General features: G+C 34.7%; 2 protein-coding genes across 3 annotated transcripts in view; both read right to left on the reverse strand.

Annotated features, from left to right (window-relative positions):
• Window positions 1-277: 277 nt before the first annotated feature.
• Window positions 278-88,044, reverse strand: R3HDM1 (R3H domain containing 1). Of its 2 annotated transcripts, XM_044669903.1 has the most exons (26): window positions 87,910-87,938; window positions 83,441-83,651; window positions 72,110-72,151; window positions 71,512-71,604; window positions 65,148-65,259; window positions 63,075-63,153; window positions 58,721-58,780; window positions 58,492-58,632; window positions 55,571-55,679; window positions 55,391-55,486; window positions 55,153-55,190; window positions 55,014-55,064; window positions 54,684-54,910; window positions 51,504-51,758; window positions 49,191-49,342; window positions 45,029-45,130; window positions 42,591-42,857; window positions 41,168-41,291; window positions 27,477-27,634; window positions 22,826-22,977; window positions 9,320-9,423; window positions 5,440-5,606; window positions 5,032-5,176; window positions 3,023-3,105; window positions 2,460-2,544; window positions 278-1,676 (listed from the first exon to the last, which is right to left on the reverse strand). In XM_044669903.1, exons 2-26 carry the CDS (start codon window positions 83,609-83,611, stop codon window positions 1,315-1,317), a joined length of 3,375 nt encoding a protein of 1,124 aa, XP_044525838.1. In that variant the 5' UTR covers window positions 83,612-83,651; window positions 87,910-87,938; the 3' UTR covers window positions 278-1,314. The 2 variants fall into 2 exon arrangements, with proteins under 2 accessions (XP_044525838.1, XP_044525839.1); XM_044669904.1 differs by lacking the exons at window positions 45,029-45,130; window positions 71,512-71,604; window positions 72,110-72,151; window positions 83,441-83,651 and having other exon boundaries at window positions 87,910-88,044.
• A 46,304-nt stretch (window positions 88,045-134,348) lies between these two features.
• The window catches only part of LOC123241494 (splicing factor U2AF 35 kDa subunit-like), a 54,608-nt gene continuing 44,777 nt past the window's right edge, over window positions 134,349-144,179 (reverse strand). Inside the window, 3 exon segments of the mRNA XM_044669131.1 lie at window positions 134,349-134,686; window positions 134,689-134,837; window positions 134,870-135,075. Coding sequence (XP_044525066.1) covers window positions 134,349-134,686; window positions 134,689-134,837; window positions 134,870-135,075 — 693 coding nt within the window.

Below are 144,179 nucleotides of genomic sequence, written 5' to 3' on the forward strand. Positions count from 1 at the left end.
ACAAATGGCATGGTTGGCCTGCAACTTGAATCTGAAACCACAGGAGTACTGAAAATGCTCATTAATTTTCCATTTCTGATTAGAATTCATTTACCAGGGGCATGAAATTATATGATCATACTGCAGGAGGTGACACTTAAATGATATACTAAGAAACAAGAAAAATAATATGATTTTTGAGGTGGTTACTAAAATACATGGCATGTTTTATAAAAATTAGATTCATTAATAAATGTTATTAGGAGATTGTAGTCATCCTCATTAAAATGCACAGTACTTTTATATTTGTAAACATTTATTCTTCTGAACTGAAAAAGGCTTGCATCAGCACACATTGTACAGCCTTGCAAATTACACAGAAATTGAAAAAAAAAAAAAGTTTCTTGTCCTGCAGTGCAATGAATCTTTGATGTCCAGTGATCCGCTGCAAACAATGAAAACAAATTTAAACCATTTAGGAATTTTCTAGCACTTGACAAATGCATTTCCTTACAGTGACCAAAGATAAGATCCATATTGAGGGAAAGGCAAATAAGTGGCACAATTATTTGGGGGACATATGTTTTAAGATTCATCATTTTTACCTTTTGACTTAAAAAAAAAAGAAAAAAGAAATGTTTTCTTTACTTTCTTCCTGTTTTAAGGAGGATTCCTATTCCCCTTTGAGAATCTGCTATGTGGTTTGATTAAAATGAGTTAAGAACATAATTTATTTACAATTAACATTCACATTGTCTGAATATATTGAATAAAGAAAGGACTTTGTGAACAAATTCTATCATTACTGAAAAATGGCTTGTGTGTTTGGAAATTTTCAGAGGAAGAGGAATCTTCTATGCTAAGGATTCTTTTCATTCACCCATCGAGAAAAAGAGAATGAGTAGTTTTGGCTCAGATAGTCTACCATCCAAGATGGGTCACAGTGTCCTGGCTGCAAAAAGGAAATATAGCTTCCAATACGACTATTGGTTGTGAAGAAAAATTTGCTGTACAATAGAGCTTTGGATCTGATACAAGAATTCAGAAATATAAAACAAAAGAACTATAAAAGTCATCGGCATTTTAACAGCATCCCTCAGAGAAAGCTGCTACTCTGTATAAGGTTGATATGGATTCTGGTCATTTGGGGTCAACAGTGTATCTCTCTTCCCCCCCACCCCTTTACTGGATCACTGGCCTTTCTTTGAATGCTATTGTGCCATTACCAAATGTCCCAGGAGTCTCTATAATGTTAACAGAAGCTCCAAACATCAAGCTAATCTAGGACGGCAGAACACAGGTGTCATAAAGGATGAAGGTCCAGTAGTGGATCTGCTACTGAGAACTTGCCCTTTCTAGGATATGAAAGTCATAGTGCTTCTTGCTTGTCCTCAGCTTAAACTTGTTAACTGAGTTAATTTGTTTCTTCAATGCGTTTTGGGCAGCTGAAATGGAGGGGAATGTCGCTAGAATGGTGTAAGTGGAGGCCAAGTCACTAGGTTTAGATTGTTCTGTCTTCATAGCGCCATCTCCACTGCCACAGTAGAGAGAATGGTGACGCAGCGGTGTCTGAGACTGGGGATCCCGGAGCCAGCGGATCTTGGCACCAATTTTAAAGAGTTCTCCAAAAAGCTTCTCAGCTTCTACTCGGGTTATCCCATCAGGTAGTTCTGTAATTTCTAAGACCTTCCCAATAGCTGCAATGAAAAAATTAAGAGTTAAAGTCCTTTCGTTACCAAAGGTTGAGAAGACTACTGAACACACAGATTCTGGTCATGGGAATCACCTGATTTTCTAGTTTAATCAGTTTGATTTGCAATATGATATTGCAAAGTTAACTAACGAAAGCCTTTATTTTAAGTCAATCTTGTTCAATGCTAAGGGCACTGAAACAGCTACCAGTGTCATTCTTGTCACAGACAATGCTGCAGAACAGGGGCTCTTCACCTTTCACCTTTGGCAGGCTGGGGAAACCTGTGGGCACCTCTCAGAACATTTGAAAATATGTCAAATAAATACACAGAATTACAAAGAGAGTCAATTATGCTCAATGGGTTGGGTTATCAAAATAGTAATTAAACCAAAAAAGCAATACCATGGCTCTCAAGTTAAGAATTGCCACATGGCTCTTAAAGTAGGGGGAAAAAAAAGAAAAACAGAATTGAGTCAGGAGATCTAGATTCTTGTTCTTTCACTAAATGAAACCAAGAAGGTCTGTGATTCCTTTGTACATATCTTTATCTGTAAAACCTTTGTCATCTTGGTTCAAATATAGTACATTTCCAAACAGTGGTAAAATGAAATCTCTTTGCAGGGATAAATGTGGTCTTATGCTGAAAAATAATTCCAATGTTCTCAAGTCAATATGATGATATCCATGCTAATTATCTCAACGGATATTATGGGAGATTCCTTTCTAATGACTGCTTAACTTGGCAGCCTACAGTAGAATTATGCTCAATTGCCCCAAGATGATCTACCTGCTTCTCCTGCGCCAAGGTCAGTGGAAGCAGCCTTTTTTGCTTGTTTCCTTCCTCGGTTTCCATGCCTACTTCCAGGCTGACCCTGGAGAGTCAGAAATAGATCATTACAAATAATATCAATTTTTTTACATAAAAAGCACATTTTAAATGTTTGAAAATAATATAAACTTTAATAGGATACAATAGATACCAAATATAATTTGAACCATAAATCATTTGGGAAAATATGAAGTGGCAATTATGTTCCTTTCATTCAAATCCAGGCATTCCTTCCCTGTTAGTGCTCTCTCCCCTATAATATTTTTCACAGGAACTCTGCTCCCCATCACATGGTAAGACTATGCTTAACGCATACCCAAGAACAGCAAAGTTTGCACTGAGCTTCTCCCTTGCCCGCTCTATTCTCTTTAGATACTCTCTGTGCCTAATGATAGCATTTATGAGCATCTGGCTGCAGTACAGAGTTTTTCTAATTCGAGGACTGAATTCACAATCTTGGTTTCAAAAATCCTAAGCTCTAATCAATAGAACAATTTGGGCTAAGCAACTATCTTCCATACCTGTTGGCTTGGAATGTGTCCATGCAGAATAGAAGGAGGGTTATATTGCAGGGGTTGGCCCAGTAATGGATATCTGGCATCACCTGGAAAACAATAAGAATGGTTTCCTATTTTCTTTTCTTAGTAAAATTATTTTCTAGTTTTTCTAATTAAAACAAGAGAAAATATTGGAGGAAGAGATACATTAGTTAATGAGGGCAAAAATCCTAAGAAAAAGCATAGTATCAATTCCCCATGATGTTAGATGCCTGATCCTCTCTAGTCATTATAAAAGTAGGAGCTCTGCAGTTCAGGGACAATGCTCAGTAGCCAGGATCCATCAGTCTTTATCCCACTAACCCTGTGGCTCTGGTTGAAGGACACAAAAAGGCAAGCTTAGGCCAGAAAGGCATAGCTAATGACCAGGGAACACCTCAGGGGAAGGAAAAGTGTGGGTTGCAGTCCTTTGACACACTGAGGATACTTAAAATAAAAGTAAGAAAAGACTTATCTGGGGCAGCTCTGTGGCATGGTGGATAGAGCGCCAGGCCTACAGTCAGGAAGAGTTGGTTTTAAAATCTGACCTCAGATGCTTCCTGGTGGTGTGACCCTGGGCAATTTACTTAACCCCCCAAATGCCTAGCCCTTATTGTTCTTCTGCTTTATCAATGACATTAAGAAGGAAGGCAAGGGAAAAAAAAGACTATTGGATCAAAATGATGTTTTTTATGGGAAACAATGAGTATGGTGAAAGAGGAAATATACAAAGCTGCAGGAAATTTCACAAAACTAATGGACAAAGTATCTGAAGGTGAATTCTTTTTGGACTGGACTTGTTTATCTATAAAAGGAATTCTCTCTAGCCATGCAGAATGGAATCTCTGTAATACATAGAGTGCAGGAGGGTACTGAAAAAAGTCAGTCATTCAACAAACATTAAGCACCTTCCATGTGTCAGGCACTGTGCTAAGTGTTGGGGGTAGGGGGCACGCAAATGGTAGTCCCGGTCTTGAGAGCTTCACAGGCCAATGGGGGAAGATAACATGCAAACTACTATGTGCAAATAAGATGTAGTCTGGAATAAATTGGAAGTAATCAACAGAGGGAAGAAGGCAATTGAATTAGAAGGCTTCTGGAGAGGTTTCCTCTAAGAAGGTGGGATTTTAGCCAGGTTTTGAGGAAACCAGCAGGAGGAAATGAGGAGGGAATAGGTATGGGAGATAGTCCATGGAAATGCCCAGAGGCCCAGAGGAGATGGAGAGTCTAGACAGGAAAGGTAGTAGGGATAAGAAATGTTGAGGAACTTCAATCTATATATAAGGAGGTCTAAGAGCTATGACCAGAATATTATTGCTTTAGAAGAAAAATAAGGGACACTTTCATAATATTGGATCCTTTTCTCTACTGTATATCGCATAGACTGTGAGGACCTCCTTTCAGTGTCTGGTAGTAATGGCATGCTTTTTGGGGCATAAAACCCAGAACCACCTTTTACCATCTCTAAAAACAACCCTAGGGCATATGTGATATCTCAAAGATTTAAAAAACAAAAACAAACAAAAAAAACCCTTAACCCCCACAATACTATGTACTGATTATAAGCAGAAGAGTGGTAAGGGCTAGGCAATGGGGGTTAAAGTGACTTGCCCAGGGTCACAGAGATAGGATGTATGTGAGATCACATTTACTGCTGGCACATTTTTGATGACAAGGCTAAATCTGCCTCTTTACAACTTCTGCCCATTGCTTCTGATTTTGTTGTCTGTGGTGCTCAGAACACAATATTCTGAGGTATTGTATGATGAGAGCAGAGTACAAAGGAACTACTACCTCCTTATTCTTATGCTACCCTTCTCTTAATGCATCTTTTCCCATTAAAGTGGGTTGGAGGGCCTAGCTTGGTGGTGATGTTGTATGGAAAGGCCTAGGTGAAACACAAGCAGAAGTGAAATAAACCAAATTATGTGGCCGTGAAAAACTTTTAAGTTATATCCAAGGAAATAATTACTTATTCAAGCTCAAAGACTTACCCTGCCCAGGGACAAAAGGTCTAGAAAATTGGGGTACGATGGAAAGAGGTGCTAATGTGGGACAGATATTTTTCATGTTGGAGAGCTGAGCTGGTGCTGGTGACTGGGCTGGTGAGGTGACTGGGCTACCGAGCTGAGGACTGTGCTGTAACTAAAATGTGAAATGAAAAGACATGGAAAAATTAGAAGTTACAGAAGTTAAATTGTATCTAAAACACGAGACATATTTGCCATGGGTTTTTCATTTTAGAAACATCCGGTCATTACATGTTAAAAATCATAGCAAATGAGATGTTATAGGTTAAGTGCTGAGGGCCATACGAAGCAGGATACTATTGCTACTGTTATGCAGTAAACCCTTTGTGTTACAAAGTAAGCATCATAAACAACAAGCAACAGTAAACTTACTTGGACAACATTTTCTAAATTGCTAAACTCCACTGACTTCTGTCCTCTTTGATGATCACAGTAGTATTTGTTTTGTTTCCATTGAGGGGGTGAGTGGGCTCGAGGATGAGAACTGTTTGGTATATTTAACTGCATCATGACAACTCCTCCAGCAGGTGGTGGTACGGCTACAGAGCAGAAGGAAACCAACACTTAAATGACTTTCATTTCCATGTTTTGCTTACGTTAAAAAAAAAATCAGGACTAGAGCAAAAATCTAAATATCAGAATGAATGTATTTAAAAATGTCATTATTTTGCTGTAGATGATGAGAATTATTAACAGCATGTGTTCAGTAAGAAAGCTAAACTGATGAGGCAGATAAAAGTCATATTTATCCTAAAAAATATAATGTCCACAGAAAGTAAGGTAACTTTAAAGCATGCCCCATTATCTTACTGAACAGCTCAAAAAATTAATTCAATTTAGTTGAACAAATAAGTTTTGTACCAGGCAGTGCTAAGTGCTGTAGACAGTCTTTACTTTCGATTCCACAAACGTTCATTCATTTACTGAGTATAAATTTTGTGCTAGACACTGAAGATAGGAAGTCAAATACAAGGGAAATAGCTCCTGCCCTCAAGGAAGTTACATTCTACTGGGGGGGAAAACAACATGACCAGTTATAAATAAGTCAATACAAAATAAATTTTTTCAGGGAGAGGGTTTTGAGAGCACTGACATCAGTCAAGGTGGGAGGGAGATCAGGAAGACCTGAAGACAATGACATCTGAGCTTTGCTTTGAAAGAAGCTAGGAATTTGGTAATTGTAGATGAATAGATTATTTCAGGCACTGTTAGGATGATGGTGCCCCTACAGAAACAGGGAAGTTAGGAGAAGGAATATAGTTCAGAGGAACGATAATGAAGTAGGTTTAGGATTTTGGCCATATCAAGCTTGAACTACTTTTGGGACATCCAGGTGAGTGTCCAGCAGGGAATGGGTGATCTGTGAAGTTTCGTTATTTATTATCTGTCAATATGGTCACTTGAAGATACTTTTTAATGAAAAAACTTGAAATTAAATCTGCTATGGTTGTTGTCAAAGTAATATTTAATACACCACCATTTGAAATGAGGAAAAGGGGGGGGGGGAAGAGACTTCAAAAAAATTAAGCCATGGAGAGTCTGGATCCTAGTTCTGCTACTAACTTCTTATGAATTTGGGAAAGTTGACTAATCCTTCTGGGCTGTATTTTCCTCACCTGTAAACTGAGGGGGTTCAATCACAGCTTGAAAAGTCCCTTTTAGCTCTGAATCTATGCTCCTGTGATCTTCTGTGCTTAATTTGGCACTAACATTCAATACACTGATTACATCATTTCTCCCTAATTTCTATTTCTCATCTCTCCATTAGATAATTAAAGAACCATTGTATATTTATATATTGCTTAACAGTTTATAAATACTCTAAACCAGTGACGGGCAAACTATGGCCCAAGGGCCCTCTGAAATGTTCTATGGGCTGTATGACCTTATTCCTAATCTGACGAATACAATGAGTAGGATACAATACAATGAAACTTCGAAAGAGTTGCCTTAGAAACAGACTGAAAGATAATCATTTCCTTTCCTTTGGCCCTCTCTAAAAAGTTTGCCCATCAATGCTCTAAACCATTCCTACCTCAACTTCTTTCCTCCCCAAACCTCTTATTTCTGCTGGCATCACCACCCTCTCTGATAGAAATCTCAGAGCCCTTCTTTCTTGCTCCTGACATGGAAAAGGTGGATGATTCCAATTGCAACTCCCACTGCATCTCCTGATTTGTTCTTTGCTTTCTGGTCACACATCACCCACTGAGGGCAGGCCTAGACTATTACAGTGTCTTCCTAACTTGTATTTCTGGATCTAACCACACTTCCTTCCAAACCATCCTGCAGCCAGAGTAATACACTTAATGTATAACTTGATTACATTCTTTCTTGGGTTCAAAACATTTTCATCATCTTCCTATTGCCTCCAGAGTGAAATCCAAAATCTTTAGCCTGGTGACCAAAACCAAAGACTGATTTCACATTCTTCTCATTCAAGTACTCTTCCTGCTAAATACTAGTTTGGCTGTGTTCCCTGAGTCTCCTACTTTTTCTGGGATTTTGCTATTCTGCCTTCTAGAATGCCTTTTCCTCCCATTTATACCTATTGAAACCTTACTCATTCTTTTAGGCCCACTTTAAAACTATTTCTTTCATTGAGCTTTCCTTCATTCCTAAAAAGGGAAGTGTTATGTTATTCTATATGATGTAACAGTCAAATTAGATTTCTTTAAACCCTTCTGCCTCAGAAATCATACTAAGTATTGGTTTCTAGGCAGAAGAGTGGTAAGGGCTAGGCAATTAGGGTTAAGTGACTTGCGCAGAGACACATAGTTGTGAAGTATCTGAGGGCAGATTTGCTTTCTGGATCTCTTACAGCATTTTGTACCTCTATGCACCTAGGCTTTTTGTTGTCTAACAAGTTATTTTTGTGCTTGTCTTATTTTCCCCACTAAACTAGAAATAACAAGAATAGTAGCAGTACCTTTATTTCTTTCCAGATCCTTACTGCCAACTATATGCTCCTGTGCCAAGGGTCTACATAGCAAACCTTTTAAAATGAGCAAATGATTGTCCATTCATACTCTTTTTATACCAAGTCATCAGCATCTACTTGTCTATTTTAGTTAGTCTCACTCACCATTTAAACATTCTTGTTACCTACATCTTCTCTCTCTTTTGACTCACACTCTCACTCTCTCTCTGCATGTGTACAGAAGAGGGGAAAGGTTTATGCCTACATTTGTGGCTCAAATTCTGCTTCCAAGTACTCATGTTGCTAAGCTATAAAAGCAACATTGGTGAATAGTGCCTTTGGGAAGGTTCCTATCACAAGGGACTTGTTAATATAAAATTGAGGAGCTGGGCTGGAGATTTTTTTTTTATGGTTTATTAATATAAAGGATAAGGTGAGAAATGAGAGAGAAGATTGAGGTTGATTGCTCCGAAAGAAAATTTACTCTAATTCTAATGTCTCCATTTAACTGGCTCTTCTGCAGCAATGCAGGCCCTCAGTTCAAGCTAAGAAGTAGACAGACTTTTTACTTCTTGGCTCAGGACTTATATACCACTCTTCCCCTCCATAGTGGTGTTGTACACTGATATTCTGGCTAATTCCAGGAGACACCAGGCTAATGTTGATGCTCAGGCTGACACCAGGCCATTAGATACGCTGTGGCAGGGTAGAGCTATTTTTTTTTACACTAAGTTTATAAAAAATGGTGTGGTGTCAGGCACATTCTTTATACAAATATGGCATGTGGCAAAACACAAGTAGATTTTAAATGTAAGTTTGATTTAGACGGCATCACCCATTTTACCCAAATTTATGTGTTTCTCATTTTATATTCAAATTAATTCAGCCAGTATTTATTTTTGCACTTATTCTATGTAAAGTACTAAGCTAGGTGCTAGGGTCAGAAAGACGAAAAAAACAGTTACTGTCTACAAGAAGCTAGTATATCCTAGAATTCAGTGATATGATATGACACAAATATAGTACAAAGTAGAGTGTGAAAAAAGGAATGGAGAGATGCAAAGTCCATAGGAAAAGTAGAAGAAAGAGAAAGAGGCAGAGAGAGAACACTTTCAGTTGAATAAGGGAAAAGTTTCAGGGAGGTGAGAGTATTCAAGTTGAGCTTAAAGGAAGAGAAAGATTCGGGTAGATGAATATAAAAAGGTTTCAGCCCCTTAAGATAGTCTAGCCATGAGCAATGGGCTTTATTAGAATTTTAATACATTTCATTTTTCTTTTCCAAATGATGAGAAAAGAATCTCTAATTGTAATTATCTGATTATCTTTCCATACCTGCACATTGGTGGCTTGGAAGTTGTTGAGAATTGCCCGGTGAAGAGGTTCGAGAAAACTGTAACTGATCTGATCCTAAAGGCTGCAAATAACCTACAGATGAGCTAGAACAAAATAAGATATAAGTTCAGATATGGGTGCTATTATAAATAAAGATGTTTTAATTTAAATTAGAAATTCAACAAAAAATTCTTTAAAGTTAAATGCCCCAAGTGAACATCTGTTATTTCCTGTCAAGATTAAAACAAATAAATTATAAAGCATTGTTAAGTTTTACTTGTTTAAAAAATAATTCTTTCAAAAAGCAATTACAAAAATTAAATATTGAAAAGCATTAGATTTCTGCATTTAACAGAATATTTCTCCTTGAAACTAAGAGATTTCTAACATAAATGGAAAGTTACTATCCCAAAGTTATATGGTAATATAGTAAATGGTGTGGATTATCACTGAAATGACAAATGTTAATTTTTATAAGTACCTCCTACAGGAAAACTGGAAAAAAAAAAGGAAAAATTGTTAAGATTAAGCAATTTATAATATATCTGTTTTTTTTGGGGGGGAGGAGGGGAAATAAGAGTAACTTCTAGCCAATTGCAACTTCACTAATTTGAGATGTGATGCTTTGATTGGCATCAATCTTTGTTTTGGACAATCCTTTCTTTACACTAAGTCTTTTTTGACATTTTTTATTTGGTCTCCAAGATGTCCCTAAAGTATTAGTGTGGTTTTAAGCTTTAATAGCTTAAAGCTATTAACAATCCATCAGGTGCCTAAATGTTGGGCATTTTTATATAAACACTTGTACCTGTATTTTTATACTGTTTTTTTTCCTCTTGGATTTTTTCTCTTAGGAATTTGTTGATAACTCAGCTGTTGTTCTTCCTTCTTCATGGCTACCCCCTAGTTTCTAATTTGTGTGTGTCTGCATGCATGCATGCACAAAGGCAGTCTTTTTGACACTCCTTCCAACCTTCCAACTATTTGTTTAAATTTAAAACCCCTTTAAGCTGTTGATAACCCTCTGTATTCTGCCTTTATCAGACCAACAGGATACTATGTTTAGTGTGCAAAGGAGTATGAAAGAGATGGTGGAGAGCCTTTTGTCAATGTCATGAGTAGCAATTGAAGGAGCTGGGCATGTTAAGCCTTTAGAAGAAAAGGAGAGAGGACATGGCTATGTTGAAAGTATTTGAGGCACTGAAAGAGGAATCAAACTTATTCTGTTTGGTCCTAGTTGTGATGAACCAGGGGAAATGTAAAGTTGCAAAGAAAACAAATATAGATCTGATGTTGAATAAAATATTTGTCTATCCCTTCCTTGGACATCTCGAAGAAGAGCCTGATGACACCTGTCAGGTATTTGTTTTAGTATGAATTGCTTCTGGAGCACGAGGAACTAGATAGCCATTTATATTCTTTCCAATTTTCAAATTCTGTGATTCTGGGTTGTAATCTTCATAATTGGAGGGATGAGATCATAGCTCTATTGTAGAGCTTTGGAGAATCTCAGAAAGCCACAGTCTTGACATTTTACAGACAAATTTTAAACATCAGATGAAAAATATAGAATTGTTCTGACTGCCATGATACCTCAAGCAAAGTACAATTCTCATGGCTTCTGACAGTTGACAAGATACACAGTCCATTCTATGGTAGCCTAAAATTAGAGACATATTTATAAAGTCAGAATAATATCCAGTCTCTCTGTGCATGCAGAAAATTCAGTATATATTTGTTCCTTTTGGCCTTACTTCTTTTCACTTGTGTAGTTCCAGATAGAACAAAAATGAGCACTTAGAAAGAATTCTGATTACAAATGAAGTATACATAGATGATAAAGCTTGAGGAAAAGATGTTAAAATTTACTTCGTATGTTGTTTTGAAGTCTTCCTTCATAACCATTTGATGATATAAAAAGATTTTTAGAAAAAAGGATGAAATTGGATGTTAAAAGCAGAAAACCAGTTATATTTTGCCCTTACTTATCTTTCCTGAATAAAGATATCTGCATAATATTTTAGGTAGATAATAGGCTTCTTAACATTTTGTCTTGTACTTGAATCCAAACAGACAAAATAGGTTAACACCAACATGTTTTCCCAACTCATAGAAGTCATTTACAAAACAATCAATATAGAAGCTACCCAAGGGAAATACTAAACTCCCTGAATGTTCAAATTCCTTGCATGGCATCTTCATTAAGCCTTCTTCCTTCTTTAATCTAGGCCAGCAAAGCCCAGGAGGTGGACTACTCTAATTGTCCAGGTTATTTATGGCCTGAAGAAATTATTAAAGGGAAGGGAGGGGGAAAAGTTTGGAAGTTTTCCCTAAACAAATACTAAGCTATCTGGCGACAAAGCATATTTTCTTGCTCTAGTGAAGCATAAATCTCAAAGTACTATTTTAAACCAATAGCTAGGCAATAGCTTGGTCTCAGAAAAGAACAATTTTGAACTGAAATCATTTTTAAAAGGTGGAAGACCTTTAAAAGAAGAAATAGGAATATGAGTGAATGAGAAAGGCATTTTTTAAAATAGGGGAAAGAAACATTACATGTGAACAAGCAGTGGCTGAACTATAAATAAGCAATATGTAGTTCTCTAAACAGATAGAGAAAATGTCAAAGGAGGTGATAGTGGGATAAAGATATGTAAGTCTTAAGTGGAACTAATTAAGGCAGACACTGCTCAAGTTGATTCCCCAATAAACTTGATAAAATTATAAGGTGTGGATCAAACTCAAACCAATGTGTCAAGAGTGAGCTTCTAGTTGATTGACTGACTGACTGAAGAATTAGTTGCTCTTTTTTATGGCCTGTGAAAGAAGAGATTTTTGTTCTTTACCTTTTGTAGAATTTCTAAGCTTGAGCAGTAGATGATAAGGAGATAAAAATCTCCTGAAGTTTCCTATTACTAAGAGAAGGAAAAATACAGTTCATATTGTTCCTATTTGGTATCCTACAAGTTCAGTTATCTCTGGGCAACTGTGCCACCTTGCTGGTTGGTTCACAAAATGGCGATTTTGGGGGTGGTGGAGGGAGAGGGTCAGCTCCACAGCAATCTATGAAATGGTGAAAGGTGGAGGTGGTAATGGGTTGAACACTTACGATTTTGTATTTATTTGTTCATGGATTCCTGTATTTTTTATCTTATGTATTCCCTATGGTGTGAAATGAAGGTTGCTTTATACTACATCATCATTGGTACACTGAATGCTTGAGGTACCATATATAAGAATGTTGCTGCCCATGTATGTTATAAGTCAGGCACATCTATTTTGTTTTAGAGACATTCTAGGATCAATACAGATGGAGGCAATGAGTCAAAGGATCAAACTGATCCTGAGGAATTAAGCTTTCTGGATGGAAATTGGTTCATGTGGGTTTAGAGCCTTTGTTTAAGATGAGAGAATTCCTCAGATGAATGTTTACTGATAAAATTCTAGATTTGCTTTATCTTTTTTGGAAGCAGGGTTTATTCTAACTTCCAGGCCCTCAGCAGAGGTAAAACAGAAAATATTTTACAAAATGAAGCCTTTAAAAGTATTTTCCCTCAAAGGGTATGCAAGAAGAAAAATGTCACTTTGCTTATTACTTGTGGGTAAGAAGATATTTTCCAGTTTTTATAACTAGATACTATGATTAAGGAATTGGAGATTCTTTTATTCCTTTTCAGGTATAATACTTACTGCTTGATTGTGACACTCCTAGTTTACTTGTTCATGAAATGAATTGCTTGTGATAGAGCATATTTTACTACAGAGTTGCTACAAAGATACTTTAAGTGTTGGGGGCAGCTGCATGGTTCAGTGGATTGAGAGGTAGGCCTAGAAACGCGAAGTACTGGGTTCAAATTTGACCTCAGACACTTCCTAGTTGTATGACCCTGGGCAAGTCACTTAACCCCCATTGCCTAGCTCTTATCACTTTTCTGCCTTAGAACCAATACACAGTATTGATTCTAAGATGAAAGGTAAGGGTTTAGAAAAAGAAACTTAAGTGTTTTGTCATATCTGAAATAAAAAGTTTATGCCATAACAAGCAACATTCATTCATTTTTATTTATTTATTTATTTAAAAAACAAAACAAAATAAAACAAACCACCTTACCTTCCGTCTTAGAGTCAATACTGTGTATTGGCTCCAAGGAAGAAGAGTGGTAAGGGAAGGCAATGGGGGTCAAGTAACTTGCCCAGGTCACACAGCTAGGAAGTGTCTGAGGCCAGATTTGAACCTAGGACCTCTCATCTCTAGGCCTGACTCTCAGTCCACTGAGCCACCCAGATGCTTCCATAAGCAACATTTATAAGTGCTTTAAAAATGTACAAAGCAGTTTATGTACATTTATTTCACGAAATCCCCATAACAAACCCTTGAAATGTGTACTATCTTAACTGATGAAGCAATTAAGGCTTGGGGATATAAATATATAACTTGTTGTAAGATTCAAATTTGGGCCTTAGGGGTTCAAATCCACTTTCCTCTTTATTATATCACAGCAGCTTTCCAATATTGTTGTTCTCATTCATTGATAATAATTCTATTTAAAAGTCAAAGCTTTGGGGTCCATGTTTTTAGCTATATTTTGCTTATAAAAAACAAAAATAACTGTCAAGTAAACACTTCTGGCTACTACCTTCACTTTTATAAAAGTACCTGAAGATAAACAATTTCTTTGAAAAATGAATGTACTGGATGGTAATACTTTCTTCCTTAGACTAATTTTCTTTTAGAACTAGATTTCCTTCTAACAGAGCAACATTGGAAATAAAACTGACTTCTCAAAGAAATATGATTCAATTAAATAGTTGGCTTTGTGAAAATTATTTGAAAGTTTAGATTAGAAAAGACATGAAAGGGGGCAGCTGGGTAGCTCAGTGGATTGAGAGCCAGGCCTAGAGACGGGAGGTCCTAGGTTCAAATCCAGCCTCAAACACTTTCCAGCTGTGTGACCCTGGGCAAGTCACTTGACCCCCATTGCCTAGCCCTTACCACTCTTCTGCCTTGGAACCAATACACAGTATTGATTCCAAGATGGAAGGTAAGGGTTTAGAAAAAAAAAAGAAAAGACAAGACAAGACATGAAAGCAACAGCACGAGGAGAAATAACTAACAGTTTGGAAGAAAAAAGTCAAAATATTTATTAAGTGCCTACTATATGCTAGTCACTGTGCTAAGAAATGAGACTTAATAATGATGAACACTATTGAAGTGCTATAAGTAAATATATAAATGGGGGAATAAAAAAATTCAGAAAATTAGGCTAAGAAAGGAAAAGCAAAGAAGAGAAACTAAAAATGTTGGTTTAATTTTTTTACATTGGCTAAATAGTCTATGAAGCTTCTGGTGTCTTTAAAAATAAATATGGTCACTTGTGTGACTCTGGGGAAATCACTTAACTCCAAATTCTTAGCCCTTCCTGCTCTTCTGCCTTGGAGCCAATACTTAGTATTGATTCTAGGATGGAAGGTAAGGGTTAAAAAAATTTTTTTTAAGTGGTCACATTTTACTTGTTCACTGTTATTTTGAGACATTTATATCAAATATATCACATTATCTTTTGTATTAAATAAATAAAGAAATGTGAGAAAAAACCGTGGGAGACAACAATATATATAAAATTAACTTCTCTGAAGCCTCCAAAGTATATGGAAGTAATCCTGGGTTCTCAATATCCATGCCAGTAGTTGTGATCACTAGTTATCTGTCTGTTGTCTGAGGTTAAGTATGGAAAGATTCATCATCATTATTGCTAGCATTTATATAGAACCTGCCAAGAGCCAGGCTCTAAATATCTTGCAAATACCTTATTTGATCCTAATATCCATGAGAGATAGATAATATTATCATATCCATCTTACAGATGAGGAACCTGGGGCAATAGAGGTTAAGTAATTTGTCAGGGTCACATAACTAGTATCTAAGGCCATTTTGGAATTCAGGTCTTCCTGATTCCAGACCTGGCACTCTATGTACTGTGCCACCAATCTGGTTAGCTCAAAAGATGATGATTTTGGGGGTGATGGAGGGGGAGGGTCAGCTCCACAACAATCCATGAAATGAGTGAAAATACTGGCACTCATCTTGTAAGGCCTTTTACTTCCATAATTTAATTCAACTCAACACAAATATGCATATATATGCATTTAATTTGTGCACGGCATCATATCAGGTATTGGGGTTAAAATGACAAAAAATAAAAGTCACTGTCCTCAAGGAGCTTATATTATATGGATAGTACAGACACAGTGGTAGAATAATTTTAAAAGGAGGGCAGAAATGCTAAGAATTTATTCTTATATAAATACTAACTTAATTATTGGTATATTTACTGTGTGATTTTAATGCAATGACTAATTAGAGATGATATACGGTTATCTCTTATGCCACTGTCAGTGCCAGAAAAGGATATGTTATCATTAATTGAAAGGGCACTTTAGATGGATTTGTACACTAACTTTATTTCCCTTTACACTAGTGTCAGCCTTAATTACCTACTCTTCAGACCAATGAGAGCAGACTATCTTGTCAGCTCTGCCATCATACACTAGGGACCACTAGACCAGATCTTTCCATCTACCTGGTAGCTATACTTTACCATATGTATGGTTTATCCTTATACTATATTCTTTTTATATATGTCATTTGACACAGCATACAGAAATGCATTTATTTCTTGCTAAACATAGAAATCTCTCTGTGTCTCTGTCACTCACTCACTATGGTGCATGCCCTAAAGACCTCATGTTTGGACTACTGCAGAAGCCTGTTGGCTGGTGTCCTAGTCTCAAGTCACTGCAGCCCATTCTCTGGTCAGATGTCAAAACGATCTTCGAACAATGGCCTCTCCTTCTCTGAACTTCTGGGGTGCTTCCAAAAATAAAAACAAAATCCTTCATTTAGCTTTTAAAGCCTTTGGCACTTCCACTCTTTCCAGCCTCTTTATTCTTGATTCCTCTCCCTTAGAGCCTCCATGCTGTCCTGATGCTTCATGTTTTGACTCGGCACCTTCTCACCAGCTGTCTTCCTTCTCTCTACCATATACCTTGCACCTTCTTGGATCCTTCCCCAAAAAGCCTCAGTTCATATACCATCTTTTGCAAGAGGTTTTTTTTTTTTTTTTAAATTTTAAACCCTTAACTTCTGTGTATTGACTTATAGGTGGAAGAGTGGTAAGGGTAGGCAATGGGGGTGGTCAAGTGACTTGCTACCCAGTTGTGAGCTACCCAGCTGCCCCTGCAAGAGGTTTTTTGAGAGTCCTCTCCCAATACAAGAACCTCCACTCTGAGAATGCCTCCCATGTACCCTGTAAATATCTTATCTTGTTCCATAATAATGTGGTACAGTGGATAGAGTGCCAAAAGGACCTGGGTTCAAATCTGGCCTCAGACACTTCCTAATAACTGTGTAACTTTGGGAAAGTCACTTAACCTCTGTTGCCTAGCCCATGCCTTTCAGTCTTACACAGAAATTAAAGAGTTAACAGAAAAAAAAAACCAAATTAACAGAATGGGTGCTCCAGGAGGGCAGAGACTATTTTGCTTTGACCTTTGTGGGTATCCTTAGCACAGTTCCTTGCACATAAAAGCTTAATAAATGCTTGTTTCCTGGACTTGATCTAGTGACCATATCTGACTTAGTAGAGAAAAGAGAAAAAGATAATAACACATAATTATGTATAATTACTAATAAGTGATAAAGGGGAGTTAGTATACAAAATAATGTTGGAAATGCTAACTGCATGGTCTATGTAGCCTCTGGGATGTTTAAAAGGATTATGAGCCCATATCTCTATGATTAAACTTCTTGTATCAATCTTTCAAAGTCTTCAATCTATCAATCAGTAAGCAGAAGACACGAAGTAAAAGAATTTAACAATCTCAGCTGTAAGAAACCTGCATTTCAATGTGGGAAAAAACAATGACATATATCAGTGTACATAAAATAAATATAAAATAAATACAAAGAAGTTGAATACAAGGTTGATGGGAAGAAGGGCACTAATAGTGGGGGGGGGGGGATTGGAAAAGGTTTTGTTTAGAAAATGATGCTTGAATTGCATCTAGATAAAAGGAAGGAACTGTAGGAAATGTCTAGATCTGTATGTCATGCTGGACACAACATAGGAGAGGGATTAAAAAACTAAAACTAGAGCATGGGTTCAAAGATCAACAAAAACAGTGAAAAAACAACAGGAGAAAATGAAATAGTAGAAAGGAGAATTCCTATGAGAAGATGAAACTGCAAGGAAGACAAGAAATAGAAAGAAAAAAAAAGAAAGGGAGTAAGTGATCATTTTCTGTAGTGATCTCTTTCCACTGCTACTCAGAGTGGAAGCATGTCATTGGGATGGACGTGTTACATACATTTACATGTATGTAAATGAGGTGTTCTGTAATTAAGGAGAAATGACATTTAAGGTGAAGCCAATAGTAGCAAAATTGGACCAAATATACACGAAAGAAATCTGTGCTGGAATCCATACAGTTGAAGGCCACTAAGGAATTGAGTATTGAGATTTCTCAAAGAAGGAAATATCCTAAAAGGATAGAAAAGACTATGGGCTGCTTCTACCACAAAAAAGTGCCTGGATTAGCCAGCTATCTCACATGCTGATTCCACTGATCCCACATGCCTTTCTCATTTGTGTAATTTGAATCTGTTAACCTAAAAAAACCCCCTGTGATTCTCAGGAGCTCACTCTCTTCCTGTTGTTATATGCTGATGTATACAGGATATAAATTCTGTGGAGTTCCTTCTCTCGCTCTCATGTTGCGGCTCTGGTGGAGCGGGCAGAAAAAACTTAGTCATGTGGTTTTATTTTGTTAGTTAATAAACTTTATAAAATATAATACTTGAAGTATTGGGCATTAATTTAAATCCCACATTTATGGCAACCACAGAAGTGGGTTTGGAAACCTTTAAAATTCCGAGTAGATTAGTTTGAAACCACATTTCTCTAGCCCTGGCCTTTCACCTACCCCCGCCCCCAATTCTTTTTGGAGTTTTCCTGGCGTTGTTGCTGATTCAGACTCCCTAACTGCCTTGGGTGGCCCCAACAAAGCCAATGCTGCTGTTATTGCTGCCAAACTGGGAGTCCTTGGAGTTGCTCTCTGGAGGCTGAGAAAGTATAAATCCCTTTCTCTTACATTGCCAACAGCTGGGCAGATGCTGCTTGCCTTGGAAGCCCAGGTGTGTTTCCCTTAGGCAATAATTAGCCTCCTAAAGGGCTTTTACCTAAGGAGATGCTTCTATCCTCTTAACTCCCTGTCCATTGCAGGGGAAGCATACTGTTCCCTGGTGTTTTTACCCCTGGGGGGGGGGGGGAAGGTTATTCTTCCAAACAGGAAGTAGAATTGCAAGCATGGCCCACTCTATGAATGAGGGGTGGATTAACTATCCCAAATAGCTCCCATTTTTTTTTTAAATTTTTAATTTTAAACCCTTAACTTCTGTGTATTGACTTATAGGTGGAAGATTGGCAAGGGTAGGCAATGGGGGTCAAGTGACTTGCCCAGGGTCACATAGCTGGGAAGTGTCTGAGGCCGGATTTGAACCTAGGACCTCCTGTCTCTAGGCCTGGCTCTCAATCCACTGAGCTACCCAGCTGCCCCTAGCTCCCATTTTTAAGATGTCTTTTTTCCCCTACAATTCCTGGGTGCACTGGTCCTTGAGATTAGCTTGAATAATGCTGAGATTTAGGAGAAATACATCTCCCTACACCTTCTTGCCATTTTGGCCTGCCCAGTCTCTATACACACAACAAATGAGATTCCTCCATACTCTACTCTGCAGAATTCTCCCTCACTATGGGAGATCCCAGAGTTGTGACAAAAGGAATCTAAATGGATGATGATACTGGGGAATGGGAAGGAATCTTAAAGAGACTGGAGGTGAAATTTTTTAGCTTTTTCAGACTCCATTGTTTTCTTGAATTAGCTCTTATACTACTGTTTTCAAAAAAGCTGTTTTCTTAGTGAAAATTAATGTATCCTGAGTTGATCCGTGTGTTTATCAACACCCTCCTCAGGGAGGGATGGTATAATTGTTATAAAATTCTAGTTTTACAAATGTTTTTCTTGTTTGAAAGTAATTTTAGGATAAGAAACTTGCTACCTCCTAGAATCCAGGAAGTGAACTGCTTGGAGAAGGCGCCATGAAGACGTCTGCAGAAAACTCATACTGCACTGACAGATACAGAATGAACTTTGGGATGTAGTGAAATTGAACTGTGGGGGGTTGAATGCATTTGTTTTGAATGTACACTTTTATGCCAAAGGGGACTGCCCCCTAATTGGCTTTTTTGTCAGTGCACCTAGCAATCATTGGTTTTGTTCTTTTTCCCTTTTACCTCTAAATTATTGCAATATTATGTTTACATGATTCACTAGGGAGACTAGTTTCCCAAAGGATCCCAGGGGGATTGTGTAATTAGAATCTGTTACCCTAAAAAAACCCCCTACAATTCCCAGTAGCCAACTCTCTGTTGTTACATGCTGACATAGGATAAAAATTCTGTGGAGTTCTGTCTCTTGCTCTTGTCTTCTTGTTGAGGCTTTGGTGGAGCAGGCTTCTGTTTTGTTAGATAATAAACTTTGTAAAATATAATATTTGAAGCACTGGACATTAAATTTAAATCCTACACATTTCATGAACTAAAACATAGGTGTAGGTTAAAGAAAGGCAAAATTAGACTTGATGTAAGGAAAAATTTTCTAGTAAGTAGTGCTAGTTAAAAAAGGAACAGGTTTCCTTGGCTAGTGATATGGGCATTATCTTTCACTATAATTCATCAAGCAAAGATGAGAGAACCATTAATTGGATTTGTATACTCTTGTTTAAGTGTATGTTTGAGTAAGTAAACTCCTAGGGTTCTTTCAAAAGGTGATAAATGCTGAGTTAAATATGCCTAAAATATTTCTTCCAGAAATATATGCAATAGACCATATACTTTAAAGTACTGAATACTGCCTAAATTTATAAAAGAAGGAAATGAACCATATTAACATCTGTGTTAACTTCTTTGGTTTATAATAAACAGCCAAGTGGGAGATATTTTTCAATTAATGGCAGTAAGTATTTAGTAATATGGATTATTTGTCTGGGAAATACTGCTAACCACTGGAACGAAAATCATTTTCTATAAAGGTTATTACATTTTGTGATGTTTTTGGTAAATTACAAATATTTCTTCATGCAATCAATGGATGCTTTTGTTAATTCTGTAAATGGCACGCCTTTACATTTAATGAAAAACAGGAGTTCTTACATAGTCCTGATAGGATACACATTCTTTACCCTCCTGCTGCAATTAAATACATTTTTCACCTCTATTATTGCTATAGTGTATTCAGAGAATGGATCTATGCCAATGTGTCAGAAAGTAAGCAACAAACAGACTACATTTATACACAAACAGCTAATTAGAGATATGCCAGCCAATAGCCACAACAAGGTTGCATATTTAAACCCTGGGCAGCTTTTACTGTCCTAACTTAATTGGAACAAAGTAATTATATTTTGGATCATTATTTTCATACTAGAATCAACACTTTCCATTACATACTTACCAACTTCAGGTTTCAATATGCAGCCAAAGTAACTTGGTAATCCTTCCTAACACATATGACTTAGAAAACTTTGGACTGATACTGTTGGATGCTAGGCTAATACAAGTGGGAAGTAATGTTTCAAAGGGCAAGTATCTTCTCCCTAATTGTAGAATTTTAAAAACATGAGCAGTGACTGGAATGTAGCTAGGCTACTGTGGCACATGAGTGTATCAGAATATTACTGGATGATAAGGAACTATATAATAGTTTAGACAAACTTGAGAAGGCACATGAACTGATGGAAAGTGAAATAAGCAGAACCAGGAAACAATATTTATGACTACTACAACATGAATGGAAAAAACAAATCCAAATTGACACTATAATTCTAATTGACAAACCTGACATGGAAGAAGTTAAGAAAAATGCACCTCCCTCCCATCTCTGCAGATATGGGGACTTTAGGTGTGAAACAATATTAGACCTGACTGCTTAATTTGTTAAGTATGACTGAACTAATTTATTTTTTCCTCTTCTCCATTCTATTTTCCTTTTTAAGAGGCAGTTAACATATGTACAACTTAGATCCTATTACCTGCCTTCTTGAGGAGGGACAGGAGGAAGGCAAAAAACCAAAACAAAACAAAAAACCAAAAAGTCCCCAGATTTTTAGCTATGTCTTGGATAAGCATATTTATTATCACTTTATTATAGATTTATGACAAATCTTATGTATTATATTATTGTTGTGTTAAATATATCATTATGCCATACATGTACATAAAAATAGAGTAAGAAAAAAGGAGGCAATGAGGTGGCTCATTGGATATATCAAATATCAAAATTTAAATACTGCCTTGGATATCTCTGTGTCCCTTGGGAGCTGACTTAACTGCTGTCTCAATATCCTCAATTGTAAAATGGGCAGAATAATAGCTCCTATCTCCCATTTAGTTCAGAGACCAAAGGAAACAACATTTACAAAACACATAATAGAGGTGCCTGGCACATAGTAGGCTCTTGAAAAAAGCTTCTTTTTAGAAAGCTTATTCTTTCTTGCAAGGGATTGGCTGTTGGAGTAGGAATGATTTTGGAAATAAGATGATGTAAAAACAAAAGATATCTAAATTTTTTTTAAATAAAGGAGTAAAAGGATTTTAAAATCAGATGTGCTGTTATACTTTATTTGTGTGGTAGGCATAGTTTAAAAGAATTGGGCTTCATTATAGGATAAAACGCAGGAATTATTATTGCTAGAACCAGAACTTGTCTCTAGTTTTACTTTGGTCTTCTATACCAATATGTAATCTTAGCAGCTATAAAGTCAGAAATAAAAGAAAACATTAAGAGTACCACTAGGGAGTTCTGACAGTAGTTAAAATGATGATGAATTCCTTCTATGTTGAAATGACCATTTCTAACACAGGTTCTAATAGAGTAGGCATGTCAGCCCTTATTCTACCACCATACTGGAGAAAAATGAGCCATTTGTAATTGTTATGACCTGACAAGAACTCTTATCATCTTTCACATCTCAGTTCCCTACTCTGTAAAATCAATGAATAAAATGCCAGCTGCCCCTCTGGCGAACTCATAGGACAGTCAGTGGAATAAATGGAAAAACACAAAATAGGTTTTTAATTCTTTATAAGAACAGTTCCTAATCTAATGCATGATTGCTATTTTTTATATATTAGGCTTGCAAAAGAAGCTTCCTCTTTTCCCAGATAAATTTAAAATAGAACTTGATGAAGTCCCTGACAGTCTCCTTTCAGAGCAATTGTTGGCATATATTGTTTTTCTAATTCTATGTAAAAAGAGTGAGCAATCACTGATTGCTCTTGAATCTTGATCTTGACCAAGAAATCAACTGGCTTGATAAGACTAGAGACTCTAGCTGATACTGAAGAGGCAATAAATAGGAAGCTAAAAAACCCGGATCCTGTTATTTACCTTAAATTGTTTTGTTGACCAGGTGGGATGACACTATAGTATACTGGCATTCCTGTGGTGGGCATAGGTCCTTGATTAGATTGATTAGATATTATAACAGGCTGTTGATAAGTCTGCTGAGGCATTCCCTGGGAACCTTGAGGCAGTGAAACCTAAAGTTGGTGGAAAAAAGAAAAAGTCCTCACTTTAGAGAAAGAAAGAAAGAAAAAGAGAAAGAAAGAAAAAACAATTTCTTCTTACAAACCTTGTTCTGTAACTTCCCACTTTCAAATATCTGTGAAAGAGGTCTTTTGTTACACCACCAACAAGGAATTTATTCTTTAACTTATTTGGTTCTTTTTTCCCTTAAGAATTCAAATAAACAGGGGCAGCTCAGTGGATTGAGAGCCAGGCCTAGAGACGGGAGGTCCTAGGTTCAAATCTGGCCTCACACACTTCCCAGCTGTGTGACCTTGGGCAAGTCACTTGACCCCCATTGCCTACCCTTACCACTCTTCCACCAAGGAACTAATACACAGAAGTTAAGGGTTTAAAAATATATATATATATATATAAAAAGAATTCAAATAAACTATAGTAATAAAAAAATACTCATCTAAAATCCTAAATCACTCAACTAAACACAACAAAACAAAAAAACTATCTAGAGGAAATAAACATCCAATTTGAGATATTGGAATAGGGTCAGGATGACAATACAGGTACCATACCTTTTGTATTTTCATTATTAAATTCAAGTTTAGAAAGAAAGAAAATTCTTCAACAAAAAATTGGATGTGCCAAGTTCATTAATAATGGGATTTGAGCTGTATTTACCTTCCAATAGGAAATATATTCATTTAGAAAAAATTAATTAAAATTTCATTAGCTCCATTTACTTGTTGGCCATTTTCTTTAATGGCATGTTAAAATGTAAACCTCTCAAAAATAATATGTATAATTTATATTTTTAAATTCTTAGAGGTCAAAGGCTCTGCCTTACTTTTTCTTTGACTTCCTTGTAGCACTGAGCGGAGTCATAACATACAGTAATTAATCAAAAAGGATTTACTAAAGTTAATAGATGAAGATGGATTATTTGCTAATATGCACTAAAAAGTTGTATTCTTAAGTTATTTTTGCAAATGGTAGCTAATGTTATTAAGGCCTCTCTAAGCATGAGCCTATGTTCAAAAGTATTATCAATTTAATAATTCAATCCTGTCATCTAGTCTTTTTCATATAACATGTTTGTTTCTTTCTCTCTCTTTCTTTCTTTCTTTCTTTCTTTCTTTCTTTCTTTCTTTCTTTCTTTCTTTAAAACCCTTAACTTCTGTGTATTGGCTCCTAGGTGGAAGAATGGGTGGGCAATGGGGGTCAAGTGACTTGCCCAGGGTCACACAGCTGGGAAGTGTCTAAGGCCAGATTTGAACCTAGGACCTCCCATCTCTAGGGCTGATTCTCAATCCACTGAGCTACCCAACTGCCCCCCATATAACATGTTTCTGCAATAGAACTAAGATATTCCAAATGCATGAGAATTTTAAAATTACGTCACCATTAGACAAATTATCCAAAATAAAATTATTGGGCTGATTTTTCTAACTCTACATAATGTAACATAATCTAATCTTTTTTTTTACATTTAATAATATTTATTTTTTAGAAAAGTTAACATGGTTACATGGTTCATGCTCTTACTTTCCCCTCCCTCCCATAGCCGATGCGCATTTCCACTGGTTTTAATATGTGCCATCGATCAAGACCTATTTCCAAATTGTTGATAGTTGCTTTGGTGTGGTAGTTTCGAGTCTACATCCCCAATCATGTCCGCCTCAACCCATGTGTTCAAGCAGTTGTTTTTCTTCTGTGTTTCTACTCCTGCAGTTCTTCCTCTGAAGGTGGGTAGCGTTCTTTACCATAAGTCCCTCAGAGCTGTCCTGTGTCATTGCATTGCTGCTGGTACAGAAGTCCATTACATTCTATTTTACTACAGTGTATTGCTCTCTGTGTACAATGTTCTTCTGGCTCTGCTCCTTTCACTCTGCATCAGTTCCTGGAGGTCTTTCCAGTTCACATGGAATTCCTCCAGTTTATTATTCCTTTGAGCACAATAGTATTCCATCCCCAGCATGTACCAAAATTTGTTCAGCCATTCCCCAAAAGAAGGGCATACCCTCATTTTCCAGTTTTTTGCCACCACAAAAAGCGTGGCTATAAATATTTTCGTACAAGTCTGTTTATCAATGATCTCTTTAGGGTACAAACCCAACAATGGTATGGCTGGATCAAAGGGCAGGCATTCTTTTATAGCCCTTTGAGCATAGTTCCAAATTGCCTTCCAGAATGGTTGGATCAGTTCACAACTCCACCAGCAATGCATTAATGTCCTAATTTTGCCACATCCCCTCCAACATTCATTACTCTCCCCTTCTTTCATTTTAGCCAATCTGCTAGGTGTGGGGTGATATCTCAAGAGTTTTTCTGATTTCATTTCTCTAATTATTAGAAGACTTTCTCATGTGCTTATTGATACTTTTGATTTCTTTATTTGAAAATTGCCTATTTATGTCCTTGTGCCCATTTATCAATTGGGGAATGGCTTGATTTTTTTATGCAATTGATTTAACTCCGTGTATATTTGATAATCTAATCTTTTAAGAACTAACATAATTTAATATATTTAGGTGCGCTTTTGATTGCATCAGATTTAATATTTATGAGAAGATGATCTAAGCTAAATGAAAAGATAGCTAAATGGTTCATACTATTAGAATAAATTTGTATTCAAAAGTAAAGTAAAAACAATCTACTAAGAAAGACAGTTCACTATAGTTGAGAATGGAATACAATCTACTAAGGGAAAGAAATAAAAAAAATCCGTTCTCATATACTGGTACTTTGTATTAATTTTATTGATGCAAAAGTATTTCAATTTCATATAATCCAAATTACCTAGATTATTGTTTGTAATTGTTTCTATCTCTTGCTTTAGAATTCACCCCCTAGCCACAACTGTGAAAGGTACCTGACAGGGTATCTTCCTAATTTTTAATGATATGACATTTAATGATTTAAAAAAATTATCAAAAATTCATTTCCCTCTCTCCTCCCATTTTGCCATCCATTGGAAAAAACTAAAACCAAAACCTTGTTACATCTATGAATAGTCAAATAAACATATTCTCACATTGGGCATGTCTAAAAAATGTCTCTACCCTGAGTCTTGTCCCCTCTCTGTCAGGAGGTAGGTAGCATGATACACAGGTTACATTATTCATTTTGAATTTATTGTCATATATAGTATAAAATGTTGGTCTAAATCCAATTTCTACCAGATTTATCTGTAGTTTTTCCAGTAATTTTTAATGAATAAAAAGTTCTTTCCTAGGTAACAAATTTTTGGATTTATCACACAGCAGTTTTTGGAATTCAATTATTTCTGATTCTTCCTTGCCAAGTATGTCCCAACTGCTCTACTTTTCTATTTTTTTAAAGTAGCAAATAGTTAGGAAGTGCTATTTCTTTTTTCTTTTTAATTTTACCTCCATTATTTTCACTGATATTGAACTTGTGATTCTCCAAGTAAGTTTTATTATTCCAAATGTGAAGCACATTAGAGATGAGAAAACTGAGATCAAAAAGGTTCATGATTTACTTAAGGTAATACCTAATAAGATGAAAAATCAGGATTTGAATCCAGATCTTTTAACACCAGGATTTGGTGCTCTTTCCACAGTATCATGCTTTAGTTATACATGTAAAAAATAAAATTCAATAGTATAAAATAGGGGAAGTGTGGCTAGATAGATAATTCATCTGAAAAGAAAAAAAAAGGCTGGGAATTCTAGTGGACTACAATACAGGATCAATACAAAACCACAGTATAATATGGCAGCCAAAAAAGTTGATGTGAAATTATGTTAAAGAAGTGAGAATCCTCTTATACTTTGATTAGACCACAAATGGAAGACTAACTAGTTCTGAATGACATTGATAAGTTGAATATCTGTTGGGGGATGTTAAGCTTGGAGAAGGGAGGAAAACTTAGGGAAGATATGATCTCCAACTTTAAGAATCTAAAATTCCATGATGTGGAAGGTGGATTAGACTTATTCAGCATGGCTCTAGAAAAAAGACCTAAAAGCAAGAGGCTTGTTGGAAGGGAAAAAGATCAGGCTAGGAGCGAGCCCTCTTGTAAGGTGGGGTGTAGAGAAAACTTTTTTTAGGTGCAAGTTTATCTTTTTGCCCTTCAGACTCTTTTCATGTGATGAAATTATAGAATTCTCTGGCACTGTTATTCCTAAATCCTACCTCCTCTTTCCCTTTCAGACATTTTAAGGACTTTAGTAAAAGTCTGAAACATTAAGAAATCTGCTTATACATGTAGTTCACTAAACTGACCAACAGGAGAAAAAAACAAATACCTGCCAATGAAAGTCTAGTTATAGTATCTTCTAAATCTTAACAATAGAAATGGAAGGACATAATGAAATGATGGCTTCTGCAGACAAATTTCATTATTAGTTCTCAAAACAAAACAAAAAAACAATCAACCAACCAAAAAACAAAGACTGTAAAACTTCTGTGGCTAAAAAGACTTTTCCTTTTGTCCAAAGAAGTCCCTTAACTTCTTATCCAAAAGCAAAACTAACTAAAACAAGTAACATACCTGATAAGATGGCACTGAAGGATAGGGGACAATCACACCTTGAATTTGATTTCCAATATTGTTTTGTTGGCCACTGACTAGATTTTGATTTTGGGATGGTTGAACTGCAACTATCCCTTGGTAGTTTTGCTGTTGCTGGCTGGGCATAACCTGGTAACCTGTAACAATATGAGGGATTAAATACTGCTTTAAATTTAAATTAATTACATTTAACATTACATTATCTATGTCAAATATGTTGTCATAGAAATAAAAGCATTTCATTAATAGTTTATTAGGTCATGGCTTTTTCTTAAACTCTCTTGTCTAAACCTCAGCAATTTAAAAATTCTACTGTTCAACAAAACCTCGTAAAAAGTTAAAACTTTGGATTTGAAACATTTTGTAATTTTCACCAAGATAAGTTAGTGACTAAACCTACAGATCTCTACCGTCAGAAACTGGGACTAATTCAGTTGTATAGAAAGATAGTTGTAGACTTCACACAGGATCACTGGCACACACACTATGGACTGCTGATTATAACAGTATTAAATGTCATGGTGTTTAATCTTTGATTAAAGGTCAACTGAAATAGCATAGAAAAGAAATATTCTTGATTGTTGGAGGGTTGTTTCTGGGAGGAAAGGCTGAACTAAGCCTTGAGAAGATGTAGATCTTCTGAAAGTTTAAAAGAAAGTGAACAAATGCTTTAAGTTCTATTTCTAACTTTGAGGAAAATCCATGTTCTCTACACTATGCTTTTTAAAAAAAATTATTACAAACGAAAAGAGAAGCTTTTGAATCTGGTCATATACTATCTAATTATTTTTCAGGGTGTTTTCTCTGCTGCTAATGTGAAAGGTCAGTCTAAAACAAACCCCAATTGAGAGAGACGGAAATAGAGGTGCAGACACTCATTAGGTAAGTTGTCCCAAATTACAAATTACAAAATTACAAAGAAAATATTATGTTTAAAATCTTCTGCAAAAGATGAATCCAGAATAGTAATACCTAATGTGGTTCCAACTCTGAAGGCAAGCTTGCATTAACATGTTACCATTTAACTATACTGTCAGTTCAAGGGTTTTTGTTTTCCTTCTAGTTGGTAAGATGAAGAATCACAAAGATTCTGTATTTCAGATGTTGGAACTATGAGATTACAACATCACTGTGTTAGATAGGAAACTTACCATCATTCAATTATGTGGCTCAATGATTACATAATTAAATTTAGCACTCTTGAAGTTTAAGCTATTGGAGTAGAGAAAAGGGTAGGGGAAAAGCAGTCCTAAGAACCAAATAACACAGGTATTAAAAGTTATAGTGGAAAAGATAAATTGAAACACAGTGAACTGAATTATAATGAGATTTTATATAATGAAGGTATTTCCATAACAGGGTTTTGTTGAAATGATTTCTTTGCTCTTATGTATAATAATCTATGTGAAGGACTAAATCCTATGATCCTACAAAACTGATTATATATTGTTCAGTGAATTTCTTCCCCCTTTGAGTTCACTATATAAATTAAATCTAGAGGCAAAGAAAAGAAGCGAGTTTTTTCTATTTTTTTTTTTTTTTGGTTCCACGATTCTTTCAAATTCCCTTTATACTACTCTGTATATACCCCAAATACACCAATACATTGTCATACACAAAGATCTAGGAGAATGAAGAAAGAAATGGTGATGGAAAGGGATGGAGATAAAGGAATGTAAATCACTTCCTCTTTCCCCAGGTTACAAATGACTTTTACATGACTAACATCAGACAAAGAGAGCCTGGGTTCAGCCTTCTGAAGACCAGGAAAGTTAATTCAAAGAAATGGTACACATCACAGTCATATTCCACTGAAGTAAAAATGAAACAAATAACACACTGGGGATGCCTTATGGAATTCCCTGTAAAAAGATTTAATTTCCTTGACAACAGATTTAAATCATTGCTTTCCTCCTTCAGGTGTTTAAAGAAAGTACTTTATCTTATTTCATTAAGTATTTTATTTACATTTTATTTACAGTTGTTTGAGAATTAAGGCTAATTCAAATAATAATTCATAAAGGCAAAGTATGCCTTGAATTCCTTGCTGCATTATGATGCTCTCTTCTCTTACTGTTTTGAACAGTTATTTAAATATTGTAGTTTTATTTAATTTTTCATGTTTTCTTTCCTAATTTTCTAAACTTGATTGTAAACTTCCTAAAGGCAGACATAATATATATTTTTTTTACCTTTCACAGCAATTCACATATTTATTATCTCATACATTTTATCCATATTTAATACAGGGCTGTGAATATAACATGAAGGAAACTCCAATGCCATTTTGGTATTCTTTAAACCAAATCTAATTACAATTAAATACATGAAGGCATCTTTTGAGCTTAAATCACACTGTCTACAGCACACACAAAACATAATACAGTTGGATTTGAAATTGTGAAAAAGAAATAGGAGTTCTTTTAATACTTCAGCCTAAGTGTTGAGACTATTTTTTGCACTTCATGGTTTCCTCTGTGGTTGTCATGTTAGGTAGATGATAAAATATTATAGGGGCCATATATGTGTGAAGCATAGCATAAAGGTCTCGAGAGTTAAAAAATGATTTTAAATATGCTTATTTATTCACTACAAAAGGATAATAGTTGGCCCTGGTAATGTAGCAAGAACAAGAAATTTGAGATGGACAACCCAAGAACTTTTAATACCAACAATATGACCTAAGACTTCAAGGAAGGCTTTCTACCTCATTGATTTTTTAATGACAAGATTACATTCATACGAGACTGTAATATGAGAATGGGCCTGTATCATTTAAGCAGTGCTACTTAGTATTTTTATGAGTCATTAACTTGGAAATCTGGTGAAACTTATGGACCCTGTTGCCTGAAGAATGTTTCATTGCTTAAATTCATAAATGAAGGGGGGGGGTGGTTATGCTAAATTTCATTCTCAGGTTAGTGAAAACTAAGATGTAATACCCACCTCCCCAGTCTAAGTTCATGGACATCTTGGAATCAGCATATGAATATTTTAGTACAATGGAAACATGGCCACTCATGATGATGTCATTAGGACTAATTCAAGCTACTCAATATTTGTTAGGCACCTTTTCTGATCATGAAGAGCTATGCTATGGCAGGAAGGAGAAGGGAGACTGACTCTCATGAAGGAAAGTAAATAAATGTACTTTGATGACTATTAAGACAAAAACAATAGTCACATGAATTCAAGAGGTGGTGGTGGGGGATGTTTTCTAAAAAGAAGATCATTCATTATTGATTGAATGAAAGGAAGGTTTCATGGGGGAGGTATATGGAGTGTGCTTTAAAGGATGGGCAAAACTAGCAGAGTAAGGGAAGAAAAGACCTTAGTCTTGGTTTTTAAGTGCAGCCATAAAGGGAAGGCCTTGAATTCTAGTTCAGAGAGGAAGCCATTTAGTAGGGGTTTTTTGATAGAGGATTATTAATAAGAAGCACTTTCTTGAAGAAGCTTTCCCTGACACCCATCACGATGCATGCTGTTTAAAAAAAATTTTTTTTAAATGATCATTTATGTATACTGTTTTTGTGGGAAGTTATTCCTTCCCTTCCCTTCATCATTATTGTGCTTAGTCCCCCAATCATGTATATACTTGACTAATACATTTAGCCAACTGGTAGAGGAGGATCAGCTCCATAAGGGCAAAGACTATCTTTTATTTTGTGTATTCCCAATGCCATTGTACATTAGTACAATGTCTTGTCTAAAGTAGGTGCTTAATAAATGTTTGTTGGAATGGATCGGATGTACTGTACTATAGCCTATATCTTTTTTTCCTACTTTAAATGTTTTGTTTCATGTATGCATAATATATAAAGTTAAGGAATCTTTTAAAATCCACCCATACTGACTAGTGTACTGCTATGGAAAAAGCTCAATAATTTTATTTTTAAACAAACTATGACTATGTATTGCATTTTTGGGGAATAAGACATGATTTCTTCATAGCTCTATAGATTGTTCCTATACATCAAAAGGTATTTTCTTACTTTTACTCCACAACTGTCCAACAAAGGATCCAGTTAGGCCCTGAATCCTCTGGGGTTGGCTCTAAAATCTTATTCTAGTTTAAATAGTAAGTATGGCTAACACATGACATACCATTTTATAAAATATCATTTGTAGCTCTGTAGACTGTCCTTGGGCATCAAAGGGTTGTATTGCAAATAGTGAAGTTCACCACTTTTGACTTTGATACACATGGATCCGTTTATGTGCAGGTTTCATTTCTTAGTGTTTTTTTTTTTTTTTAGATAGCCAGTTACATATGTTCAAGTTATGCTTTTCTTTATAGTTGACACAATCTCTCAACAGAAATCCAATTTCATATAGTTCCATAATTGTCTCTTTGTATTGGGTTCATTTAAGGGGTTACTTATCTTAGTAGTGATTCCATGATTATGAAGTACTAAAGTAATATGATCAAAAATGGCATTTATAGGCATTTCATAATTTAAAACCCACTTCCTTCCAAACAACTGTAAGAGTAAATATGAGGAAAATTTAAACTACTATGCTCACTGTCACACGACAGGTACATTAGAAGTTCTTACACAGCATGCTGGACTGGTGCTAGACTCTGAGAGAGAAGTAATAAGTCACATGCTCATTGTCTTCCTTATAGAGCAAGCAGAGCCTGCATCTTTTGAATTTTACTTGACATAGAAGACAAGAGTGCTCTATAGTTGCCATTATTTTTAATTAACCTACAAAGTAAAGGTTCTTTGCTATGAGTTATAGTTTATAGAAGTGATAAAGAAATGCTTAACTTAAAAAAGGGTCAGCACCTGGTTTGCAAGTCTAAGAATTTTAGTGCAGCCTATTGTAACAGAAGAGAACTGTGGCTTTTCCCATATAACCAATGGTAAGTGGAACAGTAAAATTTGCTTTGTGAATCACTAAGATTGTTATTATTAAGTTAGTAGCTAGAATTATGGTTCCTGCTAGAAAGAAGGCACTTGCCATACCTACCAGTAATATTTATATAAACAAAATGTTTTAAATCAATTGTTTATTTTCAACATTGAAATACTCATTAACGAGCTAAGTAAGGTAGCCTTGGTTTCAAGTAAACTTTACACAAATCATGAAGCTAAAGAAATGATTTAAGGAAGGGCAGTGATTAGTTTCACAGTATTCTAAGATGTGAAGAAAGTAATTTTCAGGGTACACAGTAAAGTACACCAAATGTTACATGTTGACATCTATTATATAAATATTATATTATTGTTAAAGTTTTTCAGATGACCAATCACTTTAAAGCATCTATAGGTAGGTGATCCTTCCACTGAGGCATACTATGACCCATCCATGTCTGTTCATCCTCTCCTATGTGGAATATATAATATAAAGGAACATGAGGGTTAGCCATGGATTCTTACTCCTTTTTGCTCTAGGACCAAGCCCACATTTCTTTCATAGCGTTTTTTAAACTATGTCTATGTAATTTTTCCTTTTCAATGTTGTAGGCTGCTCAGACATAGCATGTATCTTCCCAATGCCCTTTAAATGAACATCAACTATAATTCTTCTAAGAATGTAGTATTCCAAAGACACGCAGCCATACAACATCACTGGAAAAATACTAGTGTTAAAAAGAGAGGTTTTTGATATAGGGAAGTTAGGATTATTAAAAGTAGTGTGCAGTTCTCCAGATGGAAATATAGCTCATCTTCCCTTTTCGGTGTAACTTTAGAATTAGTCTAATTGTATTAATAGATGGACTCTAAACTGAAAATTGGGCCGGTTAAATGGAGCAGTGGATAGAGTACTGTGTTTGGAATTGGACAAACTCATCCTCCTGAGTTCATATTTGTCCTCAGACATGCACTAGCTGTGTGACGCTGGGCAAGTTGCTTAAACCTATTTGCCTCAGTTCTTCATTATAATGAACTGGAGAATGAAATGGCAAACTACTCCAATATCTTTTTCATGTAGAGTTGGACATAACTGAAACATTCAACAACAATAAATACTGCAGATTTTTCTTCCATGTGTGTTCTATTTTCCATTAGAATGTGTGCTACTTGACAATAGGAACTCTTAGCAGAGTGCTTTGTATAGAATAAGCACTTAACAAATGATTTTCATTCATCTATTTATTTAATTTCTTCCCCTAGGGGGACGAGGGAATGGTAGGGTCTAACTCTTCTGAAGGACTATAGATCTTTGCAACTTACAAGGTTTAAAGAAAATCACGAAGTATCATCCAGTAAACAGCAGCATCTGGAAAGTCTTACCATTTCTAAGGGATTCTTCTTCAACTTGGTTCTACGCTGGACCTAATTGACAGTAGGAGCAATCACTTTTAAGAAGTATACATTTCCCTATTTCATGCTTGTATGATATAAATAATTAAAGAGTCAAACTAAATTATTGATGTTATATTTTTTCAAGATTTTGACATATGCATGGGATTATAACTTGCTTTAGGAGAGCCTAAAACAATTAAGTGCTCTACCAAATCAAATGTTTAAATTTTGTTTAGATAAAAAATAGGCATATAAGTTGGGATGTTACTGATAACCTCAAAGTCACTTTTTTGGGGTAATAATAAGGTCTAAGCCTTTACTCATTTCTTTGTTATCTTTTCTTCTTTTGTATACCTTAAGAACTGATCTCTCAATTTCAGTGTGTTGTACAGCTTCAGTGTGCACTTGGTCTAATGCAGTTTCCCATCCATTTTCTTTAGTGCTTAAAGAAACTTTCTCCAGCAGCACATCTAGAAATGTAATGTTAGAGTCCAAATGTGGCAGCTCCGCCATCCTTGATGGGGAAAAGAATTTGTTAAAGAAATCTTTACAGATCTTTTCCTTTTTTTTCCTCAAGGGAGACTATTTTTGTCTCCTTCTTATGGGACAGGTCAAACTGAGCAAGCATAGGACATAATGAGAACCAAATAACATAAAAAAATTAAACCAATTATATCTTAACATAGGGAATGACTAATGATGTAAGAGTTATTCCTATAATCAGATATCTGTGGACAGCCAGAGTACTGATTTGAAGGAGAGACACTTAAAATTAACAAAACTAGAAGAAAAAAAATCAAGAAAACGAGATGATGGGCACTTAAAACAACATTTTGACCATTTTAAATAAAAGGAAAATGGTGGTATCAGATACTTGATACTCATATTAATAAAAACTGTAAAGAAGATGTTTTGGCATATGTTAGAAGGAGATCAAATACAGAAAGGCCTTGCCACAATATATTTAGAATAGCACTTTTTAACAGTAAGTATAGAAACAAGATGCCTAATCACTGTGCAACAAATCCTGGTATGGCACATGAATATAACGGAATATTTCAATGCTCAAATGACTAAGGAAATGATTTAAATAAGCATGAGAAGACTAAAATGCTGCCATGTGAAGTAATCAGAAACAGGAAAACAATGATCATGACAAAAATATAAATGACAAAGCCCCCAAAACTGAATTCTAGGTTACCTATCTGAGGTATGAAATTGAGGCTCTTTCCTTTCATTGCAGAGGTGGGGAACTATGGTGGTAGAACATTAAAATACACCATGGATTCTTAACTTGGAGTCCATAAACTTGTTAGTTAACATATATGTATAATGGGTTTTCCTTTGTAATTCTGCATTTAAAAATATTCCTCTGAAAAGGGGTCCATAGGCTTTAGTATTCTGCCAAAGTGATCTATGACCCAAAGGTGCTTAAGAACTCTGGCATTTATTGTCAAACTTCGTTGCTGTGTGGTTTATTTTCGCTGGATTGCTTTCCCTCACCCTGGAACCTTTTTTAAGTTTGTTACAAGGGACAGCTTGCTAGGTAGGTGACTATATATATACACACACACACACACACACATATATGTATGTATGCATATATACATATATATTTGAAAGTGAAGATGACATAAAAACAAAAGAGATCAATAATTCTTTTTAAATTATGGGAGATGGGAGGAAAATAACAGCATTACCTCAAATAAATGAAGCAGTACTAAAAAAAAATTTTAAGAAAGGCTTGTCAGAGACCCAATTAAGCAGTCAGCTAACTATTCAAACAAAGGGAAAAGGAGAGTAAAGTCCATGTAGCTGTAAAAGTACAGAGGGAAGGAAGATCCATTGTCAGGGGAGAAATTCTCATGATCCTAGAAAGAGTGAAAAGGATAAAAAATAAGAAACATGGCACAAAGTTTCAGAGTAGGAAAAATTTTCAAGGCTTAAAAGTCTCTAAAAACATGCCTCAACCCTAGTCATTTCTCTTTTAATTCTTTCTTTCTCAGATGTCTTCAAATAAATATTTGGGGCTGATTTTTGAGTGAGATAGGCCGAGGTTTATGCTGCTAGCCAAATGGAAAATAGGATCCCTTAACAGAAGTCTGCTTACAGCCAGTATAGCTGGAAAGAATTTATTCAGGAGAATAAAGCCAGGGTAGTCTAACCAAGACAAAGCAAAATCAGGCAGGCTTTCTGTGAGATGTCATCAATATTGATATTATTTAACTGTCATTTTCTTTTGTTAAAAGACTACATTGGTGAAATATTATCCTACTTCTCCTAGTACTTTCACAGACTAGCACAATCAATTCTACAAAGCTGAAAGATCTGGGACAATAGGAATTGATGGCTGAGATGCTTCCCTGGAGGACTCCAAAGAATATGCTATTTTTAGCTCTATTTCACCTCAACAGAGGAGAAAACAGTAAAGTAATGCAATACTCAGCAGAAAAGGATTTAATTGTTTTTTAAAAGATTTAATCTGAAATAGCTCCTATCATAACAGAGCATATACTTAATAATTTTAACAGGCAATAATTTAAAAGACACACACACACCCACACACACAAGTATTAGTCAAGAAAAGTCCTAAACATGAAATTATGGATTCACTAGTCAATAATTGACTTATACAGAAGTATAATAATAGCAAGGTTAAATGAAAGGCAAAATATTTTACTATCTTTAGGACCTTTTATTTAGGGTAATGTATTTCACAATAAGGGAGTGTTCTAGACAGCTGCTAAGAGGTGTCAATGATATACATACCTTTCATGGGTCCATGGACTAGAGAGATTTATTTCTAAATTTTTATTTTAGATTTAAAGTTGCCTTAATTATTATAAGGCAGGTAGATAAACTTAACTAATATGAGACCACTGGGATTGTTTTGAAGGGCAGAATGCCCATGCTGTCATTAACTTTGTTACTTTTCTTTCATTCTTCCATAATAAAAATATCAAAGTGGAGGTTATCTCACAAGCCATCAGGCAAATGTCAGATTACTTCACAGAATAGTCCAGATGGCTTGGGAATTCTTCCAACTACTTTTGCTTGAGATATCAGGTAAAAGACACTTACTAGAAGAAAGAAAAGGGATACAAGGAGAGCTAGAATTATTTAATGTAAAGCCCATATATGTGCTAGCTGGAAAATAGGTATATAATGGACATATATTGAATGAATAATCCAGACAATGAAAAACAGGCAGTGACCAAAAGTTGTCTGAAAGTTACCCTGAAAATCAGATGATGCACCCTGGGCATGGAGTGCCTCCCCTAAAAAAAAAAAAAAAAAAAAAAAAAAAAAAATCAAGAATTTGGATCAATTCTTCTGTCTTTACTCTTTATTCCTCTAGCTCTTTCAGATTAAAGTCTTATATATAAGACTCAACATGCAATAGCTTTTATCAGAAAAGAAGTTACAATCATTAATATTAAGTTATAAAAAAGATACTACATGGTCAAAACCAGAAGCTCTTTTCATTATCCCACAGGGGGAGGGAGTACTTTTAGCTCTTGAAGCCAGTCTGGAAACAAAAAGGCACAATTGCATCTTGGAGGAACCAAATTACAGCAACACATTAAAAGTGTATGAGGCTGATCTGGTGTGCTATACTGGAGGGCAATTTGCCTGAAGAGAATTCTATAGTTAGGAAAGAGCTGATATTTTCTAGCGAGTATGGCATAAGACATAAACCTTCTTAGGTCAGCTACAAACCAAACTGAATCAGTCTTGAATTGCCTTCTAAACCTTCCTTGGAAGAGAAATCAAAGTGATAACTTTCAGGGATTTTAAGAAGAAAATTAAATCAGTGGTAATTAAAATTCAAACCATTGTTTTTGGGCTATGTTAAGAGTTTGATTAAAAGACAGTACATGTTAGGAAAATAGCAGAACATGTTAATATTGTAATACAGCATTTAAAAAGCAATGAAACCTGAGTAAAAAGAAGCCAGGAAGCAGCTGAAAAAGAGACCGGTTCACTGTGAGAAATGTAAACCTCTCAGACAGTGCTACGGCCCCGAATCCAACAGCTCACAAAATAAGGCCAATTATTCGATAATATTAAAGAAACATGGTTAAATGACAAATTCTTTAAAAAATAAGGGTAAAACCAGCTATTTAAAAAGACATCCATGGGATTGCGCACCTAAAAACTGATACTGTAATTATTTCATGGGGAGAGTTTTTTATAGATCTATATTCTGTATATCAAATGAGAGTTAACTTAGTTATTACAAAGGGAAGATATCACCTTATAAATTAGCAGGTAACCATACTTATGGAAATGGCTCTACATAAAAAAAAAACTGTTTATTACAATGATGTTAATCTGTACTTTTATTTATGCCCAAATGTGCTATATCTCAACTACTGAATCAAGAAATGTTACTTGCTAGTCCCAATAGATATACTACAGATCTTACACCTTACTTTGAATGGCCTTAATGTGAAATCTTATAATAACAGAAAAAACCCCAGCACATTCATTGCCAATATTAAGCTGATGTTAATCTCTCTTCTATCTCCATAATAGCCTTGGGAAGTCTACCATCACAGAAATAAATATTTATAGGCTTAGCTGAAACACATGGAGAAATCTGTCATATACTGAAGGGCTTCTCCTGCATTTCAGGGGTATGGAACACCAAAATGAGAAAATAGTTAGCATTGTGTATTACAACTGGTCATATGCAAAAGAGCCAGAGAACAGATTTTATTTTTCAGGACTAAAATTCTTGATCATATGCTTTAAAATGCCCCTTATGTCATCTATATCTGTGTGATCAAAACAAATTCCATATCTGTTAATGTCTTCAATATTTTGTCTACTAACTTAAGCCACTTTGAACCTTTTTTTACGTAACCAATTTCCTTCATAGCAACTTGCTTGCCTCCTAGAGATGGAAAAAGTGCCATTATATGTGTTGATAACTAGGTGACTGACAATGAGAAAAAAAAGGTAGTGATGATTGTACCAAGCTACTTACCATCTTAATCAGACTGTGATGGTGCAGTGTTGAAAAAATCATGTTTTAATAAGTTAAAAATAAACATGGAATATCAAATTTACATGTGAAAATGGAAATTTTTTAAATATGATAATTCTTACAAACTACAAAATTTGCAATAGAAAATTTCTTGTTCCTTCTCTAGAACACTGACTTTTCTAAAAAGGCTCACATACCCTCTCACCCACTCACACACCCACTCTCTCTTTCTCTTTTAAGCTGTGCTTGAAAAATGACTGCTGATTAATCCAACTAATTCAACTCCTCCAACCAAAACAGATGTCATGCCTATATGTCATACAGAAGGATAAAAAATTAATATTGTCTGAAGGAAAACTGCCCATTAAAATTGGGAGGTGGGAACAAGCTTCTTTTTTGATTAACAAGAACAAAATATCAGAATGTACTCTTTATTAAGGATTTTTGAAGATGGTTTATCCTTCCTAGTCAAAATTAAAAAAACTTTTATCTCCAAATAAAGTACCTCTTCTTTAAAAGAAAGACTGATAAGGAATCTAATTTTGGGAAAATCCTTTGACATAGATTATACAAGTTAAGTGAATTGCCCACAATCATGAAGTTAATGTGTATTAAGAACCAGGACTTATACTTAAGTTTTCTCTGACTCCAAGGCTGGCTATTCATCCACTATGGAGAGAAGAGAACTTTTGTCTGGCTATTATAGTAACTTCTTGGGTTAAAAAAAAAAAGTAATCAAAAAAGTAAACTATCTATAGATTATTTGGCACTAACTCGCTTCCACCTTTGGATAAAATTTCTACAGCAATACAAAAGCACCAGAAGAGCATACACAAAGTAAAAATTATTAAATTTCAAGAATAATACATTAGAATTCAAGGGGTTCCAAATCATAAGTGAGAGGTGAATGACTATTAATTAGGCCATCTGAACTGAGTGATTAAAAATTGTACCTAGATCACCTGGTTATTACAGAACAGGTGAAGGGCCAGGCAAGTCTAGGGGTGAGCAATATTAATCAATAAGACACTATCAGAGATTTCCATTTATCCAACTAGCATCATGTAGAGAGATTTTATAGAGCATTTTCTGATTTTTAATTAGTAAAATAACTTGACTCTTTCCTTCTGTCTTAAATTAATACCAAGTATAGGTTCCAAGGCAGAAGAGCAATAGTAAGAGCACACAAAGGTAGTAAGTGTCAGAGGTCAGATTTGAACCCAGGAAGCTCTAATCTCTAGGTCTGGCTTTCTATCCACCGAGCCACTCTGCTGACCCTTACAGTAGCTTTTTTTTTTTTAAGAACCCTTACCTTCCATCTTAGAGTCAATACTGTGTTTTGGTTCTAAGGCAGAAGAGTGGTAAGGGTAGGAAATGGGGGTCAAGTGACTTGTCCAGGGTCACACAGCTGGGAAGTGCCTAAGGCCAGATTTGAATCTAGGACTGGTTCTTAGTCCACTGAGCTACCCAGCTGCCCCCTTACAGTAACTTTTAAAAGTCCCACATTAAACTCAAGAGCAATCAGTTCAGCCTTTGTTTCTTGTTTGACTGGAGCGAAACACCATGATATCAATTGGTGGTTAAGCTCAACCCCTCAAGTCCCACAGGTATTTAGAATGCTATTTTCTCCACCACTTTGAAGCAAATAACAGTAGGGTGTTACAAAGCCCTTAAAGAAGCTGACTGAAATTTCTCATTAAGACATTAGAGGAATAGCTCTATGAGACGCTATGTTATTGCTATACATCTTAATGAAAGGGAAACGAGGTGGGTTGGGAATTTATATATCACAAATATAAAAGTTCTTAACTTTATTTGCAAGTGCAATTGTTTCCATCCATTACCTAATGAAAAGGTGAAGAAAAGGTTAAGAGTTTTCATTTATGCTTTGTATATTTAATAGAAAAATGTACATTAGTGGTCTCATAGCAAAAGATCACTAAGTTATAACATAAAATGTAAAAAAGTTACCATGAAGCCACGTACAAAAGAAAGATATGATTTTTTTTAACCAGGGTTGGGTCTTTCCAAAGGTGGTCCTACTAGGGAGCAGCTCCATAAGGCATACATACCCTGCAATGTGAGCTATCACTATTTCTATCTCAATTGTTATAAAAATTCTGACCTTGTCAGGCCATTCTGCTAGCTTACAAAGAGGAACTCCACTGTGCTGGCAGTGAGTATTATGCCATGCTGCTTCCTGGAACCTTTAAGATTCTGAGACCTGTATCAAACACTGCCAATGGCTTGATTGGGAGGATGCTGCATTCTTCCCCACTGTCAATTGGGCTAGTTTAAATAGAGAAATGTACTTTACTTCTGAGTTACTATTTGAATTAAGATTTTTGTTTTGGTGGCTGAAATAAATAAAGATGAGAAAAGCTGTAATAATTGCTAAGATTTATGAAATTAATGTCACTGACCTGTCTGCTGAGCAGGCTGTGGCAGTGCCTGATTTGGCTGTGTGTTATAATGGACGGAAGCAACTGGGCGATACTGATGTTGACTGGAGGGATACTGCCCTGGAGCACAGTAACATGCTGGCATCTATGAGCAGAAACATTTAGAAAAGTTACACATTTTAATCAAAACCATTTTCCTTTAATAATGAATACTTTGAAGGCACTCAGTATGAGAGACAATATGGAAAGAAAAACAATTTCTTATATTTGAATAAGTACCAGAGAAACAATTCTCCAAACTTAAAAAAAATGTTTTTATGTCTTACCACTCCTTTTTTTGCCTTTCTCATACATAACTAAAAGCCAAAAATCAAGTTAAATGATTTTATTTCTTGTTCAGAACAATTCAAACCATTTCTGGACTTCCCTGGGGCAAATCTAATCTAACTCTTCAGTATATATATGAACACATACACATACATGCTTGTATGTGAATATTATAATAATTTAAAAACTTTATTTTTCACCAATTACATGTGAAAACATATTTAGACAATGAAGAAGGCAGTCCCAGGGTTCCCTTCTAGGACTTATATTCTTTATGACGAAATTTTAGTCAAAAGGGCTCCTGGTCAAGAAAAGACTTCATAGGACATTTGTAGACTAGATTCATCTGTATGCAAAGTCCTATGATAACGAATGAACGAGCATCTATTAAGTGCTAATGACAAGCACTATAGATACAAACAGAAAAAAAAAAATCTCTCCTCTCAAAGAACTCATACACTGAGGAAGGCAACACATTAAAGAGAATACATCTCACGGTAGACAGGAAGGCTTAAGGATTCAATGGCTTAAGTAGATGGCAAGCCCCAGGGGTTATGCCTAATAGCCATAAAACCAGTGTTTAAATTCCCCTTGATAGTGTGATCTATAAGGAAGGGAAAAATATACACTAAATCTTTTCTTAATCATAGTAATTTTGAAGTTAAATAAGTTGAAATTGTTCTTAAATAGTTTGAATCAACAAATTTAATCAAATCTTTTAAGAAATAGACATGTATAGGAGATTATAAAGTAACAAACCTGGAATCAATCTCTTTCCCATTTTTTTTATATGCATCACAAAATTACATGACAAAAAGTGATGGATATTTTATGTATATGTGTAATGAGAATGAAGAATTGATTCCTGATTGTTTCATTATATCAATATCTAAATAACAAAAAGATTGAAATGTAATCAACCAGGAACAATTTAACATTTATGTGTCAGGGGCCACTTTTAGCACTCTGGAGAAGCTTACGGACCCCTTCAGAATGTTTATAAATGTATAAAATCTAATGCATAGTATTACAAAGGAAACCAATTATATTGAAATGTTGAGTAAACTATTATTCATTTTCTGCAAGATGTTCAGTTAGATGGAAAATAAGCATGTACCTGAGGCGTGGGTTGCTGTACATATGCCTGTTGTTGGAGCATCTGCTGGTTTACAGGATGACCAGAGGCAGAATAGCCAGTAGGGATTTGTTGGCTAGGTGGGAGGGGTGGTGCTGGTGGAGGGGCTGGTGCCATAATATATCCAGATTGCTGTGATGGCTGAAGGACAACAGTAGACTGGAACATAGTGGTATGAGGGTCAGAAGCATCAGCAGATGGCTGGCGGACAAGACTCATATGGCTAAACTGGGATCCAAGGTTGTCCTGCTATAGAGGAAAAGATGAGAATCCATTAAAGTAATCCTATTCCTACTGATGATATTAAGAAATTCTAAATACATTTTTTAAGGGATTGGATTGTTACATGAACATTTTGTAACAAATAAAGCATGCTCCCATTCAGTGATTATGTATAAGTGTAACAGTGGAAAAATAAAAGGAAAAATCTAAGGTAGAATCAAAATAATTGAGTAGTTGTGCCTATTTTTAAAAAGTGTTTAGAATAAAATGGAAATAAAAACAAATGCAGAAAACAAGTCTTTAATATTTGAAATTAAAGAAAACATTTTCAACTATAGAACTAAAAGAAGCCCTACCAGTAAAACAAATGATTATGATACTGATTTGCAATTTAAATTACAATGACATGTAGAACAAGGATTCTAAAGGCCCAGGGAGGGAATATAAACCCTTGACTAGGCATGAATGATTTTTTTTTAACCCAAAATTGATGGGCACAATTTTGTCTTTATTCGCCTACTGCAATACCTTGAATGCCAAAATAAAAAGAAAGCTTCATAAAGTTTTAGCTATAATTTTCTCGATCATTTGTAATGTTCTTTCTGTAGTTAAATAAGTTATAACATTATAGTATTGATGTATAACACTATAGTAAGTTTAAAACTATGGACAAAGTCCTTACCATTAATAACTTTCAAGATAAACAAAAAGTTTGATATTTCTATATTTTGTGTGAATAGAGAGCACTTGGTGCTTAAGTTACATATCATCTAACAAGTGTTTTACTGAATGACTGATTTAAAGATCAGAACACAGTCAAACTTGTTGCCTTGGAAAACACAGAACTGAAATACACAAATGGGGTTGCATTCAGCTAATGCAGAATGTTGCAATAAATATATTTCTAGTATAAAAGACAACTTTGAAAATAAGTTGACACTAAAAAGATGGCTTAAAAATCAGTAAGCTGAAATAATCAAAAGGTAAAAATCATGAACTATATTTGGGATGAATGTAGGATTGGCAAGGGAAAGTCTATATTTAACAATTGAATAGGTTTGATTGTGGGAAATGAATTATACCAGTGCACTGTTGGTGAAGCTGTGAATTGGTCCAGCCATTTCTGGAAAGCAATTTGGAACTATGTTAATGTCATTGCTTAAAACATTTTTGGAATGCTTCCTATGATTATTACCAATTTTCCGAGTTTTTAACATATTCTGTGTAAAAGCCTCAAATCTTGAGAGTGGATCTGATTAAAAAATTAAATAAACTTAAAAACAAGTGTAATAAAATAAGTTGAGTAATATCTGCTGTGGTGAAAAAGTGTAAACATTAAATTTGTTATATAGTTTTTAGACTGACTCTCAAGAGTTTTATAATGAGTTTTAAAAACACTTTGAACAAGGATACCATTTTATAGAATAACTAGATAGGCAAATATATGATGATTCAAAAAATAAATCAGTCCCTAAAACAATCAGCAATATCTTGTACATTTAAGTAGTATCTGTATCTATGGCTTAACTCGGGCTGATACTTCTCAGAACAATGTCCTACAGAAACATAATCTATAGTTACTCTAGTTCCTACTAATTCTACAAAAGAGGGTGCTGGAAATAACAAAATCCAAAACCAAAAAAAAAAATTCATAATCTCAATTGCAACACAATTATTATTGCTCTGATTGGGAACAAAATTTAACACCTGAGGGGGCAGTTGGGTAGCTCAGTGGATTGAGAGTCAGGCCTAGAGACGGGAGGTCCTAGGTTCAAATCTGGCCTCAGACACTTCCCAGCTGTGTGACCCTGGGCAAGTCACTTGACCCCCATTGCCTACCCTTACCACTCTTCTGCCTTGGAGCCAATACACAGTATTGACTCAAAGATGGAAGGTAAGGGTTTAAAAACTAACACCTGAGAGGAAGTAATTTGAAAAGTATTATTTTATGATGCTGAAAAAAAATCTGGATTGAAAGTAATCAGTGACAAAGTGATTAATTACTGTATTTTAAATATTTAAATTTTGGTCTATAAAGGATATGGGTACTTCTAAAATTCACATATGTATCCTTTAATCTAAAAAGGATGAAGGCACCTTTGTTTTATGCTAATTAACAGAAAAAAAAAACATACATTGGCGTTCATCACACATTCATCCACAAAAAGAATGCAGGAGGTGAGTAGAAGATATAATACCACAGTATATTGCTGGGTAGGTGAGACTGGCAGGAGCGGGGATGGGTAAGGGACTGTAGAGTACTGAACAGGCTGTGAAGAAGACTGCAGAGGCCGAGTAGGCTGAAGAAGTAACAGGTTTACAACAAGTGTTAATGTCAGAGAGAAATAAGTGCATAAAATGGAAAGTTACAGTCTCTTTAACACTAATTTATAATAATCACAAATTTTCAAATCACTACAAACATAATATAGAAGGCAAAATACAATACTAAATGAAGAAATGCTACCTATATAAAATTTCAGGGAATAATGTATGGCGGCTTCCCTAAAGTCTTCATATTTATTATAAAACTAGAATATTTTATCAAAATAAAAGCATTTCCAAGACAGTTCATTTTATTTAATAATCAAATGTTTAACTGAAATAGATAATTTAGTTACTTTAATGTCTATTTTCTTAAATATCATTTTTGTTTTCAGACATTAGGAGAAAAATTATTTATTCTTAATCCTTGCCCTGTGAAAGGGAGTTTCTAATATATAATTTAAAATTCTGACTAAAAAATTGGTGAATTTTTTTTAATAGATTGAGGGAAATTATCTGAGGATGGCATGACTACTTTTTATAAACAGTAATGGTTTTAAGTATTAGCTTTTTCACTTAACAAAATGTAGTGACGTGTATTAAGAAAAAAAAAAAAAAGATGACCATGATTTAAAAAAAATTACTGCTATTTCCAAACATATGAGCATGTAAAAAAAGATTACTGGCTTGCACATTGCTCCACCTTCTATTTAACCAGGATCTCTCAAAAACTTGAAAACATATTCATGTTACCAATCATTCTACCCATTTTACAGATTAAAAAACCAGCCTGAGGGGGGCAGCTGGGTAGCTCAGTGGATTGAGAGCCAGGCCTAGAGACGGGAGGTCCTAGGTTCAAATCCGGCCTCAGACACTTCCCAGCTGTGTGACCCTGGGCAAGTCACTTGACCCCCATTGCCTACCCTTACCACTCTTCCACCTATAAGTCAATACACAGAAGTTAAGGGTTTAAAATAAAATAAAAAATTAAAAAAAAAAAACAAACCAGCCTGAGGCAAATGAAATAGGTTGGCAAAGGCTGAGTCCAAAGAGCCCCATTTTTGGTTCAGTACTCTTTCCAAAAGAATACCCTACTTTTAGCTGAAAAGTGTGTTCATGGAATCTCTTCTGGAAGACACACTTCCCAAAAACAGTGCTTAAAAGAAATCCACAATGACCAGTGAACAAGTTTAAGTGGGTAAGAGAACCACCTAAGGGAGAAAAAGTTATTGTAGGACAAGCATAACTCTAAAACAAGAAATAAATGAGTGAAATGTATTTTTAACACAGAAGCAATACACCAAGAATATGTAAACAAACACAAACACAACCTTTTCCACCATACCAAGTCAAGAAACCATAGAGTAGGTTCTCAGAATCAATTTCTAAAGAAAATGAAAGGCAGACTTTAGAGGCTGGCTATAAAGCTACAATCAAAACATGAATACTGTGGTGAAGTATATGAAAAAAAAAGTACTTGGTTCCATGACAACTTTCTGAAATGGAAAAAAAAAGGGTGAAAAAATGATTAATTCTGAATTAACTGCCTGATTTCTAAAAATACAGGATGTTCAAGGGGACCTTAACTCAGATATTCATTTGGGTATAACTTTTCTACTGACATCTTGACCTACGACTATACTACCATCAGATAAAACAAAAGATTTAGTTTTTTGGTGATGAAAAAATAAAAAAGACATAAAACCGAGGTTTCAAATAGTAATAGAAAAATCGTTGGCTGAATGTGATTGACTAATGAAAGAAAATTCTGTATCACTTAGAGAAGTAATAAGAGTTAATCCTATTCCAAGTGGCTTTACATTAAAATGCAGTCTCTTTAACTTGAGGCAGGAAATGTTATAGGGTGGCTCATCCAAAGCCATTAGAATTTCTAGGAAATAATAGGGTTGACTCATATTATAGTGTGCAATAAAATATCCAAAGAGCAAATAATACTACAGCGTGTGTCTAAACACTAAGTGGCTGGAAAACATCAACATAGTACTAAGATTGGAGAATGAGATAAATATCTTTAATATTTCAGAAACCAAGGAGAACATGATATGACTTCCATCCTCATCAGCTGCATGCCTGTCTAATTCCATATACTGTTAAACACTTGAAGTCACGGTAGGAAAGTCTGTTATTGATTTCATAGTATAATGTGCCCTCCTCTAGGCCAGTGATGGTGAACCTTTTGGAGGCAGAGTGCCCAAACTGCAACCCTCATGACACATGTAAGACATCCCACCCCAAACCCTACTCCCGACAGGGGAGGAAGGTAGCACTCCCTGGGTAGAGGGGCAGGCCAAATGAGATATGACCTCAGGCTCATGGAAAGGGGGAGGAGAATAGATTCCTCTGGCACGTGTGCCCTAGGTTCACCAAACACAGTTCTATGCTATGGTTCTTTGATAAATTGCTTAACCTCACGTATGGGACTATATCTGGTATCTATTACAATAAGAGGTTATGGCCTAAGGATACAGTTTAAAATGTGAACAACAATTAAATCCCCAGACTTTCTTAAAGCTTTTTGCAAGCTTTTACCTCTTTAGCAAATGCCAAGAAATGCACAAATATAAAAACATCAAAATCTATCCCTTAAATCTTAAAATTAACAAAATGCTACGGTTGTTTTAAGGGCATGCTAAATTTTTGAAAATACTGTTTAAAATACTTTTTGGAGTTTAGGATAATTTAAAATTAGCATTTATTTGGTTTGGCACACTGAAAGAAGTTGTTATTTGCAAAGATATCAAAGTCACAAGCAAACTCCTCTGATATAGGGAGAAGCATAGGGTTACGGCTAGCCAAAATAAAGGCAACAGGGCTTATCTGGTACGTAATTCTGTTTAGAACTATTATTATATAACAGTTATAGTAATCTACACAGCATAGCCTTAGGAATATTTATTATTGGATTTATAGTAAAAATAATTACATATTTTAGTACTAATAGTCTTAAAACAAGAATGAATATATCATACTGCAGAAAATTTGGTATAATTCTATCAAAATCCATCTGACAAATGATATGACAATTTGGTGATATAGCAAAACAATTGTAGATTCATGCTCATGAACCTATTTCTACAAAAGGTGTTTTTAATGAAATAAAATTTTCATTTGTGTCCCATTAGAATTGAAGGATCTGGGGTTGGCAAATTAGCCAGAGCCTTTAAATTATCAGAATTTGAGTCTTGCAAATGAGGTGTATGGTGGAGAACAAGAATTTCTCATAAGAGGGTGACCAACTCGCCTCACTTTCTTCTAGCTGCTGTAAAAGTGAAATTTGGGAGATGTCATCTAAAAGTATATATATTTTCTATGGACACATGGAAATTATCAAACTACATTTCCCATGGTCCAACGGGTTTCTGTTTCCGGTTCTTTGGGCGTGGGGACGCCTATGTCTCCATGCAGAAAAGAATTTAAATCTCCTGGGTTAGGGTGGGGAGTGGTCTCTTGGCCCGCAGCCTCCGGAGGAGACAGGAGACAATAATGGCGAGGGGGGCGGTTTTGAATTCTTACAAGCGCATGGTCTAATAACTTTATCTATCAACATGGCTTTAATTAAAATACTAATTCCTATATTTATCTTAGCCTTTATCATTTTTTATCTTTATACTGCTTAATATATTAAATTATAGTAACAAAGTGTTCGCATGTACTCTCAATCAGCTACATCTTTATCTTTTCCTATCCCTTAATACCATTAGAAAAAAACATTTTTGGGGTTGACAGATGAACCAAATACTATTACTTTATACTAATTCACAAGTATTTGGCCAAGGAACTTTGAAAAATTTTAAGTGGGTTCCCCTGAGAGTAATGGCACATCTTAACAAGTAACTCTGTGATGTCAGCAACTTCTATAGAGGAGAAGAAAATGTTTCAACAGTTAATGTACAGGAGAAAGTCTTTTTAATACATTAAGCAAGGAAATAGAAATAGGGGGAGTCTTCTAGAAAAGAGACAGAAGGTTAAGATTCTAGGAAACACTCACTTTCACCAGGTTAAAATTAGTGAATCTACCCCCAAACTACATGAAGGAAGGTAAACATGACATCATGTAATCTAGGATATGTGCACCTGTGATAAAATGTGATTGGCTGCTTGTTGCTGTGATGGTTGGGGAGGAGGAGGTTGCTGTGGAGGTCCAGGCACTTGGGTTCTAATGGGCTGTTGGTTCATGGGAGGATTATACACAACTGGACTGCCATCAGGATTTATAAAGGGCTGACCTATAAAAGGATAAAAACATATTGGAAAAAGAAGACTTAAAAAGTAAACTAAGTATATTTTCTACCAGCACTCTGCCATTTTATAAAAATTCATTTCAAAAGGCATATATATGCTAGATACAGAGGGATATTATTGCATTTATAATTCATTCTACTGTCATAGAGTAGAAAACTATTTGATATAATCGTTTGCATATTGCATTTCAATTACATGTAATTTTAATTATGGGCATTAAAATACAAAGAATATCTATAACTTATTTTAAGTCATAAATGAGATTATCAAAATTATTTTAAAAGATTATTTTTAAAAATATCAACAATTTCAAACCTCCTCCTTGCAATTCCTATAAAATTTACAATTTTAAGTTTAACTGGGGTGTTAAGTAATTCAGTATTTAATTAAGAGTAGGACCAACAATATAATTATACAAAACAGATAAAAAGAAACAGTAAAGGAGAAAGCATTCCACTAAGAATATTTAGCATCCTTCTTAAATAAAGAGAAGCTCTCTTGAAACCCTTTTAGGTAAATTCTTTTGAGCTTTCCTTATTGGTCCTAGATATGGAAAAGAGGCACAATTTAAACACTCTACATCAGCAAAAGCAAATATGGAGGAAAAAACCAATATTCAGTTCAGTGTTTGGCACCTAATGAAGCAGATACTTTACAAAAGGATATTGAAACACCTTCTTAATGTATCCACTAATTAGATTAGGAAAATTAGGGAACTCAGACAATTATGATAAATAACTTATCACTTTTGTTTTATTTCTTATAAGGGAAATGGCCTCTCAGTTTCATTTTTTTGGTAGAGGTATTCTTCACTGCTAATGAACTAAGGTCTATAGTAACAGATACCATGCAGTGGAGAAGGAAGTCTTTATAAAGAAATAATCCCTTTTGAGTCTCTAGTTTTGCGACTGGATTTTCTTGTGAAATAAGAACTGTATAGATTAGTGATGGGCAAACTATGGCTGGTGGGTCAGATGCTGCCCTCTGAAATGTTCGATCCACTGTGGGACATTATTCCTAATCTGACAAATACAATGAGTAAGATACAATACAATGAAACTTGGAAAGAGTTGCTTTAGAAGCAGACTAACAGATGAGCATTTCCTTTGCCCCCCCAACCCCCCTTAAAAAGTTTACCCATCACTGGTATAGATGAATAATAAAAACACAGCTTTTCTTTCTGAAGATCTCCTCAATCTGTTTTATTTTCCAGATTTCTAGAAAAATTCTCTAGTATAGTCTCAGGTCTAAGCTATACTGAAGATATAAGCTATTCTAAAGGCATTAAGACAGTCAGTCACATTCAGAGAATACTCTATATTACCTGGGAATAATATGTTATTTTTAGCTGATAATAGACTCTTACACTGACATAGCAAGACATTGAACCATTATTTCTTGAAAGGAAAAAGAATAGTAGGCACAATAAAGACAATAGAAATACTATGTGAATAATTTATAATTTATACTCAGTGGATCCATTTGGGAATATTCTATTTCCTTAAAGGTTGTCTTTTTTTGTACATTTGTTCTATTTCCAAAAGTGTCTAAAATAATAATCTTGTCTCCATAATATTCACTAAATGAATTGTGAAATAAACTAATATTAATTATATATAAGCCCTATGGTTCTAAGAGGTGGGATAGAAATTAGGAAATTATGTGTAGGGCTTGGCAAAACCCCTTAATTATGCAATATTCTTGAAAGAAGCATATGCACCAAAGAAATATAGCTATTAAGAGAACTTTATTATAATCACTTAAAAGATTTCATGTAATTTATGAAGAATGGCAACTAATTATACATATTTTTGTATATACTTGGAGTCACATTACATTTTGTTGTTGGTGGTGAAGGGTTAGATACATTGGGAGCATATTAAATTTAGTCACTTTGATTATTCCTAGGGTACAACTTACTTCTTCTATTGTGATCTAATCATCATTCAGACTAAAATAGAAATATCATGAAGTTCTCATTAGAAGAAAAAAAAAAATTAACACCTACATTTTTGCCTGCCCCCAAAATCAAGAGTCATGAAAAATGTAAAAATTATAAAGACAAAAAAATTAATAAGCATACTTTAACTTGTAAATAACTCCTGAGTCCTTGAATAAAACAAACATCCATATCTGGGTACCAACCTGTTTGTGGGTTGATCAGAATACTGCCAGGTGGTATGCCTGCTGCTTCCAAAGGAAGCAAAAAGAAGCTAGTGCTAGGAGGTGCAACTTGCCCACTTAGGCCACCATCAAAGGGAAGAGAATTACTAGTGCTGACAGTTGGGTAGACGACAGGGGGACCATGAGAAGGCTGGCTGAGAGCTGTAACTGGAAGAGACTGCTGGATGTGAGAAAGAGAGCCCGTGGACGACCCTATACTATTAGAAGACTCAGAACCTAGGAAAGGAGTAATGAGAAATGAATTCTTTATTTAGATATAGAAATAGCAAACTCATTTAAAAATTCAGATTTTAAAAAATCTATCATATAATTTGATATGGTATAAACATGCAGTTAACATGTAAAAACACAAGATCTTCTAGATTATAGTTAGATAATAATCTTTTCTTGAGCAAGTTTATTACAGTAAATAGACTAGAAAAGCTACTTACAATAATAAACTTACAAAAGTAAACTTACACAGCCAGAGCATGCAATTCAAGCAGTTTTCTAATAAAACCAGACATCAAGCAACAAATTACATCAAGCACATTTCCAAAACATAAATGGATATAGTTTACCTTTTTGGACAAATATCAAAAGAATGTATATATTAAAATTCCTTTTATAATAAAAAGCATAACATATTCAAGGGCATAAGAACTTATATCTTAAATTTATGTCATCTAGAATAAAGACTAAGTTAAATGACATTATATATCACTGGAAACAATTTTAAGTTACCCTCTAAGAATTGCATTTGAAATTCACATTATCTCCAATAAAGTCAACTCTCCCATTTTCCATGAAAATAGTGGACAAAGATGGCATATAAAATGAAATTCATAGAAATAGTAAATAAATACTATTAATCACTGGTTTCAACTTTTTCACATTGAAATTTTATGTAAAGTGTTAAACTAACTGCACTGAGGTTCAAGCATTTTCATGTCTTCTGCCCACTTTCAGGGTAAAATGAATAAAGTGGTTAATAACTGATAATAGGATGGGAAAAATGGAATGACTTGGACCATCAATCAGCCTCTAAAAAGTGAAAGATTATGATATAGTACATGGAGAATTAGTATTTTTTTTTTGGAAATTGGCATAAATCATATAAACTAAATTCTGAAGGGTAAGAAAGCCAGAACTTCAAATGTTGAACCCAACATCTACATTTTGCAGAGAATAAAACTGAGGAACACACACAAGTTAATTCTAAGGTTTATGCAGGCAGAGATGGTGGCAGAACTAGGATTTGAATACAGGTATTTGCCGCCAATCTAGTGCTTTTTCAGGATTTCATTCCAAATCCAGAACTCTTTTTGCTATACCATTAAGTAATCATAGTTGTTTAAACTATTACAACAAAACAGTAATTATTAACAGTGCATATGTTCCCAATGGTTAAAAATAAATTTTCCCTTTAATGAAAAAAACCTTTTTTTTTTTTCTGAATCAAAAATAAAGAAACTAGATCAACAAGACATATAGCATTTTTCAGGTTCATTTCCAAATATCTGCCAGCTCAAATTGTAATGGTTTTCTTGGCTATGTATTTTATAATTAATTTTTGTATGTATTTGTGTATACACACACATACATATGCATGTATATAATTGTATAATAGTATGTACTATATAATTAGGTTTCGTATATACAGAAACCCTTAATCTTAAATAATGTTTTCATATACTCTCCAATCAACGCATTTTTATTTGTTTTCTAAGAGAACTGGCAAAGATAAAGTTAGAGGAAAAGTGTTGCTCATTAAAACGAGCAATTTATAGTAATGACAAAGTCAGGCATTAGAAAAATTTTTGACATCTTCAAATATATGATTTCACCTTAGATCCTTAAACAGTAATGGTGAGGTACCAGGGATCTTATTATTATTAAAATGTAGCCTAAATGGTTTGTGGGTTCACACTGGGTTGAAGGAGAGACAGGACCAACCAGGATAGGGAGACCAGGGCTTACTGCCAAGCTTTTAACTGACACAGGAATGGCAGTTGGCCCAACAGTCACTCAGCCACCCTAGGCCAGGTTCTATGGAACCAGCAGGCAAAGGTAAAAGTTTATAACAGTTTATTTGAGGGTAACTAAATAGAGGATTGGATAGGGGATTCTACACTTGAAACCTAAGGGGCAAACCACAGGGCAAGGGAAGGACTTGTCTACACTATCCTACTGACAAACATTCAGTTTAGGCTAAACATATAATCTGAAATGACATGTTTGCCAACCTTTATGAAAACGTTAATTCAAGAATAAAAGGCATACAAAAAACTTAACAGATGTGGGACCCAAGCAAGTTGGCAGACAAAAAAACAGAGGAAAAATGCTTACCAGCCAATATATCGCTTGAAAAAAAAAATCAAGGGGGGTGGGGAATACTGTTAGAATGCTTTGGTCATTTGAATCTCACAAATTCTAGATTGATATTAAATTGCTACTCTACTGGTCTTAAGAAATTAAAAAAAAATCATTTTCCAACAACCTTTACTTATTTCAATTTAGATGAAGAAAGAAACTCTTAATAAGAATTCAAAACAATAATCATTAAGATTTGCTGGAAAATTAGAAAAAAAAAACAAAACAAGAATTCTACCAGTATTTGTTGTTCAGTTGTATCTGATGCTTTATGACTAAATTTGGGTTTGTTTTTTTTAGCAAAGATATAGGAGTGATTTGCAGTTTCCTTCTCTAGCCCATTTTTCAGATGAAGAAATGGAAACAAACAGGGTTAAATGACTTTCTTAAGTTACAAAGATAGTAAATATCTGAGCCTGAATTTGAATTCAGGCCTTCCCGATTTCAAGCTCAGCCCACTATTCATTGTGCCACCTAGCTGCCCCACTACTAACATGATCATTTCCTTGCAGTCTAGGTGAGAAGACAATGGCCTGCATGACTCCACTGTACTCAGGCAAAGGAGACAAATTCTTATTGAAGAAGTTTAACTTTACCTCATTCTTCAAAAATAGAGCATATGAAGTTCTTTATTTTGAAAATTAAAAAAAAATCTGACTGTGTTATGTGAAATAAATTATTTCCTGCAATGATAATTTGTACGCTACAATTTTAAGCAATAAGCCAAGACATTAAATTACCAACAAAGTTAGTATTCTGCTATGTAACACTTTATAAAGACATTTGTACCTGTTTTTGAAAGCCTGCCTATGCTTTTGCTGCTCCCAGAGCTATCCCCTCTTGTTAGAACTGAAATTCCACTGAAGCTACTCGCTTTGGTTACAGCTGGCTTCAGATTACGGAGGGAGCTATCAGAGTCCGTGCTGCTCCAGGGACGGGGCTCGGAGCACCTCAGCTCGTTCTCAGTGCTGCTCTGATGGCTGGTGGTTGATCTTCCAGATGCTTCCTTGTTGACTCTGTAATTTAGAAAATTAACACATGGCTTTTAAAAATGTAGGAAAAGGATGGAAAAACACGTGCAAAGGATTTTGAAGCATATTTAAGACAAGTTTCTAATACCTAAATATTTGGCGTCTTTGCTGTGTACTATTTGCTTCCTCCTCTTGGATTCTGTGGGATTTTTTTTTCAGAAGACATTAACTGATTACTGTCAGCAGAATTCAGTTGATGACAAATACAAATGAAAAAATCTACTTACCTTTTGTCAATAAGATAGGTCTCTGGGGAACACAGGGACTAAAAAGGATAAATATAAAATGCAGAGTTATAGCCAAATACATATTGCATTTAGAAGAAAAAAACATAAAGAAACATTAAATTTTTGAAGCATTTGCTCAATAGTGATGAGAAGGGAATGAAAGAGTTCTTTCTACAAAAGAACAATTAGTACAATTTTCAACATTTTGAATTAATAAGATTATGTTTATTTTACATACATCTTGGGCAAATATTCGATCTCTAGCTCTTTGATATTCTTCTTCTCGCTCTTCTATAGATTTGCTTCTTCTGTCATCTTTTAATCGTATTCTCATCTAAATGAAAATAAGAGTCGTGAATATTTATATTGTGAAAATGAATGAATGGCATAGTAAGAAAAATGTTCCAATTTTAGTTACCTGATTATCATCTTTGTCTAGACTAGAGTTATCTCTTTTAAGGATATAACGCTTCTGAAAGTCTTCACTTTTATCATCCTTGATATGATCATTAAATTTCTGATCTGGTCTAAAAAAGAAAAGAACAACAACAACAAATGACAATATAGGATAGCACTTCGGTAAAAAAAAAACACTTACCTATTAGTTACTATAGAAAGAATAGTGACAATGGAGAAGAAAATATCAACTTGAAATTAATGTTTAAATTTTGTATCTTCATGTGGCTTAGCAGAATACAATAACAAAGAATAGGTTTTTGAACTACTTAAATTTGAACTACTTAAATTTTATTAATAGAGTATTCCACTTACAAAGAATTGCTATGTACTGTTGTGTTTCTATAATTTATACTCTATGAAATTTTGAATCTCAGTAGAAAATTGCCATTCCAAACGTTTAAAATTGGTTTGACAGAGAGGGTACATGTTCCACTGAAGATCCTTGAAACTTGAACGACTTAGCTTTGTAATAATGAATCCTTTAATCCTTTTGTCTACTGTTTGAGATAATAAGTTCTTAATAAATTCTAAAGTGTGAAAATTTTTATTCCAAAGCAAAACCAAATACTAACATTGCTTCCAGACTAATAACCTGAGAAAATTTGGTAAATGAAACACAGATGAATAGAAATTAAATGAGTTTGAAAATTTTTCTAAAGATTTAGTTGGACAACTAGATTGAAGAGTCAGAACTTCATATAAACATGTCCATAGATGCAGAAATATCATGAATATGTTCCTTAATCAACTGAGGAGGGCCACAATTAGGTTATCTTTAGAGTATAAATTTTTAATAGCTATAAAAATAACACCAAATTACTATCTTAAGTTTTGTGATTCTTTAATATAAACCTAGGGACAGATTTGTATTTGTACAAAGTCATAATTTGTTCTTTCTTCATGACTCAGGGATTTTATGTTTTAGCAAATATGCTCTAAGGAAATAAAGTTGAACCAGGTGCCTCGCAACTTCTGTAGGAGCAGCTGGATTTCCACCCCAAGTACCATTAGCAGGCATTTCAGCTAACCTTAAGACTGTCTTACCTCTTTCTTTTACAGGTGCCTGAATTTACTGCCCTGCAATCGCCAACTTCCCGCTCCACTGAGACACCCCAGTGTGCACTGGGTTGTTGACTTCCATAACACCACAGGTTCAACGCTGGAGTGGGGAATCTGCCTATGAGGAAAAGGCAAGTTTGTTTTTATTCATTGGAGTAGATCTCTAAGGTTTTCTGTTTTATAAACTCCTTTATATCCCAAAAGATATAAAATAAAAATACAGTGTAACTTCAATGATTTGAAATTCAGTTATCCGCAATTATATCAATGTTCCACACTATTTGAAATGAATGATAAAAATTTTCAAATTAGTTATTTTTGTTGATCTCAAATGAAAAAACCCTAAAACTTTCTAATACAAATTTGGACATTCAAATGACTGAGGTTACACTGTATTGAAAACCTTAGAGAATCATTAGTCTAAAGGTTAGTCAAAATGCCTGCTAATGAAGAGGTATCTGGGCATCCAGCAACTTTTAGTAAAGTTGGAAGGTATTTGGTTAAAATAACTGTGGTTCACCTTTAGTTTGACTGCTCTTCAAGCTTATTCCCCTAACCTCAGTCTTATTCTTTCTGGGCTTGGACATGACTGTAGTTTCTAACTGATTGAGGTACAAAAAGTATTTGGGGAATAGGCAGGAAAAGCAATACATTTAAGATAAGTTAAAATATTCAGAAAAATATATTTAGGTTTTAAAGTGATTAAAAAAAAACACCTTTCAAAGCCATCCATACTTTGTCAGTTTAGTTTTAATTGTGTCTTGATTATAAAAAAACAATGCTAAAGGTTTTTAAAGTCTAATTCATTTTATTATAGAAAAAGGATTTATTGTAAAGTGAAAATCCCCATCTTAGCACTAGGTAAATAGCTTGGATAGGTTATAATCAAATGGGATATAAATAGATGTAGTATAAATAAACCTGGGTCCTGAGACGAAGGATTTGAGGATCTTAAGGAAATATTTTTGAAAAATCAGCGTTTTAAATACTTCGTCTAATCTACTGATGCTTATTAATATGAGATAGATGATTGCCAGTCAAATAAGTTGGCAGGATACTGCTAAGGGGCTCAGTTTTGGTGAGCCAAACCAGAAAGTTATCTTTCAGGTTAGTTTTCTAATGAGCAATCTGGACGATGTCAATGTTCAAGAAGAACTAGGAGAACAGCTTTTTCAAGATTTTCCCTTGTGTAAGGGACTACTTTATTAAATGCAAATGCTAGTCAGAAAAAAAAGGTAAAGCTTAGTTTTTAATTAAACAAATAAGTAGCAACATCTTAGAAAGGATGAACAACAATAACTTCAAATTGTGGGGAAAAGAGCTTGAAGTAGTATTGGGGTTGAGGAATACAGGGGGAAACAAGAGGAAGGATGAGAAAGGTAAAAGCAAGAAGAGTACGAAAAACAAATTTTGCCCACTTCATACTTGCCTAAGTATGTGTGTCTTACACATGCTGATATATTCCAGTATCTGATTTTGGATACAAGGAATATAAAAAATGACTTCATCTTTCTGCATTTTTGAACTACATATAATCTCCAGAGAACAACCTCGAAGATACAAATTTATCATAGAAATTATCACAGAATTTTCATTCATCTGCCACATTTAAAAGCTCTGGTTGGAACAATTTGCCTAGGTGAAATAAGTGATTTTTTGGTATTATTTCAAGAATTTCTTTAAATGTTAAAGTAACTAAACTGATAAAACATTTGGAGAGGCTTATGTGAAAGGTGCTATAGTAAGAAACAATTATCACAGTGATATTATAAAAACATCTGTCCAAACATATACAAATACACACAGTTTTATAGCACTTACATTCTTGTATTGCTAGTTTTGTTCACTATGACTGACTTCCCACTCTGATCAACATTGTGGTCTAATCCAAAATAAGCAGCTACTCTATGTAATAGCATCCTATGGTAAGATGTCATTGGGGGGAATTTTTTTCTTGGAGATCTAGAAATAAAAAAACAAAAGCAAGTTTAACAAAAAAAAAAAAATTTATTGCTGGCAACTTGGTTTCTTTTGAAATGTCAGAACTTACTCATTATTACCAATGAAATCTAAAATTTCCTGTTCTAATTTCAGCAGCATCATTCTGTCCCTGAAAAACAAAATAAAACAATTTTCACATGTAAACCTTAAATTGAAGTAATCATGAATTTAAAAGACACATGGTTGAACTACTTTTTCCTAAGAAATGAATTCTGGGGCTTGATAACCATAGGATTCTATGGCATTGGCTAGTTTTCCTAAAAAGTCATGCTTTAAGACAATGAAAGTCTTAAGTTTTATTAATTTATTAGATATCTTTGTACCACATATTATAAAGAGGCAGAAACAGGATATAGAAATATCTCTTGCTTTTATGTCTAGGTAAAGGAAATATAGTAAAAAGAAAAATCCTTGCTTATGTTTACAATTACCAATACCATGTTGTACCCCAGTGAAGCAAGAAATAGACTACAGAATGCCAAGAACAGGAACATTCCTCAGGGAATCAAGTGACAGGGGAATTGAGCATCACAAGACAATGGCATAAGAAATGTTTATTTAGTTATTAATAAGGATGATGAAGAAGAAATGAAATTTTTGGAAACTAAAGACTTTAAAAATACCTTTTCTTTAAAAAAAGAGAGTCATCCTTTTTAAGCATGTGAAATAAATGAGAACCCTTGGGATTCTGCATAAACTCTTTCAGACCACTGTGATATAAGTTAGTACTGAGACTGTAACTCACTTAATGATACCCTAGTGATATAAAAAAGTAGGCAAAGATTCCCAAAGGCCTCAATTTATGTCCACGGAACATAGCATTAGAATCTTCTTTCTGTTGTCACTAGAAATTTCTCATTTTAAGACAAATACCTGATAAGAGGCAATAACATTAAAACTAAACATCCTTAGGAAACAATGTAAAGTGGGGAAGGGGTGGGGGGAGGAGAAGAGCCAGAGAGTACATAATAGCAGCCTTGCAGAAAATTGACACAGTTCATCTCCCTCTTTTCTGCCTTTTTAGGCTACTAAAACAAAGCTGATTGATTTTCAAAGATCTGAAGGTCTTAACAGAATTTTTTAATGGGCTGTATTCATTGTTTTATTTATTCTTTTTATAAGTCAGAGGTGATGTCACACTCGCACTAGAATTCATTGAAACATCCTGTAGTTTCTGTAAATATTTCTCTTTTTTTGAGACAGGGTTTAATCTGCAAATAGAAATATTTCCAAATATAAATCACAATATGTCACTAATCTGATCGGTTACAATAGCTATCAGATGTTTATTTCTATACATGCAAAAAAGGGATCTCAGGTGTTAATCTTATTTTAGAGTGAGAAATGATCTTATACCTCAATTTAAATGTGCTACCACTGAGGTTTATCCCTCTCTAGTCCTCACTCTTAACTAAATAGTAAGGAGCAGGTTTCTCCCAAGATGATTGCTGTGAAAATCAAGTAAAGTAAAGAAACATTTATTATAAACCAAGTATGTGCCAGGCCATTTGCTAAATGTGGCGCTAAGTCAATTACTTATGACAAAAAGTTCCACATATAATTTACTCCATCCCAACATGTTTTATTAAAGTTAAGATTCTTCTTGGTGGAAAATGGTTGCAAACCCATGGGAGGGTATATGACGCTTGTTATCTACTTCTATGATATAGAAGGTTATTTCATTCCTCCCCCCCTCTTCTTTTTTTTTTTTAACAAGTGTTAGAATTCTGCCTCATAAGACTTTGACAAATAACGAAGATATTTTTCACAACTATGAAATCATCTTGTTTTCTCAGGTTTTCCATTTGGCAATGGTATATTTAGAATCTCTGTGTTGGTTTCAAAAGAAGGACAAATTAAGTTTTCCTTTGTGGGCTACAATCTGGAAGGAATCTAGTTTTTCAATAAGAATGAAAATGAAATATACAAGTCTTACCAGTCATAATTTATATCCAAGTCTGCCACTAGACTAAATATAGGGTCTTGTTTTTCATTCCATGATTGCTTTAATCATATTTCTTCTTCCAATTTTTCTTTATATATTTTAAAGTTCGTTAACATTCACATTCATCATGTTCAGTATTTTTCATGTTAACACTTGTGATCAAATCACAGTCTTGTTTAAGTTCACAAATACTAATTTTTTTCTGAATAGAACTTTATAAAGGATCTTAATGAATATGTTACTTATAGCCCCTGATGGATATCAGGTCCTTGGTATGTATTTACATACATGATAAAAGAACTTAAAAACACATTTCACTTAAAAAATTATTCAAAGTAAAAATTTAAAATTTGCTACCTAGATAGGTACTACATGTTTATAGAGAAAGACTAGATACTATTACAAAGTAAAGCAATGCCTGGGAATAAATTGCTACCAGGGTTCAAGTCAATAGGCCAGAACCCATAATTAATTTAGGTGCAAGAAGTGTAAATATGTATATTTTTATTTATCTGTGCTAAAGCAAAAACATCAATTTCGTCCAGAAAGACGCTTGGCCATCTATCCCCAATAACAAGAAAATATAAATTAATTTTAATTTTAGCCTATGTAATTATAATCATAATAGTTTTACGACAAGAAACTATATCACAAAACTTTTTAACAGTCAAACACTAATGACTTTGGCATTACTGAATATTTATAATAACCCATACCATTGTAACCTTCCATTACAAAGTGATAAAGAGTTGAAATAAAGGGTAGTGAAAAAGGTAAAGAATTAATACATTTAATCTTGGGTCTAATGTTAAATGGAAGAAAAAGGTTATTTTTTCTCTACGTAAGCATAGTTAAGTTGAATTTCTTGGACATATACATTCAATAATTTAAAAAATGTGAAATTTTTTGGTTAGCACATGCAATTCCTCTTAAAGTCACTGAAAGCCATCTGTGAGTCTTAGGAGTTAATCAGTTTTGATTGCAACAGGATTTAAAATGTTTTTTGGTTGGTTGTTTAAAAAATGTTTTAGATAACTTTTGATCTGAGTTATAAACTTTAGGTTATGTTTACTCACTGATTTAAGGATAAAAAAAATTAGATTTCATAATCTGAAGGGGAAAATGAAAAGCAAAACCTTTTGCTAAGTTTCTTTAAAAGGAAACATCCATTCTATTTTTCAATTACAAATGTCTTAAGGATTAAAATAAATTTCAATGTTATAAAAACTCTAAACTTAATCAACACCTTGAGGTTAATTTTAGATCTTAAAAAAAAAAATCAGCCAAAGCAGATGACCCTTATCATTAAGTTAGAAACATGAAAAATGATTATTCATGCTTAAATGGAAGATGGTTTAATGAAGCTAGTAAATAAGTAAACCTTCTATTTTTCCTCTGTAAGATTTAATAGTAGCCACCTTTGGTCATATTTTATATGTTAGTCTTGAAATATATATTCATCTTTAGGCTAATCAACCAACAAACATTTATTTACAGTAAGCACCAGGTGATTTAATACCTACATTAATAGAGAACAGCACAGACTTGGATAAACCAGTATGATATACTATCTGGCTTTGAAATGTTTTATGCCTGCATTTACTTTATGGTTTAGACTGATTTTCTAAGCATTTTGGCTTTTGGCTCAATTATTCCTTTTTATAAGTATTATGAGTGGCTATCACCTCTTAGGTAGATGCAAAGTACCAAGTATTAGAGAACTGCTTATTATCTCTCTTTACATTTGCCAGTTTTCTGATTCATACTTTCCATGAGATGGCAAAAATCAATCATTTCAAAACCTTTTTTGTTAGGGTAGTGGCTACATGCTAAAATAAAAACAAGTGATAATAATCCTACATAGAAAAATTGTATATATGAAAGCATGCGATAAATACGAATGAGAAATCAAAAGAAAGACTAGTCAAAGGTACAATCTCAAAGATGACAAAACTTGATATACTGGTATAGAAATAAAATGTAATTCTACTCTAATAGATTCTGAACATCTAGGATTTTAAAACACTATATGACTAAAAGTGGCAGAAATATTCTCAATTTGATGAAAATATTTACTTAAATAGCTCTCACAATGACAAACAACCTTGTAAAGAAAAACAAAAAATACTTCATTAGTGAATTTTAAGAAATATTTTACGTTTTATAAAATTAGGTTTTATTTAGCAGAGTACGTTATGGTAAAGAAAAATTATATCTTTCATAATTAATCAAATGTACATCGAACAACTAAAATAAGGATGTATCATAATGAAAAATACTTAAAAAGTACATCTATGTGATACATATACTGAGCATCATATCTTAGCCACAAGAAACAAACTGCTTCTAGCCTCATTAAAATCTCTATCTATACTCATAACACTCAGTCAAAATATAAAAAGCAAGATTATGATATGTTGGAAGTGATTTAATTTAAACCATTTTTATTTATTTTTACCTGGGATTGTTTTTTAATGTATTTACTAAAAATTCATGTAGATCTATGCCAGTTGAATCTGTGTATTCTTGACTGGAATCTAAAAAACAATAACACAAAAATCCAGTATAAAGTTGCTTGAACATATATTTCTTTTATACTTATATACATGATGTTCATCTTAAATTTTACTGGATAAAGATGTTCCTCATATAGAAAAAGTAATAAACTAGAAAAAGGAAACACAAAAACTAATTTGGACCAACACAGTTCTTCTACTTCCATATAACTTCTGCCAACATCGATTTATACAGTTACATAATCTAATCTAACTAGTAGCAATTTAACATATTTTCAGAGTTTGTGAAAAATCCTAATATGTACTTACCACTCTTCTCATGCTCAACATGTCTTCCTTAAAAAAAAAATTTCCAAATAATTTAGACTTAAAGATTTCTATTAGAAAAGATAATGTTTCATTCAGTATTGGTGTTACTATAAACAAACAATTTTGATGTAGTGAAGGAACAGGAATTTTAATTGTAGGAAGAGAAAAGCATGTCTAGGTCTAAAAAACTGGCCATCCTACTTTAGATAGTAGTTGATAACAACAATGGATATTATAAACACACAGACACACAAATTCAAACTCTAAAGCTTAAATCTTGAACCAAAAACCTCTTATGATGTTTTTGCAATTGAACAGAATGGTGTACTCTGAGGGCTCCAAAACATCAAAATGGTGATAGTGACAGTTAAAAGACTGTTTTACATTTCTTGCATGTGAAAAAGTAAAAGGTATGTACAAAACAATGACAAAGTGGCACCAGAAACATTGAAAGTAATTAAAATTCAATGTGGTTTTACATGGTTGAAGTGGACAATACTTCTAGCTTATTTAAGAGCATCAAAGATAAAGAATTATTTTGTACTTACACATGCTAATTTGACTAAGTTGGCTATTTCATGTTTCTTGTACACTGGTTTCTTTCAGTGTCTTCTTAGAAATGATTTGTTACCAAACCAAGTAACCATCTGATCTTTGTTAGTCATATGTTATATGTTCTTTTCAAGCCCAAATTGTTTCTAGGATCACAGATTCTAGAAAATTCTGAGGTTATTTAAGATACCTTCTTTCCCAGATAAAATACAATATTGTAAATGTCATTTAATACTTTTAGGGGATCTTATCTCTACAATGTCATTCTAGCATTAAAAGACTTCTTTGCAATTATTTTGTAAATTGGCCTAGGAATTCATCAAATTGCATTAACATTTTTTTTTGAAAATACTTACTAAGTAGCTTGGCACTGATCAATAAAAGATTTAGGTCCAAACAATTGGGTTAAGTGATAAAATTTACTTCAAGTGTTCTTGTTAAGAATTTTTAGACACCATTCTCAGAATTTTAGCATTTTGGGTCATATTTTTCAAAAGGGAAAACTTACTTATTCAGGCTAGTGCTCCTTACAATCTCTTTATGCTTCTATTACTCTTAAAACTTTTGCTTTTGATAAGAATTGTATATTAACATTCTGAAAGAGGGCACATAAAGCATGTGATAGTAATAGTAATAACTTAGTTATAAAGATAAATCTTTCTTTCAAAAAGATAGTAATCTTTCTTTCATTTATTAAAAAAACCTTTTACCTTCTGTCTTAGAACTAATACTAAGTGTTGATTCCAAAGCAGAAGAATGGTAAAGGCAAGACAAGGGGGGGGGGGGAGAGAGGGTGTTTAATAGACTTGCCCAGAGTCATAAAAACAGGAAATATTTGAGGTCAAATTTGAACCCAGGATCTATTATCTCCAGGTCTGGTTCTCTATCCACTGAGCCACCTAAGCTTCCCTGATTGTAATATTTCAATCCGGAGACACCAAAGACCAAGAAACACAATTTACTAACATTATCACTCTTCGGGGGAGATGGGAGAAGGGGGTTTCTTAAGTGTTATTGCTGTCTTCTCTATAAAATATTTTGCTGATTTTGAATTTGGTTAGATTATCAGCAATAATGATTTTCTTGCAACTGATATAAGCTTCGACGTGGGATAAATAAAATGCAATTTAGAAACAAAGAACTAGATTGCAAACCTCTTGATAACATTTTTCTGGGCAATTTATCCCCTTTTTCTTTTTCTGCTTCATCTTTGGAGAGTTTCTCATCTTTTTCAAATGATTGTGTTAACTGGATCTGGATTTTCTCCTGCTGAAAGATGAGAGGAGTTATTTGTTAAAAATTAACAAGTTTAGTTACTTTACAATTCATATTTGAGTATTGTAAAATATCCTGGATTTTTGTAGAAACTTTTCTTTTTCTGAGGAAAAGTAGATATGTTAAAAAATCAAAATACTAAGTTATTATACATTACCAAATATACACAAAAGATCAAAGATAATAATGCAAAATATTTTAGTTTGTAAAGCATTTTAAAACTCAGTTTAAGACAAATTATATACTTTGTTTTTGTCAAATGAATGAACTATGTAATCTTAACCCTTTAGAATCTATAAGCAAAGAGCCTGAATTCTCTCCAATGTCATTAGGGAACATATGAAAAGATAATTAATTGATGATGAGGCTACATGGCACTGTAAGTAAAGGGCAGATTTTGGAATTAGAAGACATGGATTCAAGTACCATATCTAGTATATAGTGGATGTATGATCATGCATGTTCAAGTTACAATCTGGTAGTGCTCCAGGTAATGTGTTGACATAGTAATTGCCAATCTAATATCAATAGGAAAAAATTTCCATTTACAGTATATACCCACACCAATAAAATGAGAGTTCCAGACCAAAAATAAATGTTGAAAAAAAACTATACAAGTTTTATTAATACTCAAAGAGTCCTCAATATTATGTCTGTTTTCAATTGCTACCTTTCTACTGCTAGCCTTTGCTTGCAAGATGATGAAAAGACAAAATCTCAATCAAAACCAAATATAAATGATGAATTATCAGAAAAGGAATTTCCATATCACTTCTTTTGATTTGCAGAGAGAATAAAATTGACTATAGTTTGAAAAGCTACCAAAACAGGTTTTTGCCATTCCATTTGCATTCAGTTCACAAACTAGTTTAAAATTTTCACCTAATCTATCAACAAGTATTTTTTGAATGACAACAAAGCTTCAGGATCTATGCCAAGTATTGTAGACACAGTGTCAAAACAGAAATGACTATTCTCATAATCAGCTAATATTCTATAAAGGGTGTGTGTGTACATGTGTGCAAGCATGCATGCATGAATGTCATTCAAAAAAATACTTGTTGATTAGGTGAAAATTTCAAATTAATTACAAACTAAAAAGTAAGCAGAATAGCAAAACCGCAATAGACAAAAGGTAATTTTAGTGGTAGAGACACTAGTAGATAGGGGTGTTGGGAGGGAGGAGAAGAAAGGCTTTTTTAGGTGGTGGCATCTGAGATGAGCTTTGATCCAGGGCTCTAAGAGGCCAGTGAGAATACAGATTACATGCCACTGCAACTGTCTAGGTTTGAAAGATGGTAAGGATGTGAATTAGGGTGGTGGCCATGAAAGTAGAGAGAAAGATTTTGAGAAATTAATGCAGCTTAATACATTAATGCTTACTTCCCTATTACTGCTACCTTTCTTCTAGTCACCCAGGTTTGTCACCTTGTGTCATTCTCTCAATCTCAGCCTCTATGTCCAACCTGTAGCCAAGTCATATTGTTTCTACCTTCACAGTATCTCTCAAATAAGTATTATAACAGCAATTCCCATGGTGCATCTACCTGCAATTCACTTAAAAGCTCATTTCATAACTATAATCCTATTGAATCCAGAAAAAGGAATCGTTTTTACAATCTCTTGTATTCCCTTTAGATTTTTCTTCAAAATATTTCTGCTTTATTTTATTTTCCTAGGAAAATGTGAAATGTAACCAAGAGGTTTAAACTGCTAATACATCAATGGTTTTAATATGATTATAACTAAAATTCTAAGTGCACATCAAATGAAATCTAAATTTACTTCATTAAAATGAATTAGAATTGATATTCCATTATATAGTAATGTTACTTTTTTCTCATAAATCACAAACTATGAATCTCTTAAACGCATTTTAACTTTTCAAACCTTTAGTTATCCAACCTTAAAGAAAAAAAAAATTTAGTTTACCAAGACAAGTGAATTAGTAGGAAAGTATTTAGAATAGCATCCACTTAATAATATTTTTTATATGCCACCTACAGGTTCAAATAGTTTTCTGTAAGCTTTTCCAGAATAAAGAAGAATGAAATTGGGATACAGTCACTCTCTAAAAACAAAGAGCATTCAGCACTCATAAAAGGAGTCAGCACCTCTGGAGGAAATCTCAAACAGAATCAGTCTTCAGATTCATTCAAATAGCCTCATTTATTAACATATGCTTCCAGTTTGATGGAAAATAAGCAAGAAAAATATCATTTTGAACAGCAATAAACGTTATAATCCTATATACACACAAATACCCCAGAAATATTTCTTAAATCTAAAATTTCATGGGTAACATGGTTATAACAGATTGTGCCAATTATTTATTATCTGAAAAATTTCTAAATATTTTAGTAAAAGATTGAATAAAATGAAATGTTCTAGGAAGTTTCCAGATGGATATACTTTATTAGTTCAATGGTCTTTATTTCTTAATTTCTCCTTTTTTGGACAAAGCTCAGAATAGGAACTTGAGATATTTAGTGCTTCCTGTGCTGAGGATAAAAAGACAAAAAAAGGAAGAAAAGAAAGAAAAATGAAAAGGAGAGGAAGGGAAAGAAGAAGAAAATATGAAAGAGAAAACTGGTTCTTATGTTCAAATTGCTTACATTCTATTAGAGGATAGCACATATGTATATAACTAAGTACAATATAATTTGGTAAGTGTGAAAGAGCACTAACAACTTGGCTTCTTTTAAGAAGTGACACATGAGCTAAACTTTGAAAAAAAATATAAGGAGTATAAAAAAACAGAAAGCAGTGAAGATATACACTTCAGGTTTGTGGGGACTACTAATGCACAATAGAAAATAAAAGGCTCAATTTGGGGCAAAAGATTGGTAGGTATGTTGAATGTGCAAAGGGTGGAGATATAAGATAAATCCACTAAATCTGTTTTTTTTTTAATGCTAGAGATAATAAGCAGCCACTAAAAAATTTTGAGTGGAGGAATGACATGGCCAGATTTGTGACATAGGAAAATTATTTCTATAACTATAAGGAAGATACTCGGGAGAAGATAGAGGCTGGCACATACGAGGCCAATTAGGAGGTTGTTACTATAGCCCACATGACAAGGGTCTGAAAGAAGTGAAAGTTGAGTGAGTGAAGAAGATGGAGGTAGAGCAGACATGATAATTTAACTAATATAAATGAATTTTCAACCTTTAGGTAAACATTTCATCCCCATTATAGAGACACAAGCATGCTTACTATCTTATACAGTAGAAACTGCTTGTCAATTCTATAAGCTATAAATGGAATTTTATCATAATTTTATAACACAAAACCAGTGACATTAAATCTATTTGTAATTAAGGAAAAAAGGAAGACACAGAGGAAAAAAAATAATGAAATTATTAAAAAAATTCTTTAATTTCTATGCAAAATATAAGTTACAGAATTTAATTTGATGGCCACTAGGTAAGATGTAACTTGGCCCAGTAGTCTAAGAGCCTGCCTGGGAGTCAGGAAGATCTGAATTCAAACCCAATTTATGACACATATTGGCTGTTTTGACCTCAAACAAGACATAAACTCTGAGTGTATTAGGCTAGTAGTGTAAATATTTTTGAGGTGAGAAATAAGTGTCAAACACAAATAGAGAGGGGCCACTAATTTGTGCATAATGATTCTTACAGGTGTCTACTTGACATAGAAAATTACATATTAACTGTACCTATGTTTTATTTTATTTTGAAACTTTTGTTACATACGTCCCAATTAAATTTTAATTTGATTTGGGCTACCACATGCTGCAGGTCACATGTATAACACTTTAGATCTAGGCAACACATTGAGACCATGGATTGCAGATCTGCACTGGTAAAGGGAAATTTTTTATTGGGAGCTGCTTATATCAATGAAACTAAAGACCAAAAAGTAAAGTGCTTCTTTAAAAATAGTACTTTAAATAATGGTTTTAGAAAGTAACATACACAGTTCAGTCAAAGTATACCAATCCACACCCTTTCTAAATCTTGCCTATACATTCCAGCCAATCATCTTCAACAAGAATGCATCAAATTCTTATCTATTGTGTAGATACTGAGCCCTATGTGGATTCTCGTCATTTTTTTAACCTTATATTTGTGTTCACATCTATTTACTTGTTTATCTTCTCTGATGTTCACTGATGTAAAGGGTCTTTAGGAGCAATTTTAGTCATGCACAATTTTACCAACACAGGACCTAGATTATAGGTATCTAATTTAAGAGAAATCTAAATAGTGTGACTCATTTAAAATAAGCAGTATTTGGAAAACTCAGTACTGAATGATAGTCAAATACACAGTTAATGCCAGTTTGGAATACAGTCTAAATTACTGAATAGTTTTCAAACTAATCCATTGTCAACTACCAATGATAACACAGGATAGAGAATAAGCAAAATTGTGAGAAAGTTCTCAAATTACATTTTGTGTAACAATCTTTCCTCCAATCTGCTTGAAACTTTTTTTAAAAACTAGATCATACTAATGAATAGGGAAAAAAGCATTTCAATTTCTTTATCTCTTGGAAAAAGGTCTCAACAAGTGGAGAGAAGAAAATTATAAGAAGGAAAAAGAGGTCTTAGGAAAATCACAAAATATATCTTCACTTGTTTGAGTGGGGGCTATGGCGGTGTTTCAGCTGCCAGCTATGGATCTCATGAGGAGGGTTAGATGTGGAAGAGAAAGTATAAGAGTGACAAAGTAACTTGAAATGAGGATAAGCTAGGTAAAATTTGAAATTGATTAAGAAATTCCCATAGGCCATTTGGAAGGCCTTCAGGTAAAGAATTCAAGGTTATCTGTAAACATAAGGAAAATGATAATTCTGGAATTATTAATTTCTGAATGCTAGTCCTTTAACCTGTCCTAGGGTTATTCGCACTATACCTTGGAAACTCATATTTTAATGTAGATAGATTTCTGAATGGGTTAAAATAGGAAGTTATATAAAGATTTATACATTTAACCTGTGATACAATCAAGTAAAATGGCAATATTTGATTTTAAACAGAATATCTATCATTTAAAAATTGTACATAATTATAACAAGCATATCCTATAACCATACCAAAAAATCTAGAGCAGTGAGTCAGACTCAAAATAGAAATGGGCTGCATAGTGACCTAGAAAACATCAAATGAAGATTTGTTGTACTATATTTTTATTTATTTTGTTAAATATTTTTTCTAGTTTTGGCAGCACAGGGAGTCTTATAGCAGCATGCAATCTTGAGTCTGATACCTCTGATACAGAGAACTGACAATTTTACAATTGCAATTATAACTTCATTTGGAAAAGATAAACATAAATTACTATTCAGGATAGCTAAGGAAAGTTGTCAGAAATATAAGCCCAAATTGCTAATATATCTAATTTAGTCTCAGATCAACAATAGATTTTTAGCCAGGTAGAATTTTTTACTGAAAAGCAGAAGCATATGGGAACTCACTGAAAAAGAGAAATGAATCAATAGACTTTTGAGAAGTAATTAGAATCAGTTTGAACTCACTGGACCTATGATGTCAGGGATTTTGGTGACAACCTTAGAAAAAAAAGAACAAAATACCCAATCCAAGGATGGGTTGTTTAAATTTCATGAGTTCTGTATTTTATTTTACAGTAAGAAAAAAGTGAGGAATTTCAGATAGCAGAACTAGAAAAGATAACCCAAAAAACTAAACACACACTATTATAAAAACTGTTTTGCAAAAATGCCTCATTGCCCACTCAGTAGAGGTGGAGGGAAAGAGTTGTTGCTGGTGAATAATGATTTCTGGTAGACCAACAGCAACAGAATTTGAGCTTCTTTGATCAGTCCTTATGCACTTTCGGAAAAATTGTTTTTTAAAATGAGTGAATTTTTGTTGTTTATCAATATTAAAGTTTTAAAAACCCTAAAGCCAAACCAACAACAAAAATTAAGAACAATTCTAGATGAAGTTGTATAGATGAATTTTTCACTTAGTGTTTTAAAGTATTTTTGGGGTAATTTATAACACCATTAAAATTCACACTTATATGTTATGATCTCAGTTAAGTAATTTTTCCTCAGAGAAATATTCTGTGCAATATGAAAGATTTTTTCACAACTCCCCCACCTCCACCATTTTCATCAACATTCCATGGTAACAATATCAATGTAGCCTATCAAAAACAAAACAAAAATACTGTTCTTAGATTTTCAAAAATCATTCTCCAGGGAATATAATATGTCTACCATGTCTTCAAATTATATTAATTTTACCTGGTTATCATCCTGGGAAATCTCCGCTGTGGGAGGTGGTGGAGATTCTTCACACACTGCAAGGCTCCGAACTAGCTTTAACTTTGAACTTGACTAAAGAGAAGTATTTATAATTAACACTACATTTCACACAACTAGGGCATATCCAAAAGCCCCCTAAAGAGGGCTTTTTGTATTACTTTATAAATAGTTTCTGCCAAGTACAAAAGTAGATGAAATGCACACAAAGTTAAATGTATCATTAAGCACCACTAATCCCTTTGTTAAAAGGGAAAACAAGCAGTTGAAGCGTTGAAAATCACATAGCAGTAGCAACGGGTATAATTCCAATTTTTAAAAAAGCTAACAAAACCCAAAGAATGGTAGGAAGCTACTTTCTCTTGCTATGGATAAAAAGCCATCAAAAGTATGTAAAAGCAAATGCACAAAAGCAGACAACTAAGCAAGACAAAAACCCCAAATAAAACAAAATAAGCTTTCTGCCAAAAAACAAAATATGGCAAAACTAAGTTTAATGTAATTATTTTATGAAAACAAGAATTAATCAAGTATGAAGGAAGGCCCTTAACATGCTAGCACACCCAAGTATTTACTATACCTTTGACCTTTTTCCTGTCTGTCCAAACGACTGCACTGGCCGCTGAATATTGGGTATAAGAGAAGTTTGTATTAAATTTTACAGTGAAATAGGAGGAAGCTATTAAAAATACAAGTTAGTAAAGAAGAACTAGCTGTATTTAGAGAATAGCAAAGGTGGAAAACAAATACTGTCAGTCCAAGAATGTTGATTTCTCCAATTATGTATGTATTCATGCAAAAGTTTATATTCTCACCTAAAATAGTCTTAGATATTGGCATTTTCTCTTCGCCAGTAAACACTCACATATCAAAAAGTTTCATAAATATTTGTTGTACTTTAAATAAAAGTAACTCTTTTAGATAGCAGCAACAATAAAATGTTTTACTCATATTTTTCATCACGTACTAATTTGTAATAATTCTGTAAGAAAACCATTTGAGGAGTTTTAAGTAATAGTATATATATATACATATATATATATATATATATATATGAAGGAAAATGGAAAGCAAAGGGTAGGTAGATGGGTAGTTTTCAAACTCCAACCCAGGAAAGGTAAAGATAAGTCTTGTGAAGCTGCCTTCAGTACATCATTGATTTATGAGTGATTACTTTTTTTTTTTTAACCTTGTAGAATTTTTAAACTGAGGCAGTGAAAAGCACTGGGTAGAATGCTTGTCCTTTCCTTTGAATTACATGATTGGAAACCACAAAGGCAGAGGTTAACACAGGGTAATTTGTATAGGGATCACTTGAATCTAGACTAAAAATTATTGTTGGAACTTATAAATACTGGTCTTGAGGTATAAAATGCTTATATGAACAAAGGGTTGAGGGTTTGGCAGAGACACTTCTAAGCAAAGTAGAAAAAAATTAAGCTACAGGAATTACTTCACATCATTTAATAATTAAATTTTAAATAGAAAAGTCACCAGTATCAATATTTCTTGCTTTCTCTTTTAAACCCTTACTGTCTGTCTTAAGAATTGATATTGGTTCCAAGGCAGCAGAGTGGTAAGGATTAGGCAGTTGGGGTTAAATGACTTGCTTAGAATCACATGGTGAGAAGTGTCTCTGGTCACATTCAAACCCAGGACCTCCTGACTCTAGGCCTGGCTCTCTATCCACTAAGCCACTTTAGCTGCCCCCAGCAACCAATATTAAGGTAGTTCCTATACCTAACAAATAAACAATGTGGGGAATGTTATATTTAAGGAATAGTTTTGGGGCCACACCAAGTTTCTGTTTGAGAAACTAGCTGGGGGGAGGATGGGGCACAGAGCGGGCTAGTGGTAGGGACACCCCCCCCAACAAAAAACAGATAGAATCTAACCTCAGGGTCTTGCAGGTGGGTCAAAAAAAGGAGTCGATCTAAGTAGGGTGTTGTGAGGAAAGTGCTTTGCAAATTTTAATGTGCCATGAGTTATTATTAATAAGATAAGGTTTTATTATTTCACTCTCACATACAAATAATAACAACCTCCATTCTTTTATAAGAATACTTCACTAAACTGATTATTCAATTAGGAATTTAAATTTAATACTTAATGCCAAACAAAAATATATCAAAATCATCCCCAAATCATCCCAGTTTACTATAGAACAGGCTTTCAAGTTGCTCCACTGAAATGAAAGGTAGTTTACTTAATAAATAAATTATATTAAGTGACTTTAAACAAATGCACACAAGCATATACACAGGATTTGCTTAGCAATGTTGCCAAGATACTGCTTCTATATCAGTTACATTCCTACTTTCATCCACTCCTTTATCCTCCCCCTTAATTTGCACAAGGAAGATTACTAATTGTCTGGAAGAAATACTTGTATCTATTATTAGAAGAAAATGGAGGCAGAAAATTGATATCTCAGGGTCAGGGTTTAAAAGAATAACATTTTTTTTAAAAAAAAGGCTATGTTGTTGCTAGGAAAAGACACATTATGATTAATGACTAATTTAAGCCCCAAGGAAGTAAAAGGATAAGACGGTAGATTGTCCTGTCTCACTTTAAATAAAATGGCTTTTGTTTCTTCTTTTTCCTGGTTATGGATTCACAATCTAGGCTATTGTTAAAAATATGAACTTCCGTACATTTTATATAACACTTTGAAGCAAAATTTTAGTAGCTACTTCAATCTTAAAACTTAATTTCACTGTTTTAGTGATCAGCAACTTTTCTAAAAGGTCTATGAAAAACTTTTATTTCTCAGGTAATATACTTTGTTTCATATTGTGGTATAGGGGTAGGTTGTAAACAATAAGTACAAAATATCTTATATTAGACCTTAATTTGAGAGTGATGCCACAGATTGTTTAGGGTTATTGGTTATAGAGGAAAACAATTATGAGGGTCGGTAAGGAATTGTTGAAATATTCAGTCATTCAGCTCGATTTATGAAGCAATGACTATGCTAAATGCTAGGTTTTGGGAAATGAAATTCTGTTATGTTTATTGCTGCATACTTCAAAATAAGGGGGAAAAGATAAAAACTGCAAATTTGTATTCTATTAAAAATTCGGTTCTGTTATAGCATTTCTAGTTTTAAATTATGCCCATTTTAAACATATTACCAGTTGAACTTTAGATTTGAGCAGTGTGAATTTTGGGTCACAGCAACTGGCCAAGAGATAAGTTTGTAATGATAGGCATAAGAATACAAGTTGCTTGAATACAAGTACTTGAGACAGAGAAAAAAAGAAACATTAACCAATTAGTCAATTGAAGGTCCAGGAATCAAGGAATTCAATGGGGCCAGGAGGTATTTAATAGGATTAATAAGTGGTCATCTGTGTTTTAAGAGATCACTATCAATTTCCTTCTTTCTTTCTTTTTAATAGCTAGTTAGTCTAAAAAGAGTTTAACTTTATTAGCTGGTGTTTTCCCATGGTACTATGTCCCAGGGTTTTGATCCCTAGATTGTTCATCATTTTTCATCAATGATACGGATGAAATCATAGGTGTTTTGCGTCTAAAATTTGTATATGACACAAAGCTAGAAGGAACGTTTAACATGATGGATAATTAGAATTAAAAAAATCTTAACAGTCCAGAATGGCAGGCTAATTTTTTTTAAGTAATAGGCATAAGTTTAAAGTTCTATACATCTATACTAAGATTAAAAAAGAAACAAACCAAAAAGAAATCTTTTAAGACGGGAGAAGCAGACATAGGCTCTGAGTTATAGTGTTTTGTTTAGTGGTGATCAATAGTCTGCTTTTGCAGAGGTCTTTATAGATCTATTTCTAATTGAAGGGGTAAAATTGAGTATGAATAGAATTGTGAATTTGTGAGGGCAGAGAGTAAATATTGGTGAAACTCAAAATTGAAGAATGTGCTTTATTTGGAAATACGGAGCTAAAGGTTAGCAAAGGCTTCCAGCTAAGTAAATCATTCCAAAAGGATTTAAGGAAGGACAAGGAACAGAAGAAAAACAGAAAAGATATTACAAGCCTTTTCTGTCAAGTTCAGTGAACTTGGTTATAAGGTGAAACAAAAATAGCATTAAAAGAATAACAATGAAAAAAAGCAAATGGGTTCAATAGAATGTATATATCTAAATTCTATGCTACAGGGGAAACAATTTTGAGGAATTTGATGGATATCAATTTCAAGTTTTATTGATACAAGGTTTCTGAATGAAAAGATACTAAAGGAATGGAGAAAAACCTCAAATTTTATTGATACTGAAAAAAGCATATTGATTAACTACTAATCTATGGGGTCTAACCTTTGGACTCCAAAAAAATCTTCTTTACATGTACTTGAGGACATCTTCTAGAACATTATTAGCATAGAACATACAAGCTTTCCAATAAGTGATATTCAATAATGGGGAGTACATTTTGTGTAATTTACCATTTTACAAATGATAGAGAAGGTAGAACAGACTATCATAGTGAATGTATTGCTGACTGAAAAAACATCTGATTTAGTAAAGCAATAGGCCACACTAGAAGCTTTTTTTCAAGTGTCACATGAATGCTCTAAATTGCTAATGATTAGAGAAATGCAAATTAAAACAACTTGGAGGTATCATGTCAAACCCATCAAATTTGTATAAGATGACAGAAAAGGAAAATGACAAACGTTGAAGGGGATGTGGGAAAGTAGGTACATTAAAGTACTGTCAGTAGAGCTGTGAACTATACTGACCATTCTTTAGAACAATTTACAACTCGGCCCCAAAGAGGTATAAAAGTGTTTGTATCCTTTGACTCAGCAATATAACCCCTATTTTTATACCCCAAAGAGACCAAAGAAAAATGAAAAGAACTCAATAGCACAAAAATATTTATAGGAGCTTTTTGTGGTGGTAAAGAATTGGAAACTGAATGGGATGCCCATTGACTGTGGAATGGTTGAAGAAATTATGGCATATGATTGGAATAGAATACTAATGTGCTATAAGAAATAATGAAGGGGATAGTTTCAGAAAAACCCTGCAAGACTTATGAACTGATAACAAAGTGAAGTGGGCAAGATTAGGAGAACAATGTAAATAATCAACAGCACTATTGTTAATGATAATCAACTGTGAAAGACAGCAACTCTGACCAATACAATAATCCATGATGATACCAAAGGATTCATGATGAAAAATGTTATCCACCTCCATTTAAAGATCTGATGGATTCTGAGTACATACAGATTGGTGCATTTTCCCTCCCTTTCTTCTTTCTTTCTCACAACAGCTAATGTAAAAATATGTTTTAGATGACTTCATAGGTTTATTGGGTATTGTATTTATTGTCTTTTTCAATAGATGAGGGAGAGGGTTGGAACAGAAACTAAAAATTAAGTGGAAAAAATAGTCTCTCCTTCATACATCAAAGACATTCAATATTTTTTAGAAGAACAGAAATATCTATTTAGTCATAAATATCTGGTAAGGCATAAAACTTGGAGATGGAAAGGTTTTGTAGCTGTGAAAGAGAAGATTCGATTCAGAGGGATTACCTGTGGCTGATGAGCTTTTCAAATGTTTCAGTATGAGAATTACATTGTGCTGATCACGTCAAGCCTCAGAACACTGTTAAACAACTTATAGAGCTTGTTCATCAACATATATTGGAAAGACAGTTTAGATGGATAGCAAGTTGGCCCCAGAGTTAAAAAGGGTACCCTAACTGGAAGAATTATGGATAGCGTTACACAGAAATGTAAAATCACCTCTGATGTGGAATTGGATATAATGTATGGGGAAAGGGGAATGAAGGAAGGAAAATATGATGGAATAGTAAATAACCATTTTCCATGGTTTATAGGTGATTCAGAACAGGAAAGAAGTGGGTCATTTTTGTGAGACCCATAATGGCTGAATCCCAGATGTAGGATAGTGATTGAACTATAATAAAATCTAGAATTTCTGCTGTGTAATATGACTAGGATAGAGGCAATATTTATTGAGAGCTCATAGACTTCTTGACTGTATCTTCAGTACTAGTACAGGCTTTGCATATTCTCCTATGTTGTCTACTCATGACAAAGGAAGTGCTGGCGACCAAATGAAAGATCTACATTTCTTCGTGTTCTGTGGATGGCCTGAAATAACAAAGGTTCAGAACTCTAGTCTGGGCTTCCTTTGGAGACATATAATGGCAGTAGAAAGAGAGGTATAGTCTATTAATATTAACTTCCCCTCATAGAAAGAAGGAAAAGTGCTACTGTAAGATAAACATATACCTCTCACCTTTTGCAAATATGGAATACTATGAACATGAAGCAAATGTTGGATATATAGTTAGATTTGGCTAATGGGTTGATTAGTTTTACAGAAAAGATTCCTTTTAACCTATTCCCCTTATTCTTTATTAAAACTGATGACTTTCTGGAGATAGAAGAGAAAAACATAAATAGAAAATAAAAGTGATATTAAAATAAAAAACATTTTATTTATCTTAAAAAAAAAAAACCCTAAACCAAACCCAAACTAAACAAAAATCCTGTACCACTTTCTATCTTAGAATAAATACTGTGCACCGGTTCCAAGACAGAAAAGTGGTAAGGGCTAGGCATGGGGTTTGGGAGTGTTTCAGTGACTTGCCTAGAGTCACACAGCTAAGAAATTCCTGAAACCAAATTTGAAACCAGGATCTGCTGTCTCTAGGCCTGGTTCTCAATCCGCTAATCCACCTAGCTGCTCCTTCAACACACATTTTAAAAAGAAAACTTGAGAGGTGAAGAAAAGAGGAAAGAGATTCACCAGGTATAAACTACAATCTTTTATTATGTGCCAACTACATCTTTGGGTCTTGTATACATAAATGAAGGCAACCTTTAGGAGAGTAATAGTACTGAATATGCAAGATTTCATGACTACTCAATAGTGGATAACATCTTTACCATTTTAGAATAGACTGAAGCAAGGCTGATTTAAAGTCCTTCCTCAGACATCAGTTTTATGAAGCCAAATCACCTACACCCTCTCAGCCTTAGTTTTTACTTGTAGAAAACAGGAAGAATAACAGCACCTAACTAAGAGGACTGTTAGGAGAATAAAATGAGATAACATATAACATTTTGCAAATGTTAAAGTACAATATAAATATTAGCAGATACAATCATTGTTATTCAATTAATAAACACAATTATTATAGCTATTATTAGCTACTACAATTGTTACTATAATAATAAATATTAGAATAATTATTCTATTATTAGAATCAGTAACAGTTTAAAGGGATAAAAGTAAGAAGTTCTAAAAATATGGTCAGAAACAAACTAGTTTAATTGCTAGAAACAAGTAATTCAGCAAACCTAGTACGGGTTCAATAGATTATAGTAATGAAAAATGTAGCACACAGTAGGCTTTTTTAAGTCTGTTGTACACATAGAATTGACCTACAAATAAGTATAAGGTAAGACTGATATCGACTAACAGTCTTTCAAAGACCTTAGTTCATCCTGCCACTGTTAAAAGTTACTTTACTGAATGATCTTAAACTCTGACAATGCCTCTAATTATGACATCCTATCTATTCTATTAGTTTCATTTATGAGAACCACTCCACTTTTATTATAACTTCTAGGCCCTCTATCTGTCCCAATTTCTCCTACATATCAGGCTTTAGCTGCCTCTCCTAATTAGCCTGGACCCCATGGTAAAGCATTATAAATATATGCTACCTTTAATTTGAGAGTTAATGACTTTATCTTTGGACTATATTCCTTACAATGAGGTAGATTTCAATGCTTTCACAAGGTGTTATCTTGTGTGATTCTTTGTCATATTTGATTGCTTAACTGTCACAGGATTTATTCAATCCTGTGGGAATTCTTCCTTTTGTTCTTTCTGTGCGTTGGGTGTATCATAAGTGGCTATTTTTTAAATTCTTTTTTTTTTTTTAAACCCTTACAACCCTTACCTTTTGTCTTGGAATCAATACTATGTATTGGCTCCAAGGGAGAAGAGTGGTAAGGGATAGGCAATGGCGGTCAAGTGACTTGCCCCAGGGATACGTAGCTGGGAAGTGTCTGAGGCCAGATTTGAATCTAGGACCTCCCATCTCTAGGCTCTGGCTCTCAACCCACTGAGTCACCCAGCTGGCCCCTTTGTCTTTATTCTTAAAGCAAAACTGGATCCATTTCCTTTCAAGGCAACCAAATTCTTGGTAATGTCCTTTAAATTCTTTTATGTAAATCACTATTGGCTATATACAGATTATGGTGCTCCAGGATTGAGTCATTGGTGAGAAAATAGGTTTTAAAAAGATAGGCTTTTGTAGGAGAGGGCAGCTTGGGATCTTTGAAAGTACTGCACTATTTCCCCAGGTAGAGCCAACTCTTTCGTTGAATTTTAATACACTACTAGGCAATGAAAGATATTGAATATTTTTGAGCAGTGGAGTTCATGTGTTTTAGATACACATGCATTAGCAAAACCAATCTGGAATAGTATAAAGGAAAGATTAAAAGTTGTTGTAACCAAGTCATTTAACCAGTCACAAAAGATGATAATAAATATTAACATATAAAAATGAGATCTGAGCTCGGATCCTCTGATACTAAAGCGAGTATTCTTTTGAATGTATTATAGATTTTCAATCAGATTTAAAGGTGGGATGAACTTTAGAAACTTTTTTAGAACTTTTTTTAGTCCATTTCCCACCTCCTTCTCAAAGATAAGGAAACTGAAGCTGATTTATTTTGAGAATATGTAGAATAATATGAGCATGTATGTTATCACTCAGGGTACATTAAAAGTGAGTTTAACAACTAGTATGGACCTTAAAAAAAAACCTGACAGTTATGATAATTTGTGATTAAATGATATACCTTTTGAATCATATAAAGATTAAAAATATAGTTTTAGTAAAATATGTTCTATTATATATTTTTTGAGTAAAATATGTTCTATTATATTTTACATGTAATTTTTCATGAATGGTAATTAATTTAAATCCTTATTTTTCCTAGCTCTATTTTATCTGTTGTTTTAACATTGCCCATATTCCTCCTAGACTCCCTTCCCAGAGTCATTATTATAAAATGGGGGGGGGGGGGGGGAAGATCATGAAAATTTTAATCAACATCTGACTAGATAAGCAATATTATACCACAGTTCTACTTCTACCAAGAAATCAGATGTTAAATGAAATGTGTGAATGATATAGAATCCCTATATCTGCAAAGAATTTAAAGGGGGAGATATCTTCTGCTATCTCTGGTTTGTAGTCAAGTTTTTATACTTCTGCAGTATTCAGTTTCAATTGTTTTGTGATGGTTCTTTGCACCTTTTTAATGTGTATTATTTTCCAAGCTCTGCTTGGCAAGTTTCCATTAGTGAGAATATTTAATTATTCAGACTCCTCATTCCCTAACCATGTTGGATAAGAGAATTTGCTTTATGTGATTTTCCATTATTTAATCACACAAAATGATAATCGTCACTAAATAATAAAAAGTACAAGTTTTTGAACTGAAAATTTGCTTTATCTTCTACAACATTTACCAAGGCGAAATAAAAATTAAAAAGCCCATTATATGTTTCATAACAAAAAATGGTTCAAAAATTTTCAATGAGAGGTAAATATAGTACAAATTTGCAGGATCAAATTACTCCATTTCATATAAAGTCAATGAAAGAAATTACATAAATTAAAAAAACCTAACCATAATTATATCTATAGTATTCATTGATTTCTACACCTGTCCATAGTAAAGTTATAAATTCTATTTTAATAGAAATAACAAACTGCTATAGATAAGAAATAAGAATGCTATGCACAGGTAAAAGAACTTTTTTGGAGGATGCGGATACCTATAGATTTTCATTCTTCCAAGCTTCTCTGTGTGAAATATCATTTAAGAAAGCCAGATCCTAAGACAGGGGATGAGGAGTTGTAGGTTTTCCCCCTCACCCTACTCTATTGCCATTGAGGTACTATAGGCTCCTGCCTTTTTACAAGGGCTGTGTTACCCCCACGTGATAGTAAGTGACAAATAAAAAACAAGGGACTGCCCTTTGGGCAGTCCAAAACAGTGTTGAGGCTGCCATTTGTCCACTTGAAATTCGAGGTGGATGTAGGAAGTGACAAAAGATGCTATCTTTTAAATACGAATATAAATATTTTGTGGAGGCAGTGTTGAAGGATCTCCGGTGAGACCTCAGACTGCTTCCCTTTTGAATTATCACATGGGTAAGTTAGGTTGACTCTCTTTCTTTTCCTTTGGTGTTTCTGGAGGCTCTAGCCAGGCTTTTCTTAGAGGAGGCCTTGTGGCTAAAAGCTTTGTTAAAAATTCACCTCTGTGCCCCTCTGCCGAGGCCTATAAATTCCTACCTGGTTCTGGCCTCTGGCCCAGGCCATAGTTTCTCTCTCTCTCAATTTCCCTACCTTTAACCTTTTTAATTGTAAATAAATCACCATAAAAGTCATCCTGACTTGGGTCTATTTTAATTTGAAATCGAGTTAATTGATTTCTGGTGACCATGTGTTAAATACCTAGTTTCCCCTCTTGCAGCTGCACAATGATAGAAAATAAATATTTGGTTATGCTAGTCAGGGTAGAATGAAATTTTAAATTCTTTTCTTTCATTTCTTGTGTTGCAAAAAAAAATAAAATGAAACAGTTTCATAGGTTTCATAGCCAACTTAAGGTTTCCCTGATTGAGTCCATACAACTACAATAATTGTGCTGTTGTTGACTATTTGCTTTAAGAAATGGAGATAACTAATTGGAAGGCCCGCCCCTCCCCCCATTTCAGGAGAATAACCTTCATTTTAAAAATAGAAATTATAAAAGAACTAGGAACAAAACAAAACAAAGTTTTCACAATCTAAAAAAATCTCTTTAAATTCCTAGAAGCTGCATACTTGATTATAATGAATCACTGAAGTAAAATATAATTACTATGACTTTTTTTGAAAATTTAAAATGTAAAAAAACATGTGCTTAAAACAAATACCTGAAGCTACAATTCAGGTATGATGTGGTCTAAAGGTAGTACCAGTTTGACTCAGCCACTATATTCAGACAGAAAAGCACATTCTCACACCATTCAACATATATCTCTCTGATAAAAATTATAGAATTTAAAAGAATAGTATTCTTAAAATTAACATTTTAGAGAAATGTAAGAAATCAAAACTGCCCAAATTATCATTCACTACTGTTACTCATCTATTTTTTTTTTTTAATTTTAGACCCTTAACTTCTGTGTATTGACTTATAGGTGGAAGATTGGTAAGGGTAGGCAATGGGGGTCAAGTGACTTGCCCAGCGTCACACAGCTGGGAAGTGACTGAGGCCGGATTTGAACCCAGGACCTCCTGTCTCCAGGCCTGGCTCTCAATCCACTGAGCTACCCAGCTGCCCCACTCATCTATCTTAATGCATATCTCACCCCAACCCCCAAACCTGAATATGAGTTTCAAATCAGAAGTTTTTTCAATGCTTGTCTTCAATCCTGAGGCAATCAGAGGGTGCCAAGAGTCTCTGGCTAGTTAATTTATCTTTCAATAGCAAGTATGACATTTCTTTTTTTAACCAGAGTTGATTTAATTCAGGATAGGACAGTCCAATTAAGTAAAGAGGTGGCTTGGTTTGCCTTTCAACCTTTCTATTCTCAGAGAACTCAGGTTAAATAAAAGCTAAGCCTTTGAAGACCAGATACTCTAAGACTCTGATAAGAAACTGCCAGTCTATTGTAAAAAAAGACCAATAATTTTGAATATGTAATAACACAACTGAACAAAGAACTAGCATGCTCATATCAGATAGTTGGAGCAGCAAACACTGTAGGGAGACAGAAGAGTTTCAAATAATGAATACTAAATTTCACACAAAAAGAAATAAAAACATTCACTGAACACAACATTTTATGCCAGTGGGAAAATCCTTCTCTTACCTGTAAATCAATTTTGCTGTCAATACAACGTTCATTCTTGTCTGCTGAGATCTTCTCATAGTTTTCTGATTTGATGAGATTTTCAATTCTGGTTGCATCTTTCATTTCTGCTTCCAAACCCTTCACTGTATCAGTTCCATCTTTTACAATAATAGTATCAGACATCCTCATTAGAGAAGGTTATTTTAGAATCCTACAGGAATCTTGAAGCCTTTGAAGGAGATAGAAATATACAATTAAAAAAAATTCTTATAGGGCTGAAATATCTCTCCAACTTACTATATTTAATAATTCAACAATTTAGTAATATTTCTCCAATTTAAATGCACCAGAGTAGCACGTATGTATTGTGAACTAATAAGGAAATATTTGTCACTAAATAGATACTGGAATAATTCATGCCCAGAATAATATATTTCTCCTATTCTACTTTATATGTAGGTTTATATGATTTAGAATTTCCTTCATTATTTATTTCCCAGTTAGCATTTTTGCCTGAGGGAAATACTATTCAGAGGCAAGGCTGTGACATTCACATTAAAAAAAAAAAAAAAAGGCAACAACACCCTAATCCTATGAATTTGGGCAAAGGCCTTAATTCAGGGAAATGAAATGCAACAAAATTTTTCATACAACCAAGGAGCTTGTTTCAATGAAGAACCTAGAAAATGGAAATCCTGAGTTATCACTGAGAAGAAGAAGTCCTCTATTCTTCCTCCCCTCCTCCCCATTCTGAAAAATCTGAAGGGGCTATCAAATAGTTGTTATTGTTTAGTCATTTCAGTTGTGTTTGACTCTTTTTGACTCTATTTAGGGTTTTCTTGGCAGAGATACCAGAGTGGTTTGCCATTTCATCTCCAGATAATTTTAATGATTAAGAGACTGAGATAAGCACTGTTAAACAGCTTGCCTAAGGTCATATAGCTGGTATGTATCTGAGGCCAAGTTTGAACTGAAGAAGATAGTCTTCCTCACTTCAAGTCTGCCACTCTTCACTGCACCACTTAGCTGCCCCTATCAAATAGTATTTAATTATTTCAACAGATCCATGTAAGAAGCACTTAAGATATGCAGAGACCAGTGCTAGGTGCTTGGATAGAGGCAAAGTTTAGCTAACACAGAGTCCTCCCTTAGGAAGAGATAACAAACAAAAATAAGTATTATGTGTAAGTGCAGAAAAGGGACAAGTATTGTTTGAGTTTTCACAAGGAAAAGGCAATTACTGATATAAGTAAGGAATAGGGAAAGAAGGAAAGGTTTCATGGAAAAAGTAGCATTTAGACTGGGCTTCAAAGGAATGGGTAGCAAGAATTCAACATTTATAGGAAATTGGGAATATGGCATTCCAACACTCACTACATGGAGCTAGGAAGAGAATAAAGGAGTAGAAAATCAGGAGTAGCTCAGTGGATTGAAAGCCAGGCCTAGAGGCAGGAAGTCCTTGAGTCAAATCTAGCCTTCGGAAGCTTCTTGGCTGTGCGACCCTGGGCAAATCATTTAACCCCCATTGCCTAGCCCTTACTGTTCTGCTTTGGAACCAGTACATAGTATTGATTCTCAGATGGAAGGTAAGAGTTAAAAAAAAAGTAGAAAATAAGACAGAAGCCAGCCCCTGTGATGAGCTCTATGGTTTCAAAGAATGGCAAAACCAAGGTTCCTGCTCTTAATGGAGTTCACATTTGAATTAGGAAGACTACAGTCTAATAATAATTATAGCTAGTTTTTATAGAGAGGACATTACAAATATGATCTCAATTTATCCTCATCAGAGCTTTCAAAGAGAAGTCCGTAGGTACGGGGGTATTAGGATAAGGACTTAATGACATCTGAGAAAGGCCTCTTGCAAAAGGTAGGATTTGAGCCAAGTCTTATAAGAGACAGATGGAAGGTGCATTTCAACCATCAGATAGTCAGTGAAAGGGCACAGAAGTCAGAAGATGGTGTGTCACATCTGAGGAAAAGAAAAAATGTCAGTGTTCCCAGATTGTAGGAGACATAGAAGAGAGTGAAGTGTAAGAAGACTAGAAAGTAGGGAAGGGACATGGTTGAGAAAGGTTTTAAATACCAGAAGATTTTGTATTTGATCCTGGAGATAACAGGGAGCCATTCAAATTTACTGAATAGCAGAGAGACCTAGGAAGATCATTTTGGCAACTGAATGGTAAATAGATTGGAGTGGAGAAACACTTGAGCCAAGAAAAACCCTAAAGATTACTGCAACAGTCTAAGCATGAGATGACAAAAGCTTGAACTAGGGTAGTTGCATTCTAAGGAGACATATTTGAGCAATGTTGTTAAAGTAGAAATGACAAAAATTGGTAACAAAGTGGATATGTAGGGTGACTGTAAAGGAGGAGCTGAGGATGACACCAAGGATGGGAGCTTAGCTGACTGGGAAGAGAGTGGTAATCTCAACTGCAATAAGGAAGTTAGAAAGAGAAAAGGATTTGGGAGAAAGAGTTCAGTTTTGGATATGCTAAGCTTATTTGCCTATTTATTAATTCCTAAACTTTTAATTAATTAAGAACATTTTCCCATAGTTATAGGATTCATGTTCTATCCCTCCCCTCCTACCACCTCCTCCCATAGTCAAAGCACAATTCCACTGGGTTTTACATGTGTCATTGATCAAGACCTATTTCCATATTGTTGATATTTGTGCTAGAGTGCTCATTTTGAGTCCATATCCTTAATTATATCCCCATCCTCCCATGTGATCAGGCAGTTGTTTTTCTACTCCCACAGTTCTTCCTCTGAATGTGAATAGTGTTCTTTCTCATAGGTCCCTCATAGTTGTCCTGGGTCATTGCATTGTTGCTAGTACAGAAGTCCATTACATTCGATTTTACCACAGTGTATTGGTCTCTGTGTACAATGTTCTTCTGTCTCTGCTCCTTTCACTCTGCATCAGTTCCTGGAGGTCTTTCCAGTTCACATGGAATTTCTCCAGTTTATTATTCCTTTGAGCACAATAGTATTCCATCACCAGCATATGCCACAATTTGTTCAGCCATTCCCCAATTGAAGGGCATACCCTCGTTTTCCAGTTTTTTTGCCAACACAAAGAGCGCAGCTATATATATTTTTGTACATGTCTTTTCCCTGTGATCTCTTTTTGGGTATAAACCCAGCAGTGGTATGGCTAGATCAAAGGGCAGGTAGTCTTTTAGCACAGTGATGGGCAAACTATGGCCCTCGGGCCAGATTGGGGGGGGGGGGGAAGGGGGATCGGTCCTGAAATGTTCTATCAGACTGCCAGACATTATTGCTAATCTGACGAATACAATGAGTAGGATAAAATACAATGAAACTTCGAAAGAGTTGCCTTAGAAACAGATTGATAGATGAGCATTTCCTTTTTTTGGTCCCCTCTTTAAGAAGTTTGCCCATCACTGTTTTAGAGGGATATGCTGAGTTTAAAATGTCTCTGGAACATCCAGTTTGAGATGTATAATACAGACAGTTGGAGATGTGAGGTGGTGGGTTCAGAGATTGGGGCTAGACATCAGACCTGCACAGAGAGAACTTAATGCATAGGAACTGAGGAGATCAATAAGTGAAACACTTAAGTAAAAGAAAAAAAGGAATTGAACAGGGAGGAAAACCAGGAAAAAGCAGTGTCAAAAATATTGAAGAGAAAGGAGAGTTATCAAGGATATGTGGGTTAACAAGAGCATCAATAATTATAGTCTGGTTAAGAAGAATGAAGATTGAGAAAATGCAACTAGATCTGGTAATCAAAGAATTCTAAGGATAGGAGAGGGAATTGGGGTGGGTAAGAAAAAAATTTGTTAATTAAAAAAATATGCCTGGTAACTTTGGAGACAGCAGTTTCAGTTGAGTAAGTTCAAAGTTAGACTGAAGAGGAATTAGAGGAGAGGAAATGGAGGTGCCCAGTACAGAAATCAGATAGTAGCAGTTCCGTAAGGTTGCAGAAATGGCAGAAAGTCAGGAGTGTGAAAGAGTCTAGAATAGTAGTGAGGAAGCATGAAAATGATTAAGGCCTAATGTCATTGGTGGATATGGAAGCAATGAAGCCTTGAGTCTGTGTTCAACCGTGAAAACTTAAAAAAAAAAAAATCAAGGCTGAATATATTTTTTCAAAGAGATCTAGAAAATCCAAGATTATTTTCCTTTGGAAAAAGTCTTTGTCATATAAATGTTAATTCAATTTGAGAAATCCCCAAACTCAATCCTTTAACTCTCAGGAGCAAATCAAGCAGTAGATTTTTAGTCAGAGGTAATCCAACCTAAAATCTGTTTTCCTTAAACCAAAATTTTTGCTTTAGTTAATTGCCTTACATTTGTAAATGATTCAAAAAATAGAAGTAACCAGTACTGATGTTGTAATGAAAAACGGAAAAGAAAATAATTTATTTAAAAACCTTATTTCTTTAACATTTAGATCTGGACAATGTAGTACACCGATATATACATTTTAGGGATTTATGGATGTGAGATATTATTACCTGATGTGTGCTATAGATTTGGGATTGTGGTCTTCCACAAAAATAAAAGAAAATAATCCAAGGTTCCTTTTCACAGTTGTCAGCCAGGATGTCAGTTGTATTGAACCATCTGGAATCTTGTAGGAGGAGTCCCATGTCCTTGTCAACAGTGTAGAGTCCTGGACTGAATTGGACTGTCTTGGATCATATATATCATCACTTTTAGTTGCCTACAATTAAAAAAAGATTAGTTAAAACACACCATAAAAGCTTCTGTAAAAGTATATTGAAAGGAGTGGTTTGTAACTTTTTTTTTTATTATGGAATTCTTTGGCAGCCTGGTGAAGCTATAAGCTACTATATAAAATATCTATGATTACAATGGAAACCAATTATATTTAAATGTAGATTATTTTAAAAACCCTAAAACAAATTCATAGATCTCAGGTTAAAACATTTTATCTAAGAGAAATGGAATACTTTAAAATAAATTACCACCAGTTATTAGAGATCACATTATTTTCCAATTTAAAATAATAAAGTCTTCCTCATTATGAACTATAATTTCACTGAGAAAATTTCGAAGTTTAAGAAGGTTATAATATATCACATACAACTGTTAAGTAAAAAAGATCCACGGTACTTGATAACTCTGGAAGATATAACAAGTAATTATATTTTTAAATACCCACCTGAAAGGTAGTAACTAAAAGGTTAAAAAGGGACATTATGAAACTAGGTTATAAAGTTCAACCAAAATTAAAGTATTATATTTGACTAACTACATAGAATATCATCTCCCCAAAACACTCATGTGCCAGGTCTTAAAGGCACTATAAATTTAACCTTATTCACTCCAAGTGACTGGTCTGCAAATAGGATTCCAAAAAATCTATAGTATTTATATCTGGATTGCTTTGAGAACCTTTATATATGTGTGTATATATAAAGTTCTGATCAATCAAGTTGAAAAACTCACTAAAACACAGCTGAAATATTAGTGACCAAAATACATATATCACAAAATACAGCATTGAATAATTCACAAATAATTTTTGTCTCAAAAGCATCATGAAACAGAAGTCTCATGACATTATAATATTTTAAAACCAATCTTCACTTTTCATATTGCCAACACTGCAATATAGGACAGAACAAAAACAATTCAGGAATTTTTCTTCAGCATCAATGACAAATCTAACGAGATCCCTCATGTAAAACATGCAAGCTTTTGTTCTATATTACATACCTACTAAAAAAGAAGATAATGGAATTTTGTGGGATTAAAATTGAATTAGTTGATATAGAGTTGGAGGATTTAATTGCAAGTTTTTAAAACAACTGCTACTGGGATGCAGGTGGGCATGCAGTGCATAGGAAATCTGGTTTAGAGGCAAGAAGCTCCAGATTCAAGCAACACCTTTGTCATATAGTAGCATATATTACCCACAGCAATTTTCTCAAATGCAAAGAGGGTGCTGATTTGCACTAGTAGAAGTAATTTTACCAGAAATTCTCTATATCAATAGCAAAATCTAGTTTAAAAAGTTGCTGCCAGAGTAGTACAGGCTGCTCAGTGAACAGAGTCAGACATAGAAATAGGAGGTCCTCAGTTCAAATCGGACCCTCAGATACTTCCTAGCTGTGTGACCCTGGGCAAATAACTCCAAATGTTTGGCCTGTAAACTGCTTTTGCCTTAGAACTGATGCTTAGTATCAATTTTAAGACAGAAAGATAAGGGTTGGGAAAAAGTTGCTGCTAAATTTTTCCTCCCTCAAAAAAACAAACAAAAAACTCCTTTTATATTGTTAGAAAATGATCATCTGTTTTTGCATAATCTATTAAAAAGGAAATACATTTTTGTTATTTTGCTTGATACAAAAAAAGTTTTCCCATTACTTTTTATAATTTTTAAGTTGTAAGTTTGGATTTTCTAGTGATTACTAAGCACATTTATCAAGGTTTGCATAGGGGGTGGACATAGATATTAAACAGGATGGTATGATTGAAAGAACATTAAATAGAATACAGAAACCTGAGTTCTAGTGGTGTACTTGAACCTGAGATTTTAACACTGTTAAGATTTCTCTCAAACTACAATCTTTAGATATAACCAACATATAAGCTTTTTTAAAGTTGCTTTCTTTTAGGTTTTGTTTTTTAATTTTCCCCTAAGCTTACATGATTCTTGTTGTCTCCCTCCCTCCTCCCAGAGTAATTCCACTAGGTTATACATATATGATCACTCAAAACTGATTTCTATATTATTTATTTTTATAATATAATAATCTTTTAAAAGAAACCCCCCTAAATCTTAAATCCATATAAACAAGCAATAAATCATATTTTCTACTCCTACAGTTCTTTTTTTTGAGAGATGGATAGTTTTTTCTCATATGTCCTTATGAATTGTCCTGGATCATTGCATTGCTATTAGTAGCAAAGTCTATTACATTTGATTGTGCTACAATGTTTCAGTTCCTCCTTATAATGTTCTGGTTCTGCTCCTTTCACTCTGCATTAGTTCATGGAGATCTTCCCAGGTCTTATAGAAATCCATCAATTCATCATTCCTTAGAGTATAATAGTATTCCATCACCATCATATACTACAATTTTTTCAGCCATCCCCCAATCGAGGGACACCTCCTAATTTTCCAGTTTTTTTCTGCCACCATAAAAAGTGCAGCTATATTTTTTTGTGCAAACAGAACCTCCTTTGCCCCTCTTTTTAGAAAATCTCTTTGGCATATAAACTTGGTAGTAGTATTACTAGATCAAAGGGCAGACATTCTTTTAAAGGCCTTTGGGCAAAATTCCAAATTGCCTTCCAGAATGGTTGGCTCAATTCACAACTCCACCAGCAATGCATTAGTGTCCCAATTTTTGCCACAGTCCCTCCAACATTTATTATTTTCCTTTACTGTCATGTTGGCCACTCTAGGTCGTTCAGTGGATTGAGAGCTAGAGCTAGGACTAGAAACAGGAGGATCTTGGGTTCAAATATGTCCTTAGACACTGTATGACTTAACCCCAGTTACCTAGCTCTAATTGTTCATCTATCTTGGAACCAATACATTATCGATTCTAAAATAGAAGGAAGCCAATCAAGTCATATCATTCCAAGACCACTGATAGATACAACTAAGGGAACAGAGATCCCAAATGAAGTATATCAACTAGAATTTTTTGGAGTTATCTTCATTAATGGCAGTGTAATTACACTTGCACTTTAACATTAATTTTCTTCATCTCTTGAATGAGGGGTTGGACTAGATGGCCCCAAAGATTTCTTCCAGTTCCAGATCTATGATCTTAACTGGAAACAAAACAGCACTTATACTAAGTAGCAGTAACTTTTATTCACACAATGACCAACAACATTCCCAAAGAATTATAATAAAACATGCTATCCACCTATAAAAAGGGAAATACTAAAAAAGAATGAAATAAAAAAAGGAAATAGTAGTCGAGACATGTAGAATCCAAACTTGAACATGGTACTACACAAAAATATGCTGCATGAAAAATAATTTTGGAGGTACTTGGGAATGATTTTAAAGATATCTAAAAGATTAAAAAAGAATTGAAAATTTCTAAGATGGTAGTTTCAAAATAAGATAATTGGAGGCAGTCAGGTGGCTTAGTGGATTGAGAGCCATTTCTAGAGATGGAAGGTCCTGGGTTCTGAGTTGGCCTCAAGACACTTCCTTATCTGTTCCATTACCCAGCCCTTATTGTACTTCTGCCTTGGAACCAATACACAGTATTGATTCTAAGATGGAAGATGAGGGTTTAAAAAAAATACAGCTTCTCAATATTTATATGACTACACAGAAAAATTAGTTATAGGGTAGGCACTCTAATAATATCAAAGGAAGTGTGACAGAAGAACAATATGCTTGCTGATGGAAGATTTAAGAATCTCAGAGTTGTCTTGCCCGTAGGAGACATCTAGTTCAACTAGATAACTATCATTAACACAAGGTTATTCAGCCTCAATTAACCTTGAGGGAAGGGAGGCCAATTTTCTTCAAAGTCCTACCTTCACCAGGCTAAATGTATCAGCTTTCTTTAATCACTATTCAAATGATCTCATGGTTTTCCCCCCATCTTGGTATATGCTCTCTAGATTACTAACGTTCTCTCTAAAACGTGGTGTCAAGAACTGAATCCAATATTGCAGAAAGTGATCTGGTGAGTACAAATACAGCACAATGAATGATGCAACCTTATTTCCTACAAACTAGGTCACTCACTCACACCTACCAGTTCAGAATTAATACTAAAATATCAATTTTAAGGCAGAAGAGCATTATTGGATAGGCAAATGGGGTTAAGTGATTTGCTCAGGTTGATACAGCTAAGAAGTGTCTAAGACTAGATTTGAACTTAGGACCTCCTATCTCTAGGACTGGTGCTATATCCACTATACTAGACCTAGCTACCCCCTTAGGTCACTCTTGATAACTATTTAATTTCTCTACTGCCACATAAGAATGCTAACTCATACTGACCAAAATCCTGAAATCCTTAACAATAAATCATATTTTAATCATGCTTTCACATCAATTACTTCTTAGGTAAATTGCTTGAACCCAACTGTAACACTTTAAATGTCAAATTATTTTCCTCCCAAAGTTCTAGTCTGTCAAGATTTCTTTCTAGAGATTAATTCTGCCATTCAAGGTGTTGGCTATCTCTACCAGATCTGTGTCAGCTGGAAATTGATAAGGATGCTATCTGTACCTTTATTCAGTGGACTGTATAAATGTTAAACAGAACAGGCTCAAGTATATCACTTAATCAAGTATCTGAATATGCCAGTGGGACTCTAAGCTGACCATGAACCTTTAATGACTATTTGAGAGTCTTTAAAACCAGTGCTGAATCTAACTGAATATCACTTAGGTGATATTCACCTACCTTTCCACAGAAACTGCAGAAACAACTCTTATCAAATGCATTGCTAATATCTATCAAATGCTAAAATGCATTGCACAAACTATATGCACAGGCATGCTCTGATCTGCCAGTTTATTCACCTATTCAAAAGTTGTGACGAGGTTAAGTTTGGTTAAGTTCTTGATTGAATTTTTTTGGAGAGGGGAGGAGGTGTTTCCTTTTCAAGAGGCCAAATAACCATCTTATTCTGAAGTTTTACACCGCAAATTTAAATCAAACTCATTTGCCTAGAGTCTGCTGGTTTTATTCTCTTTACCTTAGAAAGAAAGAAAAAAAAAAAAACAACAGGTAAGATTTATTGTTCTTCAGTAGAAGCAGAATCTACCATCTTTGCTAAGTCACTCTCAGTGATCTTTGAATCACATCCTTCATTTCTTTCAGTCCTAGATAGGATGTAATTCATCTGGGCAAGTGATTTAGGAAAGTCAGCTCTCCTATTATCTCCTTTCTAACCTCAGATATCAGCTCCCTAATTAGCCACTTTTGTTCTTACTTTTCCACTCTTTCTTCATAGAGAAAACAGAAGCAAAGAATTAAATAGCTGAAGCAAAGAACTGAATAGCTGTCTTCTCTTTTCCCTAATAGAGCTTTTACACCACACACACACACTCACTCACTCACTCATCTTTAGCTTTCCTCATCAGCCTCTATTATCAGCTTTAGTTCTTCTGAGACCTGGCAGGTACTATGCCTTTCTTTTGTATTGATCCTTTGTTGCCTGTCTTATTTTCTGTCTTTTTTTTAGCTTAAGTTGGCTGTTGAATTTCCCGAGTGTCCATAATTTCAGTATTATTTCTTTGTGTTTTCAAAATTTCACTCTTGAAAGTATCTCATCCCTCAAAGGCTGACTTCCCCTGTAGTAAGATCCTAAGAATCTTTTCTTTGAACCCTTTGAAACTGCTTGCCTAAAATTCTAGCATTCACATAAGGATATGAACTTTCTTTTCTTTTTATCAGAAATTCTTAAATGGAATAATCACTTCATCCCAAGGTTTCTATCATTTCCATTCTAGCAATCAGTTCCTTTCAGTTGCTAATCAAATTCAGAACATTTTTTCTCTCCTTATCATTAGCCCTGTTACGATTCCCTCTGGACCCTTAGGTACTGCAATTGGACTACAAAGACTCCTGGGCTTTGTCATCAACCCTGCTGTTGCACTCTACTGGCCACCAGACCTTTTCAACCTCCTCCCTGCAGCTGAATTCTCCTAAATATAATGTCTATATTTGGAACGTGAGCTTCTTGAGAGCAGGGACCACCTTGCTTTTTTTTTATTTGTATCCCCAGAACTTTAAACAGGGTTTGGCACAATGTAACTATTTTGGCAGTGTGCCAGATTCAGCAGATGTCCAGATAATTCAGGTTTCTCCCTTCTACTATATATCCCTCAAGCTTTCTTCACAATTCTCCCTCCTATCCTCATTTGAGAACTTACTATCATATTTTACTGAGAAAAATGGAATCTATTTGCTCTGAGCTCTGTTCTAAAAAGAATAAGTAGTAGAAGAGATAAAAGTGCTGGCCAGCGTTTAGAAAGATTCATGTTCTACCTTTGCCATTTGTTTGATTCTGGACAAGTCAATCTCTTTGGGTCTGAATTTCTTCAATACTGAGCATCCAGTTCCAAGGCAAAAGAGCTATAAGGGATAGGTAATGGAGTTTGTGACTCATCTAGGGTCTTACAGCTAGGAAGTATCTGAGGCCACATTTGAAATCAGGAACTCCTATCTCCTACTCTAGCTTATTATCATCCACTGAGCCATCTACTAGCTGCCCCGCTTTTCTCTATATTTTAAAAAATTCTTGACGCAATCCCTCTTTCTTTTACTTGTACTTCAGATTGATTAAGAGGTGCTATATTCACCAAAACCAACCCTTGTATATATGCTCTTACTTCCTATCATTTTCTCTAAAAAATTTTCTCCACAATCATTTTGTGGATTTTAAAATTAATATTCAATATCTCCAAAATATAATATCTATAGAGATTTATTAATATGTAACTAGAGAGCTAGAGAACATAGGGAAAGTTCCCCACTCAATTCACGTGGAAGAGAGAGCTAGAGGGGGGTTACCCAAAACTTTTATACAATCACGCAAAAGACACAGATAAACAGAAAGGAAAAGGAATCGTGGGTAATACAGAAAGAAAGTTTGGGTAATATAGTTTTAGGGATTCAAGATTTTTCAACTATACAATTCTTCCATCTTCAATGACTTCTTTCCTATCTGCTAGTTCCTTTCTTGTTGCCAATAAACATTATTTATCATTCCAAAAGAGAACACAAACAAAAACCCCCACAAACAAAAGACTTTACTAACCCAACCATTCCCATAGGTTATTTATTAACCTGTATGTTTCCTCCCTGTCATACATAGTCCAACTCCTAGAAAAAGCTGTTTACAATCTGCTTCTACTTCTTACTCTTTTCTCTGATCTTATGACTCAAATACCTCATTGTATAGAACATGGTTTAATTCTCATCTCTATGTACATGACTACTACCAAAACTACATATCCAGCCCTAGTCTCTCTCCTGAGTTCTAATTGTACATTCCAACTGCCTAATGGACATTTGAAATGGGACATCCTAAATTCTGTATGTCCAAACTTTAAATTCACATCCATCCCCTGCACTCCCACTACCTTTACAGTTCCTTAATCATTCAAGGCCATCACTATTCCTCAGGTTACCTAGATTTATAAATTTGATATCATCCTTCACTCCTTACTCTCCTTCCTATTATATGTCTAATCAGTTGTCAAATTAATTTATATCTTCACAACATTTATATAATCTCTCTAACTCACACAACTGCCACATAAGCTCAGGCTCTCATCACCTGTCCTGGACTGTTACAATAGCTTCCTAAATAGTTCCTATTTGCCTTAGGTCTCCTTCTCTTCCAATAGATTTTCTACATACCTGCTAAAGTGATTTCTTCTACAGCACAGGTTTGGGCATATCATTCCCTTACTCATTAAGCTCCAAAGACTCCCTCCAGCTTTTAGATACAATTCAAACTCCTCCAGTTAGCTTTTTAAGCTTTTACAAAGTTGTAATAAGCTATCTCTCAAATCTTGTTTTACATACCACTCTCCCTTCCTACCCAGCCTGTACTTGTTCTTTACATAAGGCTCTCAAATCTCCTATCTTTAAGCTATTCTTTAAAGTGGTTATTTACACCTTAAGCCTAAAATGTGTGCATCCCCTTTGTTCAATACCCTATCTACTACCAAATCCTTGGAGAGTGGATTCTGGCACAGGTGGGGGAAAAAAATTTCATGTGCTTCAGCAAGGGTAAAAAACAAACTAATATCTAAGTTTCCCCTCTTACAAAACAAATAAGTAAATAAAATAAATAAATGGAAAAGAGATGAAAGAGACCAGCTAAAATTTTTTTTAAATGGGTTTGGACGGATATGCAAAAACAAAAAAAAAATTTCTCAATTGCAAATCCCAAATATTAACAAATGAAATATGGAATAAAAAAAATTTAAAAATACATTTGAAAATAAAACTAAAGAAGATGTAAAAAACAACAAAATTCTATCAACTTTATTTCACATTTTGATAAATCTTGGAACATGCACCTTCAGAAATTGTAACTTTTTGAAAATCACTGCAGTCCTATAATACAACAACTAACACAATTTAAAATACTTTATATATATGATTATCACGATGAAATAAAATTGAACCCTAAATTCCAAATTGCAATATTTTTCATTTAAAAATATTTTAACATTTAAAAAACAACTCAATAATGTCATGATTGTGTGATAAAATAAGACTGAATGTCATACTGTCAAACTTATTGTTCATTCATAATAAATAGAAAATACTTGGAAATCCTCTTATTTCCAACACAGGTTCTCAGGTTATTCTAAACTGTATATAAACGGAATATGAACTATAGTTCATATATAGTTCAGTTACTTTGTCATAATAAAGTTTCCATGAATATTTTCATTCAAACACAGCTTTTTACCCTCTCAATATCTTTAGGGCCTACCCCTAGTAATAGAATCTCTATGTCAATGAGTATTAATAGCTTTTTAGCTCTTGATGTATAATTTCATCTTATTTTCTAAAAAATAAGTAACATTTCACAGCTCCTCTAACAATGTAGTATTAGGCCTGTTTTCCATGTTCCTATCAGTATTTAATTTGATCACTTAAGCCTATCTGGTTCTCAGTAAACATATATTACCAGGACCATATTTGGTTAGATTGGTTCTTGGCAGAAGACACAATCTGTTGCCAGGACCATACTTTCCAAAAGAAGTCTTTCCAACTTGGTCATACCCAGTGGAACTTCTGTTACAGTGCTACAAACCCTCAGGGATGTAGAATTACCTCCATGGTATGGTGACTGTTAAGGTAAGACTTGTAAAATATTTATACTCTATCATGTACATACACACATACATCATGTACATACCTAGACCAATTTTTAACCTCATTCAGGTAGGTGTCTGGGGGTTCTCCAGATATCACTTTTATTTATCTTATCTAAGTTTCTATTTATTTCCTTAACTTCTTTTTATTCTTATCTTTTTTAGGGGGTTAGACTTACCTAGTTCTGAGGGGGGAAAATTTATCCATTGCTATTATTTTCTGTTATTTATTTCCACCTGTATCTCTTAATTTTTCCTTTAAAAATCTGGGTGCTGTAATACTTGGTAAATACAGGTTCAATACTTATAATGCTACATCATCCATAGTGACTCCCTCTCAAGAATATCTAGTTATTCAGTTCATCCTTTCCAATTATATCCATTTGTCAGATACCATGACTGCTATGCCTCTCTGGATCAGCTGCCACTCACCTTCACTTTAGGTTCGTCTCTCATTTTCAGTGTGTTTCTTGTAAACATCACATCATCAGGTCCTGGTTTTTTATCCTGTTTTCCATTTTCTTCACATATATGAATTCATCCCATTACACACAATATCATAGTTACAACTTGTGCATTTTAGAATGGAAAAATGGTTCAAGACAGGGAGTGTTTCATTTTGGTTTTTGTAGTCTTAGAATTTAGAATAGTCCTTGGCAATGGAAGTACTTAATAAATGATTGCCAAATATATTGATCATACCTCTATATTAAGGTGGTTCCCTATTTTCTAAATGCATCTACTTTCTCTTTCTGACCAAGTCATCTTTAATAGAGGCTGATTTAATGAGCAATGCATCTAATATATATAAAACTTAAAATCACATTTCCCCCTAACATTTCTTAACTCAACTCTGTACCAGATTCATTGCGACAGATTTGGTGACAAAAGAAAAAAGATATTCTGTATCAAGAACCATTCTTTACTATAGAATTAGTATATACCTAAAGGAGATTACCTAGTTTTATTCTATGCTTCCCCCATATAACCATAGGGAAAAACTGATGTGTCACTTTCTTTAAGGATATAAAAACAATGTACAATGTTATAAAAAGAAAATTTTATGTATAAAATGAATACTTTTCAAGTTCCTTCTCTTTAAGGGTAAAAATCGATAAGAAGACAAGAAAGCGTATTTGCTTTCTAAGTCAGAAATGGTGGAAATCAAGCATTGTAGGAATTAATAATTTGTTGTTCACTTGAGAAATGATCATTTTTGCAAGAATTCAAAAATAAAATTTTAATAATGATAATTGTCTATGGCCTCAAATTTTACTGGCAGTCAACAAGTATTTATTGAGTACCCACAGGGAACATAGCAAGGGTATAGGAGACGAGTGTATAAAAATAGAAACCAATTTCCCAATTTCTAACCTAAAAAAGGAGGCGAAACAAACATATCTACAAATACAGCAATTAGAAGATATTGAAAAGAAGTAAAGACTTCAATAAGGAGACCACTGATTTAAGAATATGAAGGTATCACTAAGGAAATTTAGGAGTTATTTTTGAGAAGGATATATATTAATAGAGGAAAGAAAACTGTCCAATGAATCAGAGAGCAATTGAAATATGGTGGAAGGTTGGAGGAAACAGGGAATGACATATCAAATAATAAACATGAAAGAGCAGAATCTACTTCCTCACTACCCATTTTATTTTTGGCTCTTTTTAAAAAATTTTTTTTTAACTTTTTATTTTATTATTTTTTTTTAACCCTTGTACTTCGGTGTATTGTTTCATAGGTGGAAGATTGGTAAGGGTGGGCAATGGGGGTCAAGTGACTTGCCCAGGGTCACACAGCTGGGAAGTGGCTGAGGCCGGGTTTGAACCTAGGACCTCCTGTCTCTAGGCCTGACTCTCACTCCACTGAGCTACCCAGCTGCCCCTCTTGGCTCTTTTTAATATGACACTTGTCCTAACATTGTTTTTAAAAGGTTCTCTCAAAAATCAATGATCAAAATACAAGGTCAGTCCTTATTATCATCCATGGCTAGTATGAGGATGGGATTAACTCTCTCCTGTCCATTTTTAGATTTAATCACCAGACGAGTACACCCCCCCCCACACACACATTTCCTTAAGTGAGGGGAGGTCTGCAACCCACCTGCTAGAGTGGGTAACAACTCGGAAATGACTGACTGCCCCCTGGGCAATCCTAAGAAAATTCCGGTCCAAGTAAAGTGTAAGGAATGGACAAGCAGTGACACAAAGAAGGGTCTTTAAAAGTAGTTGCAACTTCCTTGAGCAGTTTTTTCCTTCAAACTTGGCCTTGGAGGAGCTCTGGATTGGGAACTCAGATTGCTCTTGGATCTTTCTTTAGGACTACCATGTGGGTGAGTGAAAAGGCTGACTCCTTTCCTGGCTCCTAGAGGGACTAGAATCTGGAGAGGCCACCTCCCCCATCTTGGAGGGGGAGGCCAAGAGTCTGGAGCCCTTACTTAATTTACCCCTAGGCAGTCCAGCTGGGGCTTCTGGAGCCCTGCTGGAATAAAGCCAGGGGCAGAGCAAATAGTCTAGCTTGTTAAGCTAGATTTCTTACTCTGCCCTCTTTCTCATTTCTGTACTTTCACTTTCTCTATTTTATAAATAAAGTTGCTAAAAATTCATTTGACTTGAGTAATAATTTTGGCAACCACATTTCTCTTATATTTAGTCCAACCTTAATTTTTAACCCTTACAACAGGGGAGAAAAAGATTCAGTAGAATTTTAAGCAGTTAACTTTCTTATACCTTCCTAAAATCTCAAAATTGTTCTTTTATATATCTAATAATAACCCCTTCCAGGTCCTCAATACCATTGGCCTAGGCCAGTGATGGACGAACTTTTTAAATAGGGGGCCAAAGGAAAGGAAATGCTCATCTGTCAGTCTGTTTCTAAGGCAACTCTTTTGAAGTTTCATTGTATTGTATCCTACTCATTGTATTCGTCAGATTAGGAATAATGCCCCCCACCCAGAAAGAACATTTCAGGGGGCCCCCATCGGGCCACCGGGCATAGTTTGCCCATCACTGGCCTAGACTATTGCAATGGCTTTTTAACAGACTTCCAACTTTTACCTTCTCCATGTTACTATTATTATTTTGTTTAGAGAGTTAATATTCCTTATGTATAAATCTACTCATTTCACACTTTTACTCAAGACCATTCAATAGTTCTCTATTTTCTAAGGAATGACTAATTTCATTCACCTTAGCCTTTGCATAGTCTGGCACAACCTTTCTAATCTTAATCTCATACTATTATTTTCCATGTTCTTAAGAACAGCTAAACTAGATTGTATGGGCTAAGCTATACTATATACACATCTTAACATTCTTCTTTTTGCCTTTGTTCAGATTATTCCCAGTGCTTACAAATGCCCCTTATACTTCTTTTTCCCCCTTAAAAGTAAAACAAAACAAAGCCTGTTACCTTCGCTCTTAGAATAGATACTAAGTATCAGTTAGAAAGCAGAAGAGTTAGGCAATTAGTGTTAAATGACTTGCCCAGGATCACATAATAAGGAAGTATCTGAGGCCACATTTGAAGCCTGGACCTCCCTTCACTAGGTTTGGTTCTCTATCTAGGGAGCCATGTAGATGACCCTCTCTCTCCACTTCTGTTAAAATTCCTTCCAATTTTTTAAAAGTCCAACTCAAAAAACACAACTTCTATGAAGCCTGAACTCTACTTAGTCTATACCTTCTGTACTTGGGTTTGTAGTTATTATAATTAATTATGCCCATTTCAAAATAAATATGACCAAGGTGGTTAGCTGGTTCCATCCCTCCATTTGGGCTGGGCTAGTGATTTCTCCATCCTCCTTGGAAGGATTAGGGAAGATCTAATTAGCACATTCCCTTAGGGCTTGGAGCCCTAGATTTAATCAGGGGGTTACTTTAATTAGGATCACTGCAAATCAGGAGGGCCTGGACCCAAACAATTCTTTTCTTATATATAAAAGCATGACTGTTACCTGTTCTATTCACCCAGTAAGGGTCCAAAGATTAAAAGGACATTTTTACCTTTTGCAGGGTGATAGGTACTTTAGAATCTATTGCCACTTCCTTAGCTTGGCTCCTAGGAACCTGGGGGTGGGGAGAAGACACAATAGGGCTGAGCCTAGCCCAGCTGAGCTAAGCCCCTGCAACAGTAGAAAGAGGCTAGAATGCCCCACCACTGTTTGGGGGTGGGGCTTGCCAAGCCAGGGGCCTGAGCATGCCATCAGAGAGGTCTCTGCAAGCCATCTTTGGCATGTGTGCCATAGGTTTGCCATCACAGGTCTAGAAGGTCACAAGACAGTGGTTTTAGTCTTGTCCACTGGTGAGGGCCAAAAATTGACAGTTGTGCTTCTTTCTTTCATCACAGATCTTCTGGAAGTAATACACCAAAAAACGCAGATTTAGTTCAGCCCAGAAAGCCACAGCTAATAGCTATGAGCAATATATTTGTTGAATAAATGCAGCTAAAATCATTTTAATTTTGAATATGTAATTTCAGTAACTTCTTTCACTCCTATATCATCTTCACAATGCCCCCATCATCATTTCTTCTTAGCCCTTCCCTAAATGTTGAACAGGAACCTATCCTCTGTTGTTTTTTCTCATATCACTGGCAAACACTAACACAGTTCTGGATGTTCCATGCTCATGGTTCTCTATAACTGTTGAGAGTACCAGCATCCTCTTATTCTCCCAGGTTCATAACCCCAGTGTTCTCCTCCACTTCACACTTTCATTTACTTCACTTCTCCAATCCAAATCTCATTGTTTTTCATCTTCACAATATTTCTCACATATGTGCTCTTCTCTCCACTCCTATAGTCAATGTCTAAGCTTAGAAGGCCTCATCATGCCTTGCTTGGGCTACCATAATAGCATTCTAACTGGCCACCCCTTATCTCATGACTCTCTCCTTCCAATCCTCCCTAAGTGATTTTCCTAAAGTTTATGCTGTAGGCCATGCTACCATCCTGCTCAACAAACTCTAGTGGCTGCCTACAAGGATAAATATAAAAAAAATTTTTTGGACACTTATGGCTCTTTAAAATTGATCCCTTCCTACCATTCAAGTCTTCTGACATTTAGCTCTACTACATGTCAGACAGCTACACTGGTCTACTTATTGTTTCTTATAGATTACATTCTGTTTTCTATCTCTGAGCCCTTTACAATCCACCCCTCATTAATGGATGGCACGCTTTCCTCCCTATCCTCTGTCTCTTGACATTTTTGCTTTTTCTAAAACTTATCTCAAATGCAACTTTCTGTAGCAATCCTTTTCTAATCCCCTAATCACATGAGATTTCTGCTCTAATGTTGCCTTTCTACTCCTTGGTAGCTAGCATGAATATACTGTTACCTACATTTATTTACACATTCTCCCCCCACTCCCCACTAACAGTATAGGTCATTGAGAAGATGACTCTTTTTGGGGGGTGGGGGTGGGAAAGAGGTCATATTTTAGCCTTTTTTTATTATTTCCACTACATGGCTAGTGCTAGCCATATAGAATATGGTCTTTTTCTTGATCCATCTATCCCTCTCAGGTATTACCTTCTACATCTCTTCCCTTTTGTACGTAAACTCCTTGGAAAAGTCATCTCTACTTAGTAACCATACTTCTCTAACTCTCCTTTAAACTTATTGCAATTTGTCTTCTGAAATCATTGAACATGAAACTGCTCTTCTCAAAGTTACCAATGATCCCCTAACTTTCAAATAGGATGACCCTTTCTCAATCTTCATCTTTCTTAATCTCTGCAGCCTTTGAAGTTATTTATCACCCTCTCCTCAGTTTTTAGGACATTGTTCTTTCTTCATTCTACGTCCACCTCATAGTTCAGTTTCCTTTGCTGGATCTTCATCCAGGTCATATCTACTAATCAAGGGTGACCCCAGGTTCTTATCTAGGTCCTCTTTTCTTCTAAGTGTCAACTACAAATTCTATGCTATCATTTATCCCCTTTTCTTTCATTCCAATTTGTAGCCAAGTTCTATTTTTTTGAAATATTTATTATATACAGTCTCTTCTCTGACATAAAATGCTGCCAAGGTACAGGCCTTCATCACCTTTTCTGCCTAGATTATTGTGACAGCCTTCTGGTTTGTCTTGGCAACAGACTGGATATAAGGGGTGAGAGTGAATGAGGAGTTGAGGATACCTTGACTGTGAGCCTGCTTAACCTGGGGGATGTTGGCATCCTTGCCAGAAATGTGAGGATTGTGATTTCAATTTTGAGCATGGTGAGTTTAAAGGTTTACAGTAGATTCAATTTGAGATATTCAAGAGGCAGTTGGAGATGTGAGATTAGAGACTAGAAAACTAGATAAAGAAATCTGGGGACCATCTGCAAGGAAATAATTGAATACATAGGAAATGATAGCAGCACTATGTAACACAGAACAGGGGGAGAATGTGAGGCAAGGCCAGAGACTAAGGGGAATGCCTAAGATTTTGGGGAACAACTTGACTGGAAGTTCAGCAAAGGAAACTGTAATTGATTGTTCTTTTCTAAGATGCCCCATAGTTTCGGCTATGGAGTCAATTGAAAACCTTGTCATGTAGTTAGAGAACTAGAACCAGTAACAGAATGTCTACACATTCCCCAGTCTCTCCAAGGTACTTTCATTATGACTCCTAGAAATCAGCTCCCTGGTCTTTCATTTGGAAGAATAGCATAGGTATTCTTTGCATGTGTCAAAACCTCAATATGTAAGAAAACTTCCAGTTTTAATATTTTTTGGTTCCTATGCAAATCAATTTTAAACATTTCTGTACATTGTACAATGAAATAAAAGGAAATTCTAGACTTTATTATGAATATACATATAAGAAATTAAACAAAAAAAATTAAGCAATTTTAATAGGATAATGTAATTCTTTGCCCAACACTTAAGACAACCTTCTAATATGCCTGTGGGTACTTGTAAGCCTTTGGAGAGTTCTGTGATATTTCTTAGAAAACCTTAATGTTTTCTTTCTCTCAGAGAATTTCTTTCACAATGTCTAATATACTTGACATTTTTTCCTTTTTTTGTTACTGACACTACTAAAGTAACTATTTCCTTGGGCTTGTCACGCATTTGTCTGATTTTTCACTCTCATCACTGAGTGCCCTAAACTATGTTTTATTATTGCAGACTCTAGGCAAATTCCACATTGGTCACCTAGTAACCATATATTCATTTGCAGAGTTTCCTTGGTTGCATTTCATATTTCATCAGAATTTAAGATTTTATATCCTTTGTTATGTTAACTCAAGAGAAGAGCCTAATGTTTTCTCCCCATTTTCCTTTCATTCTCATATCAAATATATTTTCCTAAAGAATCTAACCATTTTAAAAGGGGATTATTAGCTATATTTTGGAAAGTTTCAATATTATTCTATAGCTCTGTTCTTAACATTAACTGCAATTCTTCTTTCCTTGTAATTGTATTACTTTATCTAAATGCTTTATGTTTCTAAATTCTGTACTGTCACAGATGAGTTACAAGTTCAGCTCAGTGAAGCAGCTACTTGCAAGCATTATTTTAATAATAGTAGACTCAATAATTTAAAGACCTCAATGTAGTGATAGCGCCTCTCTCTGCCTTTCTCTGGCCTTCCCCCCCTCCCTTTCTTTCTTTCCTAGTATCAATTCTAAGACAGGAGAGTGGCAAAGGCTAGGAAATCAGGGTTAAGTAACTTGCCCAGGGTCACATAGTCTCCCTCATTCCAGGTCTGATGCTCGTCTACTCTGATACTTAGGTGCCCTGATGATATCCTCTCAATATTTGATGAAAACCATGCCTTGAAAATTATAATTTCTTATTTCCAAAATACTTTTATAAAAAATTCTACATTTGAAGTGGTTTACCTCAAGTTACTTCTGGTCATAGCTTTAACTTGATGCTATATTGATGGCTTATTGTTTGTCATTCTCCTAAAAGACCTGCCATTGTGGTCATATAAATTTAATTACATATTGTAGTTTTTCATTAACCCTGTGCAAGCTAACATGGGGCAACTAAGTAACACAGTGGATAGAGTGTCAAGGCCTGCAACTGGGTGGACCTAGGTTCAAATCTAGCCTCAAACATGACCTAGGTGTGTGGCCATGGGCAAGCCACTTAACCTGAATTGCCTAGGCCTTGTTGCTCTAAGAATAGGGACTAAGACAGAAAGAATGGTTTTAAAAAAAACAAACACACAAAAACACAACCATAAAACCCAGAGCAGGTGAGTTTTCAGGTTTGCCTATTCAAAAAAACTCAACTAACCAACCAAACAACAACAACAACAAAAAACTAGCTACAGTTACCTTGACTCAAGTTAATACACAATTTGGGATTTTGACAGGCTTAGGTAAGTCCAAAAGTACTGGCTAATTCTTTTGTAGTCCTTGTAGGTATGATCCACTGGCCTCAATTGGCTTTTACTGAGGATATGAAATGAATTCATATCTTTTGAATGTTAAGAATTTCCTTGCTTATGATACTGTCTATATATCATCCAGACAATTGGTTGATTCAGTAATTCAAAGTTAAGAAAAAATTTTTTAAAGTAAAAGCACTAGTTGGAAGTTTCATTGAACTCAATCTACTGCTAAATGACTGAATTTTTAAATTACATGACTGTTATTATAAATATGTATCTTCTACTGACAGCTATCTCATTACAATTTAAACCAAATTCCTTTAATGCTTTATCCTTAGTGAAAATAATCCATTCTACATACTCAGATTTTATTGCTATAACAGCAATAATACTTTAATTTTTCCATCTAAATCATCTAGACATACCTTATTTTATAGTTTTGCTTTACTGTATTTCATAGATATTGAGGTTTTTAAAAAAATAATTTGAAAATTTGTGGCAATCTTGTTATCAAAAGAAAGTCTATAGGTGCCATTTTTTCAATGGCATATGCTACATCATGTCTCTGTGCCACATTGTGGTAACTCTCACAAAATTTCAAGCTTTTTCATTATATCTATTATAGTGATCCCTGAACCTTGATGTTATTCTTGTAATTGTTTTGGGGTCCTACAAACTGTGCCCATACAATGATGAACTTAAATGATGAATGTTGTGTGTTTTGATGTGCCACCTGATTTGCAGTTATCCTAGGCCCTGAATCAATACAATATTGAAATAAGACCAATAAATAACCCTATAATGGGGTCTAAGCATTCAAGAGAAAGGAAGAGTCAATCAATTTAGCAAATTTCATTGTCTTTTTTTAAGAAACTGCCATAGCTACCCCAACCTTTACCAATCTCCAACCTGATCAGTCAGCGGCTATAAAGACTGGAATTTGGTTCTCTGAGAACTGTGTTGAAGCAGAAACCTGGGACGTTTAAAGTATAAGGTGTTGTGTGGGAACTAGGCCACAAGGTTTTTGTTGGGATTCTGGTACAAAGTACTGGGGGAAAGCTTGATCTTCCTGAGAAGTCCCAATGTCTTTTTTAAAATTGAGAAAATGAATAAAAGCCAAAAGCACACTGTGTGATTTTGTTGGAGAGGAGACAAGTGAATGCATTAGTTTAAAAAGTGCTCTAGTGAATTATTGATCTTTTCCTCTGGAACTTCTAGTGAGAGGTGCATGAGGAGCCTTAGCAGAACAGGCTTGATGTTTTCATTGTATGGGTAAGAAAGCAATAGCACTCACAGAGTACTTGGGATGGCATAGGAGGGTAGAGGAAAGGACCTGGACCTGTGAAGTACAACTGCCATTTGTGACACTTAACTTGGTATAGGCACTAAGTGGAAGAATTTGCAGTAGTATTCCAACACAGAAAACTCATTCAAGGATGGAAGATCTTCTAAAAGACTTTAAGACCTGGCCATTAATAGCTGGGGTGCAGCAGGAGCAATATTTACTATGGAAGCTGGGTTAGTTTTTCCTTAAAAGATATTGAAGTCTGGGGGCAGCTGGATAGCTCAGTGGATTGAGAGCCATGCCTAGAGACGGGAGGTCCTAGGTTCAAATCTGGCCTCAGACACTTCCCAGCTCTGTGACCCTGGGCAAGTCACTTGACCCCCATTGCCTACCCTTACCAATCTTCCACCTATAAGTCAATACACAGAAGTTAAGGGCTTAAAATCTAATAAATAAATAGATAAACAAACAAATAAACAAATAAATAAAAAAGATATTGAAGTCATCCCTTAGACTTAATTTGCTTAGGATACTAAGACTTGGTTCACTGACATAACTTCTAGGTAGCTTAAGTACAAAAGTCAGCTAAGGAAGAGGCAAGAGTTGCTCTTCCATCAGACTTCTTACAAATAGAACAACATTGTCAAGACTGAGATAGGGAAAAGCTACATCCAACTAAATCAGTATATTTTTGTTGTATATCCCTTCCTTGATATGGCTAATGAAACCAATTTTTGCTAATTATTACATGGTTTATGAAACATTTCACTATAATTACGAACTCAAGACAACAGACTATCTTGAATCAGGTCAAGCTGCCATGTATAATATATACACAACAGTTAACATCTTAGGAGAATCCCTAAAAGCCCAGTTAAATGAATAATAAACACTAAGTACCAATATATTAAGCACAAGTAAATAAGAGGTATAACATTATACAGAATTGACAGAAAGTGGGCCTGGTAGTCAGAAAGACATGGTAGGTTCAAGTCTTGCCTCTGTCATATACTGACTTTGATCCTAGATTACTTAATTCCCTGGACAGGTGACCTAAAAGCTGTGAATTTCAGAGTACATGTCCATTTCTACTGGCAAAGGAATGCCTTATATTGGGAATTTTTGATACCAATAAAATCACAGGTCTGGTTCTAAAAAACAAGGCATACTGTTACTAGTCCCTATAGTATTTAAAATTATCACTCTAATGCATAATAATGTTTTTGTTGGAAAGTGTTTTCAGAGATCTGAAGAGAAGCCAGAAGGAATAAGCTGGTTACTACAGCCTGATTAGGGACTTCCATTTGGCTTAAAATTGTCACATATTGGTCACTGAGCCCAAATGGTCAAAAGATGATGGTCAGGGTTTCTATCAGTTCTTAGGATTGAAGGCAAGGCTCCTTGTCACCCCACTGCTTTCTTTTTTTGTTCTCATTCCTTTCAGTCATTGCTGGTTCCTTTTCAATAGGGTTTCTCACCTTTCTGAGCCCATTTATGCAGATTCAAGTCATCTCACAAGTCCCTTCAGGCTTATTATCTACCTTTTACTTCTCAAGGAGGAGGTGGAGCCTTGGGGTGAGACTAAGACTCAAAAAGCATTGCTTACACTGGTTTTGTTTTGCTTTCTTTTTTAATGCAGTGGGGAGTAGACAGAAAAGAAGAGAAATAGCTGTCTCAAAGTTTTTTCATTAATTTTTTCTTTTTTCCCCCTTCCCCAATAAAACCTTTTATTAGAACTGATATAGTGCTAAATATCTTGTTAAAATTTTGGGTTTCTTACCTTGCATTTCAGAGGGGAAAAAATGAACTAAGACTATTTTGAATATTCTCAGACTCTAGGGCAGGTCTTGGACTAGGACCTCTTCTCCTGTTAGCAAATATCTCAGAAAAATATTTTTAAAAAAATTCCCAATTGAAGGAAATGTTCAATTTGAGTTGAGGTTAATGAAAATAAAAATTAAGTATAATTTAAGTTAAATTTATAAGTTAGGTATGAATAGGCTTAACTATAACTTGGTATAAACATTAAAAAACTGTTTTTTTTCTAAGTGGAATGTGTATGGAAGATAGGGACTAAATGGTATGCCTGCCACTCCAAGATCTCTGAGGCTTTAAAAAGGTAACTCAGGAGGTTGTCAAACATTTCTTCTATTCTGGTTTTCCTTGAAAGAGAAACTTCTTCCTATATACATTCTAAAAGAAGGGGAAGAGTAGACTTGGGGGGAGGGGGAAGGGTACCTTTGGTGTTTTCTTTACCTTTCATTTTGATTTATTCTCTTCATTTATCTCTTTAACAAAAGAGTAAGTTTTTGATTGTGCTATTAATTCCATGACTTTGTTCTGTGTTTCTACCAACGTTCTACTTTAATTCTGTTGATGTTGCTGATTTGTTTCAGTTGTGTCTGACTCTTCCTGATCCCATTTTGGGGTTTTCTTGGCAAAGATACTAGAGCCATTTCTCTCTATTCCAATGCCTCTTCTATAATACAGAGGGCAACCCTGGTTCTTGAAGGTTGTGCCAGCAAAATACAAGTTTTGGTAGGAACTATATAAAGTTGAAAAAGCTTTGTGTATAGGTCCACTGAAAGTCTGGATAGCTATAGCCTGAAGACCAAAAGGTTAGCTAAGTTGGAAAAGGCTCATCACTAGATTAGCTACAGTGTCTTTTAATTTTTGGTCAACAATTCCCAAAGACCAAAGGAAGCTGCAATCTGCAGGGGAATACTCATAATAACAAAAGAGTAGAACCTTGAAGTATTCAAATATTTCATGCTTTATTACATTTAACATTATAAAAGGCAGAACTCAGATCCCTACCTCTAAATATTCCATTCTAGTTACATGGTATTTAATAAAGAAACTACTATCTGTCTTAGAATTGATCCTAAGTATTGATTTTAAGGTAGAAGAGTAGTAAAGGGTGACTTACCCAGGGTCACACAGCTAAGAAGTGCCTGGCTCTACCCATTGAACCACCTAGATGCCCTGTTGCATGGTGTTTTAAAGTGAGATGCTTGCTCCTAAGATAGATTTGTGTTATACAAAGGAAAAATGAAAGGAAAAGGTACTAGGAAAAGCCAAAAGAACAATATCGACAACAGAAGTCCTTGAATAGAGAGGAAGGGAAGACAGATAGAGTCCATTCATAATACAAAAAGATTACCTTGCAGTTATGAAATATTTTATTAATAAACCTCTACTTCCTTAATAATAGCACACATCATGATTCACTTATACAATTTGCTCTTCCTAAATTTAACTATCTTCTTAGACAATTCTATTTTTGGAATGATGATATCTCATAGCTCAGAGAGGACACTTAAAAATTTCCTTCATATTCATCTAACAATTTCAGCATTAAATGTTTAGTTTGTGTAGAGTACTATATTAGGTGCATGAAGAGATTACAGATTTCTGTCCTTGTCCTCAGAAAGGTTATACTCTAGTAGTATATCCAACACAGAGTACAAATTACTATAAAAAAACCAAGAGAAATAAAAGATAATTGCTGACTAGGGAGAGATGATTATTGACTAGGGGATTTGGGAAGGCTTACAGGAAAAGGTGACATTGGAATTGGGCTTTAAAAGGCAGGGAGAGTTTCAATGGTTAGAAAGGAGTATAAGGTATTAGAGGCAAAGGAACAGCATGAACAAAGGCACAGAAGAGGATAATAATGGGATATTGGGGCAGCTGGGTGGGTCAGTGGATTGAGAGACAGACCTAGAGATGGGAGGTCCTAGGTTAAAATCTGACCTAAGACACTTCCTAGCTGTGTGACCCTGGGAAAGTCACTTAACCTCCATTGCCTAGCACTTACTTTTTTTTTTAACTAAAGTTATAGTTATAAAGTTTAGTATATAAAGTTTAGTTATAAAAGTAATTTAATCTTGGAGGGAGAGGTTGAGAAAAAGAAGGCTAGAAGGGTAAAATGCAATTCTAGACTTTTGAACTTCATTTGTGAGATAAAAGAAAGACAAAAGAAGTTTTGGAGCAGATGAATGTTAATAAGGAAAGTGACAAATCTAGCGGAAGTGCAAAAAAACAAAAAAGGCTGGGGGAGAGTAGAAATATAGATAGAAAAAGTAGGTTTAGAAAACTGTTCTAACTTTTCATGTAAATAGTAATCAAGGCTTAAGCTATTGTTGTAGTAGTGAAGATAAAGAAAATGGATACAAAAGATAAGGAAGTAGAATTGACAGAATTTGTCAACCAATGATTGGTTGTGGGGGCTAAAGGAGAAGAAAAATTTTAAATGCCAAGAACAGCCAAATGCTAGCCACTGAAAAAATGGTGAAGTCATGGTGACAAAAATGATTAGCAGGCTATTGAGCAAAGATTAGAACCTGCATTTGAAGTGATGAAGGAAAGGTAGAGGGAGGTGTTCAAGAGGTCCAAGGGCATTCAGTTCTTCAGTATAGATGGAAGCAAAGATGATAATGATGATACACATTTGAGAGGAATCTGTGGGGAAATGAGCTAATACTGTGGAAGGAAAATGAGAATACTAAGGGAAAGAGGACACTGACACAAAGATGGCAATGGACTGAACTTTGGGAAACACCAAAATTAAAGCTATCTATATTCCTCAAAATCTGTCATTAATCTAATTTAATTAAACTATGTAAAAACAGTATTTTCATAATAGTTACATGATATACCTTTTTCCTGAAGATAAACAAAATATTTCTCAATAATCTTCCTTCCTAGACCTAATTTTAACGGTCTATTTACATATTACCTTTCTTATGAAATTAAAACACTTAACTCCCAATATATCCAGGCAGCTATGTAGCATTATCATCAGCATTTTGTATAAGTAAAAACAAATGGCTCAGTTACATGTTCAAGGTTTCATAATATATCACTTGCTATCCTAGGACTAGAGTAAGTACTTTTTTGGGGCCATATTTCATTTGTCAATATTAATAAAAAATGCCACAAAATTAGAAAATATAGTCAATTTTTTTCAACCAGTGAAGGGGTATTTCATTAAACTTTCTGTGAAGAAAAGTTGTATATTTCTGAAAGTGTTGAGTCTTAATATATTCATCCCAAATACAAGAAAAATTGTGAAGTATGTTTCTATTTTTAGCAAAAAGACTTAGCTGAAGGAAAGCAACAGTGGCTAGGCTACAAATTTTTAAATAAACATCAAAACTAAAAACATTTGTCACCTCCCCACATCCTTTGCATCAAAAAGATCTTTTTTTTAAAAAGAAAAATAGACCCCATATGTGATAATAGTTGAATACAAAGTTAGAACAATTTGACAAGGGTTTTGATTTACTAGATTGTCCAGATATTTTAACAGGATTTACTTCTGATACCATTATATTAGAGCACATAGCTTCAAATAATCCTTTGAAGCAAAATAACTTATGTTGAAAGTCTTGAATTAAACTATTAAAGATATATACCAAAAAAGTTCTGGAGTCAACAGAAAAATACAATCACATTAGGGTTTTGATGTTAAAAGACCACTCTAATGCAAATATGAATAAAATAGAAATTGGTTTTGAACGATGATACATATAAAACTCAGTGGAACTGCTTGTCAGCTTCAAGAGTGGGGGGAGGAAAGAGGTGGAGGGGCAGGAATCATGAATCATGTAACCATGGAAAAATATTCTAAATAAAAACTTTTTTTTAAAGAAAAAAATACAATCATAAAAATCAACTTTCTCTGAAGACAGAAACACAGGGCATACTGATAAAAAACAAAACAAAACAAAACACTGTGATATGAATGACTAGCCATTAATTTAACAGATAACAGATGTAGAGAACTGAGTAATAATTTAGGCTATGATGACAGAGAAATATACTTTTAACAGTGGCTGACCAGCAGTTAGTGCATCAGGCTGTACAGTACATCAATATATAACAATACTGTTTATATCTCTGGAATTTCTTCTTTCTACAAAATGAATGTATTTATTAAGTGCCTACTATGTGTCAGGAAACATGTTCACCTATTTGTTGAAACTTTGGAAGTTTCTACTGCTGTGTTTAGTTTCCAGGTTGTAGTAATCTCTTAAAATATAACTGGTATTTATTGATATGCATATCACAAATGCTTATATTTGAAGGACTTCATAACCAAGTCTACCTTACCTTTCTAGGCTTATTTACATGTAATATGCAAATATGTGAAAATCTGGATGTCATATATTATATATACCCTGTAGGTGACTCTGGGATCTGCCGAAACAGGCCTCTGCCATTTCTTACACAATATTCCATCTCCCATCTGTGTGCTTTTGCTTCCTTCAAAGCTCACCTTGAATGCCACTTGTACAAGGGGCTGCCAGTGACCCACTACTGAAAATACTTTGTGTTTACTTTGTACATATTTTTAATAGGATCATAGATTTAGAGTTGGAAAGTACTTAAAAGGTCACTGAGTTCAATTCTCTCATCTTATAGATGAGGAAAAACTAAGGCCTAGAGAAGTGTAAGGACCTGTCCACACAGTTACTGTGTCAGAGGCAGAATCAGATTGTAGGATTTTTGAATCCAGGTCAAATCTACTACCATGCCATACTGCCAAACATTATAGCCATGTATTTGTTTCTCCTGATAAAATGTAAGCCCTTTGATGGTAGATACTGCTTATTTTTGTCTTTTTAGCTAGCCTCTGATCCTAGCTCAGAGTCTATAAACTTTACTGGTTGATATTAGATTTCATTATATATAATACACATTTTATTTAATGAGAAAAAAAGAATGGAAAAAAATGGAAAAAACAAAACCTAATTCCTTTTCCTCTTTCTATTTTCCTTTCCAGATCAGGAAAAGTTTTTGCTTATTGTCAGTGGGATCTTATCCCCATCAGAACTACCCTGCCAGAGGTTTAAAAATCAGCTTCTAGTGGCTAAGATGCTGTTATAAGATTTAGTTGATGTTTCTCATTAGAAGGGGCTTTTGTCAAGGCTTTTCAATCACTCCTAAAGCACAGCCAGGATCTGGAAGAAAGCACAGTAATATACACTCTATACATTAGGATTTTTCTGTCTAGTACCAAGTTTTAGATAGATACTTAAGAGGCTGTGATGGCATGGTAGTCCTTGGATTTAATTCATGAAATTTGTTGATGTTATTTAATTGCAAAGCTTTTTAATGCTCATTTAAAATATCTAAAAATCCTAACATGGGATAGAAAAAAGGTTCCATAAATAAGGATAAGTTTATATTTCTTAACCTATTGACTTAAGGGAGAAAAAAAAACCCTTTAAGTTCTCAAATATTCTTGATAAAAGATCTTGTAAAAAAAAAAAGCAGGGGGCCAGCGAGGCAGCTCAGCCATACCTAAAGATAGAAAGGTCCTAGGTTCAAATCTGGCCTCAGAAACTTCTTAGCTGGGAGACCCTGGGCAAGTCACTTAAACCACATTGCCTTGCCCTTACCATTCTTCAGCCCTGGAGCCAATACAATATTATTACAAGAGGGAAGGGAAGGTTTTTTTTAAGGCATAAAAATATGAACTTACCTAGTAATTTAATGGGGAATTTTATTTTGATAAAGAGGGGAAGGCTTGTGTAAGATCTATCTAGGATATTTATCCCCAAACTTCTTCCACTGTTCCTCCTTTGGACTCCAGAGTCTTTAAATAATTACCCAGGAGTTGGTACATTCCTCTACCCCAAGGGTGAAGATGGGATAAGAGGAGTTATGTAGAAAGAGGAAATAGGGCATTAGGGAGAAAGACAGGTTGGACAAAGGGAGAGAGGGGAGAGGAGCTCAAGAAATGTAGGAAACTACCTCTTTCCCTATATAAGAATGTACCCAAGGCACAAATAGTTCCCCTATAAACTGTGAAATTCTTAGAAGAAAAAGACTAAGCATTTCCATTTAGGACTGTTTCAAGAAGAAACAATATGCTTAAGTCCTTTCAACTCCCATTTTTTCTCCAACCTTGAACCACTATGTTACCTTATGTGAAAGATTTGTTAAAGGGCTCAAATGAGATAAATTATGTGTAAACATACTGAAACTATAAAATATAATTTAGATTTTAGTCTATGAAAAAAAATTCTGGAGATCCCCATTGACTAAAATTGTTGAGCCCCATTACCTCGATCTTAGGATTCTATGATAGCCTAGTCCTTTTTTAAATAAAAAGATTTATCTTTCTCTCTTATGTCAATCTAAAATATAAGACTGGGCTAATATATGGAGACAGTTGGCCTCCTTTCTGTGTCTTCTCCCCTCCTCTGCAGCAAACGACATAAAATAGCCAAGCTGTTTAAGTGAGTGTCAGAAGAAGAATCTTTTGAAGAATAAAGAAGTAAAGGATACGCATAGAAGAGAGGGTTCTATTTTTAGCATTATACAGGGTCTAATAGAGGAAATTAGCACTTACAAAAACAGGTGTAGTTGTCGGAAAGGCTGAGAAATATATGTGTATGTGTGTGTTAAACAGAGCTTCTTTTAGGAGACCACTGACACTTTGAAGCTTTTAATGCTGTATAGTGTAAGGTCTATTATTAAGCAATATCCTAATATACACCTGCAGAAATCTATCATGCTGGCTGCAATAATTGCTCCATAAAAATCTAGGCTAGGTGATCTATTTCAAGATATCCCTATTTTCAAAGGAAAAAACAAAACGGTTTCGCAGCTGGACAGGTCATCTAGTTTTCCTATGCTGTCATTACTTATTTAAAATCATGAAAATCCCTAATTTTATGAGCTTGTTATAAAAAGCAACTAAAATAACCGAGACATTCAGAAAAAAATGTGGTAAAATAAGCAAGAGACTAAGTAGAATGTCTTCTTACAGAAAAAGTCAAAATTTCACTAATTTGTAATGTAAATAGATTTGTGATTCAGTTCAACATTTTCTCCCTTTCCTCCTTATTCACTCTCTTAACTCCATTATTCTGAATGAACATTCAGTTAAAAATAAAAAACAAAAAAGCCCAAACCATAAATATATGTTAGTCAGACCTATGGTAGGTGACACCTAGGTTCTTTTTAGTCCTAGCTCTTAACTGTCAAGTCATTTCACCTGTCTGGATCTCAGTTTCCTTATCAATAGCAGCCTTTTAGTATTAATTCCTTCCTCTGAAGTCCCCTTTAACAAATACTCTTCTAATTTTGAGATTAAAAATTGATAAGAATTCAGATTTTTTTTGGCTGAATTTATGTGGGATTAAAAATAACTATTACATTTAAGCATTCTCAGACTTCTTTTTTTGAAAATAGTAGATGGAGTTATAATTTAAAGAGGCTACATAACAAGACCATAGGACAACAAATCTAGATTTGAAAGGTACTCCTTCATTTAGGCATGAACATTAAACTCAAAATCAATGATTTAATTTAATTTCAGTTATATTTTAAATATCACTTATGTGAAATTAAGCAGTCTGTTTGGAATTTATGTGGTATTTTATGTATAATCAGCCAACACTTTTAAATGTACCTTTTGAGATTATTTCTCAAGTGATTATCACACAAATTATATTGAATGCAATCCATACATTAAAATATACGTTTACTGATAAGAACTGAGGATAGAACCAGCAAAGATGGCATTAACTTATTTTATAGGTAGAGTCATAGGTTTTGATTTTTTCTCAAGTCAGTCTTATTAGCCACCTAGTATTTGCATTATAAATATATTACAATTCAAGAACATACAAATAAGAAAGAAAACATATTTAATTTCTTATAAGAAATGCTTTCTTGAAAGACCTAGAAATTCTTCTTCAATTTATAAATTTCCAGTGAAGTTTATGTTTTAGGGAAAACTCATGAGATTCTAATGAAAAGTGTCTAATAATTGATGTTTCCAATCTAGTAGAAACCTATGCAATTCCTTAATATTAAAAAACTAGCTAGTACATAAAATCCACAGATTTAAAATATAGCATATAACCACTTTTACTAGACTACTAAATTTCTGCATAGTACGTAGATCTCCAAAATAAATCACACTGACTAATTCCAAAGGGGAAAAAATAAAGATGAAAGTCTGAAATAAACCTGAATACAAATAATGTGGTTGCATGTTCAGGGAAAGTAAGAGAGAAAAGAAAAAGAAAGAAAGCAGAGAAGCAGGAGAAAAAAGACAGAGAGAGAGAGAGAGAGAGAGAGAGAGAGAATGAGAGAACATTCATTTTTGAGAAGAAAGCTTAAATCCAACATTTTTTTCTCTTAGTGTTAAAAATCAAATCCAGGTAAACATAAAATTAGGAATTAAAAGGAGCTACTGAAGCACTGAAATTATAACCTTTAAATCCTTTAGGTATTTGGATTGAGAAAGTGGAGAGATAGCTACTAGTGTTAGTTGGGAATGCAAAAAGGCAAAAGATATTTAGTTTTGAAAAGGGTCTTTATTGTAACTCCTCTTACCTGAACCCTATACCCACTTCTACTCTCCTCCACTACAAAAGCAATTAAATCTTAACATTTAAAATAAGAGCTTCAGAAAAATAAAACTTTTCATTTAAAATACTATGCTCATTTCTAATTTAGCTAGGAATACGAACTCACCCCAGGCCAATAGCAAATGATTTTGGAGTGAACATTCAAGAAGCTTACAAAACGGTGTTCAGTTGCAACAATATCATTCACTGCCTTTAATTAATTATTCTTACCTGTAGTTTCCATTTTTGAAGTATCACATAAAAAGATTAACAGATAATTATCAAGACAATTGCCAAAAAGAGTTTTGGGGCTGCATAATTAAAACAAGATTCCTTTAAAATTACTGTAGTAGTTAGATGAGCATTCTTTCTCTTTTAAAAATATGACATTTAACTATGCTCACGAAAGTAAGATGATCTTGGTTTTGTTCTATTATAAATACTTAAAAAATTATCTTTCCCCTATAAGAAAAATGACATACTGAATTCGGAGGCTAACAGAACTGGTTTCCTAATTTCAAAAGCATAAATATATCCTTCTCCACAGTAAATTCATTCTACAGTGAAAGAAATGGTAAAATACCCCCAAACAGGCTTAAATATATACACCATACCCTATCTCCTTTTAAAGAGATGAATCTGAAAAAGTCCCTTTCCAGAGAATACATTTGTTCTACTGATATAATACAAGATCCTCCCAACACAGAGCTACACAGACACACATACAGCCCACTTTCCCAACCCAATAAAACAAAAGAAAACCCTAAGCAAGAACTAAGACAACCCTTTTCATTAATGGAATGCAAGAAGCAAAGTAAATCTTTTTAGAAACATGAATGCTTTACCAAGCTGGGAGAGTAATTTTTTTCCTATTATTCTTCATCTAAGCAAATGCGTCTTTGCAAAAAGAACTCTCACCAAACTGTTGAGATTTTTTGGCATGATAATGATTTAACAACACAGATTAATGTACTTGCCAAAAAATGAGGGTATTAAGCAGATGGAATCAATTCTTCATCATATTTTCTCCATTTTCTAATTTTCCTATATAGCTTAGAGAATACATACCTTCATCATACTGGCATATACTTCATCAAGGCAGAATTACTGAAGATCTACTTGCCATAGTACCTTTATAGTAATATTTTGCATTGCTCTTCTAAAGAGCTTGCCGAACAGATCCTCAGCTGATCACTCAGGCATATGTAGGTACCTGCTAGAGCAGTCTGTAAAGGCACTTGGTGAAGCCTCAGAGACAATAGAAAATCAACAGCTGTATGTTGTGATGTCAGTAACACTCTAGCCAGTCACTACCCAGAAAAACTGAAATGCATCAGAAGCTATATTGAGCTCTTCATTAGCAATTCAGTAGCAAGTGATGCAAAATCCTGTGAAACTGTGAATGTGAAATGGCTGTAGGGATTTTTGATCATTATCTCTATTAAAATTCCGTTTAACACAGTTAGACACCCTCAGTTCTCTACCACAGAAAAAAAGTTGACAAAATGCTATTTCCCCCCTTAATTCCTCACAGAAACAAATGTAAGGAATTAATGTATGGAATTTATTTGTTTTTAAAATGTAATACTCTTCTTTATTTTTAATATTATTAAAAGTCTAAAGTAAAGGTGTCAAGAAATGCCATTTCTTAAAAGAAAAAATGCATTTATATTTTAATTCCTTAGTTTTTAACTTGGCTTCACTAAAAAAATCAATCTTTCTTGCTTACTTGGGCAAAAAAATTACTTCTTGAAACCAACAGATGGAGATAGCAACGGAGCAGACTTCTGAAGACATTTTTACCTCATGTCAGACTTGCTATCTGTATTACTCAGTTGGAGACTTAAAAAGAATGGAATCAACCACATACTGAATTAAAATAATGATGCTAAAGAACTATAAGCAGACCAACAACAACAATAAAAAGATAACAAAATACCAAAAAATAACTATATAAGTAGTTAAAACATTGAATTTTAAGTAAGAAAAATTAAATCCTGATTCCAAAGCCCAAACTCTACCTACTTACTTTGCTATTAAAGACATATTATTATTATTACTACTACTACTATTATAAACAATAACAACTCACATTTTTATAGTTCTTTAACCCTGTAATGCAGGTACATACTGCTATGTAGCTTTATTTCCCTTTGTGATACAGGGATCGTTCTTTCCATCTGCCTCACAAGGATGCTGTAGGGATTTAATCAGATAATGCTTATAAAGTGTTTGAGGTACTTGAAATATATGTATGATACTAGCCAAAATTACATCATCTCCAGAAGAATTCTCCTTTAACTAAAAGGCCAAGCCCTGTAGGTTGCATTTGAAATGTGATTATAGCCTAGAAGAAGTTAATGATTCTATATACTAGCTTGTAGCTACCTGGCTAGCACAACTGTGTTAAGACCAACACACACACACACACACACACACACACACACACACACACACACACACTTGTACACAACATTTTCTATAAGAAAAAGTTGTGCATAATGGCTCAAAAAAGATTTTTTTCTACCCCAGTTGGAAAAACAAATGTTAATTTGGTCTTTTAAGTTTTGCAAAGAAAATATAGATTATCCCAAAAAATTTATACTAACTATTCTCATATCAAGAAAGTGATAGCATTAAAAGTCAGGCTAATAGTAAAAGTAACTTAAACTACTTATTATTCTCATTTTTCCAAATATACTTTCTTATTACATAATGGATTTTTAAGAGCTGAATTGAAAAGGGAAAAATTTATAACAATGAACTCTATTCTAATTATTCTAAAGGTGATTCTTCAGTTTTGAGCTATCTTGTTCCCTTACTTCTGTATGGTAACACCTCCACTAGACAGTATAAAAGGAGGAAAACATTTTTCTTACATAGCATTAAAAATTGTGAGTAAACAGGCCATTTCATAATAATAATTAAAGTTTATATTATGATAGAGATAAATAGAGGTCTTAAAAGGACACATTGCATAGTGAATAGAGAAACTGTAGCAGAATCAATACTAACTGACATATGACCACTGGCAAATACCAACCTCTTAGTGCTCCAGGGAACTGTCTTAAAGACTATAAACTGAGCCAGTTGTCTACACCAGTAGAAGAAGTCTCTATACTGGAAGTTACCCATCAAGATGAAATTACATAAAGTTAACTTGTTTATATTATTTAGGGGAAAGACAAAATCCTCAGTTTTACGAGTCTGGGAAATTCAGAAACTATAAGTATGTAAGTCAGGTAATTAATTTTTTTCTGGGCTATAGAGCAGTGATTCCCAAAGTGGGTGCTACAGCAATCCAGGGGAGTGGTGATGGCCACAGGTGCATTTATCTTTCCTATTAATTGCTATTAAAATTTTAAAAAAAAAATAATTTCCAGGGGGCTAAGTAATATTTTTTTCTGGAAAGGGCCAAAAAAGTTTAGGAACCACTGCTCTAGAGGAAGAGAAATAAATAAACTAAAACCTCATTAATTCAGACTCATAAATTCATATTTTTGAGAAAGTAGGTGGAATTAATACAAAGTTTAAATTACAGAATATTTTAAAAGTAATAATATTATTCAAGTAGAGGAGCTAGTTCTAGAAAATCTTGTGAATAGCAGAAATTATGAACATTGCAGTTCTGGTAGGAAGAGAAAAGACGTCAATTAGAAACCAAACTATGAAGTCTTAAAAAAAAAAAAAAGGATTTGCAGTATTCTTTTTTGGTGGCTTTCAACACTGGCTGCACCAGATAGGTTAACTACGACATATAATTGAAATAGAATTTTTTAAAAGTTTGAAATCAGAAAGAATATATAAGTATCCCTTTTACATGATGGGTTTTAGGAGTGTAAAATGTTTTGGCTCTTTCTTCAAACCAGAAGTCGTCTTATTTTTCTGTTTCTTTTATGGAGTGTTTACAGTAGCTTATATGCATTCATGAGTTATTACGTTAGGATATCCCTACATTTCTAGACTTTGCATGCTGTCTATGGTATTCATGTTCTTTTGGTTTAACTTTTAATAAGAAATAATATATATATGCCTGGTATTAAAAGATAAAATGTTAATATTACATAGCACTAAACATATATATTTTATGACTTTCTAAACTTTTTCTGTGTTGTCTACTGACCATTATGTATCTCCCACAGCTTTTGCAAAACTCCTCCAAAATTCCCATTTAATTTCTTATGCCAACCTGCAATATCACAAAAATTGCAAAGGGGAGAGTCCAGATGTGGAAGACAATAAGTTATAACTTGTTGATTTGCGTCAGAGGAAATTCACCACACTTGTGAATTCAAAGACCCAGAGACTCACACTCAGCCACCCCAAACCCCCAACTAATTCATAAAAGAGACAATCAGTATTAGGGTAACTTTAATGAATACAGAAGACTACAAGAATTGTTAGGTCTTTTGTAAATAAATGATTATTTTTATTAATCTCAGATAATAAGTTAGGCATCTCTTAGCATGACCGATTCCCTCCTCTCCGTCCCAAAACTTCAACTATAAACTATAAATCCTGTATTAGTTAAAAGTAAATTAAAAGGGCTTTATTTCATTTGTTCTTAGTTGCATGTACACATCCTAGCTTTTGTATTTCTTAGTTCCTTTCTCTCTCTCTCTCTTTTTTTTTAAACCCTTAACCTCTGTGTATTGGCTCCTAGGTGGAAGAGTGGTAAGGGGTAGGCAATGGGGGTCAAGTGACTTGCCCAGGGTCACACAGCTGGGAAGTGTCTGAGGCCAGATTTGAACCTAGGACCTCCCGTCTCTAGATCTGACTCTCAATCCACTGAGCTACCCAGCTTCCCTTTTAGTTCCTTTCTCTAGGGCAGGGGTCCGCAACCTTTTTGGCCATGAGAGCCATAAACGCCACATTTTTTTAAATGTAATTTTGTGAGAGCCGTACAGTGCTCACAGTGCATGCTCCTGTAACAGCGCCTGAAAAAAAATTGACTTTATGACGCCTGCAGAAAGAGCCATATGTTGCTGACCCCTGCTCTAGGGCAATGTTCTCCAAAGTTTTTTGGCTGTAACCCAATCATCAAAACCTTTTTTAAAATACTCCCATATATAAATATGTACATATATATTTGTAAATTATAAGCACATGCCACTATACTCATGATTACGTACATTATAACACTGAGACAAAAATAGAAATTTAAAAAGGATAAGGTGAAATAATATTTAATATTAGAGTAAAAAAAGGCATTGGAATTTTTTAAAGCACAAGTGTGACATGGAAATAGATATATTCAGTAAAATCATTTATGTAGATGAATGCAAGTCTGATTCCAAAGGGAAGAGAATTGAGGCAGGGGGAAATCAATAATGAAATTACTGTAAAAGTTCATGCAAGAGATGATGAAGGGCTGAATTAAGGAGGTGGCTGCTGTATGAGTATAAGTTAAAAAAAAAAAAAGGACAATGTGAGAGATGGGAGATATTACTCACAAGATTTGAAAACTGATTGAATTTGTAAAGTGGACGAGGGACACCAAGGATATGAAAACCTATGTACCTGAAAGGATGATTTTCTTTCCACTTCACTCCATTAATGGGAAAATTTGGAAGATAGGTAGATTTGGGGTAAAATATACTGTAACAATAGCTATGATTCCAATCATAAGCTATGCGTTACCAGCTCATTCTGTTTGACTCACTCATTCCCACCCAAAATGAAAAGATCTCCTCAGGGCTCTTATTCATTAGTCACTGCCCTCAAGAGAGCAAGCTATCCTCTGAAGCCTGCCACACTCACTGCTCTGAGAGCAGGATTTTCTCATCAGTACTGTACTTGTACAGTGGCTGCTGGGGGTAGGAGTAGGAAGTTTAGATTATAACTACCCACACCTTGCTCAAAAGGTGGGAGGCTGGCCAACTGAGTGGGTAAAATATTGGAAAGTAGAGAGGGCCAAAGTAGATGTGGTTGTATGGGGAACAAAACTCACTACTAGCTATCTCAAGGAAGGTTAAAAGTAACTTGTCTTCCCACGGTCTAAAATCATTTATTATACAACCTTTGGGTTCCCCTTTTCTATAAACAAAAGAAAGTAATACTGGTCCACAAGTCCATAGGAATATGGGATAAAAAGTACATCTATTTAAAGAACACAGTGATTTGTACATGACAAGAAAAGCTGATAATTAAAATCAAGCATTTTTATTCATTTGGAAAATAGTACTTAAGGTGCTTTTGTGAATATATGGTAATAGTAAATAAACATAAATATACATTTATATTCCTTAGCTAATTTAGTTTTCTCTCCTTTACTCATACTTGGAACTCCATTTCTTCCTTCCTGGACGTGGCCGAGACACCTTTCTCCAACTACCCTACTGCCATGTCTAGAATGTTTTTCTCTCCTCAGTTGTCCCACAAAAAATCCTTTTTTTCACTCAAGTCTCAGCCCAAGCACTAATTCTACTCAAAGCCTTTCCTAATTCTCTCAAATGATAGTGCCCTCTCTCACTAAACTCATTTGTATTAACATTAATACTTAAATGTTTTCTCCCCTAACAAAACAGAGGGGATCCTTCAAAACAAGAGCTGTTTCATTTTTTGGTCTTTTTATCCTTAGGGTTTATCTAACATAAAGAGCAGCGAGGATGGTGTTGTGTGACCCTGAGTAGGTCACTTCCTGTCTCAGTTTCCTCATTTTTAAATTAAATGGAGTAGGATATGGCAAACCATTTCTATTATCTTTGCAGAGAAAGCTCCAAATAGGTTCATGAAGAGTTGAACATGAATGAAAAAATGACAACCTAGGACACAATACATATTTGTTAATTAAACTCTTAATCTATCCTCACTTCATTCTAAAGGATCCACAATTTAATCAGTGCCATACATAATTCATTCAATAAAACTATGCCTTAAATGGTTTTAACTTGAGATGGCTGAAAAAAAATCTGCTGGCTAACTTTCCTGGTGATGAGTTTCTCCAAAATCTAGATAGCTTAGAATCTGGAGAATCTAACAAAAATGGTTCGCAAATCTCTATTCCAAGCCTTTAAATCTTGGTAAGTGCTCCCATAACTTATAAGCCTATTGGAAAAGCCTTAAGGAATTCAAAGTGCTACAATGGAATAATTCTATCATGTTTATTTCACTCAAATTTGGAATAAGATTCTGTTAGAGCAAAACAAGCCAACAAGTTGTTAGGATTGGGTACTGGATGAACCATTCCCAAAACACTTACTCCTGAGTAGTGGGACAAATGAGCCTCATCCCTTGTGGAAAATTGCCATGCAAAAATTGAAAGGATTTACTGTCCTGATGGATCCAAAGTCCTCTAAATTTGAAGAAAAATGCAAGTGTCTGGACTTGGAAATAACAATAGCTGCTGGTTATCACTATCTTTCACTAATCGCAACATCCATCCTAAATTAAAAAGGAGAAACTTAAAACAATTTAGTGACTGGAATAGAAAGATAGCAGTAATGAGTTCAGAATCTTACCATACCTAATACTTAGCTCTAAGGTGGGAAGAGGAACTTTTCTCTGAAATTCTTATGAAATAAGAATGAAAATGCCTGCCTCTGAGTTAGGGATTTATTAGATGGTAACATGCTATACAAAGGAAGGGCACTGCCACTGAAGTGAGGAGACTTGAGTTATACTTTTCAATCTCTGATACCATTACTCGTATGCCAAACATATAATAGCACAGGCAAAATGGAGTTTTGTTCCTTTACCTGAAAACAAGTGGCTAGATTAAAAAGGTTTACTGAAAAATTCTATAAATACAGTGGCACTTAACCCCTGTCCCCAACTCTGATTTCTTTGGTGTTGGGAATAGGGTAAGGGTTTTTAATCGTTTTTGTATGTTATGGACCTCTTTGGCAATATGGTGAAACGTATAGGTCCCCTTCTCAGATTATTTTAAAATGAATTAAATAAAATATGTAGGGATATAAAATCAACAAATTATACTGAGTTACCCATCTATCTGTCCATATGCCCATCCATCCATAAGTTTATGTCTTAGCTAAAATCCCATCTTTTATAAGAGGCCTTTCTGGGTCCTCCTGAATCTTAGTGCCTTCCCTCTAAGATTAATGCCAATTTATCCTTTATATGTCTTGATTGTACATAGTTGTAGCATGTTGTCTCCCCCATTAGGATGAGTTCCTTCAAAGAAGGGCCTATTTTTGCCTTTCTTCATATACTCAGTGCTTAGCACAGTGCCTAATACATAGTAGGCAGTTAAAACTTGTTGACCTGACTCCAGGTTAAGAACTCCTGATAAAGAGGTTCTTGATGAGACGTACCTCCTTGTCATTACAGATCAATATAACCTCTCTTCAACTCATCATCTATGTCAAAAAAATTTCCTTTCAAAAAAATTGTCTGGGTATGACTGTGTGTATGACACAAGGGCTCATCAAAGGCATAGAATTATGCCTGAAGATTCGTAGGTTAAGGATACAGCTCTTCTGAATGAATTTTCCACACCTATCACTTGGGTCATCCTTCTGGATGAATGGGAGACCATGCCTCTGAGATTCATAAGAGGGTCTCCCGGAATAATGCTAGATATTTGCTGTGAAATGTGGCCTCAGACACTTTCTAGCTCTGTGACCCTAAGCAAATCACTTAACTCTGTTTGTCCCTGTGTTCCTCATCTGTAAAATAAACTGGAGAAGAAAATGACAAACCACTTAGGTGTCTGCCAAGAAAACTCCAAATAGGGCCAAGAAGAATTGACAAGACTGAAACGACCTAACATCAAAAATTTGTTGTGAAAAAGGTTATCAGGGGAATTTTCTGGCCTTTACAACCATCCAGTTTGAGAAGTGTACAAAAATTAGAGATGAGAATCTAGCTATTGTATAAGAAAAGATCTGGTGAGTTCAGCAAGGAACAAAAAGTACACTCTCCAAATACTAGAACAGATAATATATATAGACTTAGAACATCAATATTTTTTTAAATTACATTTTTTTTTTCAACCAAGGAAAATCCAGAATTTCTTCCATTCACTCCTCTCCTCCATTTAGAAAGAAGTAAAAACACACTCCTCTCTTCCCCTCAAATTCTTGCCTAGGTCATGTTCAGTTTGCACTGAGTTCATAATCTCTGTCAGAAGGTGGGTAGCATGTTTTATGACGAATCTTCTGGAATTATGTTTGGGGAGCTCCTAAATTCTTCAGATTTGTCTCTTTACAATATTGTTGTTATTGTACAAAATTATTTTCTAATTCTGCTCACTTTAGTCTCCATGAGTTCATACAAGTCTGTTCAGGTTTCTTTGGAACCATATCCTTCATTCTTTCTTATACCACAATAGCATTCCATCATATATCATATACCATACTTGTTTAAGTCATTCCCTAATTGATGAGAATCCCTTCCATTTTCAAAGTTTTGCCACAATTAAAAGAGATTCTTGTATATATAGGTCCTTTGCCTCTTATTTCTCTCTGGGAACCTACATTTTTTAATGGCCATGGCTACAGGGTTATATTATCTAACATTTTAGAAGTTTCAATTGTTCTTTAATTGGACCATTTCGACTTCTGTGAGCTTTAATTACTCTCACATCCTTTTGGCAGTTCTTGAAGAGAATAAAGGTCTGGACTCAAGTATATTTGAACAGTAGGCTCTTTTTTTCTACAATGTAGCTTTTCTTATATCCCTACCAATGTAAACTGTCAAATAATCAAGGCAATGTTTCAAAGTTTTCATTTAGTACAGTTACAGAAGAAGGAAGCTTTCTTCCTCACTTTACCATTTTGCTGAATCAATTTAAATGTGAAATTGAGACTGCAGACTAGTTCTACTAAACCAACTAAATGCTATTGATAATATGCAACTTAAAGAATAAGAGAGTACAAAATGAGAGCCTAGTATTAAAGAACAGATTAGTTTGTGCACAATACCAAAATAGTGTTTATATGTGTGTGTATGAAAGTGAAAGTGAAAGATATCAGAAGCAAATTGTCCTAAGGCCTCAGCTATGTAGTAAAAAATTACAAAAGTGTTCTTAATCTCACTTGAATCAAAGACCTAAAGAAATTCCCTTTACATTTTCTTTTTTTTATGCCACAGCTATTTCCAAAAACACATCCCACCTCACAGAAACCCTTTTATAAAAAAATGGAAATTGTTGAGAAAGTTACAACTATATCTAACATGATAGGCAATTATCTTCATAAATCTACCAACTCTATCATTACTGATATTTATGTCTAATATGAATGCACTTATATTTATATTCTTGTGGACATTATACATACTGTTCCTTTTGCTCTGCTTTCTTTAAAAGTAAATTTGCATTTTTATGTTTATCTAAATTACTTGTTAAATCTTATGGTATAACAATATCCATTATTTCAACATCAACCATATCTGTAATATTTTTTAAAAAGTTGTGATTTTATATCCTTTTTTATATTTGTGTTAATTCCCTATATATCTTAGAAAGCAGATTTATAAGAGTAAATCTAGATTCAGAAAAGAAGGTACACCTGTTCATGGTGAAGTGGAATGGATAACCCATGATGTAAAGTTACTCAATAAACATTTATTAAATGCCTGCTTTGTGCCAGATGCATAAGCTCTGGGGATACAAAGGAAATATCTGCTTTCAAGAAGTTCATAATCTAATGGAGGAAACAACATACAAACAACTATCATGAACAAACTATGTAGCTAGGATAAATTGGAATTAAGATAGCTTTACTGATACCCATTCATTGGAAAAAAACCAACTAGAGAAAGGCCTCTTGCGCCTTGGCTGGATTGTCTAAGGAGGAATCTATAGTACATGTATAAAAACCTAATAGGATGAAGATGTAATCTACACCAATTGGAGGAACTACCTACATCAATGGGATCACAGATCTGTATAAGTATTGGAGTGTGTGTATATAATTGGAACACAATCTAAGTGATGCACTGGGTAAAGCATTGGTCCTCAGTCAGGAAAACTTAAATTCAAAGTGTGTGCCTGGGCAAGTCACTTAATCTTTACTTCAGGTTGCTCATCTATAAAATGGGGCTAATACCTACCTTACAGGATCATTATTAAGATCAATTGAGATATTTGCAAAGCATTTAATAAATATTTAAGTGTTATATAATTGCTTGCTATCATAATCATCCTTCTCAATTATTTCCTTTTTATACTGTCAATAGATTGCTTTGTGTATGTTTGCATATTGTTTCCCAATTAAATTTTGTGTGTGAGCGTTTTTTAAAACCTTCTGTCTAAGAATCAAAATGCTAAGTATAGGTTCCAAAGCAGAAGTGGTAAGTGCTAGGCAAATGGGAGTAAGTGACTTGCCCTGGGTCACACAGATAGGAAGTACCAGAAGCCAGATTTGATTTTGTCTCCAGACCTGGCTCTCTATCCACTGAACCACATAACTGCTCCCCTATCTTCTTTCAGATATGAGGAAACAGGTATTGAGAAATTAAATGACTCGCCGAAAGTCACGGATACAGGAAGAGTCACAGGCAGATTCTGAACCTAGTTCTTACCACTGTACTAGATCTGCCTTATACTAATTTGCTCTACATACAGATATATAATAAATATTAACCAATTTGAACTTAAGAAATGGGGAACTACAAGATGTTTTTGAACAGAGTAAAATTCAGAAATAAAGGTAAGGTTTGGGATAAAGTTAAATTCAGTTTTGGAAACACTGACTGTGGTGTCAGAAAATATCTAGGGGGAGATATATTGTTAGCTTGAATTGTCTGGGCTCTGGTGAAAGGCTGAGTAATGTCTGGACATGATCAGCAGAGGTAATAGTAGAAGCTGTGGGATTAGATGATATGGTCAAAAAAAGAGAAATAAGTGAGAAAAAAATTCAGAGAATACTCTTTTTTAGTGAGAGGGAATAAGGATCCAAGGAGACAGAGAAAGGTCAGAAAAAGTAAGAAAACAGAATACAGTGTTGATATAGTACAAAGAATTAAGTACCAACTTTAAAAAGAGGTGGTTAATAGTTAGAAACACCAGGGGGCCAGGATCAGAGATAAGAGGTTCTAGGTTCAAATCTAACCCCACTCTTCCTAGCTGTATGGACCTGGGTAAGTCACTTAACCACTTTGCCCAGCCCTTACTGCTTTTCTGACTTAAAAACCAATAAATGGTATTGATTCTAAGAGGTTAAGTATGGGTTAAAAAAAATAGAAACGGTTATCTGAGGGTTGAAAGAAGATGAAGGTTGAGGAAAGGTCAATTAGATTTGGTGATTAGATCACTGGTGACCTTTGGGACAATTTTAGTAGAGTAATAGAGACCAATTGCAATGGACTGAGGAATGAATGGGTAATAAATCAGAGACAGAAAATATAGACTCTTTCCCCTCCATCCTTACAAAAAATCCTCATATGCACAAAGTTATTTATAGCAGCAAATATTGGAAGTATCAACCAAATGACTGGGGAATGGCTGGATAATCTGAGTAAAAGGAATGCAAAGATTACTGTGTGTTAAGAAACAATATGAAAAATTCAAAAACATTTGAGAAGATTTTTATGAATTTATGCAGAGTAAAGTAAGCAGGACAATTTATACAATGACCAAAATACTGTATAGGATACTACCAATGAAAGACTTCAGGATTCAGTGCTGTGATTAATCAATGATTTCTGAAGACAAATGTAAGTCTTGAGTAAAGCATGCTCTCTGCTTCTTGGCAAAGAGGTTATAGATTAGTAGTACACAATGAGGTGTACATTTTCATACATGACCTATGTCTGTATTTGCTTGACTATAATTTTAACATGGGAGAGCTCTAATAGGAGTAGGGATTGCATGTAAGAAAAAAACAGCATAGTTAACACCTTAAAAACCAGAAACAAAAAATAGCAGATGAAGTAGGCAATGCTAATATGATCCTCAAAATAATTTGTCTAAGACTAAGACTGCCAAAGTGATAGAGAGCAGGGTCCAGAAAGAGAAAAGAAAAGGACACATTACCATTAAAAAAGGAGGTGACAATTACTTATATAGTATCATTATCAGTTGTTAGGTCAACAAAAATCTAATTCACAGCTCTCTTTTATTTAAACTTTTGCTTTTTGTCTTAGAATCAATACTAAGTATCCATTCCAAGGCAGAAGAGTGGTAAAGGCTAGTAGGCAATTGGGGTTAAGTGACTTGCCCACAACTATGAAGTACCTGAGGCCAAATTTGAACACAGAACCTTCTGTCTCCAAGCCTGGCTTTCTTTTCTATCCACTGAGTCTCCTAGCTGCCCAGAAAACTTTCTTTTATTACTTTTATATTTCCAATATGGGAAGGTAAACTATTTTGGTTAGGATCATTTTTAAAAGTGAAATAAAATGACAAACTGCAGACCAAATATTCCCTTTGGCGTATGTTTTCCAGTTTTAAGCAGATTCATTACACACTAACATGTGGCATGAAGTTGGTAAGTTGGTAAAGAGCACTCTATTAATGAAAGACAATACCTTGCTTTTGTAGTTCATCTTTGTAAAGCAGGAAGAAATGAACAAAATGTTAATTTGTGGTCATCAAAACCAATTAGTAAAGAGTTCTACAAAATATACTATGAACCCAAAATTATTTTCAGAGGGGTATATAAAAGGATTATACAACAGCACTGGAGGTTGATCAACTCCATTTCTATCTTTGGTGAACAATGGAAATTTGAGGGTACTTATAACTATTAATATCTGATGACTGCTGGTACTGACATCAAGGTATTTTCTTTATTTGATGATGAAAGAGATAAGCATCTTTTACAGATGTTGCAGGAAGCTCTTCACAGTTATAATATACTTTATTATTTTTTTTATATCCAAATTAATGGCAACTATAATACTTCCAAAAGAAGGCAACTTATCATGTAGAACTAGCTCTAAAGCCTCTTGATTATTAATGAGTTAGAATGGATGACCAAGAATTTACTACTAGAGTAAATAACTCTTCCATCTCTAGTTAAGAATTCATTTCAATAATCATTTATTATAAATCTACAAATTATAAGGAGCCTTCCAATTCTATGGTTAAGATAATAAGAATTGGGGATATTTTGCCTTGAAAAAGAATATGGCAGCAGAAGCATACTAGCTTTCTCCAACTTTCCTTATGTTTTCCTGCAGAGGGTAGAATCAAGAGCTTTAGGTAGATGCTGCAGAGATTTCTGTCTTGATGCAAGAAAGATAGTTGCTTATGAACAAAACCAATCTTAAGAATAGGAGATATCTTGGGGTAGTAAATTTCCCCTAGCTAAATGTCTTCAAGTGAAGGCTCAGGACAAAGACTCTGGCTATATCCATAGTGGATTATGGAAGGTAAACTAGTAAAGAGAATAAAAAGGAACAGCAAGGCAAAAAAAGAACCAGGAGAAATCAGTCTTGGCAAAAAAGGGCCATTTCTTTGTCAGATATTGGCAATAAAGGAAATACTCAAAACAGGTCAAGATGATGGGATGAAGGGAAATACAGAAAAGGGCTATAATTTTATTGGGAAAATGTGATTGTTTTATACAATGGAGGAAGGCAGGTTTGAGAAAAGAAAAAGTTTGGAACATCCAGGGAGAAAAGGATGGAGAATCAACAAGGAGCAAAAGGACTGCTTTGTTGTAGTGAGGACCTGACTGAAATTAAATAACATAAACTAGTGGATACCAAGGCTTTATGATTTTCTCTAGCTCCAATTAACAGCATATGAATAGGAGTGAAGGAGACAGATGGTGGGAATAACCCGGGGATTGAGTTTGGCAAAATGTGAATAGTGATAGGACAAGACAGCAAGAGATTCTAGAGGAGCAGATGGGTATAAGGTTGAAATGGTTACACAGGGGTCAAGACTGAGAAAGGAGGAAAATATAATCAGAATAGGTGTGATGATCTGATAAGGAATGACCGGTAAAAAGGGAATGAGTATTAAAAAAAAATTAGAAACCTAAATGTTTTCACTTTCATGAAATCCTGAAAACTTTAATTAAAAAAAACAATTTAGAATAGCAAAAGATTCTATAGAAAAAAGCATAAATGTTCAACCTATAAATAAAAGCAAATGATATGTATGCCTTTACTGAGTGGTAGGAAACTTGATGATTTTGTTAGTGCAAAAGTGCAACAGTTCTTACTGAATTTATTTATGTAAGACATAATAAGCCAGCTTCAAGCTTAATTATATAAGAAGCAATAAGATATTTCACAGAATAGTTGTATCTATCTTATTCATCTTTAGTCTAAATTAAGATTGGGATTCATGAACCACTGTGGGATAGATGTCAGGGGTATGGGTCTATAAACTTGGACGGGGAAAATTTATCTTTATTTTGATATAATTGCTTTCTTTTGCAGTCCTATGTATTTTACTTACTGCATTTAAAAACATCATTCTGAGAAGAGATTCACAGGTATAAGACTGCCAAAGGATGCCAAGACTCAAAAAAGTTACGGGGAGGGACTTTTCTGGGGTGGTGTCTTTCATAAATGAACAGCTAGAAGAAATAAGAGGAACCATTATCTTGCAAGATTATACATTCAGTTTTGGATAAATTTTTTAAGCAAACACTATGTTTGAGCTTTATGCTAAGTGCTCAGGCTACAAAAACAAAAGTAAAATGGCTCCAGCTCAACTGAATACATGAGAATAGATAGTATATTACAAGTGAATACAAGGTAATGGAAAGGTGCTAGGGTAGTTTCACAAAGGTAGAAAATAAGAAAAGCTTTTAAGGCTTTTTAAGGGACTCCAAGAGGCAGGAAGAAAGTGAGTACTCCAAGCCAAGAGGATTGTGGTAAAGATCAAATGAAAGAATACTTGTAAAGTGCTTAGTGCTATGGCCAGCACAGAGTAGGTACTGTATCAGTGATTATGATAGCTAATGCAAAAGGATGGAGAAGAGAGATGGAAATGTTGTCTGTGAGGATCATCATTTATATCAATATGGCTGGCAAGTTGGTAGAAGGGAGTACCAAACAAGAATGCTAAAGTAATAAGGAGCTAGGTTTTGAGAATGGAAGTGATATGAGAGAGAGAGAGAGAGACAGACAGAGAGACAGAGAGAGACAGACGAATCACCTTGGAGGCTATGCAGAGTATTACAAAATAGAATAGGCTATAATAAGGAAATGCTTACATGAGAAGAAGTTAGGGTGAAAGAAAACTGTCATCACTACAGAGGAAATAGCTAGAGAGGAAGATTTTTAAGACTAAAATTATTCCTTTTTTATATAGTCAAGTGAGGGTCTAGCCTTGGATTAAGGTGGAAACCCTACCTCTCTGACCCAGGGCACACCATATAACTTTTCAGTGTCTCAGGTGATTCTCTTTAAGTTTATAAAATTACTTTTGCACGGAAAGATTGAGTTTCGACACCGTAAGTTCCCAACTTAAAAAATCATGTCTTGAATCAATAAAAATAGTGTTAAATTGTTAACATGATTTGAAAGATAATATTTATCATGATTTAAAAGTTACATAATGGAATGTTATGAATTTTGCTTAGATTTAAATGTGCCAGATGAAAATTATTTGTTTTATCCATTAATAGAATTATTTGCAGTTATTTCATATATCATTTATTATATGTGAATAGGCTTTGTGTGCCTTAGGGTTGAAGAATAGAGAACAAACCACAGGAGAATGTTGGGAAAAAAGGTGCTTTGGAAAACAGTCCCTTCTTGGACTAAAAAGCCATTCTTCTAGGAATCCAGTCATGATTTTGGAACAATGGCATTAAATCCTTCCTGCTATCTAATTCCAGCATTCTTTGTAACAAGAACAATTTTCAGATTCCAAATAATAAATTCAAAGAATTTTATTTTGGCAAGGGGTCTAAAAGGGCCTAACCATCTCATTTTACAGATGAGGAAACTTAGAGAGGCTTATACACTGACTTTAATTATAAATTCCTTCTTTAAATATTCAGTATTTTCCCCCTCCCCTTATTTAAAAAAACCTTTATTTTCAACCGCCTAGTCTTTTAAACATAGATCATATAATATTCAAAGTCAAGCAGCGTTTTACAGAAATAATTAGATTTTAAACCTAAAGCAAAAAAGAAAAGAAAGCCAGTGGGATAAATTCTAGTTGAAAAGAAAAACTTCATGGACCCTTTACTTCCAATAGATTGATTTCATGAATTTACTTAATGTTATTCACCAGTTGAGATCTTTCACCATCTCCTGACCACCTCCTATCACATTCCCTTCTACCACCACCACTGCCACCTCCATCACCAAACCCACAATCTCTTGATTTAGAATGATGTTTATGAAACCTTGATTGGGACCCATACTTCTTATGATTATGCCCATATAACTCCCGCCTTAGTTGTCTAGAGATGGGTTTCAGATGTAAAGTTACAGAAAGCTCTTTTGTACCTTCTCCCATTTCATATTGGCAACAGCAAGCTTCTCTGAAGTCAGTCACAGGTAAAAGTTCTACATGAATTGACTGTCCACTAAAATAGTAAGGATTAAGTCAATGACAGCCTTTTCTGCATCTTCTTCACAATGAAACATTACATATACATTTCCTACAAGACGATCCCCAAGGTTATCACAAATATTCATTTTTTCAACTTCACCATACTTTTCTTCTATTTCTGCAAAAATCTCAAAAAATTCATCAGTGGTCTTACATTTTGACATCACTCACTGCATTAATGTGAGCCATCAGCTGTCTGTGCACTATTTTGGAGGTTTAAGATAGATATACTTTGAATCAAGATGGTCTGGCTAAAGGCTGGTTTATCGTGCAGCAGAGAACATCTGTCTCCATAACGACAAGCTCCAATTTTGAAATAAAATGGAACAATTGAATGGAGGCCAAATACTCCACCATTTCCCACCCGTTGCCACCTCCTCTGCTATCATGGTCTCCAGATGCATGCATAAATATTCAATATTAAATAACCCCCTTCTCTACACTTATTCCCAAAATGTTTCACTGGATCTATGATCTCACTGATATAGGTAGGAGAGTTCTAACAAAGCTTGTAACCTAAAACATGAAAACTGCATTACTTTGGGACCTTTGTTCTGAGGGCCTGATTTGCTGTGACCTTCCAAGGCTAAGAAATACTGTGTAAAAATACATATTACATTCAGAATCCCAGTATTTTCCAAATATACAAAATGTTCTAATTGTACAGAACTGCAAATGCTTCATTTTTCTTTCTACTCTTGTAGTAAAAAAAAAAGATAATATATAACAGAAAAAGGATAGTTAACAAGATGTCATATAGTAGTTAATTTCCTAATCATAAAGTAAAACTATAGCGTTAAGTGGAATAAATCAGTGTTACATAATTGGCCAAAAAAGGATATTAAAAATCCATCAAAAAGAAAAATTCAGAAATAGAAATTCCAAATTGCAAAAACTAATCCTTAATACTTGTGCCCATGAGTTTAACACTCCTCTGCTGACTCTAGGACATCATTATTCAGGCACTCATTCCCTTGAATACATGCAACTTTAATCTTTCCTCTACTGGTTCCTATTAATCAACCAATCAAGGAGCACTTATTAAATAAGCACCTCTGATGTCATATACTATGCTAGATCCTGCCCCCAAAAATGAAAAAGTAGGATCTGTTTTATGTGACCATTATGTTCCAAAACCCTTTTAATTCAAAAATTACACATAATAGTGAACCCCATTATTTAATAAGTATTTCTTAAACAAACATATCTAGGTACTTTGACTTTTCTTAGGTTTTTCAGAGCTACCAGCCTCAGTACACTTGTATTCTGGGGCCATTATTAATAGCTAAATAGAGTTAATGAAACAAAGAGAACCATTGCTCTGATACAGACGTGGATTTGTTAAATGAGAACTCTGGACCAAGGCTGATGCAGGAGCTAAAGTTTGGTGCAAAACAATGTAATGATTCATGCTAATGCTTTTTGGAGTGAGAATTAGTGTGACTGGGCAAACTGCTATGAGACTTTGTTACTTGGGAAAATGGTGTGGATTTAGAGTGCAATTAAAAATTTTTGTTTTACATATTTTTAAGCCTTTATTTTATCTTTGATTGTCAATTGCATCTACCAGAATTAGGATTTGTTGAGTTTGTGTAAAAGTATATCTTCTGTTCTCAATGAATAATATATTTCATCAGGGTATATACTGAAGAAATACACTGGACTTATAGTGGGAGGGTAGTAATAGTTGGAGATTAGAAGTGGCTTCATATAGAAGGTGTTACTTCAGTTGAACCTTGAAGTTAGAAATCTATGAGGCAAAAGTGAGGAATAGCCAGGGCAAAGCCATTGAGATGGGGAAAGAAATGCCTTAAGTATGGAACAAAGAAGTCATCTGGCTGGACTATGGAGTATGAAGCCAATGTATGGATGCAACTGTAAGGAGAAGATGGAGCCAGGTTGAGAAAGACTTTATTGCTATTTACTGTTTATTCTAGATAATAGAGAATGACTATGGTTTGAATAGGGGAAGGGTAGTTAAGAGAAATCAACCATTAAGGATTTCTTTATGGGACAGGAAATATACTAAAGAAAACATAAAAAGAGGCAAAAGGAAGTCCTTATTCTCTGGCGCTCACAATCTAATGAGGGAGACAACATGCAAACAAATGAATAAATGGGAAATAATTAACAGAGAAAAGGCAATTGAATTAAGAGTGATTTGGAAAGGTTTCTGGTAGATGATGAGATTTTAGTTGAGATTTTAAGGAAACCAGGCAAGTAAGTAGAAGTTAAAGAGTGAGAGCATCCCAGCCCTGGTGGACAGCCAGAGGAAATTCCCTGGGGTGGTAGAAAGTGGGAGTACCTGAGAAATATAGCAAAAGTGAAATTTACACATTTTGGCAATAGACTGGATATAGGAGGTGAAAGTAGTGAGATGTGAATTACCCCTAGGCTGTGAGCTTGGGGGACTGGATGATGGCGGTGGCACTGAAATTAATGGAGAATTTTGGAAGGGAGTAAAGAGATTGGGGGGAAAAAAGAATGTGTTTGATTTTGGACATGTTGAGTCTAATACGTTTAACTAGATATTCAGTCTAAGATGTATGAAAGACAATTGGAACTAAAGGACTAGAGGGTAGTAAAAGTCAGGGCAGGAGAGATAGATCTGAGAATCATCAATACAAACATGGCAACTTAAACTCCTGGGACTGATGAGATCATTAAATGAGGTAGTAAAGAAGGGAGAAAAAAAGGTGACCCAGGAAGGAGAAGTCAGACAGTTAAGAGCAGAAGGAGAAAGCAATATCCCAAAAACCTAGAGAAGAGAGTATGAAGAAAGTGATCAAAAAGTGTGAAAGGCTGCAGAGAAGTCAAGAAAAATAAACATTGAGATTTGGCAATAAATAGATCACTGCTCATGATGGAGAGTAGATTCAGTGGATTAGGGTTGGAAGTCGGGATGTAAGTTGTTAATAAGACCTAATAAGGAGAGAAAGTGAAGCTCCTATTACAGACATCTTTCTCAACAAGTATAATCACAAAAGGTAGAAGAAATATAGGACAATCGTTAGCAAAGATGGAAGGCTTTTGGAGGAGGCGGATGTTTTCAGGCAGTAGGGGAAGGAGCTAGCAGTCAGGGAACTTTTGTGTTGAAAGAGAGTACAGAAAAGGTTTGCCTACGGAGGTATAGTGTGAAAGAGAATTCTTTACTCTATTGTCTATCTTGAGTTAACACTAACTTAAGTACCTCACTTGATTGTGAAGACAGGATTAACTCTCCTTTGTCTACCTTTTGAGTGAATCAACACAAGCTTGAACTAGGTGGAGGAACTTGAAAACCACTTAGTGGATTCATACTCTACTTAGTGCTAGGTGAGAAGCCAGCAAGATAACTGGAGAGCTCCATCCTTCTAACTCAAACAGTCAAAAACTTGTCAATTCTTTAAAGAGTTCACACCCTCAGAAACTGTGAACCCTTTCAATGAGCATTCACCCCTCCAGAAGGTGTGAACTGGTTCCCACAAACACTGGCCCTGGGCAATGATAGACTATTTGGAAGCTGTGATTGGCCCCAGTGAAGAGGGACAGGAACAGGGAGTCACCATAAAAGCAAGCTCTGAACTCAGTCTGGGAAGCCGGTCTTGGAGAAGATTATCTAAAGAGATTGTCTTCTGGAGATAGCCTTCTAAGTGAGGAGAGTCTTCAAGGGAGCTTGCTGGAGACTGTGGGCTTGGAGCTTGGCTTCAACTGAAGACTGACTCCTTTCCTAGTTTCCTAATAGACTAGCTTCCATCTTGGAGGAAGCTGCGTGATTACTCAACACCGGCCTTCCTGGTTGAGAGCTTTAGGTTGCTACCCCCCCCACCTACATTTATCTTCTTTATTATTTCCTCTCTATTTGCAAAAATTTGTTAATTTCTGACATAAAATATAGTAAATAGGGCAGCTGGGTAGCTCAGTGGATTGAGAGTCAGGCCTAGAGATGGGAGGTCCTCGGTTCAAATCTGGCCTCAGACACTTCCCAGCTGTGTGACATTGGGCAAGTCACTTGACCCCCATTGCCTATCCTTACCACTCTTCCACCAAGGAGCCAATACACAGAAGTTAAGGGTTTAAAATATATGTAAATATAGTAAATATTGGTGACCACGTAATTTCATAAAATTATTATCCAACCATTAAATTTAACCCTTACAACAGTGAGACCAGTACTTAGGGATAATCACTTTAGATATGCAGCTACAGATTGTAGCAGTGAGACTCATGAGGCATGGAAACCAATTAGGAGGGCAGTGGAAGGAGATGAACATGTGAACTACAGGGAGAGTGAGGAGTTATGCTGAGATTACACCTCTAAGAGAGGGGAAGAACAATGAAGTTTGTAAGAGGGGCACGTATGGGTGGGAAATAATGAGTTTTGTTTGGGACATGCTGAATTTGAGTTGTCCATAGGCAACTGTTCAATATGCAGTAGCTGAAGTGGGACTGGAGCTCAGTAAAGAAACTGAGTCAAGACAGAAAGATCCAGGGAATTCTCTGCAATAGGTAAGTGAACTCTTGGGAAATGATAGGTGAGAGAATAGTGACAAAAGCTGGAACTCTGCTTTCATTAGTATAGATGAAAATGGGAAATCCCTCAACATTGAGTTTGCCTATTATAGTGATGGTGAACCTATGACATGGGTGCCAAAGGTGGCATGCTGAGTGCTCTCTGTGGAAAAGTGTACCATCCCACTTTAGTTTGTTACTAGAAAGTGAGAGGAACTTGGGTGGAACAGCTGACCCCTCCACCCCCTCCATCAAGCCTGATGACATTTTTTCAAATCACCTGCCTCTCTGCCCAGCAGCCCAATGGAAGGGCTTTTCCCTCCCCTGTGTTGGTTGGGGGGGAGGGAGGTAAGAGAGGCGGGTATGGCATGTGGTCTCAAATAGGTTTGCCATCACTGGCCTAGAACAATTGTTAAGTGACTTTCCCAGCACAAAAATGTCAGAATGCATGAGAAGTAGGATTTTAACTCACATTTTCTTGGCTCCAAGCTCTTTTTAAGTGAGGGAGTACCGAACAATGGGGATGGGGTACCCAGAGTAGGAAGAATGATACTGGAGATCAAACAGCAATAGACAGAGGAATAGGTGGATTGGTAGGAAGCAAATCAAGAAAGAACAGTGGCCCAAAAGCTCAGAAAGGAAAGAATATTCAGTAGGAGAGGGTGTTCAATAGCGTCAAATGGGATGAAGCCTGAGAATAAGCTAGATTTGGTAAAATAAATGCTCACTGGCATCTCTGGAGAGTAGTTTCATGTGAGTGATAACGTCAGAAGCCAGACTACAAAGGACTGAGCAGGGAGTCAGAGAAGAGGAAGTAGAGGCAAGGGGGTCAGAAAGCTTTTTCTAGGGATTTAGTTGAGAAGGAAAAGAAAGAGTTATCAGATAATAGCGTAAGAATAAGGCACAGTGAGGTTTTTTTTTTTTGGATGGGGAGAGAGACAAGTTTGAGGGTACCAAGGAAATAACCCATAGATCAGGAAGAAATAAAGATGGATGGGGAGAGGGAGAGATTGCTCATAAATGTTTAAAAGTCTTCCCTTGACTTTTCTGCACCATTCAGCTGCTATCCATCCTTTGTCTATTTCATGACAAAACTTTCTAGAAAAAAGTTGGTCACATATGTTGGGATACATATTGCTACAATATTCTTTTATGCAAATATTATTTGTGTGTTCATAAATCTTTTTTTCCCCCCTTAGACCCTAATTTCAAATCTAAGACAGAAGAGCAGCAAGGACTATGCAATTGTGGTTAAATGACTTGCCCAGGGTGAGTAGATAAAGCAAGGAAGTGTCTGAGACCAGGTCTTCCTATCTCCAGGCCTGATATCTATTACACTACCTAGTTTCCTCTCTGTACCTATAAATTTTAAATAGCTTCCTAATGGCAACCAAGTAAAATTTCAACTCCATCTGCAGGCAAGGTCCTCTAAAATCATAGTATTATAATACTTAAAGCAGAAGCTGATTAAAGGTCAGTTAGACTAATTCTCTCTTTTACAAAATGCATAATCTTAAACTAGGAGAGGTTAAAATTATTTGTTCAAGGTTACATAGCTATTTAGTAGCACCACCATAATTAAACTCAGGTGGTCTGGCTGCAAACACAGGGCTTTTTGTCCAATCTTTCTTCTTATATTTGAAGTTCCAGCCAAATTGGACTGCTTGGGATATTCTGTATATGACCCATACTTTGTTTCTTTCATGAATATTGCTCACACAATGTTTGTTGTCCTCTCCTAAATTGTCTTCATTTCAATTCCCACCTATTTGTAATAACAAAAAATGAAAACAACTTTCACACCACACCATGGGAAAACAGCTGAATAAATTTTATTATACAATTGGAATGTAAAATGTAGCAACATTAAAAAAAAAAATGACAGACACAAAGAAACACAGGTTTACATTAATTAAGCTAAAAAAGACATCAATAAATGGGGTGTGTGTGTGTGATTAAGATTAGGGCAATAATTTGATTTTTAAAAAGCATTTATTAAGTACCTACTATAAGTAGGGCACTGAGATAGAAAGACAAAAACAAGATATTACCCATCTAAGAAAGTCCTTTAATTCTCCAGGGAGAATTAAGAAATCCATACCACAGCAAAATAAATAAATAAAAGTTTTAGGAAACAATAATTTGAAGATCCATGGAACGAACATTTCTAAAGATAGCACAACAAACTGTTACCCTTAGAAAAAGACTTTAAATTACAGTATAATTGGGGCTTTAAGGAAGATAAGTAGAAAACAAATGACTCTAAACTCAACATCTCACCAACTCAAAACTGCAAAAACAATTCCAAAAGAAAAATAAAATGCCAAAAAAGAAAACCTCACAGATTAGAGTTAACAAAAACGTCTAATACAATAAAAAAAACACTTAAAGGTAAAATAAATTGAGGAAAAACTATAAGAAGTGAATGATATTTTTATAACAATTAACTGCCCAGAAATGAGAATGGAACTACTACAAGAAACCAGGATTTCGGAGCTCAATAAAAAATTTAAAGGAACTTCATAAAGTGGGAAATTAGATGAATTAAGGAATTAGAAAAGACAAATGAAAGAATCAATGGTTTAAAACTAAAAGTAGGAAATGTTAACAAAGTAGTGGACAAAAGAAAATAACCCAATAACAACAGGTCAAACAAAAATTAAAAAAAAAAAAAAAAAAGATTCAACAAATATTAGAGCACAGCTAAAACACAGAAAAATTGGAAGACCATGTAAGGTCTCTACACACCAATGAAATTGATCTTGATACAGAGGGTGGTGAGCTAATTGGAGTGTCAGTGAGCTCCCAGAAAAAACATCTTGAAAACTACATTTAAGGGTGTTATGTTAAACAAGAAAATTACCTGGAGATACTGAAACTAAAAAGTCAAGTGCTAGGTTGACAGACCATAGAAGACATTTAAGAGAAGTCTCCAAGTTCAACTCATTCTGAGTCAAAATTAAATAGAAAAGTCCTTAAAACTGACAGGAAATATTAACAAATACCAGTTCAAAGCAGTTGGGATTATTCACTGAAAAAAGAAATGCAACACCCCCCCCCCATATAACATGTGAAAAAGCAAAAGCAAACAAGGCTGAAAATAAGGATAATATTCTGCAACACTTACCATATCCTTACACATCTAAGAGTGACTTTTAGCTAAATCAAGGACTTTTAATCATTCCTTCTAAGAAAGTCAGAGATAAGAAGATTCTGAGAAATGAAAATTGCAAAAAATACAAACTTTATCAAGGTAAATAAATCCATATAACCTGAAAAAAAAATCAGGTGAGGACTCAGTATTTATGTGCTTTAGGAAGATAAGTCCCAAACAGTCTAAGGAGATATATAAAAAAACTCCAAAAGACCTCTATGTGATAATCTCATGATGGATGTAATGCAAAAGTTGCAAGAGAGGTTTTTTTGCTCTTGCAGAGGGCCAAATGAAAAGTTCTGGCAGTTGAGCCTTAGAATTCTAAGAGAAAGTTCAGTTGGTCCCTGACGCTTGAGCAGAGCGCAGGGACTAACCAGAGCTCTGCTTGGCTTTCAGTTTTGCTTTGGCCTGTGCCTTGTCTTTGGATAATTTGAACCTAGCCAATTTCTCTGTACCTCTCCCTGACCTTCTCCATATTATTTCCCTGTTTTCCCTGCCTGTTTTCCCAGGGCTCTGGGAGGCAGGGTGGCTTTTGGGTTTTTAGTATAAAGACTTTGTGGGTTTAGTTTTCCCCAATAGGCAAGTAGGACACCCTTGAATTCTAACTATCCCATCAGTATACCCTCTACCTTAAAAGCAGCCAAATCTTCCCAGGCTGTGAGAGCAGGTTCTCTCTCAGTCTAACCTATTCCTGAGACCCTCCCCCATCTTGGGTTTCTCCCTAGCAGTTGTCAGAACCCCAATCCCCTCTCTCCTTCCAGACCACTCTGAAACATTAATAAACCCTTGGTTACCTAATTAGACCCTCTGGAGAATCTTTGTGTTGAAGAAACTAGGCAAAGGTAAAGGGGAAGAATAATTATCTTTTATTTCCTGAGGGAAACTGGAGGCATCCATCTTGGGAGGAAGTAGTTGCCCAACACTTCCTCCAGAATCCCTTCAGTTTCATGGTCAGGGAGGAGCCTTGTGGTTCCTCCTTTGAGGACCTGAGAAACTGATAAGAAAGCCCTCAAGTCAGATTCAAACCACTTCTGACTGGCCCTATTCCTTGTGTCTGTAAAAGTACCTTTCCTGCCTGGAAGGGTTCAGCCTATTTCCCACCAGTGTCCTGTCTCTAGCCTGAGTGTCTAGTCTGTGTCAGCTGCTCTCCTGAATACCTCACCTGTACCCTTACCATCCAAATACTGCCTTGTCCATTCCTCCCTAGACTTAGCCTTCTGTTCCATTCCTATTACCAATCCTATTACCTCAATCATCTTTACCCCTCCAGTCACTCAGCAAGGGAAGGAGATCACCCCTGAACTTTAGTGTACCCCCCATTTTATCCACAACATGGATTATCTGACAGAAGGAAATGATTTTCTTTGGTGTTTCTTGACATCAGCACAAGGGAAAATCATTTAAATTAATGGGATGACAAAGAAAAATCATCATTCACACATATTCTAATCTGGTTTAGACAAAGAAAACACCAAAAAAGACTTTATCAAGGGGCAGCTAAGTGGCTTAGTGGATAAAGAGGCAGACTTGGAGACAGTAGGTCCTGGGTTCAAATATGGCCTCAGACACTTCTGAACTGTGTGACTCTAGGCAAGTCTCTTAACTCCAAATTGCCTGGCCCTTAACACTCTTCTGCTTTGGAACTGATACTTAGTATTGATTCTAAGAACAGCTAAAAAAAATTAGGTAGGGCTGCATAAATGAAGAAATGGAAAGTATGTATCTAAAGACAGAAGAATCCGGTTGCAGGTACTTGTAAAAAATAAGAAGGCAAGATCCAGAGATCTGGGAAGATAAAGTGGAAGCAAATAAGAACAGAATGATTCAACCAAAACATGAAT

Source organism: Gracilinanus agilis, chromosome 3 (assembly GCF_016433145.1).
Source record: "Gracilinanus agilis isolate LMUSP501 chromosome 3, AgileGrace, whole genome shotgun sequence".
NCBI classification, from domain to species: domain Eukaryota; kingdom Metazoa; phylum Chordata; class Mammalia; order Didelphimorphia; family Didelphidae; genus Gracilinanus; species Gracilinanus agilis.

What these genes read in the sequence shown, in the direction of transcription:
- R3HDM1 (XM_044669903.1), bottom strand. Translation starts at nt 83,611, where the DNA reads ATGAGGATGTCTGATACTATTATTGTAAAAGATGGAACTGATACAGTG. An exon ending in TTTCCCAGGATGATAACCAG is followed by an intron (nt 65,260 to 71,511) that starts GTAAAATTAATA and finishes ATCTTTCAGCAG; the next exon opens with GAGAAAATCCAGATCCAGTT. An exon ending in ACATTAAAAAACAATCCCAG is followed by an intron (nt 58,781 to 63,074) that starts GTAAAAATAAAT and finishes TTTGTTTTTCAG; the next exon opens with GGACAGAATGATGCTGCTGA.